The 129,379-nt window shown below is 36.8% G+C and overlaps 3 protein-coding genes and 1 non-coding gene across 6 annotated transcripts; 2 read left to right on the top strand and 2 right to left on the bottom strand.

The window, feature by feature from the left end:
* Window positions 1-16,029: 16,029 nt before the first annotated feature.
* On the bottom strand, window positions 16,030-16,102 carry trnat-ugu (transfer RNA threonine (anticodon UGU)). Its single transcript has one exon. It is a non-coding gene; the product is annotated as a tRNA-Thr (tRNA).
* Window positions 16,103-16,557: 455 nt separating this feature from the next.
* hhipl1 (HHIP-like 1) lies at window positions 16,558-27,000 on the bottom strand. Its single transcript, XM_067367973.1, has 9 exons — window positions 26,303-27,000; window positions 24,028-24,674; window positions 22,371-22,514; window positions 21,921-22,249; window positions 21,700-21,826; window positions 21,003-21,148; window positions 20,769-20,850; window positions 20,235-20,317; window positions 16,558-18,323 (listed from the first exon to the last, which is right to left on the bottom strand). The coding sequence occupies exons 1-9, from the start codon at window positions 26,705-26,707 to the stop codon at window positions 17,764-17,766; spliced, it is 2,523 nt and encodes an 840-aa protein (XP_067224074.1). The 5' UTR covers window positions 26,708-27,000; the 3' UTR covers window positions 16,558-17,763.
* Window positions 27,001-31,947: 4,947 nt separating this feature from the next.
* On the top strand, window positions 31,948-88,695 carry ccdc85ca (coiled-coil domain containing 85C, a). 2 transcript variants are annotated; one of them, XM_067368146.1, is made up of 6 exons: window positions 31,948-32,940; window positions 66,852-66,931; window positions 72,736-72,840; window positions 79,911-80,006; window positions 81,718-81,816; window positions 84,168-88,695. In XM_067368146.1, exons 1-6 carry the CDS (start codon window positions 32,235-32,237, stop codon window positions 84,255-84,257), a joined length of 1,176 nt encoding a protein of 391 aa, XP_067224247.1. In that variant the 5' UTR covers window positions 31,948-32,234; the 3' UTR covers window positions 84,258-88,695. The 2 variants fall into 2 exon arrangements, with proteins under 2 accessions (XP_067224247.1, XP_067224249.1); XM_067368148.1 differs by lacking the exon at window positions 81,718-81,816.
* Window positions 88,696-90,801: 2,106 nt separating this feature from the next.
* On the top strand, window positions 90,802-120,724 carry setd3 (SET domain containing 3, actin histidine methyltransferase). 2 transcript variants are annotated; one of them, XM_067368376.1, is made up of 13 exons: window positions 90,802-90,875; window positions 92,224-92,351; window positions 92,980-93,072; window positions 94,337-94,485; window positions 95,757-95,829; window positions 96,737-96,993; window positions 104,004-104,062; window positions 107,795-107,909; window positions 110,542-110,616; window positions 111,500-111,666; window positions 113,984-114,069; window positions 114,617-114,777; window positions 117,383-120,724. In XM_067368376.1, the coding sequence occupies exons 2-13, from the start codon at window positions 92,249-92,251 to the stop codon at window positions 117,845-117,847; spliced, it is 1,803 nt and encodes a 600-aa protein (XP_067224477.1). In that variant the 5' UTR covers window positions 90,802-90,875; window positions 92,224-92,248; the 3' UTR covers window positions 117,848-120,724. The 2 variants fall into 2 exon arrangements, with proteins under 2 accessions (XP_067224477.1, XP_067224478.1); XM_067368377.1 differs by having other exon boundaries at window positions 90,816-90,875; window positions 92,240-92,351; window positions 117,383-117,847.
* The last annotated feature ends 8,655 nt before the right edge of the window (window positions 120,725-129,379 follow it).

The raw sequence follows: 129,379 nt of genomic DNA, 5'->3' as shown, positions 1-129,379 counted from the left end.
GGGTTAAGACTAAATTTTCAAACTGGAATGTTGTTCCAGGATCAACAAAATATGTTGATCCAGGAACCATGTAGGCCTATCGAATTTTGCATGAGTAAGCATCACTATAGATTTAATCATTGTCATTGATTAACTTACATTTTGCCTTTTAAAATTTCCTTCCACCAACAAATATTCCAAACAAAGCAACAACAGAACCATTGCGCGCGTCTTGTCCACTCCATCACTCACCCGCTCTCACACTCAGAGTACCCGTTGCTCATTACCTGAGTGCTTGGACGTGTGTATACTGCTCCTTCACAGTCTTCAGTTGTCTAGCCTTGAAGTATGAATATGAGGGTCATCATCGTACAGTCTGCATGCATGTCGTACCCAAGTTTCATAGATTCATGTCGCATAGTGTGATAAAGTAATGATCTTATAGGATTGCTGAAATTGTGCAGTGTATCCAGGGCTTAACACGAATCTGCAAAAATGACAAAAAACGCTGTATTCTGCTGGCAGGCATTTAGATGGCGATGAACAACATAGACTGAACATGTAATATGCATGTGCATGATGTCATCGTTTCCACAGATTTGCGTTTTTGTTGTTTTCACAGAGACCGTTTTCAAAAGCTTGCATTTTCAGGCACCCAAAACGCCAATGTTGTGTAAATGAACAGCCAAAACGCATTAAAGTTTTACGTGTTTAGTTGAAAATGGTGTCGTGTAAACGGCCCCTTATAAAAACCAGCAAATGCTGGTTAAGGTATATTTTGAAGCTGGCTGGTTTGAGCTGGTTTATGCTGGTCCATGCTGCTGGTACTAAGTTGGTCCTGAGCTGGTCCTATGCTGGTCTATGCTGGTCCTGGACCAGCTTAGAACCAGCATGGACCAGCATTGGACCAGCATAAACCAGCTCAAACCAGCATACCAGCTTCAAAACCTACCTTACCTGCTGTTTTTTTCAGCAGGGTACTCACCTTTTTCTCCTCAGAGGACTTGCCTTTGTTTCTTGTTCTTGCCTGAAAGATATAAAGATAAGTGTTTTATCTAAGACTGTTTCTTACCTGTGTTAGTCGTTTTCTGTGATTACCTGTGAAAGATTTAATAGGCCTACCTGTGATCTCTATGTTCTAGATGGAAAGATAGACTGTGAGACTATATCATTCCTCCTTAGGTTTCTGTTAACCCTGAGATATTTACCTCAGCCTCAGTTTTGGATGCTATTCTGCCTCAGTGAATGTTTATGTTACCTGTTATGCCTACCTGAGGATTCTAATTATGATCTGTTATTTACAGTGTGCCCAAATTGTTGCAGAGACTAAAAGACTGTACAAGGGAAGTGTTCTATCTATCTATCTATCTATCTATCTATCTATCTATCTATCTATCTATCTATCTATCTATCTATCTATCTATCTATCTATCTATCTATCTATCTATCTATCTATCTATCTATCTATCTATCATTAATATTCTTACACATAACAAGGTAAAATACACATCTGTTAGGCAGAAAAATACCAGCCACTATTAATCAGCACTCATAGATGTATACACTACACTGGTTTGCTGGGTGTGAAATTCCAGCCATTAGCCTGTTGCTGTTTGTTTGCATTACAGCCACTTCCCAGAACTGATATAATTTATTCTCCAGCATGTTGGGAATGTTCCAGGGCCGCTCTGAGTCGGCAACTACACATAAAATGAATGACATGTGCCTGAAAGCTTTGCTTTGTTACTTCCACTGAATGTCGCGGCATGACACTGAATGTCTGCTTTTGTAGTGGAACATCAGACCACTAAATTTATGACACAAAGCATTAGAAAGACAGGAACCCAAGCCACATTTAACATCTTATGTGAAGAGAGCATGAGCAATGATGCGTCATTGCTAATTCATCACCAATTAGCTTTGAAAAGGGTTGATCCAAATATGATGTGAGAGAACTGCCTGCTGGTGGACATCTGCATGGTGGCATAAAGCACATTACTAATTCAGAGGTAGCTGGGGCTAAATGGACAAGGAAACACAGCCAAACATATGTAGACCACATTTAAGTCCTTGGAAAAGATGAGGAATCACCATGTGTAGTCCATCGAGGGAAAGTGAGTAAAGGGAGAGCATTGGGGTTAATTGCATCAAGATTCGTTGCAAGCTGAAAACTTGAAATGTTTAGTGTCCTAATGTAGATGATGCTTAGATAGGCTCTGTGTGTTTTAATGCAATTTAGAATTATATTACATAATGATAATCAATCATTTCATACTCCTGAGTGAACTTTCACAATTGGATCTTCCTTAATTTGGCCTCCCACCTGCCTAGGAGACATATCGCTTCTTATTTTTTGCCAAAGCCAAGAGTTTTAAGTCAGAGTTTGTGTTACGTTAGCCAGCTCATGAAAGAGGAGCTACTGTATGTGTACGGACAGCACAGGCACAGGTCCGCTGCCGCTGGCTTGGTGGTTAATGCCATGTTTACTCTTCCAGACCAACAAGAATCCCAGATTTCCTCAGTGCTTCCTGCAGGGGAGCCACAAATGCCTATGAGCGATCTATACTCCCACCCGGGTCTCTGTCCTGTACAAAAGACCAGTGTACATGTATATTTGTGCTTGTACTGTATGTCTAAAAATGCCCACAAAAACAGTTTTTTTGCTGGATTAAACCCTTTAGAAAGCTATATTGCTAACGTTCCCATTTATCATGTGATTTAACGTGCTTTAAAATGCCATCTTTGCTCATGGGCAAAATATTTTATTTTATCTTATTATTTTGCACCACCACATGATTATATATATATATATATATATATTACTAACTAAACTAAAGGCCTGTTCACACCAAGGACGATTACATTCTAAATGTAAGAGAATTCAGAGTCTATACATCACAACTAGAACAACAGTGGTACAGAGAAACAATATCATTGGAAATGCTTCTAGAACATTTTTTTTCCAGCTGATGAATGATAAAAAAACACTGACAACCAATCAGAATCCATCCTTCCTTAAAGAGTTTGTGCATTTAAAGCAGCAGAGGACAAAACTACAGTGCACAATTATAATAAACAGGACATTAACGTACATTGGTGCTGATGCTAATAGTTATTGTTATATTTATCTTTATAGACATCATTCTTGGTGTGAATGTACAGTTATTATGATTTATTCCGTCTGTGGATGTGTTTGATATGGGAAGTGTGTTTTAGCTATGACCCTGCTGGTCTGTTCACAGCTGAGTTTGATTTAAGTTTTATCAGTTGGGGATTTCAGCTCATGTGTTACGTTCAGGTTCATTCTTCCACAGGCACAAATGAAACGAATAACAGACAGACCAATGATGTCAGCCTTGATTATCTGCAACTGTTCCTTTACGCTAGCTTTTGCCCTGCCTCTGTCATTTCCTATTTTTTATTTAACATAATTCTGTCAAATAAAAAACAGACATTTCAACATATAGGTTACCTCAAGAACTCAAGTATGAATATAGATGTATTTCTGATAGATTGGTATTTTGGCCAGCCTTAGCCAGATCAATTAATTTAGAACATTTTGGCCTTGTATCACTTCCAAAATCTACTGACAGCCTTTTCTCAATGCTTTTGTTTAAATATATTATGTAAAATAAATGATCATTAAAATGACTTTTAATGATCAAATAAACAAACAACAAAATGAAAATAAAGCAGCAGCCCCTCACGGATAACCGCCACATATAGTCATAATAAAACAACATAAAGTCCAGTCTTCTTTCATCTTGCACTGTTATCACTCCTTCTTTTATCCTTCTGGAGCTCCTCCATGGGACTCGAGACCGGTGTGTCGCACAGGTGATTAGCACTTGCGTCACTGGCCTTGCTCTGTCCCACAGCTCTCTGCCCCGCCCTGCCACATACCCCGATCACCCTTCGCAGGCTGTGGGGAACCCACGAGACTGCACTCTAGGGGTTGCACCGACTAATCAACTAGTCGACTTTAATGCTCTGCCATGAGGCTTTAAAGGTGCCCTAGAACCAGTTTTTACAAGATGTAATATCAGTCTAACGTGTCCCCTGAATGTGTCTGTGAAGTTTCAGCTCAAAATACCCCATAGATTTTTTTTTATTCATTTTTTTAACTGCCTATTTTGGGGCATCATTAACTATGCACCGATTCAGGATACGGCCCCTTTAAATTGTGTGCTCCCTGCCCCCCGAGCTCTCGACTATAATACAGTGCATTTACAAAGTTTACACAGCTAATATAACCCTCAAATGGATCTTTACAAGACGTTCATCATGCATACTGCATGCATGCGTCAAATCATGTGAGTATAGTATTTATTTGGATGTTTACATTTGATTCTGAATGATTTTGAGGCTGTGCTTCATGGCTAAAGCTAACATTAAACACTGTTGGAGAGATTTATAATGAATGAGGTTGTGTTTATGCATTATACAGACTGCAAGTGTTTAAAAATGAAAATAGCGACAACTAGTCGCTGGTCATGGCACATTACGGCTAACTGGTCGTCCATAACTGGACTTTTAAGTGTATGAACGTTGTCTGAAGGCTACAGCAAAATAAAGTATGGCGTAATAAACACAATTAAACCGGACAAAATATAACCATTTACCATTAAAATCAAGGAAAACTATGTCGGACAGGCAAATCTAGTGGTTTCGCGAATCCAGCAGCTTCTGAAATGCTTCGGATGGAACAAAACCTCGGCAGAGCCTTAACACGCCACAGACGCGTGCAGTGTAAACACGGGGTAAAGCCCGGAACACACCAAGCCAACGCCGACGAACTAGTGGCAACGAAAGCAGACTGCAGGGTTGGCTCACGTTGGCAGCGTCTGGTTCCAAAGTTGCCCTGATACACCAAACCGACGCTCGACCCCCGATGGCCAAGTAGCATGTTCATACTGCATCTGCATAAGAAGAAATGCCTTTCCGTACCAGCAGGTGGCAGTAGCTGAACAGCCACACACACACACACACATAGCACGCAGATAGAACGTGCACATACAGAATCATTATTGTCAACACTGTTCTGTGATTTATCATTGAAATAGCTTAGAAATAGAAAACTTCTAGCATTTATTTCTTAGTAACTAAAACCCACAGCTTCACTTTTAGTAGAGAGACGCTGCCAGGTAGAATTAATTCACACACGCAATAGCTCTCTCACTAATGCATTCATATAAATGTAATCTTAACTGTGCTACTTTATCTGTATCTGATTTAGAACAAGCAGAAATCTGTGAGAATTATAAAGACACAAAGACAAAAGAACTGATAAAATAAACTTATGTAGGAGCATTTTTTAAAAAGTATTTTGATTCAACTTTAATCACATAAATTGACACTGAAAATCTGAAGTCATTCAACCCCTACACTCTACTCCCCTCATCACGGCAGCCACAGCACCTGGGTGTAAGGACAGAGGAGGGAGAGAAAAGGAGACAGAGGAATCAGGAGAGACAAAGAAGAGAGAGGGAATAGAGTGAAAAAAATTCTTGGCCCATTTCCCAAAATGCACTGCAATCTGGTCCTCCACTAGATGGGTGAACTCCTCCGCGATGCTTGGCAGTGGTGCTGGATACCCCTCGGTTGACGGCCCTCTGACTCCTCCAACGCCTTGTGGACAGCGATTGCTCTTCCGGTTCCAGGCAGCTGGCAGCGATTCCCGCGTTCCCTGCTCCTCCCCAACATGGCGGGCGGCAGAAGGCTCTGGCCTTAGGCAATCGGCGGCCACTCCTCTGCTCCCTCTCAGGCAGCAGCCACCCCTCCACAACCCAGACGGATGGCAGCGAGTTTGTCACTCCAAGTCACTTCAGCCCACCACCTTGAGCATCCATGGCAGCAGACTCTGCTCAGTTCGATGGCACCACAGATTTCCTACAGAGGCGAGGACTTTTTGACAGCGTGTTCCTCCATTCTCACGGGTTTCAGCACCAATGTAACAATGTTAAAGGCTCAGTGAAGAAGGAGGCGGGAACCAGCGAACGTTAAATGTAACTGTTAATGACCCAATAAACATACAAAACAAAACGAATGTAAAGCATCAGCCCCTCACAGAAGACTGCCACATATAAACATAATAAAACACCAAAATAAATGTCCCAGGCCTGGTCCTCTCTCATCGTCAATCCTCCTTTTATCCTTCCGGAGCTCCTTCGTGAGACTCGAGACCGGTGTGGCGTGCAGGTGGCACTCATTAGCACTTGTGCCACATACCTCGCTCCATTCCCACGGCTCTCGGCCTCGCCCTGCTTGCCACATTCATATACTGTACATTTGGAACTGCAAAATTTTCATAAATGACAGGAAATGTATTTATATATGTAATAATAATAATAATGTTTTTCATTTTATATCTTATTTTGAAAGAGTTACATATACAAAATGCATATATGTTTGGAACTGCAAAACTTGTACCTAAAAGCATTCTTAAGTTCTGCCAAAACTTAATTTTTTTTTTTTTACTTATTTATAATAATAATAATAATGTTTTTTCTATTTTATATTTAATTTTCTAAGACCAGTTCATTTAAAAGATCAGCCTCTTCTCAACCCATACATTTCACAACTCGCCAACTAATCAAAAAGACCAATATTTCTAATTTCTGAAGCGAGGCGATGCTTTTGTGTAAAAAAAAAAAAAAATCCATATTTAACAAGTTATGAAGGAAAATATCTAGCTTTTGCCAGACCACCTTCCATATTCTACTTACAAAAAAGTGTTCACGCAGTTCAAAAAGTTTATGCTACGTCCTACACCTTCTCTATTCAACTTACGGAAAAAGCTTAACTGACGCAATGCCAGTTCCGTTTTTTCCGTAATTTGAATACGGAAGACGGGCTGGCGGAAGCTAGATATTTTACCAACACAAGCGCATCACTTCACTTCAGAAGGCATTTATTAACCCCCTGGAGCCGTGTGGAGTACATGTTTATGATGGATGAATATGGATGGAGGCACTTTCTTCAGCTTCATACTCGTGACCCCTGTGCACTGCAATTATAAAGCTCGGATGCGTCAGGATGTTTATTAATATATCTCCGATTATGTTCATCAGAAAGAAAGTCATATACATTCCTATTTAGGTATTAAGTTTATACTTTAAACATACTTTTAACTGCCTTAAAATAAGTAGATTTGAAGTAAATTCATATGTACACTCCCAGTGGACTACACAAAAATGCACATACTCAGAATTAGGAACATATAGGCTATCTGTTTTCTTTACAAATCAATATTAAAGTAGGCTTATATAAAGTATATTTCTGAGAAGTATATAAAAGTATACTTCCTTATTTTTCGTTTAAAAAAAAAAAGTATATTAATGGCACACTTGAATAAACAGCTTTTTTGTAAGGGGTAACTGCTGGCCACCCAGACTTTTGAAAGAAACTGTTGTTTTCAGCTCTTAGCCTGTGGTATTAAAGAGAGAATTCACCATCAGAGCGGCTGGAACTTAACCTCTTGGGGTCAGTCTATTGTGTGCTGCACATTTGGTTCTTCATAAAACCTATACTCAGGAGATGTTATCACTCACTTGGGGAGGGTATTTCAGCTATTCCCATTCACAGAGCACAATAGCAGAAGATAACTCACCTGGCCATGAAGACAATAGAATAGTACGATTGCTACGGATGGCTGTAAAGCCAGATCTTTCATTGTTCAATAGGAGAGTTAACCAAATGTTTGCTGCTGGCTCTCTACATGCGGCGCCACATCTGCTGAGCTCTGAGGTCCTTATGACTGTTTATTTTTTTACGGATGCTTTTCTGTGTTTAGCAAGCTTTTACAGCCTCCAAAGGGCAACCCTTGATCCGTGGTGCTTCAGACATGAATCTGACCATTCAAAACGTGTGTGTAGCTCTTGAGAACTGGGAAGAGGGCTTTTTCAGTCAACCAGAAAGCAGTGCAAACTAGATTTTGGGTGGATTTTGCTTACTCATGCCAAACTCACCTCCACAATGACAGGCTGTTCTGGGTGGTTGCTAGGATTTATTATTGAGCAATAGTAATAATGTTTTCCTTTCCTCACCCAAAAATCCTAAACTCACCATTAAGTTGTTCCAAACCTGTACAAGTTTCTTTCTTTTGTTTAACACATTAGAAGATATTTTGAACGGAGAATGTTGGTAACCAGACAGTTGACGGCACCCATTGACTTCCATAGTATTTTGGAATGGAAGTCAGTGGGTGCCATCAACTGTCTGGTTACCAACATTCTTCAAAATATCTTCTTTTGTGTTCAACAGAAGAAAGAAAGTCATACAGGTTGGAAAAACATAGGGGTGAGTAAAGGATGACAGAATTTTAAATTTTGGGTGAACTATCCCTTTAAAGTAAAAATGAATCGGAGTGATATTAAATAATATCCCGGCTCTTCCAAGTTTTATAATATAGTGAAGGGGGAGTGAGATTTTCAATCCCCGAAAAAGCATATCCATCCATCATAAAAGTAATCCATACGACTCCAAGGGGGTTAATAAAGGGCTTCTGAAGTGAAGCGATGCATTTTTTGTAAAAATAATATCCATATTTAAAAATGTATAAACCTGTGACCAAGCGGCAACCTCCCCCCTTTTCTCTTGAAGCCAATATGGTGACTTAAACTGCAATTCATCAACTGGCCGCTAGAGACAGGCTCCAAAAGAGAGCACATTCTCATTGAGCCCCATGTTAAAAAGCCCAACTTTACAGCAGAATAAAACATGTTTACAGCCTGGTACAAATTGTGGTTTTGGTCTATACAGTTAATTTTACCCTTCATGACAACTGTGAGGGGGGTGAATTTGTTTTATAACTCATCCGTTTAAATTATATTAAGCATATAAAAATTCTGCATAATTAAGAGCGTGGCCACTTAAGTGACAGGTGGTCTGCCACTGCTGTCACCACTAGCTCTTTGTCTGCTGCCATCACATCACCTCCACCCACGTCCCGCCTCTTTGCCCATTTTCTGTTATCCAGGAGTAAGATAAACGCGGTGACGCACTGCCGAGATGGCAACAACCAGCTATAGGCCGTGTGTCCACCAAAGCGTTTTTAGCCAGCTGAAAACGCTAGGTGCTCTGCTTAAAACGCCTATCGCGCTTCTGCAGTGCAGCGTTTTTTTCCGTTGAGACTCTTTGTTGCTATGATACGGAATATCCACGGCACTGTTACTTATAACTGATTTTGCAGGTAATTTGTTTCAGACTAAAAATGTTGACACAATGTGAAATGACTTGCTATGTATTTTCGGAGACCAGCAATATTAATTTCTCATTCATTTTATTCCGTTCTCTGCTTGTTAATGTCGTTGTACAGCAAGAATGTTGTGACAGTTGGCCGGTGTAGTATTTGTCCCGCCCCTCCTCCAATATGATTGGACGGCTGGCTAAAAAAGTGACAGTGATGAGCGCAGCGTTTTACTCAAAGTTGAAAATTCTTCAACTCGAGGCGACCAGTAAAAAACGCAGAGCTCTCAGCACTTGAGCATGAAAAAAAAATGCTCAGCGCCTCGTTACGCTCCTGGCGTTTAAAAAAAAAATGCGGCGTTCCCATTGAAACAATTGAAAAAGTACGCTAGCAGCTGGAAAAAACGCTTTGGTGGACACACGGCCTTAGGTTTCAAAAATGCTCTTCAGAAACCTACGTGTGACGTCACGGACACTACGTCCATATTTTTTTACAGTCTATGCCTGTAACTCGGCGAATGACGTAGATGTAGGAGTATCGTAAACTTAGGCGCCTAAGCAAACTTAGACAAACTCAAGCTCCTCTTCACTTATATCGAAATCCTCTGACATTTCTCTTTAAAAATTTTTATTTTAAACTTTTAATTAATAACCAGTGTTTTGTTTTGCTCTATGCGCTTCCGCGTTCATCAATACATCATGTATCAGGTCAAAGGTTACTGTTTTTCCGTAACTCTGTGCGTACGGCCAATTACTGTTTTCTAGTTATTATAAAGTTTTAAATATGGATATGTTTCCTACAAAAACACATTGCTTCACTTCAGAAGGCCTTTATTAACCCCCTGGAGCTGTATGGATTACTTTTATGATGAATAGATGCACTATTTTGGGCTTCAAAATCTCACGCCTGCTTCATTACCATTAAAAAGCTTGGGAGAGCCAGGACATTATTTAATATAACCCTGATTGTGTTCATCTGAAATAAGATAGTCATATACACCTACACTCACCTAAAGAATTATTAGGAACACCATACTTATACTGTGTTTGACCCCCTTTCGCCTTCAGAACGGCCTTAATTCTACGTGTCATTGATTCAACAAGGTGCTGAAAGCATTCTTTAGAAATGTTGGCCCATATTGATAGGACAGCATCTTGCAGTTGATGGAGATTTGTGGGATGCACATCCAGGGCACGAAGCTCCCGTTCCACCACATCCCAAAGATGCTCTATTGGGTTGAGATCTGGTGACTGTGGGGGCCATTTTAGTACAGTGAACTCATTGTCATGTTCAAGAAACCAATTTGAAATGATGCAAGCTTTGTGACATGGTGCATTATCTTGCTGAAAGTAGCCATCAGAGGATGGGTACATGGTGGTCATAAAGGGATGGACATGCTCAGGTAGGCCGTGGCATTTAAACGATGCCCAATTGGCACTAAGGGGCCTAAAGTGTGCCAAGAAAACATCCCCCACACCATTAAACCACCACCACCAGCCTGCACAGTGGTAACAAGGCATGATGGATCCATGTTCTCACTATGTTTACGCCAAATTCTGACTCTACCATCTGAATGTCTCAACAGAAATCGAGACTCATCAGACCAGGCAACATTTTTCCAGTCTTCAACTGTCCAATTTTGGTGAGCTTGTACAAATTGTAGCCTCTTTTTCTATTTGTAGTGGAGATGAGTGGTACCCGGTGGGGTCTTCTGCTGTTGTAGCCCATCCGCTTCAAGGTTGTGCGTGTTGTGGCTTTACAAATGCTTTGCTGCATACCTCAGTTGTAACGAGTGGTTATTTCAGTCAAAGTTGCTCTTCTATCAGCTTGAATCAGTCGGCCCATTCTCCTCTGACCTCTAGCATCAACAAGGCATTTTCGCCCACAGAACTGCCGCATACTGGATGTTTTTCTCTTTTCACACCATTCTTTGTAAACCCTAGAAATGGTTGTGCGTGAAAATCCCAGTAACTGAGCAGATTGTGAAATACTCAGACCGGCCCGTCTGGCACCAACAACCATGCCACGCTCAAAATTGCTTAAATCACCTTTCTTTCCCATTCTGACATTCAGTTTGCATTTCAGGAGATTGTCTTGACCAGGACCACACCCCTAAATGCATTGAAGCAACTGACATGTGATTGGTTGATTAGATAATTGCATTAATGAGAAATTGAACAAGTGTTCCTAATAATCCTTTAGGTGAGAGTATATGGCTTGAGGGTGAGTAATTCATGGGATAATTTTCATTTTGGGTGAACTATCCATTTAACATCCATGGAAGCTTTCAATTGCTCAAAAGGTACTAAAAATTGGAAAAAGTTAAAGGGAACTATCCCTTTTAGGTGAAAGTTTGAAGCCCATCATGGGTTATGGCAGATGCATTTATCAAACTTTATTAGTTTTATGGGTAGCCTGCATCTTTGCCAGCTATACAATGTTAACCTGCTGTTAACTTGGGGGAGAAGTTGGGGCCGAGCCCCAGATTGTGTGTTGGGGCAGTAGCCGCGCTGTGCTCAGGGTCTCTAGAGGGGGCAGGTCCACAGGAAGGCCTCAAGCTGTGAATAAACAGCTGTATGTAGGATCGCCTGCCGGTCTGGAGCCAGGCACAGACCCCTAGACCCACTCACTGACCCGTTCGTGTCAGTCACCCCAGTCCTATTAATACACAAGACCTGCAGCCATACACACACTTCTAAATGGAAAAATGTTAGACATGACAACAATGGACTTTCGTCAGATCATTTGTTTCATTGTTTGTTAAACCACTGAATCTAGACTGAAAGAACTGTTACATAAAACTGAAGATAAACTCATTTCAGAACAAACAGTCTGGCATTTGGACAGACCACAGGTGTAGTTCATCACAATTAAGTTTGACATGATCCACTATTAAATGTCCAAATACTTTTATAATGATATATTGATGATATTACCGTTCAAACGTTTTTTTTTTTTAAATGTCTCTTATGCTTACCAAGGCTGCATTTGTTCAAAAACACCCAGTGAAGTATTATTACAAACTAAAACTTTTTTCTTTTTAATATATTTTCTTATCTTATCTTCAGTGTCACATGATCATTTGAATATGCTGATTTGGAGTTAAAAAAATGTCTTCTTATTATATCAAGTATTTTTGTGTTAGTTTGCAAATTCATATTTATTCTGAGAGGTCCTTTGTTTGATGCGGCCTGGTGTCCACTGTGATGAGCAGTGACATATACGAGTGAGAAATGCTCCAGCGCCTCTCCAGAACTGCGGAGATGATAAGAGGAGAGGGAAACGTGAGAGGAAATGGGATTTGTTCAGGTTCAGTGCTCCACTTAAAGCTTGCTAGAAGAGAGCACTCACTAGTGTCCCAATAATTGACCATAATTACCAGGAGGACTAATGTGAGATATGAAATGGGTTCATGTTGGGGTGACATGTTTGTTCTGATTTGAAATGGCTTAAAACCACCTACATCCTGGACCATGTAGTCAAACCTTTCAACATTTGCTGATTTTGCATCATGTTATAATGTGTCATCATCTGGAAAATGTAGGCTATTCCACACAGCTCGGTTTTCAGTCATGAAATTTTCCGCTTCAGATGCTGTTTAAACCAATGTGATTAAGGAAAATAAATACAATTTTTTAAACGTAATGATGGGATTTTTTTGAAATGCACACTTTTAATATTCTTGACAGGGGGAGGCATGAGCAGAAGCACCATATGGGTGGCAGACTATTATTAATATTTTATTCCATGGCCATTAATGGCAGATTCCTATAATATATGATGGGTGCCCTATCTGTTTATTTAGTAAGGGACAGTTCATACATCTATTTTTTTTTTTAAAAAGCAGTCCATACAGGACTTATTTTAACACAAAAATAAATGTCAAAATGCTTTTAGTATTAAAATCTCGCATTGCTGAATTGTGCATATTAGTTGATTAAATTCACACCAGCAGGGCATGTTTTTAAAGAGATAGTTAAAGAAAAAATGCGCACATCCCAACTAAACTCAGGGCAGGTGCTCGATCATAAAGTAACTCCAAAATAAACCAAAAAAGAACTGCACACTGCCATTGCTGCTCTCAGAATTTAATAAAAAGACAACGTTTCGACCAAAGAGGTCTTCGTCAGGTCAGGCAAACAGTAGATAGTGACAAAATGGCAATTACTTTGCATTTTCTCAACATAGTCAATGACACCAGATACAATTCATTTCATCAACATGATCAATCACACCTGTTTCAAATCATCATATTCATCACCCAATGATTAAATCAACACTAATAACAAACATTATACCCAAATTCACAAAAAAGGTTTCAAATCAAAATCCAAATTTAAACCTTTTGGAGAAAGAGTATTCAATGTATAAATATAAAAGCTTCCCTCTGTAGTAAGATTTTATCAATATCACCACCCCTTCTAGGTACTTTAATTTGTTCAATGCCTAAGTAACGAAGAGTCGATAAATTATGTTTAAAAGAATCAAAATGAACAGCAATGGGATTTTTTTGGTCCTTCAATCGTATATTACTTCTGTGTTCAGCTATACGTGTTTTTAAGCACCGTTTTGTTTTGCCTATATAGGCCATACCACAGGGACATTTGATCATATAAATTACATTTTTAGTATTGCACGAAATTATTCCCTTAATCTTCAACTGTTTACCTGAGTGTGGATGACTAAAAGTGTGACATTTCGTAGTAAAATTGCATTGTGCACATTGTCCACATCTATAATTGTCAGTCCCTGATGGCAATTATAGATGTGGACAATGTGCACAATGCAATTTTACTACGAAATGTCACACTTTTAGTCATCCACACTCAGGTAAACAGTTGAAGATTAAGGGAATAATTTCGTGCAATACTAAAAATGTAATTTATATGATCAAATGTCCCTGTGGTATGGCCTATATAGGCAAAACAAAACGGTGCTTAAAAACACGTATAGCTGAACACAGAAGTAATATACGATTGAAGGACCAAAAAAATCCCATTGCTGTTCATTTTGATTCTTTTAAACATAATTTATCGACTCTTCGTTACTTAGGCATTGAACAAATTAAAGTACCTAGAAGGGGTGGTGATATTGATAAAATCTTACTACAGAGGGAAGCTTTTTATATTTATACATTGAATACTCTTTCTCCAAAAGGTTTAAATTTGGATTTTGATTTGAAACCTTTTTTGTGAATTTGGGTATAATGTTTGTTATTAGTGTTGATTTAATCATTGGGTGATGAATATGATGATTTGAAACAGGTGTGATTGATCATGTTGATGAAATGAATTGTATCTGGTGTCATTGACTATGTTGAGAAAATGCAAAGTAATTGCCATTTTGTCACTATCTACTGTTTGCCTGACCTGACGAAGACCTCTTTGGTCGAAACGTTGTCTTTTTATTAAATTCTGAGAGCAGCAATGGCAGTGTGCAGTTCTTTTTTGGTTTATTTTAAAGAGATAGTTCACACAAAAATGAAAATCCTGTTATCATTTACTCACCCTCAGGTTGTTCCAAACCTGTATACATTCTTTGTTCTCTTGAGCACAAAAGAAGATATTTTGAAGAATATGGGAAACTGAACAGCTCAGGCTTCATTGATAGTATTTCTTTTCCTACTATGGAAGTCAATGGTGCCCCAAAGCGGCCTGGATACAAACTTTCATCAAAATATCTTCCTTTCTTTTGTATTCAGCAGAACAAAGAAATTTATACAGGTTTTTGAACAACCTGAGGGTGAGTAAATGATGACAGAATTTTCATTTTTGGGTGAACTAACCCTTTAATATTTCACTGAATTATGGTAGTGCAACACTGCCATCTATTGGCATGACATGTTTACATTCTTTTCTTTTCCCAAAGCAATTCATTTACAATGCCAGTAGGTGTCACTGTAACCCCACATTTGAAATAGGTCCAGCACTCCATGGCTCACTGATTGTAATAAAAAGCATCATATGACTGTTGGTAAAATCATACAGCATACCTTTTGTGCATTATTACATAAGGAATATTACAATAACCATAATTATATGGTGAATGGAACTTTAGAATATGGATGCTGGGATATAGAACTTTAGACACTTTTTTATTTTATTCCTTGTTTGTTTTGTGCTATTACAATAGCTTAATTTGTATTTAAGCGTATAAACTAAAACTCTTTTGACAGCTAATGTAGTCTAATTAATAATAATAAAAAAAAAGAATTCTGATTGCATGAGAGCTACAGGGAATTAAAATGATATTCATCTCTCCATTGCTGCTCTATTTAACAGGGAGCTTTGTAAATGATGTGTTTCCGGAGGCAGAGAGCTAAATTACTTTTCAGACTGATGCCAAATTTGGAGGGAAGCTGGCAGAGAAGGCTGGCACTACCTACGTGATTGAATGCGCAGCATATCAATGACCTCGTTCAAAGCAGAGCTGGATTTCAACACACAAAGACATCATTATTGCAATGAGAACAATGTCATCCACCCACAGTTGGATAACACAACTTATTTAGTTTTGGATGTTGACTTTAACATGAATATCAACTACATTCAAATTCTGTTTTTTTATTTATTTTTTATTTGATTTAAACCTTGATTTAAAAACTTCTTGAGTAAGCTAAAAAATAATGCTTAAATATAACTCATGAAAAGAAAAAGGATTTTGCAGTAAATAAATGATTTTACGTTTCCATGTTGGGCTATTTGAAAATGTATATAAAAAGTTAAAACAACTTTTATATCCACATCTGCCTTGAAACATCCTTTGCCTACATTCTGCTTTGCTTCATTGCGTTATTCTTCTAATATTCAGTTTCACTTCAAAATTAAACTTCTCGTGTTTGTAAAGATTAAAGAAAAGGATGAAGGCCCCAGCGAGGATCGAACTCGCGACCCCTGGTTTACAAGACCAGTGCTCTAACCACTGAGCTATGGAGCCAAGTTGTTGTATGCTAACTAGCTAATGGCTAATAAACGTTACAAGAAAACGAAACGAAAAACATAGTGAGATATAATATAGTTTATCACCACGATAAAACATAATGTTCTTCGAAGACATTTTCCTTGTTTTAATTATACATATTTTAATCTTGTATTTATCTACAAATGTTTAGCAAACGAATAGTAGCAACTGTGTAAAATGCTAAAGCGCTCAAACATATTCATTAACGTTATATATACAGAAGGTTCAATCTCTCAAAGTAACAAAACGTATGGTTTACCAGCTGTTGTTGCGTGTATATTCACGATAGCACTGCAGCTGAAGTGTAAAGTGATCGTTCCATTATACAAATGAGTACCACATTTATATAGGCTATCATGGTAGACTGTTTGTAGCCTACACCAGGGTACTTCAAAATAAGCAACGTACAAAAGTCATTTAAGTTGTAAGTGCTACATGATTTTATTTTCTCATGTTTTGTGTTGGTTTAAAATAATCACAAAAATGGTATCATTCCAAATTTATTTATGTCAATGAATGATGCTAAATGAACTGTTACAAAAGTTTCGTAATGATGACAACAAAACTTAATTGATTCAAAGTAAAACATCCACATAGGTTTATGAATTTGAGCATAAAAAATCCTTAACATTAATGTTTCGTTATGATTTAAACTAAACTCAAAAATGACTTTTTACAGTTTTCTCAGCCACTTTGGTACATTTCTCATTCACATTTGAAAATCTCAAAACGACTTAATCAACCTCCACACCATCTAGTCACTTGTACACATCTTTACGCAATTTCTCATTCTTTTGAACAAATTGTCAATGGTACATTAATGCAATTGATTTCTGCTGTTTCCTACATTATCAATTGCTTGTCTTGTTGATGATCATATATTATATGCCTACTGGTTCTCTGTTCAATAGTCTCTTACGACAACTAGACATTAGTTCATTGTATAAGTTAGTAAATGTAAAATGGTTTAACTAGTTTTCATAATCTGTCAAGCATATTTTCTATAAATTTATTTTAGACTTTTAGGCAAATGTGTTCTGAATTGATGAATTGCGCAGGTAAATCTTGAATTTGTAAAATTAATCTTGAAAATGAAAATGTAAAATGTAAAATTATTTGATCAACCAATGATCAACCAGTTCTGTAAAATACCTCAGAGGTCCATCTCATGAAGCTTCATTTGGCTAGCATATATAGACAGAGCACAACACAGTGTTACAATTTCTGACAATGAAAGAACAAGAAAGAAATGAAAAAGGTAGGCAGAAAAGGCAGAGGACATAGGCAAGTTTCTGATTAAATAAAGGCCACTGTGTGAAACAGGTTCTCAATCATGGCCTAACAATGGCCAATCCAATCTTACAATGGTGATCCAACAATGTGCACTGTACTGTAATACTGTATACTTGTCTTTTTCTTTTCTGTATGATTTGAGCAAGTTAGAAGCTTTTGCAGGACATACACTGTGTGGTGCTCTTTGCACAAATAGTTTCGAGAAATGCCCTTACTGGTTTGCAATGTTAAGGATGATTCGAGAAATGTACCAAAGCGACTGAGAAAAATGTCTTCTCTGTTGCAGTTGGAAAAGATGAGGTATGTGCTACAACTAATAACAAAAACATTGTTTCTGAAATGTTTCAGATTATACTAGGACCGGAATCTGAATTTCCACATATCACTCCTGCATCTTCGTAGTGAGCGCAGTTGTGTGTGCCAATCCCAGCGTGCTGACAATCCAAGAGAGTTTCCTCGGCCCCCTCACACTGCACATCATCCAAAATAATCTTCAGGTCCGTCCCTTCCCCAAACTCGCCGTGCTTGGCAGCCTTAAGTGCATGGCGGAACCCGAGCTGCCGGCAGACCACTACGGCATTCTTGGTGTTCCAGAGATCATCACAAACGGTCCCCCATTCCCCATTTGCGTATACTTCCACCCTTCCCCGATCCCTCCGACCCTCTTCATCCCCGACTAATCTCACCGCTCCGTTCTTGTGCTTGCCCTTCCTGCGTCTACCCTTCCGCTGTCTGGACGTTCTGAGGGGCTTGGGTGTAGTTGGGGTGATTGGTGTGGTGGTGATCTGCCCATCTAGCTCATTGAAGATGTCCAGCAGCTCTTGAAGCCAGTCTTTTGAGCTATCTTCAGGATCTCCCTCTGAGAGTGTAGGTTGCTTTGTCGGAACATGGACTCCTATCAATGCTGTGAAAAGGAGGATTTATACAAAAATCAGTTACTCAATCATGTTGTTATAGAGTCCTAAATAGAATCACTCCGGTTCTATTGTCCTGAAGTCAATGGGGTTTTTTAATGGGTTTTTGGTGAAAGGTGGGGTAAGCCATTTTTAAAAAACGTTGTTGGACATTGTTGATATTTGAAATCAACCCAAACAAACACACCCCTCTCTTCATTGCTCTACCGGCAAAACTCACCCTCCAGTCCTACCCACCCTACTCCGAGTTTATCTCGAACCCCGGCCTGATCGCTGCTGGCAGGTGAGGTGAGTGCATTAACAATGACGCTAAACACTGCATTCTCTAACGGTCGTCAGGTTTACCTGCTCAACTCGCACTATCTGGCCACTGTTACGCATGCAATGCAAGAGTGGATGATTATCACAGCTGACGCGCAACAAAATGCTTCACGAAAAAAAAAAATAGATGATGAAAGAATGACAAGGAAGCACAAAAAATTAACGTACAGTACACAAGAGTAAATACAAACAAGAGTTTGTTGTTAGTCGGCAAAAGCACAGCAGCTCCAGACAATCAATGACAGTGTTACTCACATGTGAAGCGGAATCAAAGCAGCCTCCGCGTCTGTTTTCAGGCCTTCCTGCTTAGCTTTCTCCAGCGCTGGAAAGCTTTTCCAATATAAATGTGGGTCCTAAAGCACTTGCCCAATCATAAACCTTCATTCCAGTGATATTCTTTTGAGCTCTTTTGTATTGTGTCTCATCATCTCTCTTTCGGCAGTTTTCCTTCAAATCTCCCCCTTGCTCATTCTGTCTCCTCGACCGCTATACACCCCCTAATGCTAATTGGCTACGCGTTTGTTGTTGGTGTCGCCTGACTAACTTCCAAACAGTGTTGAAATATGACTTACCACACCTTTAAATGTCTGAAATAAGGTCTATGGTTAACACAATCTCAAGATATTTTCATGTTTTACTCTACTCAACACATCAGCAATACCCCACTCTTTATTTTTTTGAAAAAGATTGTATCTTGTATGTATCTTGAGAAAGTGGATAAATGGGACTACAGGGGCTTTCAGGGATATTAAACATCACACCGAACTGGAAAACTCCACTTTTTTTGAAAATAGTTGAGTTTTACCGTTTTCAAATCCATTCAGCCGATCTCCAGGTCTGGCGGTACCACTTATAGCATAGCTTAGCATAGTTCATTGAATCAGATTAAACCGTTAGTATCTCGTTAAAAAATGACCAAAGAGTTTCATTTTTTTTTTTGTTGCCATTCCATGGGTGCAGCAGGCGCAATGATATTACGCAGCGGCTGTGACCCCCTTCTTGCACAGGGAACGTACCTTGCAACCATGGAGACATTTGTGAGAGGCGCTGCGTAATATAATTGCGCCTGCTGCACCCATTGTACGGCAACAAAGTTCATTGATTATTACGCCAGAATGAGAGTATAGTTCCTAGTTATATCGGCCAAGAAAATCGCGATTTTCATTTTCCGTCGGTCTTAGTACACAATGTAACTACAGAAGAGTCAAGTTTTAAATAGGAAAAATATCAAAACTCTTTGGTCATTTTTGAGTGAGATGCTAACAGTCTAATCAGATTCAATGAACTATGCTAAGCTATGCTAAAAGTGGTACCGCCAGAACCCGAGATCGGCTGAATGGATTCGAAAACGGTAAAACTCAACAGTTTAACTCTAGGGGAGTTGGAAAATGAGCCTATTTTCCTTTAATACTCATAATCTTGAAAACTATTCTAACTGAAACTTTCCAAATTGTAGATATTAAATCAAGATTGAAAAGAGTTGTCGGAAGCTTAATGGTGGTGGCATTGAAGTTGTGCGTACATGGTGTAGTTCATTTAGAGCCTAACCTTAAGATCTCTTAAAAAGGAAGAAAACTTACTTTCCTTTGGCTTGAATGGTATAAGATTGCTCTTAACACGAACTGAAAGTGGCTCATAATGACATTTTCCTGGAGGTGCACGTCTGTAATAAAGCAGGGAGAGCATTTTAATGTTTTAATAAATATTCTGGGTTCAATACCAGTTGAGATCAACAGCATTTGTGGCTTAATTTTGATTACCACAGAATTAATTTAATCTTGTCTCTTGTTTTTCTTAACAGAAGATAAAATGTAGGTTATGGTGAGACACTTAGAAGCAAGACAATAGAAGCAAACAGGTGCCAATTTCTGTAGGATTTATAAACCGAAATCTGAAGCTTTAAAAATGTTACAAAAGCACTATTATGTTATTATTATGTTATTCTGTTCAAATTTGTGTATACTTTGAGATGTAAAGAGTGGGAGAGAGAGAGAGAGAGAGATTACAACATGCATTGCTGCCAACAGAGCATTTTCATCTTTTGAGATTAAAGTCTGTTAAGAGGCAACACACGCTGATCTTTGCACACCTGAGATTGTGATAAAAAAGAATACCTTGAGGGGTCAACAATCTTGTACACAACACCTGTGGGAGATGTTGCACTTGGTATTTCGGTGGACATGAAATAGAGTTCACCTGGTCACAGAGAACAGAAATTAAGTCACATAAAATACTGATCAAATTAATATAAAACCCGAAATGGATTTTTGTCCACTAGGAGGCATTAGCGACTAATCTATGCAGCATATAAAGTGTGAAAAGGAACATATAGCCTTTCTTGTACATACCTGCTTCATCCTCTGCAAACGAAATGATGTATGGATAGTAATTGTTGATGATCCCTGGAAATGAACAAGTCAGCCCCACACCCATGCAGATCTCATTGTATTCCCAACTGTGTGTGTTTCTGTTTTCCTTTAAACTCATCAGGCGTCTGGAAATTTAAAAAGTTCACATTTAAAACAACATATACACTACTATTCAAAAGATTTGAATGCCTTTTAAAAAAGTCTTATGCTTATGCTTAAGCTTATGCTTAGCTCACCAAGGTTGCATTTATTTGATCAAAAATACAATAAACTCAGTAATACTGAGAAATATATTTACAATATATAATAATCTATAAAAAATAATCTAATAAATAATCTATTTGAAAATGTAATTTATTCCTGTGATGTCAAAGCTGAATTTTCAGCATCATTACTCCAGTCTTCAGTGTCACATGATCCTTCAGAAATCATTGTAATATGCTGATTTGTTGCTCAAGAAACATTTATTATTATGCTGCTTAATATTTTTGTGGAAGCCATGAAACATTTTTTTTTTCCAGGATTCTTACTTGATTCTTTGAACTTGATAAGTACCAAGTTCAAACTGCATTTATTTGAAATATAAATATTTAGTAACATTACACTCTACACTGTCACTTTAATACAACCTTTATGAATGAAAGCATTAATATCTTTTTTTTAAATCATTACTTACCCACTCATGAAGTCTCCAAATATGTACATGCCATTTAAATTTGGATTTTCACAGCCTCTGTAAACATATCCACCTGTGACCGATTTCCCCATTTTGTGTGGATATGCATAAATTGGAAGAACATCATCTAAAAGTAAAAGTGGATATAGCACTTTATAGGTTGAAAAAGACACTCATATGTCCATCCATTCAATAAAAAATGAGAGTAACTGTATTCCCACCTAAGGAGCTGTTGGCACAGAGTTTTTTATCGTAACAAGAGAAACCCTCTTTTGCTCTCCAGCCATAATTCCGGCCCTTCTCCACAATGTCTACTTCCTCATACTTATTCTGGCCCACATCCCCACAGAAAATTCGTCCTTTTCCTTCCTTGGTCTTCGGATCCCCTCTGTCTACAGAGCATCTCCACATGTTCCTCACCCCATAGGCATACACCTCGGGACGAGCGTTGGGTTCACGTACGAACGGATTGTCTGGTGGGATTTTATACAGTGGCCCCCTTTCGTTGTCATCTACATCAATGCGAAGAACCTTTCCCAAAAGTGCAGATCTAGCAGCGTAATCCAGATAAGAGATGGAAAATTATCTGTCCTTCTTGTACCAAACTGAATTTAGCTTCTTGTACAAAAATATTCAAGTAATATCAGAGTTGAGTCCCATACTAAACTTACTTGTTCTGTGCATTTCCGAATTTCCCAAATGGATCTCCTGCCATTCCACCATCCCCAGTGAAGATGTATAAGTATCCGTCATCGGCGAAGAGTAGCTGCCCACCATTGTGATTAGAAGCAGGTTCATCGATCTCTAAAATGATTCTGAGGGGACATGAAGATATGTACTGAATGCTCAGTTGAAATTATTGAAAGCATACACTCTTAAAAATAAACGTTCTTTATTTGCATTAATATAAAGAACCTTTAAATATAGAAGAGGATTAGGGCCAAGCAATAATAAAAAAAAAATAAAACCATCTTGAGATTAAAGTTGTTAAATTTCGAGAAAATACTCATTAAATTTTGAGAAAAAAGTCGAGATAAAATGTTGAGAATAAACTCGTTAAATTACGAGAAAAAAATCGTTACATTTCGAAAAAAAAGTCGAGATAAAATGTTGAGAATAAATTCAAAATTTAACAAGTTTTTTCTCGAAATTTAACAACTTTAATCTCGAGATGGTTTTATTTTTTTATTATTGCTTGTCCCTAATCCTCTTCCGTATTTAAAGGGTTAGTTCACCCAAAAATGATCCCATAATTTACTCACCCTCAAGCCATCCTAGGTGTATATGACTTTCATCTTTCAGTCAAACACAATCAGAGTTATATTAAAAACTATCCTGGCTCTTCCAAGCTTTATAATGGGAGTGAATAGTAACCGAGATTTCGAAGCCCAAAAAAGCACATCCATCCATCCATCATAAAAGTAATCCATACAGCTCCACAGGGTTAATAATGGCCTTCTGAAGTGAAACAATGCATTTTTGTAAGAAAAATATCCACATTTATAACTTTATAGTCTATAATCACTAGCTTCCGGTAACGTCTATCTGCGCATTCACAAGAGCCTAGTTCCGGTGTATGACGTAGGACGCAGGACGTAGCGTAAGCTTAGGGGAGAGTAGACGCCTCTCATGGTTCAAACGAAGAGGGCTTGGCAACAAACTCAAGCTCCTCTGACATTTCTCTTTAAAAATTCTCATTTTAGACTCCTAATTCGTGGCCGGTTTTGTTTTTCTCTATACTCAGCGCTTCCACATTTATCAATACGTCATGCATCAGGTCAAAGTTTACTCTTCCGCTGGAATCGACTCACGTATGGAAGCCAGTGATTCTAGTTTATAAAGTTATAAATATGGATATTTTTCTTACAAAAACGCATTGCTTCACTTCAGGAGGCCTTTATTAACCCCCTGGAGCTGTATGGATTACTTTTATGACGGATGTGCTTTTTTGGTCTTCAAAATCTTGCTATTCACTCCCATTATAAAGCTTGGAAGTGTCAGAATATTTTAATATAACTTCGATTGTGTTTGACTGAAAGAAGAAAGTCATATACACCTAGGATGGCTTAAGGGTGAAGATATTATGGGATAATTTTCATTTTTGGGTAAACCCTTTAACATCCACGGAACCTTTCCATTGCTCAAAAGGTACTATAAATTGGAAAAAGTTACTTCAGATTATGAAAATATTTTTCACAATAAAAAAAAAAATTGGTTCTTTTAAGAACTTTTCGCAGAAAGGTTCTCTGAGGAACCCAAAATGGTTCTTCTATTGCACTGGAGCCTTTATTTTTAAGAAAGTTTGGTCAAAGAAAAACATCTGCTCACCTCTCTGAACCATGGTCAACTACATTCATATCCGTAGAAGAGATGCGGAACTCACTGATACGGATTCTCTCATCAAAGCCCACCTCAACAGAGTAGTATACATATAGCTTTCCATTGTATTTAAAGTTGGGGTGAAAGGTGAGTCCCAAAAATCCTCTTTCATCACCTTCCCATGGAGATGTCAACACAGCTTTTGTGATGTTTAGAAATGGATTTTCAAGCTTTGATCGATCTGGAAGGTATACCCAGACAAGGCCAACTTGTTCAGCAACGAAAAACCTGTGCGTGCCATCATTGGCGTGAACCATGGCAAGAGGATTTCTGAGTCCATTGGCTACCTCCTCTAAACACAGCTGCAAGCAGCCCTCAGGATCCGCTGCAGTGCGGCCAAGATTTTTGGTCAAGCGTTCATTACTCAGCAGATGAGGATAGCAGTAATCTGGGTCATCCAGCTCTAGGTACTGACAAACCCTGCGCTGGTCATGCTCAAGTTCTAGAAGACGTGGATCATCAGACAACAAGGTAAGAAAGGATCTGCACTTGGAATGGAATTGAGAGCAATAGTCGGGGCAGAGTCCAGGTATGGTCCGTAAAGGCGTGCTGGGGTCTTCGGCATCAAAAAGGTGAGCAGCATATGGAGAGCATTCCTGAAGAAGAGAAACAGGAAAAGTGGGGGATGTAACTTAGTCGTGCCGGCTTCAAGCAATGCATTTGAATAGTCATGTCTGCTTTCCCACATTCAACACTCTGTGAAACCACAGCCACTTAAACCTCAATGTAGTGTTTACAGTGGCCCACGCTGCACTGGGAAAAAAGCAATCCCTGAAGTTTCTATGTGACCGCTAGACATGTAACTTACTCCTGAACCTAAACGTTTAAAATAGACAGCTATATTTAGCATAGGTTTCTAATTTGGCCCGAATGGTTGCTAGGGTCTTGCTATAGGGTGTTCTGTCTGGTTGCTAGCTATTGCCAAGGAGTTTAAAAGAATACTTTTCACCAAAATTATTATGTTATATGAGTTATTGACGAAAAAGATAAAAAAAAAAAAAAACATAATGAAGATGTAATTAATTTTGAAGTTTTATTAAGTGTTAACAATGTGATTATGTGTTTTTTTTTTATAATCAATAAACACTGCTTTTGTCATTTTTTACAAGATGGACAAAATGTGTCACCAAAAAAGTAATTCAGATTAACCCAAATTTCAGTTTTACCAAATGACACTTTTGGTAATACCGAATGACAATATTTTCAAACAATGCTAACAGGCTGATATCTAGATGGCTAGCAAAAGGACAATTAAACATTTTATATTTAGTACAAGTTTTTAAAATATTACAACATTTTCCATGTTTCGGTTGTACCGAATGACCTGATGTTTCGGGACATGCATATGAGCAAATGAAAACATGAATTTTTCAAGTTATTTACTTTGCTTCAAGACCATGTGGTCCTTTGCAGGTGTCTGAATGATGTCACATCCTGTCACATGATATTGACCGCATGACTTGATCCAAAATGGTCCCTTTTTATTGGTCATTCCAAATGACATCAATAACATTTCTCATAACAAAGCAACGACTTCTACACAGAATTTTAATACAATTTTGTTGATATATGATGTTATAAAATCATGCCATAATAAAAAATATATACATTTATTACATTTTAAGATTTATTATTTTTTTTATCACAAATGAAATGGCTGTATTGGCCTTTGGACGGTTAAACCGAATGACTTTTTGACACTTCAAAATCTTTAAAATACCTTTATATGTAATAACATATATTTAAAACCTTTCGGATTCAATAAAAGAGATCTAGTTGTACTGACTTTCATACTTTGGATGTCATATCTTTGTTTTTTATAATTATTAAGGCCTTTGGACAAAAAAAAAAAAAAAGACCCGTCATTGACCCATATATGATTTCTATTTCAAATGCTATAGGCCTACGTGTTTTTGTTTTTTGTTTTCTTACGTATATTTTCAGTAGGATATGAACTATTTACAAGGTTCGGTTTGTTTAATATCAATAGGCCTATATTGGCAAGAAAGAGACTTCTCTAGTGACGTCATTTGGACCCTCACCAACCAACCGTGTTTCAAATCATCGCCAACGCTAGCAGACAGTTGGACGTTATCGTTTACAATTTATGGCTGCAAATTGCGGTACGTGTTGAGAGGCAACCAAACAATGGTTCAAGTACATTTACAAAGCAACAAACTAAACAAAAATATCGTTTCATAATTGTGCCGTCAACCAAACTTACCTGACAAAGCAGATCCTGAACGTACACGGCACAGTTCGAATATCCATAATAATCGAAGTTATCCATTATCCGATAGTATTTTGCCATCAGCTCTTGGTCCCTGGCATAGTCACAGCAGCCGAAGTATTTATACATTTGACAGAACTGAAGCTCTTGTTGAGGCTGAAAGGGGGGTTTAAAATCCAAACACTGTGGATGCAGGAACGCAGGTGCGACCCAAAACGCCAACAAATAAAACAAAATAAACGGTGATTGCCATATACGGCCGAAAACATCGCAAAAGTACCACATAGCGCTCAAATCCTGGTGCCCAACTTCAGATACATGGAAGTTAAAGTTATGCAATGGCGATGATACTCGACGTCTGACTTGTGTAGTCATGCACTTTGCCCTGAATTTAATCATCAACCATTCCCAAACAAATGCACGTCTTATTTACTGTGTAGCGAATCGCAACTCGGTTGGACCGCTATCATACTAACCCATCTCCTTGTCTGAGTTACGAGACGCGTCTTACATCCCGAGCAGATGTGAGACTCACAAAGGTCCAAACCGCAATTCTCCGACTGTAATTCATGTCTTCCAGTGAACCTATGTTATGCTGCAGTTACCCAGAGAAACGATTACCACAGGTTTAGAGTTTAGTTTAACCGTTTAAACCCCCTTTTAATAGCTTAAGTATGATGTTAACACATGGTTTTTGCTGATTTTAGGAAAATTTCATAACATGTTTCAAAAGTTTCAGTTTCATAACGTGTCTTCCTAAGAGTCTCGGAGACCACAGGTTGTAAACATGCTCTACATTGCTTGTATTTGGTCAGATTAACTCTAACATAATTTTAAGAGAAAATATGGATTCATTTTATTATTATTATTAATATTATCATCATAATTGTATACAGAACCTCCCCAAAAAAGAAAGTAAAGTCAACTTCAACAGAACATAAGGTTTAAAGTGAGAGCACTGGCTTTAAATGAACGGAAACTAAACAATAATCTTTGTTGCATCTGTTCTTGCGCAATCAACATATTTCAAACACTTGCATGGATATCCTCACTTTGTACTGTTTATTTTAACTCATGTTCTGTTGAAACTGGCTTTTGTGTATTAAAGTACTTATGTGTAAAAAATAATAATAATTTAAAAATTAAACGTTAATATCCCCTCAATTTGATTTTTTCCTATTTAAAACATAGTACTCAAATATCAGCCCATTGTTCTACGACTAGTCGCAAACTTCATAAAGGTGATTATTATCAGATAGTAACTTTTTTTGTTCTGTTTTGAGTCAATGTGACCCTATAAAGTATGCATAGTAGAAAATAGGCTATATTAAAGCAAATCTGTAAACAAATGGCAGGATTGCATATTCAAAACAGATATAAAAGCAGCATATGAATTGTATTTAATTTAGGCTAATTATTTTTTTATCTGAATGAACATGAAGCTGCAGTCTTGTTTGTAATTGTCAGTGTTGGGGAAACTTACTTTTAAAAGTAATGCATTACAATATTGCCTTACATTCTAATAAAGTAACTAATTGCATTACTTAGTTACTTTTTATGAAAAGTAATGTGTTACATTACTTTTACGTTACTTTTTCTCATCTGGGCTGGGCTTGCTTGTTTGTTTTTTATAATAACAACAACATTTTTGGCAAATGATAAGGCCCTTATCACCAAAAGTGAAATGAATAAGCCTCAGGCTGAAGGAAATGCATATTTACGCTTGTACGGTTAGTAGAGAGTACAGCTCAAACAAACCTTTCAGCTGTGCTGCCATTCTGGATTCAAGAAGAGTGTTCACATTGAGTCTAGAACTACAATAACCATCATGTTCACACAATGCGCACAGCACCTCTTTCTTTCTCTCAACATGGAGACAGGAGAGCTTTCAGTCAATAAATGTCACTTAGGTATTTTGTTGTAAATTGAAAAAGTAATGCGTTACTTTACTAGAACCTAACTCAAGTTACGTGTAATGCGTTACCCCCAACTATTAAGGAGGTTTAGTCCACTTTCAAATAAAAATTTCATGATAATTTACTCACCCCCATGTCATCCAAGATGTCCATGACCTTCTTTCTTCAGTTGAAGAACATTTACATTTACATTTATGCATTTGGCAGACGCTTTTATCCAAAGCGACTTACATTGCATTATACTATACATTTGTATCTGAGTATGTGCAATCCCTGGGATCGAACCCATGACCTTGGCATTGCTAGTGCCATGCTCTAACCACTGAGCTACAGGAAAGAAGAAAAGGATCTTATCTAGCGAAGAGATCAGTCATTTTCTAAAAAAAATAAAAATGTATATGCTTTATAAACACAAATGATCTGAAATGAGCAAGTGCTTCCGTTTTCCGTATTCTTCAAAAAGCTTATGCTGTATGTCCTACACTTTCCCCATTAAGCTTAAAGAAAAAATGGAACTGACGCTGCGTTCGTTCCGTATGTAGAATAGGGAAGGCGTTCCGATGGAAGCACTTGTGATGCCATCATTTGTGTCTATAAAGCATAAACATTTTCATCTTTTTTTTAAAGAAAATGACAGATCTTTTCATTAGATAAGACCCTTATTCCTCGTCTGGTATTGTTTAAAGCCCTTTGAAGCTGCACTAAAACTGTAATTTTGACCTTCAACTGTTTGAAGTCCACTATAAAGAGAATAATCCTGGAATGTTTTCATCAAAAACCTTAATTTATTTTCAACTGAAGAAAGAAGGACATGAACATCTTGGATGACATGGGGTTGAGTAAATTATCAGGGAATTTTTGTTTGAAAGCGGACTAATCCTTTAAGGAGTTTGGTGTCCATGAATGACTTTTTAAACCCTGTATTGGAAACATTTTGGATGCCAGTGGGTGTTAATGTGCAGCATTCTTATTAATTCTTATATCTTATTCTTATTACTTATATAAGCTATAGCTTATATACTATAGTATTCCCATTTCTAAAGAATAGAGATAGGTGGCAATGCGGTCCACACAGTTTATTCACTGCAACGTTCTTTTTTTAAAAAAAAGTTTTCTGCAAAATCTGCAATCTCTGCACTCTAAAAACATCTGGGTTAAATATGGACAAACCCAGGGATTGGGTTGTTTTCACCCAGCCATTTTTTTCAACCTATTTTGGATTTATTTTTTTAGCCAGCAAAATAGTAATATAGTAAAAGGTATGTTTTTGCTCACCCCCAAATAGAGGCAAATTTGTGAGGTATTATAAGTTAAAACTTGACCAGACCAGAGACTTATAATACATTTTGTGAAAGAGGGCATAATAGGTGCCCTTTAACCCAACCTGCTGGGTTTGTCCATACTTAACCCAACTTAGGTTGTGTTTAACCCATCATTTTTTAGACTGTGGGTCAGTTCCAGCCATTATATTTGTTACTGTAAGGTCACACAGCAGTTCTTAAGTGATTCCATCTCATTAATTTAGCCTGTTATCATATTGACGCTATATGCCACAATTACAGATGTGAGTCATTTTAGCCACTAGATGGTGGTGTGTTCACACCACAACCCCATAAGAAGAATCCTAGCTCAGTACCCACGCAGATAATTGAAATCATTTGATATTTAAATATTCTCATTCATTCATTCACATTACATGATGTGTTAACATATGAATAGGCAATTTACTGATGTTGCTCTAGTCTTTAATATCCACTGGAATGTTCCTGCCATAATTCTTTAAAAAAAAAATACCACAACGTTATTATTAACGAAATTAAGCCCCATCTGAATGCTCACAGAAAGCTTGGTGGCTATTTTTGGAACAACATTCACATGGAAATTATGAACTGCTTTTGGGAACAGAATTTTACTGATTCCCTATTGGCTGAAACATGCCTAACACTCTTTTGCTTGTGTTCAACCCTATAATTTGTCATTCACACTTCTCAAGTAGTGTAATCAAGTACTTTGCAGTGCTATAAATGCCACTACATTATTGGTTTTATACTTAATGTGTTGCTGACGTTGCCAAGTTGTGCATTTCTTTTAAGCTTTTTTAATCTATAGGCCTAACTGTATTCTTATCTAGATGGTGTAATGTGTTTCAATTAGTGATAATGGTCCTGTGAAGCCTGTGCGGGCAAATGCCTTGAAGACTGCTTATGTTGTCTTATAAGAGCCCTTATTTTACTTTAAACTACATGGGCAATTTGGCTTAAAGGTACAATATGTAATAATTTTGCCCGCTAGAGGTCGCTAGAAGCCTATTCAAAACAAAGGCGTAGCTTGATGATGCCAAGTTTTAGAGCAGAATATTGGGACATGTGGTCTTCACCTCAACGGACGGTGCGAAAGAATATGGATTTGAGACGCAAGAGCTCATGTTCATGGATGAGATTATTAACATTACTGTAGTATGAAGCAGAGCAAGAGTGTTGTGGGAGCTGAACGAGGCCGCTGAAGGGATTGATCAACACACTCCTCACGAGAAGCAGAACTTTTATTATGTCACAGTCGCCGGCGCCGCTTCTGCTTTTCTGGTCATGAGTATGAGGTAACACAGCTCTGTTTATCATGTCAGATACATTTGAGTGTGTTGAAAATGATGTTATAACGTTACTCTTTGCGTTCGCTCGGCGGCTGCTGCGAGTCACTTGTTGCACACTGCAGTAAACTAGATCGATTTTAGAATATCGTATTAAATGCTGGATGGCTTGTGTTGATAAATGGCATGCAACTCATTTTAAAACGTATTGTATGATGGAGAAAATTCTGTTTTACTTTTACTAAAAATAAAGCAGCATCTGATTATGCTATGTTAGCTATTTGACAAAATAGTGTTTTTCTCTGAGGCATGGTAAAGCATGTTACTCACCAAAAAAAATCAAGAAAATTAGATTTAAACAATAAGACTAAACTTGTTGAGCTATATAACAACAATTAGTTTTCTGTCTAAATATATCAAAACAGTTGTTCCCTTGTCTATTAAAACATGTCAATATTAAAGCATCTTCGGTGTTTCCATGGTTTCTCCAAAATAAAACCAAATGACGCAAATGACAGGCGACTCCTCACACGTCCTGAAGTCTTGGTTAAAATTGCAATTTTCTCACGATTTACAAATAGTTGGAAACATTTGGGATATTGTAAGTACTCAAGTGAACAAAATATATAACACTGGCCTAGTGGTTTTTGGATATTTTACTGCAAAATTATTACATATTGCACCTTTAAAAACTGTCAAATGTTTTTACACAGATAGGCATACATTAGACATCTAAAACAGTAGACAGGGTCCTAGTGATGTAACTTTTACGTGGACATGCATAACCAGCAGTGTGCAGTCTTTGTCTGTTATCCCAGTTTTGTGTTCCCTTTCCATTTTCTATATATTTTACACAGTACCGTTTTTAAAGTCTTTTATAAAATACATTTATATATTAATACATACATTTTAACGTATACATATATCATGTAGTAAAACAAAAACGTGATATTTGAATGCAGCTCAAAGGAATTCTGCTTTCTGAGCCGTCAAGCGCCCCCTATAGGACATTAACATTAGCAGGCAATGCAGCGCGCGCGTCGCGTCGCGTACGGCGCTGACGTCACTCAACGCTGAGCTGAAGCGCAACTACAGGCGCATTTGCTCACCATTCATCTGTCTCAGCCGTTGGATACGGGGCCGGAGAGTCTCATCACTAGGCACGGTGTCAGAAAGAGGAGTTTCCAGCTCAAACAAATATGAAATAACGATATAAAAGGAATTTATATAAAACACGGATTAGTGTTTACTTATCCGGCTCAATTACGTGAGTTTCTTTCGTTGCGGAGTTCTGCTTTCATCTCTCGAATAACTGGATTAATTTTAATTATGAGTTTAATACTGCTCGCTACGTTTTCGAGAAGGAATGATTAGAAAATTGTGACCATATTTCTTGTCTCAGACCACTTTTAACAACAGGAATATGGCCAAAAATATTATAGACGTCCCAAGGGACGATTTAAGTAAGGTATCCGATGAAGAACTGCTTAAATGTAGCAAAGAGGAGCTGCTAAGGAGACTTCGAAAAGTGGATAGTGAAAAGATGAACTTAATGGTGGAACACGGGAACATGATGAAGGACGTCAACCGGAGATTACAAGTGCATCTTCACGAAATACGGAGCTTGAAGGAGATCAACCAGAAACTGCAAGAAGACAACCAGGAGCTTAGAGAACTGTGCTGTTTCTTAGATGATGATCGGCAGAAAGGGAAGAAGCTGTCTAGGGAATGGCAGAGATTTGGCAGGTATACTGCCAGTGTTATGTGGAAGGAGGTTGGCATATTCCAGCAAAAACTGAAAGACCTAGAAACCAACCAGGAGAGTGTTATGAGAGAGAATGTGGAGCTCAAGGAGATCATCCTCATGTTGGATGATGAGAGGAATGGAGCTGGATCCAGGAGCTCCATAGACAGCCAATCCAGTCTGACCAATCTGAACGGAAGTTCTGCCACTGTGAGGGATGTTGGAGATGGGAGCAGTACCTCAAGCACAGGCAGTGCTGGAAGCCCTGATCACCACCACAGTCATATTCACAAGCCTTCAGAGGGAAAGATAGTGTCTATCAGAAGGTCTATGGATGATCTATCAACCAATAATCTTCTCAGAGGCATACCGAATGGGCTCAACGGTGAGTTTGGGGTTTTAAATTGAGGGTTTTGTGGAAAGCATCCCATATTTCTCCCAAATATTGGTGTTTTAGCTGCTCTTTACATGAAGAACATGATTTGATGTGCAGGAATGTGGATAGCATATTGATGAACCTGAAATAGTCTGAAGCATGTAGAAGTGTTTTTTTCTTTTCTGAATGAAACAAAAGGAAGTAAGAAGCAAAACTCTGTAAATCAAGAATTTAAAATAATATTAGTACACTATTAAAAATAAAGGTTAAAAAATTGAGTTTTCTAAGCGATGCCATGGAAGAACCATTTTTGGTTCCACGAAGAACATTTCAGTGATCAGTTCTTAAAAGAACCATTTTTTTCTTAGTGTGAAGAACGTTTGAATCTTTTTCCACTCTAAAGAACCTTTTGTGCAATGGAAAGATTCCATGGTTCTTCGTGAACCATCAAAGCCAATAAAGAACCTTTGTTTTTAAGAATTAATAAGTAGTTGATGACAAATTTCGAGCATCAAAATGTATCAAAATTATACTTTTCTCAATGATGACTTTTGATAGATGACCAAAAAGCATAGGACTAAAATGTCTGGAAAGACCTTTCTGGTGCACTTTTAACATGGAAACATTTTAAAGTCTTATGCAATTGTGTGCACTGGCATCCGAATATAAAAAAGGATGCTCATCGTTTTATGCCGATGATAAAATGCATGTCATTGAGACTTCCAGAGGTTTTCAGGTAAACATAGACAATACAGGATCAATGGGAATTATGGCCGCAGGTTTACTTTGTGTATGTGCCAGTATTAACACATGGCCATTGGCCAACAACTTACCCGAACAGGCTGGAGCTACAGATGCTGTTGCACTAATGTCCTCAGCCTGCGAAGTCAGATGTAATGAGGATTTAATGCTGTCTTAGCCTTGTGGCTTTGGTACATACATGCTGTCAGGTCTGTCAACAGACTATCAGACACTTCATTCAGACAACAGTCATCTCATTCTTACAAATGGCTGAGAAACTCTATTGTGGTAGAAAGTAATATAACATTATATATGTCTTTACTGTCACTTTTGACCAATTTAATGCATCTTTGCTGAATAAAAGTATTTATTTAGCCTACTAATTTAAATCTTACTGATTTCAAACATTTGAACCATATATAAATCAAATAATATGTAATCTTTTTGGGGGGATGACATTTTTCAGAGGGAATTACAGAGATTTATTGTCTTTTTAATTATGTGTTTAGTGCCTCCAACCTGTGACCCTATCAGCGTGTATCTGCTATTACATAGTGTACTTTGTGTGTTTACCTTTGGTTTGCATAGACAGATACCAAATTATCTCTTGTCATAGCATCACATTTGACTGTTTAGTCATATAGCTGTATTACAAAGGTTGTTTTTAGTTACATCCTTTGATGCACAATGCACATGTTCCAGGTCAGCTTGTTTTATTCATTTTAATTCACAACTACTTATATTTACTTATTGTCTCCCTCTGTTCCACCTTTTATTTTCACAAACCTCAGTAAGTTGTACACAGAGGCAATAAGAGCTTTACATTTGCATCGCATTTCTTAAGCGACAAACACTCAAAAAAAAAAGATTTTTTGATGCTGTTCAGTTTATTTAAACAATTTATTTTGATTCAACACCATTGTATCAGGTTTCTGGTTTAAAGGTGATTGATTCATGTTAAATTGACTTGAAACGGTTACTCTTTGACTTAACTTGATGTTTTCATATTGAAATAACATGTTTCAATCAAGTAAACCCAACCAGGACTCAATCAAACAGGATTTTCACTTCCCATCATGCTTTGCAAAGGGGCTGAACTAGGAGTGTAAATGTTGAAATGAAGTGTTATTTTAAGCAGTTTTTAGGAAGATTTTTAATGTTTACTGTACTATTATGTTGGTATTTAAAAGTTTCTGTTAATTAATAGTTTTAGGGTTACCATTGTGGTGAAGTGTTGCACTTGTGCTTGGGTTGAGGACCTGACTTTCAAATTACTTTAATAAGAAAGTAATCACTGTGGTAGTGCTCTGGGTTGCATTTCCCAAATGCATTGTAATCCTATGTTGATTGTAAAACCATTGCCATCAATGGACTTATGATCAATTTAGGCTTTACAATGTTTTTGGTTAAGGCAATTTAGGATGAATCCAGTATCACATCTAGATTTCTAACACAGAACATTACAAAAGTTATGCAATGTATATGAAAACAATTTATTATTTATTTATTGCTTTTTATTTATTTTCCAAAACATTGCAAATTAGTTGGGCTGACACTATTAAATCAAGCTGTGCACAACCATAGTAAATAAGTTGAATCAACCTTAATAAATTAAGTTGACCCAACGTAAGTACATTAAATTGGATATTGGATATATAAAGCAACTTAATCATGTGGAAATCCTTTCCATGATTTTTTTTATGTTCGTTCAAAGAGTTATTTTTTTGAGTTTAAATAAAGAGTGCTACAGTGCAATTTTATACAAATTTTCAAAAATTCTCAGAAAGGTTCAAGCTATGTGCTATGGGCATAACTTGTCTGTTTTTGGTGCAATAAAAAGAGGGCTAAATTTCATATGTGCACTTTAGTGAAATGCATCTGCTAAGACATGAATCCATTGTAATAAATGTTCACATTAGCACTCTGCAGGCCTATTTATTATCTGCAAGATTCATTCAAGACTAACAGTAGGTTCTCAACTCGTTCCCGCCACATGACAGGTGATTTATGACAAGCTCACCTCTAGCGCGGCACGTAACTGTAGCAGAAAAACGTCTGTTATTTTCTGCTGATAGTGTCAGCTGGAAGCGTCTGGCATTGGTGAAGATTTGGCTTTTATATGCTTAGACTGGTGTTTTAATGTGAGTAAATATTAAAAAAAATAATAATAATTTTAAAGTATGAGATCTTTTTAATATCCAGTGTTACAGAACATTGGATTCCTTGCTTTTTGATATTTATTTCATACTTTCGCATGCTACAGGATGCAATACCTTTGTACATTTCGTCAGGTGCCAGTCATTGGCTAGTTGACCTACGCCTGCCAGGATGCTTTCACCTGATTGTTTAGTGATCCTTAGTTTGTCTGCTGTGCCACAACTCCACCTCCAACCTTCCTCCCCTCATGACATGCCATAGCATCACGTGTATGGAGCACAAGTTGTTCAGACAGATTAGCCTTTTTGGATATTCTTTAGAGTTTTAGTACGTTGTTTACTTGAGAATTTATGGAAATTTGTTTCCACCTCAGAGTGGAAAAAAACCCCAGTATATTACAGTGTAATCATGCAATTGCATGTGACTTTATTTTAAACTTTATCTCACAGTTAACTTTTTATTTTTTAATATATAACATTAAACATTTTTGTCCTTCTAATAATAATTGGTGTTGACTAAGCTTAAAAGCTACCCAGAACACCTTAGCAGCCACATAGTAACACCCTGGAATCATGTTGTCTGCATAGACGAACAGAGTACATTTTTCTTAAGAAAATGTTGAGAATATGTTGAAAAAATCCTGTGGTCCTTTATAATATTATCAGTGGGAAACTGTGATGCATTCTCAGAACTGTAGAAGTGTTATATGTAAGCCTGTGTTCAGTCAGGGAGGGACATTAGTCTGGCCAGCATTCTCTTTCCCAGGCCTGACCCCCTGATGAGTTAATCTGAGCCACAGGTTGCATCTCTCCTTGTGTACAAAAACTCAAAACAACCAACTTGGACTGCCAGCCAACCAGGGAAACATTCCTGCTCCCCATACCACACTGACCAAATGTGAAGAGTTCCTATTCTTTTCTTTGTGCATCAAAAGGAAAAAGCAGTGTGTCAAAAGATGCATATTATTTTTTTGTCTCCTCAAAATAAGTTTTTGTATTTTTTTTCTTTTCTAGTGTGTAGTATCTGGGATAGTTCATTCAAAAATGAAAATTCTGTCATCATCTACTCACCCTTGTATTGTTCCTAACCTGCCTGATTTTCTTTCTTCTGTGGATATGGAAGCTTGTTTCTGCCACTGAATAAAAAAATTAAAAAATGTAATTGTGACCTTTTATCTCACAATTCTGAGTTTACATCTTGCAATTCTGACTTTTTTTTCTCAGAGTTGCTTGATATAAACTCGCATAAATAGTTATAATGTCAGATTTGCGAGATATGAACTCACAATTGCGAGTTATAAAGTCAGAATTGCGAGAAATTAACTTGCAATTGTGAGTTATAAAGTCAGACTCAGAATTGCGAGTTATAAAGTCAGAATTGCGAGATATGAACTCAACTGCGAGTTATAAAGTCAGACTCAGAATTGCGAGTTATAAAGTCAGAATTGCGAGATATAAAGTCAGAATTGTGAGATATGAACTCAACTGCGAGTTATAAAGTCAGAATTGTGAGAAATGAACTCAATTGCGAGTTATAAAGTCAGAATTGCGAGATATGAACTCAACTGCGAGTTATAAAGTCAGAATTTGCGAGATATGAACTCAACTGCGAGTTATAAAGTCAGAATTGTGAGATATGAACTCAATTGTGAGTTATAAAGTCAGAATTGTGAGATATGAACTCAACTGCGAGTTATAAAGTCAGAAACAGAATTGTGAGATATGAACTCAACTGCGAGTTATAAAGTCAGAATTGTGAGATATGAACTCAATTGCGAGTTATAAAGTCAGAATTATGAGATATAAAGTCAGAATTGCGTGATATTGTCACAATTGCGAGTTATAAAGTCAGAATTGCGAGATATGAACTCAACTGTGAGTTATAAAGTCAGAATTGTGAGATATGAACTCAACTGCGAGTTATAAAGTCAGAATTGCAAGATATGAACTCAACTGTGAGTTATAAAGTCAGAATTGCGAGATATGAACTCAACTGTGAGTTATAAAGTCAGAATTGTGAGATATGAACTCAACTGCGAGTTATAAAGTCAGAATTGTGAGATATGAACTCAATTGCGAGTTATAAAGTCAGAATTGCGAGAGATAAAGTCAGAATTGCGAGATATGAACTCAACTGCGAGTTATAAAGTCAGAATTGCGAAATATGAACTCAACTGCGAGTTATAAAGTCAGAATTGTGAGATATGAACTCAACTGTGAGTTATAAAGTCAGAATTGCGAGAGATAAAGTCAGAATTGCGAGATATGAACTCAACTGCGAGGTATAAAGTCAGAATTGCAAGATATGAACTCAACTGCGAGTTATAAAGTCAGAATTGTGAGATATGAACTCAACTGCGAGTTATAAAGTCAGAATTGCAAGTTATAAAGTCAGAATTGTGAGTTATAAAGTCAGAATTGTGAGATATGAACTCAACTGCAAGTTATAAAGTCAGAATTGTGAGATATGAACTCAACTGCGAGTTATAAAGTCAGAATTGCGAAATATGAACTCAACTGCGAGTTATAAAGTCAGAATTGCGAAATATGAACTCAACTGCGAGTTATAAAGTCAGAATTGCGAAATATGAACTCAACTGCGAGTTATAAAGTCAGAATTGTGAGATATGAACTCAATTGCGAGTTATAAAGTCAGAATTGCAAGATATGAACTCAACTGCGAGTTATAAAGTCAGAATTGTGAGATATGAACTCAATTGCGAGTTATAAAGTCAGACTCAGAATTGTGAGTTATGAAGTCAGAATTGCGAGTTATGAAGTCAGAATTGTGAGTTATGAAGTCAGAATTGCGAGTTATAAAGTCAGAATTGCGAGTTATAAAGTCAGAATTGCGAGATATGAACTCAACTGCGAGTTATAAAGTCAGAATTGCAAGATATGAACTCAACTGCGAGTTATAAAGTCAGAATTGTGAGATATGAACTCAACTGCGAGGTATAAAGTCAGAATTGCAAGATATGAACTTAACTGCGAGTTATAAAGTCAGAATTGTGAGATATGAACTCAATTGCAAGTTATAAAGTCAGACTCAGAATTGTGAGTTATGAAGTCAGAATTGCAAGTTATAAAGTCAGAATTGCGAGATATGAACTCAACTGCGAGTTATAAAGTCAGAATTGCGAGATATGAACTCAACTGCGAGTTATAAAGTCAGAATTGTGAGATATAAAGTCAGAATTGCGTGATATAGTCAGAATTGCAAGTTATAAAGTTAGAATTGTGACATAAAAAGTATTTATTTCTAGTAATTGCAAGTTTATATCCCGCAATTGTGAGAAAAGAAGTCAGAAATGTGAGAGTCATTTTACGAAATATCTTATTTTGTGTTAATTGCATTAAGAAAGAAAGTCATACAGCTTTGGAAAAACATATGGGTGAGTAAATGTGAAAAAAAAAAAGAATTTAAATTTTGGGTGAACTATCCCTTTAAGTGTATTTTTATTTTTTTAATTTAGTTCAGAATAATTTTCTGGTTAAGCCATCCAGAGACCTGACTTTACTTCTGTCCTGCTTTGAAAAGACTCCAGCCCCCCAGCAAGCCACCAATAAACTGAAAGTTTAGTGGCTGGGGTCGAGATTCTGTTTCAGAGTTCAGATAACACTCCTCCCTGACTCTTCCCACGGCTGGGGTGAAAAGGCCTTCAGTTGCCCCCATTCAAGACCCTCCATCAAACCTTTAGAGCCCTTCTGCGCCACTCAAAGGTACAAATGTCTGGCTTGTCATAAAACAGATCCCAATTTACGAGTGAAGCTTTCATTGTGCAGGTCACCCCTTTGAAAAAAGCCCCTTATTTTCTTGTGTTTGATTGATGAATTGAATTTAAAAGCATTGTTTTATTATTCATTGGCAGTACAATCTAAATTCAGTTAGCCGGATAACTCACAGTTCTTTACCAATGATGGGAACAAATGAATTCCCTCAGGTAATCTGTAAGATAATTGAATTGTTCTCCTGGGAATGCCAAATATAGGATAACGGCTGCACCTTTTAATTCCCCATGTCAATTCTTGTTTAGTCATGCTTTCAGGTAATAACCAAACAGTACAGAACAAAGCAATACTAGTTAAAAGCTGTTTTTTTTTCTCCATCGGACCCAGCGGCAAGTCGAGTGACTCTGCAAGTGTGTGTCCTGGTTGAGGCCGTCTTGTGCTGTTGGTGCAAGGCATTGTTCTTTTAAAAACAAACAGTGATGGAGTGCACCTCCCCAACTGCTCAGGCTTGTCAGAGGGGGTCTTTGGTTCTGCTGAATCTGAAGTTTGCCATGTTATTGCTTGTTCCCTGCTGCTTTTCTTTGCCTTATAAAGAAAATAATGATCTTACAAAGCATGCAAAGTCCCTGTGTGGCAGTTTTGCCAGAGCAAGTTTTAAATGGGCCTGTAATTGGGCTGTCCCACTTTAGTCCGCTGACATTTACAAAATGGTCTCCTGGGACCAGTAGCTCTGAAGTGCTAGTGATGATTATGGCTGAGAGGAAGATGGTGTTTAGTTTTGTTTTAAAGAAATATTATGGGTTCATTTTTACATTATTACATATACACTACAGTTTAAATGTTTGGGGTTTTAAATGTTTGTTAAATTTTGTTTTAATGTGTCTTATGCTCATCATGGTTGCATTTATTTAATCAAAAATACAGTAAAAACAGTGATATTCTGAAATATTAACTGCAATTTGAATATATTTCAAAATTTAATTTTTTCCTGTGATGGCAAACCTAATTTTTCAGCATCATTACTCCAGTCTTCCTTCAAAAATCATTTTAATATGCCGATTTGCTGCTCAAGAAACATTTCAGGAAACATTCTGACATTTTTTTTTATTATTAGTATTACCAACCACTGTTGAAAAGAACTGCATGTATTTGAAAAAAAGTCTTTGTCACTTTTAGACTATTTTATGAATAAATCTTTTATGAAAAAAAAAAATCTTACTGACCCCAAACTTTTGAACTCTAGTGTATAGGCCTACACAAATGTGGTATCATCCATTGAGATTATTTATACATTCAGAAAAGACATTAGTATGTTTTTTTTTTGTTTTTTTTAGTAAGCCTGTCCCATAGTTTTTATACAATGTTTCTGATGCAGTGTGATTTGTATCCATCATCTACAGCTCTGAGTTGTGCTATGATGATGATCAGAAGGCTTTGACCATGACTAAGTGTGAGTTAGGAGGAAGGAAAGGTGGACAAGAGCCTTATTTTCTCTCACGAAACCTCATTGATCATCTTTACATGGAGAATCCTCTAAAAAAAACTCCTTAATCAGACTCTAAAGTTAATGAATTTAATCACATCTAACTCCCTGCATCACTCATTGCCAATGGTTCAAGCTGACGTGGTTGTTCCTGGAAAGAACTGTCTGCTCAGAATGAAACTAACAGCATTACAGATTACTAGGGAGAGAGTAATCTTTTAGAGAATACTAATTACTATTCAGGAAATGATGGATACAGAATTTTCTCTTAATAGAAACCTAGGCTTCATTGTGTTTCTATAGTAGTTTACGTACATTTGATCAAGGTGCATTGTGGTAGACGACGTCAGTGAGGTCAAGAGACGTATGAGAATGAATAACATTCATTTAGAATGAATAACAGTTTTAATTTGCCTTGGTGACTAACCAAAAAATAAGTTTAAGTACTACTAAAAGTGAAATAAAACTAAAACTAAATAGAAATATATATATAAAAAAATGATAATAATTAATAAAAATGACAAAAGCACATAACAAAATTACTAAAATGTAAACTAGAAATAGAACGAAAAATGAAAATATAAAATAAAAGCTAATTTAAAATATTAATACATACTATAAGTAGTAAAACAATTATAGCTAAAATTTTTGTTTTTCACAAAAACCTGTCATATGTCTTCAGAAAACTTGGAATATAGTTTATAAATGATGATTAATGGTGCTTTGAAACAGATTTGAAACGTAAATATATTATGAAATATGATTTTTGGTGTTTTCCCATAATGCTTTTGAAGGTTTAGCTATTGTGCCCATCCTATGTATGCATGAAGCATCCCATGTGAGTTTTTTTTTTTTTTCTGAGATATTGCCACTCACGTGTATTTAAAAAAGTTGGCTGTCCGGAGTTACTACATTCCGTGACAACAATAGTGGAAGTTTCACATTGTTACTGAGTGAATACTGCTGAAGGGGCGGGGGGCGGTCAGGGTTTAACTGTTGAATTCTGTTGTACTCTGGATGCACAGAAAGAAGAAATGCCGTCAGCTGTAGTCGGTGAACTGGTTAACCCTGTCAGAGTGTTGAACAGATGTAAGGTAATGAAGTCACTACTGAATAAATACATTTACACATGCCTTCATGAGCCTGAGATTTCTGCCCAGCGAAGCCGAAGAATGTCCAGATAGAATTAATTAACCAGTCATCTGAAAAAAAAAAGAGGTTTTGTATTTTGTATATCCCTCACTTTCATGTCCCCTGCTCTCTTTTACCCTGTGGAAAATATGAAGGCAGTAGATGGAAATGGGGTCACAGGGTGGGTGGCAGCGCTGGGTAGGTGGTGAGTGCCATAGCAACAGTAATTATCAGCTGGTTGATTGATCCTGTAGAGCAAGATAAGGGTGTCACTGTTTGTATCAGAGATAGTGGGTCAGGAGACTGGAGGGCACCTGGGGGGAGATGATTGAGAGGAAGTATGTTTGGGTTTCTGGACCACATTAAGGGAATGCAGTCAGTATGTGACATTTGTGAAGGATTTGGGGGTCTGTTTTCTCATATTTAATGGATTTAAAGAGATAGTTCACACATAAAATGTAAATTTGGCCCTCATGTAACCAGCTTAATATTCAGGCTGCTCTTTTCCATACAACAAAACTGAATGTTGACTAGTTAGCTGTCAAGCTCCAAAAAGTCTGAAATTTAAGAATGAAACTTAAAGTGGTGGTCATATGATACTACTTTAAAAGTTCATTATTTTGTTTATTGGGTGTAATAGAATAGCTTAGAATGCTTTAAAGGTGGGGTAAGCCGTATTTCAAAAACACTGTTTGGAAGTTAGTCGCGCTGAAACCAACAACAGACGTGTAACCAATCAGCTTTAGAGTATGACGATCAAGGAGAGAGAATGAACAAGAGGGAGATTTGAAGAAAAACTCCAGAAAGAGAGATGAGACACAATACAAAAGAGCTCAAAAGATACTGAAATGAAGGTTTATGACTGGGCAAGCGCTTTAGGACACTCTTCCAGCAATGGAGAGAGCTAAGCGGGAAAACGTGAAAACAGACACGGAGCTGCTTTGATTCCGCTTCACATGTGAGTAACACTGGGTTTGAGTGTCATTGATTGTCTGGAGCTGCTGTGCTGTTGGCGACTAACAACAAACCTGTTTGTATTTACTCTTATGTACTGTACGTTCATTTTTTGGGGTGCCTTGTCGTTCGTTCATCATCTGTGCTTTATTTTTCGACAAGCATTATTTTGTTGTATCAGCTGTGATAAACAGACATCCACTCTCGCATTGCGTATGTAACAGTGGCTAGCTAGTGAGAGTTGACGACCGGTTAGGATTGGAGGGTGAGTTTTGGAGGCGGAGCAATGAAGAGAGGGGTGTGTTTGTTTGGGTAGATTTCAAATATCAACAGCGTTTTTGAAATACGACTTACCCCACCTTTAATGTTCAAAAACACATGATTTTTTCACATGCTGTAAATTATTGCATGCTGCTCCCCCACTCCTAGTCTGTGTGAAACCCTTTGATTTCTACAAAGCCCCTCCTTCCGAAAAGCACAGAGTGCTCTGATTGGCCAGCAGACCCAGTGCATTGTGATTGGCCAACCACCTCAAGCGTGTGGCAGAAATGTTATGCCCCTTACCATAATTACGAGCTTCAGCTTCCAAGCAATTGAAGACACAGTTAATAATGTCATCGTTTTACCGTATCAGTTTTTTGGGGTTGTACTGCTCAGAAACAGTGTTATAAATAAATCTTAACTGATTCCTTACGAAGGGATACTGTCGCATCCAAACACACAGTGCCTCTGTGACATGACAACAACTTTAAAATTCACTGCCTGCAATTCAAGCATCATTTTCTTTCTTTGCATATGCCTTTAAGTGGGAATTATGCTAATATTTCACATTGTGACACAGATGTTTGAGGAAGTAATATCTGGACTTCGGTCAAGGTGTTTAAGGCAGGTCTGTTCTCTGTTAGATAGAATAAATCCCTTTGTGGGAGACTATGAGCTTTGTAACTTTGCAGATACATACACAAACAGATGCATTACACACTAAAGGAAAAGGAAAACATTAAAAAGCATCATATGACCCCTTTAAGATATGTTCTATTGCATAAACTTCTTCTAGTTAAAAAAATTGCGTTCCATGATATATAAAATAATGTGAGATTTTGATAGGTAATGACTGAACTTTCATTTTGGGGTTTACTGTCCCTTTTAACTATCAGATTTTCAAACTTTTTGATGCAGTAGACCCTGAAATGTAATAAAATATGTCCTTGCAAAGGACTTCCTTTCAAAACAAATTTGCAGCTATATATTTTCATACATAGAGAGACAAATTTATACTGTGAACAAATATGTAAATTATTATATGGAAAAGATTTAGTTTCTATTAAATTGACATTGGTTTTATTTTCTGAAAGAGAAACAATACTATGGCTGTTGATAGAATACAATAATCATGATTTATTTAATGATTTCCTATCTTTATAAAGGATTTAATTTTTTTTGTATAAAAACAGTAATTATATCTTAATTTAACTTCAATTAATTATTTATTTTAACTATTATTATTGTTATGTATTTTGTACAAAGTTTTTCTTTGACTTGCAGCATTCTAGAAATAAAAAAGTAATTATTTTTTTAAAGGTGCCCTAGATTCAAAAATTGAATTTACCTCGGCATAGTTGAATAACAAGAGTTCAGTACATGGAAATGACATACAGTGATTCTCAAACTCCATTGTTTCCTCCTTCTTATATAAATCTCATTTGTTTAAAAGACCTCAGAAGAACAGGCGAATCTCAGCATAACACCGACTGTTACGTAACAGTCGGGGTGTACGCCCCCAATATTTGCATATGCCAGCCCATGTTCAATGCATTACACAAGGGCAGCCAGTATTAAGGTCTGGATGTGCACAGCTGAATCATCAGACTAGGTAAGCAATCAAGAACAATAGCGAAAAATTGCAGATGGAGCAATAATAACTGACATGATCCATGATATCATGATATTTTTAGTGATATTTGTAAATGTTTTGTTAGCATGTTGCTAATGTACTGTTAAATGTGGTTAAAGATACCATCGTTTCTTACTGTATTCACAGAGACAAGACTGTCCTTATTTTAATTTTTTAAACACTTGCAGTCTGTATAATTCATAAACACAACTTCATTCTTTAAAAATCTCTCCAACAGTGTGTAATGTTAGCTTTAGCCACGGAGCACTATCAAATTCATTCAGAATCAAATGTAAACATCCAAATAAATACTATACTTACGCGATTAGACATGCTGCATGACGAACACTTTGTAAAGATCCATTTGAGGGTTATATTAGCTGTGTGAACTTTGTTTATGCTGTTTAAGGCAAGCGCGAGCTCTTGGGGCGTGGAGCACGAGAATTAAAGGTGCAATCGGCGAATCGGCGCATTTATAATGATGCCCCAAAATAAAAAAAGTAATTAAAAAAAAAAAAAACTATGGGGTATTTATAACTGAAACTTCACAGACACATTCAGGGGATACCTTAGACTTATATTACATCTTTTAAAAACATGTTCTTTGGCACCTTTAACTTTTGATTATTTATTTTAACTTATTTTAATTTATATTATTATTGTTTTTTAATTTTTATGTCTTTTTTTTATTTCCATTTTGTTAACACTGTTTTTCTCTGACTCACTTGCGGGATTCCAGTTTGAAAATCCCTGCTCTTAGGTACAAGTACTATTATTAGTGCACATCTTTCTCTGTAATAGCTCAGAATGCATGTGAATTGATGCCTTTTTAATGGGACCACTTTTCCATGGAAGCTCTGAAATGGGTCAGTGTTTTCCAGAAAGCAGCCCGGGTCCTAGAGTACTCGTTGATGTCAAAGGGAAGGTCAGATTTCAGCTCCATTGCACTGATCTTGTTGACTCAGGTTCCTTGTCCTGGCATGCTACCTCTGGAGGAAACTAGCCAAGCATGAATGAATCCGGTCGGATGAGTCTTTTATTGCTGAATTATTTTTCTTTGGATAATGGCCTGCCAATAATTTGATATTCCAGTGACTTATGGAGTTTTCTTCCAGTACACACCTATATTGTATGTCTCATTGAATTACGGTTGTGGTTTTATTAGTTGTGCTTGCTGAGGCCCGTATTCATTTTTGACATTCAATAACAACTTTCTTTGTGCAGAAAAGCAAATATTTAATTATATAGCTTCTTTCCACACTCATCCTATCCTTTATGTTTGTTTTAATATCAAAATAGGTTCCTTTTCCTCACTAATGCTTTATATAATGTACTGTATGTGTTAACAGTTGATATCCAGACCATTGCAGAGTATGTCACCAGTTTTGAACAACTCTGGAGGTGTTTGGATGGATCTTTCTCTCTTGCCCCCTCACTCTAGAGGGGAGTGTGAGGCTGGCGGACCCCTGCCACTCTTTAGCGGGGGTGTGAGGTTGTGTGCCCTCGGTTCACTTGAGCCATCTGTCCAACAGTATTGTTTAACACACAAAGGGGAACGAGCCTTTCAAAGACCACCAAGTGAATAGAGCCATAACGTCATTCTGCTTGAGCATGAGAGCGTCTTCTAGTTCTCTGTTTCCTGTTCTTTACTTCCTGTCCCATTCCTACTTTATTTTTTGTTCCAATCAAACTCGTGCGATCCACTATCTAAACTGTCCTCAATCCCTTTCTGAAAGACCTATGAGACACATTGTAATCTTTCCTTCCTCTCTTCTGTAAAGATAAACTTGTGAGAACATGAAGTTGGGTGATATCAGTGTATTTTCTCAAAGAAGATATTTCAATGGTATGAACTGTCAAATGGGCTTAATATGCCATTGTTAGACAGCAAGTGAAGCGAATCAGTACTCAGACTTGATTTCCTGGGTTTTGTGAGTCACAAAGCCATGAACTTCACATTAGCACCGCATGTCTGGTACTACTACTGTTTTCTTGGTGTGAAGAATGTTTTAATAATCTAAAGAACCTTTTTCCACTAAAAAGAACCTTGAGGTCAATGGATAGGTTCCTTGGATTTTGAAGGTTCTTCATGGAACCACCAATGCCAAAGAAAAAAAAAGAACCTTTGTTTTTAAGTGTGTAACACTCAATAGTGTAAACATTATTCCATAAACCAACATTTTTACCTTTTTGAAGAAAAAATGAGTGGTGCTTGACTGTGCAAAACTTGATTGGTTGTTGTAGGTGGTTGCTAAGGTGTTCTGGGTGGTTTTTAGGTGGTTGCTCTCTGGTCCAAGTCACGTAAAAATGTTTACGAAATAATAAATGAAAATTAGAAAGGTTGCCTTGGCGGTTAGCTGAAAAAAATAAGTTGAAGTAATAAAATAGCTGAAATATAAAAAATAATAATAATAATAAAAAATATTTAAAAAAATATTTAAAAAAATTAAAAAATAAAGCTGAATAGAAATGAAAAAGTATAGAAATAATAAAATAGAAAAATACAATGCTAAAGCAATCACTAAACTTAAATTTAAATTAAAATGAAAACTAAAAATATAACAATAAAAGCTGTCACAACGATAGCCTAGTAGGCAGCATATTGACATATAGTGCCATTGCGCTTCAAGAGACCCAAGTTTGAGCTGCGGCTTGCGGACCATTCCCGATTCTGTCCCCCTCTCTCTACCACTTCGCTTCCTGTCCTATCATAATAAAGGCAAAAATTTAATAATAAAGAAATAAATAAAGCTAATTAAAAATATAATAAGTACTGTACTATTATATAAATAATACTGAAATAATACTGGTCCAATTTAGAAGAAACTATCTCCAAGTTTTCATGTTATTATGGTTCCTAATTTAGTTTTTTTGTTTGTTTTTTGGACATTTTATTATTTTATTATCCACTGCAGGCAAAAAATCTGATCACTTATAAAAGCCAGTAAGTCACACTATTTGTGGTATCATTGGTGGGGCGAATTACACACTGAAGTTTAATCCTTGAGGTTGGGGGACTCTACTGACTGTACTTTGTAAAATACTGTGGGTGCATCTCAATTAGCTCCCTAGTTCAGTAGTCAGTGCACTGATCAGGGAGTCGACCATTTTAAGGGCTGTCTCAATTGCAAAATCCTACCAGTGCGCTGAAACTCCCTAAAAAGTCCCACAATGCACCCTGAAAACCAGGGCGCATCGATGCTCACTGTGTTCCCTTAATGGAAGTTCTGAAGCACAAAACATAGCTAGGGAGCTGATTGAGACGCACCCTGTGTGCTTTCGGTGCCCTCAAACTGTCAGGTCTGTCTTATGAGATATCTTTGAAGCTGTGCCATGTGAGGTGTATTTGGAAATCACTGTCATCAGCACACCTGTCCACGAGGAACCTTTAAGAAACACTGAATTCCCCCACTGAACACGCTCCAACAGAGTTAAAATAGCGTGAGTTTTTAAAGATTCTCCAGTGGCGCAGTGACTGTAATTTCTCACATGCCAGTTTGAATTACAGCTCATAACCTTGAGGGGGAAACTTCACACTTCATAGAAGGGAAAATAGCACATGTATACATTGCCTGTATGACATACTTGTCTTTGTTACTACCAGTTTTTGTTGTGGGCGAAAGTAGTATACATAAACATATCACTCTTGCTTCAATAAAGTGTAATGGCTTTTTCCACCACAAAATATGGTTTAAAAATTCTTGATGCCATATTCAAGTTTTCACTAAGCTTTATTTCTCTGTGTTGCATGTGCTTTTTACATGAACTACTTACTTTTAGAGATCTTAAACATCTCTCAAATCATTCCTCTACCTATTCAGTATGCAGTTTTGCGGGTGAATTTGTATAACACCCACACTACTTCCAATGCATGAAATGCCTAACGGCGTACAAATCCAAATCATATGAGTGTGTTTTCTGTAATAGTGCTTTGGGATTCCACCTTCATCATGGGTGTGATCTGTTTGCCCGATAAACATGTGATTACTCGGGATAAGATGTGCAATCAAACAGTGAGTCATGTGTACAGCATATAAATCATGCACAAAACTGAGTTTCCTTGTAAAAGAATATTTGAATAAGAAAATATCAGAATAATGCGATTTTCTCTTCTAGTACGAGCTGCACTGCAGTCTATGCATGCTGAATTAATGTGTGTGTGCTGAGAAAAGCAGAGAGAGAGTGAAAGAAGGAAAGAGAAAGCTCATTTGGCAGAGGCTGGAGGTGTAATACTAAAGCACTGGCAGGCCCTTTAGTCAAACACTAGGGCTTGTTGCTAGGATACATTCTTATCAATACCTTGGTATGCCGTCTATCTTCCCCACACGTTTCTCAGAGCTGCGCTCCGCCACTCGCTTATTCACTGCTCTATTTTTGAATCAAGCCAAGTCTGCAGCAAGCTGGGAGACCCCAAAACCCCTGTGTTGACTTTTAATGTTGACGAGATGCCCCATGCATTCTGAAGAAATATACTCAGATCTTTTTCATTTAGATTTTTTTGTATGTGCTTTAATTCTAGAATGTGTCATTATTCTTAATTTTTCAGCATACATTTTCAGTTTTAGTCCCTATTAATGTGTTCACAAGATCTTTTTCCTCACCAATTTGTGTTTCTTTTTTTAAGAAAACTCAGATTCTTCGAATCACTGTTAGATGGATTGAACTTTACTCATGTCTGCATATTTTCAGAGGGCGTGTGTTCAGTCATTTCAGTCTGTGTTAAGCCGGTTCTTTTGTCACACATAATGCGTCCAAACAGTTGTATGAAGTAGATAATGAATGGTTATCCTTCATTAAGTCATTGAAGGTACATTTGAAGGCAAGCAAACAAAACAGTTGCATAGTTCCTTTAATGCACAGCTTCCATATTACATAGTTTTGTGCAAACAAATTGCGTTCTATATCTTTACTTTCTTTCTTTGTGTGATAATGGACGAGACAAATGAGAACAATGCATTAGGTACTGTAAGCAGAAAGTTGATGACATATACCACACTACTCCTCTAGGAATGCAGTGCTGTATGTGCACAGTGTGCAGATCTTCTGTAAGCATGGAATACCTGGATGACTTATTACACATGCCAAAATGTGCATCCCATAATGTACTATTTCACAATGGACTATGCTAAACTTGACATTCAGTTTTGAGAGAGAAATGAACCAGAAGTGATATCAATCTTTCATTAAAGGGGACCTATTATGCCACTTTTTACAAGATGTAATATAAGTCTTAGGTGTCCCTAGAATGTGTCTGTGAAGTTTCAGCTCAAAATACCCCACAGATCATTTACTATACCATGTTGTTAAAGGGTTAGTTCACCCAAAAATGAAAATTCTGTCATTTATTACTCACACTCATGGCGTTCCACACCCGTAAGACCTTAGTTAATCTTAATAACACAAATTAAGATATTTTTGTTGAAATCCGTTGACTCAGTGAGGCCTGCATAGCCAGTAATGTCACTTCCTCTCTCAAGATCCATTAATGTACTAAAAACATATTTAAATCTGTTCATGTGAGTACAGTGGTTCAATATTAATATTATAAAGCAACGAGAATATTTTTGGAGCGCCAAAAAACCCCAAAATAATTACTTATTTAGTGATGACCGATTTCAAAACACTGCTTCAGGAAGATTCGGAGCACAAATGAATCAGTGTATCGAATCTGCTGTTCGGAGCACCAAAGTCACGTGATTTCAGCCATTGGCAGTTTGACACACAATCTGAATCATGATTCGATACACTTATTCATTTATGCTCCGATGCTTCATGAAGCAGTGTTTTGAAATCGGCCATCACTAAATAAGTCGTTATTGTGGGTTTTTTTGGCGCACCAAAAATATTCTAGTCTGTTTGGTTTGTATCATCTCTATTGCGGTCACACTCACATGACATTGCAGTTCTTCGTCACCATGAAAGATTGTTATTTGCATGTGTTTTAAAGCCATATCCGTTTGAACTTCTTATATAGTTTTTTTCAAGCACGTGCACAAAAAGATGGATGTCAGATGGTGTGTCCCGTGAGTATTAAACTAAGTTCTCTTACATGTCTTATTGCGCTTAAACTGTCAAATACACACATGGTTATGTCAAAAACCAGACAAAGTTCACATAAACAGTCAGTTATGTCTGTGAGAGTAAAGTGACAGCAGCGTAATATTCAGTACCTTCTGCTGTATATGCTGTTAATTTGAATAAAACAAGAGAAAAAGAGAAAAATACAGCAAAAGAAAAACAGAAATCACCCACTAGGGGAGATTCTTCTTGTTGGTTTTACTATTTTGCAAGTGACTGAGCATTACAGCCTAACTAATTTCCCTATTTTAAAAACCTTTTTAAAAGCCTTACAAAGTAACAAAATATAAAAGAAAAAAGAATGGCAGACATTTAGGCTAAAGTGTTTGTCATTATTTTATCTTTGTTATTAAAAAATAAGAAAAAGATAGGCTACACAATATACAAATGAAATCAACAGTGCTTTTCTTTTGCTGAAAATAAAAGTTATTTTGAAGAATGTGGGTAACCAGATAGTTGCTTGTCCACAGTATATGTTTTTCCTACTGTAGAAGTCAATAGGGACCAGCAACTGTTTGGTTACCCACATTCTCCAAAATATTTTATTCTGTGTTCTGCACAAGAAAGAAATTAATACAGGTTTGAAACAACATTACAGTGAGTAAATAATGACGTAATTTTTGGGTGAACTATCCCTTTAAGGACGAGTGGCATCATGGTTAATATAGGCTCTCTGTCACTTTAAAGACCTGCCCATATCTCTAATATACAGCCACGCATCCAATTTTCTCTCAAATGTTTACTTTCACTTTAGACATAACCAACTGTGTTATGGCAAGGCTTTAAAGCACATGCAAATACTGAACTTTTGTGAATTGAAGTGTCCCGCGAATATTACTCTACCGCTGCGTTAAAATGTGATGTGAATGTATGTCACGTTGTACGGTATGTTGAGACGGAAGTGCTAGAGCTGCAACTGTTAGAATGCACTGTAGCGCGATACTACGATATTTCTTCATAAGCAGATCGTGGACACATTTTAATCGTCCACAATCAAAAATCTTGATATCGCACACCCCTAGCACTCACTGCTCTTGATTGAATAACTTTAGTAGTTTTAATAAGAACACATATCTTTTTTGAATGCTACTTTTAAATGCTCTGGCAAGGAGATAAACATGACGGACTGTGTACGGCTCACTCAAGGGAGGAGCTAAGCTCATAGGGCAGATCCCGTCGACAGATGTGGGCGGGTCCTGTGCAATGTGATGTCACATTGGAGTACATTCCTGAACGGCTCATTTTGAGAAACTGTTTTAGATTTATGGGGAAAATAACGAACAAATTGGATGTATTTTTACCATAATAGCCACCCTATTATGGTAAAAATCCATCCAATTTGTTCGTTATTTTGCAATGTATATTGCAGACACATAAATATGTTCAAAAACAATATAAAAGTGAATTTTGCATAATATGTCCCCTTTAATCGAACTGTGTTTTATTTTTTATTTTTATTCAAATATAAAATAATTTTAGCATGATAACTGGACATCACTAGAGATCTATCAATTTGTTTTTCTTACCAATAACAATTATTTTTGTTTAATGCCTGATATACATATTTGTGACTTTTTAAAATTGTAATCTATTATTTTTTATATAATCTATTATTTTGTCATTTTTGTTATTTTTTGTCATTTTAATTATCTAAAAATTGTTTTTTTTTTTTTCCTGAAATTTTAGTTGGACATTTGTACTACTTTCAAAAGAACATTCAAAAGTAACAATCCCATAAAATTTTCAAAATTAAATATTCCCTTTAATGTTTGCATTAACAAAATTTAAAAAAACTGGATGTTTTGTGTGTTCAGAGAACATTCAGAAATAACGTTTCATAACTTAACGTTAGCTAAACGTTACATTCATTTTAGCTGAGTGTCCATCTCCTGTAACTATGTAGCTATTTAAAATGTTTCACATTCTATTTTTAAAGCCACTAGGCTGTAAGCAGTGCATTAGGATTGCATTCTGAGCATCGTAGTTGTGGTCGTCTCCATTCACAGTCATGGTAAGTGAGGCGTCAGCAGATCCTGTGATGGCTCCTCCCCAGAGTGCTGTCTGGAGACATGCTCTGCTTTTCCTTCACTGCCATTAAGTGCTTTACTCCCTGGTGTCATTTTAAAAACCTGTAGTTAAGCGATAAAAAAACCATATGACCAGATAAGCCCGTAACATGGCATTGCCACAGGCACATTTATTGCTGAGTATTTTCCAAAGTCACTCGCAAAACTCGTGGTGACAGTTACCTGGCAGTAAACACACACTGTGCAATCATTCTTCACTGAGAGAACACACAGCATGATTCACTCTTATGAGTTCAGTAAACCAAACAGATGACCCCTGGGCAATTTACACCTCTTTAAAAAGACAAACGTCAAGTTCAAAATGGAGAGAGAGGGCAATAGAGCAGAGAGGGAGAGACAGTGGGAAGTTTAGTGGGAGAGAGAGCATATGCCCCTCTGCTAATCTACAGATTTCAGCTTTAAGATGATTACAGCTTACAGAGCCTGCTTGAAAAAAGGCAGTGGGCAAAATGGCTATAGTCCATCCAAAATTAATTAAAGTGAATTCTGCACCCCAGCACAGTGAAACTCATTAATTAGATACTCAGCAGTGGGTTGTTTCGCAAGTACAGGGTCAAACAGCAAAGAAATTTTTAACAAGCTGTTTTTATTGTTTCTTTCCTTAATTGTGTTGCTTGCTGTTATTCAGCTGCTTCTCTAATGGACTGTGTAGATTGATTTCCATTTTCTAACAGTGGGATGTATAAAATAGTGCATTCAAATATGAAAATGCTTTCATTGTTTACTCAGCCATATGCTGTTGTGTTTTTGGAACTCTAAAGGAGAATATTTGAAGGATTTTTATTTTATTTATTTTCCAAATAATGGCATTTTGTGATGACCAAAAAGCACCATAAAGGCGTTTGGAGAGAATAGGGTCTTAAAGGGATAGTTCACCCAAAAATAAAAATTATTCCATGACTTACTCACCCTCAAGCCATCCTATTTAAAAATATTCTGGCTCTTCCAAGCTTTACAATGGTATGGAATAGGGGGTGAGCTTTTGATTAATCTATCCATCATGAAAATAATCCATACGGCTCCAGGGGGTTAATAAAGGCCTTCTTAAGTGAAGCAATTGGTTTTTGAAAGAAAAATATCCATATTTAAAACTTTATTAACTATAATAACTAGCTTTCAGCAGACAGCCGTGTACATCGATTTGCGGCGGAAGAGTGACCTCTGACCAAATGAAAGACGCAATGACAAACGTGGAAACGCAGAGGAAAAGTCTAAAACGAGAAATTTTAAAGAGAAATGTTGGAGGATTTCAATATAAAAGATAAGGAGCTTGAGTTTGTTGCCCAGCCCTATTTGTTTAAACCACAAGAGGCGTCTAAGCTTAAGATACTCCAACATCTTGCATCATGCATCATGTCAGGGGTTACTCATTTGGCGCAAATCGACTTGAGCATTATGCGTACTAAGCTAGCTATTATAGTTTATAAAGTTTTAAATATGTATATTTTTCTTACAAAAACCCATTGTTTCGCTTCAGAAGGCCTTTATTAACCCCCTGGAGCCGTATGGATTATTTTTATGGTGGATGGATGCATTTTTTGGGGGATTCAAAATCTCGCCCTCTATTCAGTACCATTATAAAGCTTGAAAGAGCCAGGATGTTTTTAAATATATCTCAGATTGTGTTTGTCTGAAAGAAGATAGTCATATACTCCTAGGATGGCTTGAGGGTAAGTAAATCATGGGATATTTTTTTTTAATTTTGTGGTGAACTATCCCTTTAAATGTAAAGTCTATTTTGCACAAACTATCATATAGCCTCGGTAGACTTTGAATATTACATATGGACTCATTTTGAGACTTTTAGGATTTTTTTTCCCTCCTTTTTTGAGGTTGATCATGCTGTTTTATTTATGTTGTTGTTTTATGGCAAATAGCTACATGAAAATTCATTGTTACTTTTTTTGTTCAACAGATAAAATTAAATGACATACAGGTGTGAAGCATTAGAATTAGCAAATAATGACAGAATTGTCATTTTTGGGTGAACTGTTCCAGTAAGAAGAGACTCATTTAGTTGTCTCACATTATGAGGGCGCAAAAATAAAAAAATTAATTAATAAAAAAAAAAAAAAATTAGGGTTAGAATCAACACGCATTGGAAGATTCCACTGTTTTCAGTTTACTCACACGATTCCCTCATCGTTCATTAAGAATGCATGGGTCGTCGTGTAGCACTGCTGCATTCTGGACCTCTCAACTAAGCATCAAGGGATGTGTTTTGCACATGAGGGTCGTGGTGTGGTTGCCAAGGCAGCGTGCATGATGTTTGTGTAAGTGACGGGGGGCACGACTGACTCACGTCCTTGCCGCTTTATTACACCCCTGCGCTCAGCACCGCAGACAGAGATTGATAGTGACAGTGGCGTTGCTGCACGAGGCTGCGTGCACAAGGGCACATGCACACTCTTCCCCTCTTTCCCTCCCCGTTCTTCCTCAATCTGTCTCCTTCTCTCGCTCTTTTTATTTTCCTCCCCCATCTTTTCTCCGCCTCTGGCTGTTTAGGCTGCGGACCCCATTGAGGATACAGGAAAAGCATTTGTTGACATTCAAATACACCCGTGGGCCATGTCATATAAGCACACAGTTCGTCACTGACACATGCTCTGCTCCGCAGCACATGAAGCCTTCTGGTGTTTCTTTGAACATGATATGTCATTGCCAGAATGATAATTCATATGACATAGATGCTTTGTTTTGAAGACTGGTTTGTGTGAATGAAGACAGTATGAATGAATCACAATGGTTTTAGATGAATAAGACTCTTTATATAGTTTACTTCTCCCATCTGTCATTTCCTTCTTCCTGGAATTGTCTTAATTGATATGCAACCTGAAATCCTCTGTGACGATTTAGATTTACTATTCAAATCTACTCATTGGGAATTTTACAAGGAAGAGTACTTCGGCGCTGTTCTAGTAAACCTAGTAAACTGCCTATTTAGGCCATAGAGAGCAAGGCAGATCACTATCCAAAAGGAAACCTTATAAGATAAAGCAGTCCTCATTTGAAGCACACAATTGATCCAATAGAAGCTAATGTTCGGATGCTGTTAAGATTATACTAAGTATGAAAATATATCACATAAATATTGGGTAAAATATTTTAAATAATATTTTACAAATTATTTAAGAATGTCTAATAATGTTTTAAATAAAAAATACTAAATTATTTTACAGACTATATATATATATATATATATATACACTACCATTTAAAAGTTATAAAAAAAATCAAAAGAAATAATTTACACCATTTATTTGCTGCAATTGTCTGCATTTATTTGATCAAACATACCGTAAAAATGAATGTAAATTATTCCTGCAAGATTTAGTGTTTAATAATTAATAATAAGAAAAATTTCTTATTATTATCTTTTATAATGTTATAAATGTCTTTAATGTCACTTTTGTTTAATTTAATGTGTCGAATCAAACAATTAATCGTGATTAATTACATCCAATTAATTAATTAATTACATTTGTCAACATAATATGTTTGTACTGTGTATATTTATTATGTATGTATAAATACACACACATGCATGTATATATTTAACAAAAATATATTTATATATATAAAATATTTATATATAATACAAATGATATAAATTATGTATAAATATCAGGGCTGTCAAAATTAATGCGTTAATAACGTATGGCTCTGACGCGGCCACCGGAGTCGATCACGGCCACTCTAGTCAATGCTTGCGTTTACTTTCAGAAGCAATTCACCGCGCCGTTTTTTTTAAAGATAGGGCCGTTCACATGTCGCATCTAAAAACACAGCACTTGCACTCCCATGACATCTGTCGTCGTTGCTATGCAACCTTGAACTGCGTTCTCCATGACGATGAGGAAGTTTCAGCAAAGGATAACCCCACAATGATGACTTACTGTTCTTTTAAACATTTAATACATTTAAGTTGTGATTAATCACTCATGACAATCATGCGAATAATCGCGATTAAATATTTAAATTGATTGACAGCCCTAATAATTATACATATAAATATTTCTTAAATACATGTATGTGTGTGTATTTATATATACATTATAAATATACACAGTACACACACACATATATTATGTAAACACAAACTTTTATTTTGGATGCGATTAATCGCGATTAATCATTTGACAGCACTAATAATTTTACAACCCCAAGCTTTTGACCATTTTTTTTATGAATATTAAATTTTTCCTGAGTTTGTCTGCCATCTTGGATGATAAAAAACCCAGAAAATGACAATCTGCGTGAAAACTTATATAATATTTGTTGGTGAGTGAGTGATACGATGTACTTTGACATTGGTATTAGTCTGGATATGCCTCTACTGTGCATTTAATGTCCTGTAGTTCCGTTGCTGTCATTGTAGCTCATGTCAGAAGACTCTCTGTATTTGCCCTGACAGCAGTGCTGCAGACGTGCCCACGGGGCCAGGACAGGAGCCTGTTTCATAACACAGTTAATGAGTGAAATCAGCACATCTCATGATTGTTAATGTGTGAGCTGCACTCCCTGCTGAGCTTGCGCAATTTGAACTGGATACCTGCGCTAGAGCTTCCTGCCTCTGCCTCTCGGTGCCAAGGTTGTTTTACAGGAAGCAGACTGTTTAATTCTATACTTGTCATTAGCGATTGAGCGAGGGAGTCGGTCTCGACTTTGCTGTAATTTAGTCAGCCTCATTGAAGAGAGGAAGGCTATATTTTCTATTCTAAGCTCTTTGAGTGGTACTTTTTGCAGAGTCTTCATTTATGGTTTGAAAATTTTTGATGGAGTAGACATGAGTCATTAGTAGTTTATAGGACCTGCAGGGACACCGTATCTCTGAATGATGCCGAGCTCTTATCTAGTCACAGTAGGGAACGTGAGATACCAAGATTATGTTATGTAACTGATTCTGAGATGTCTGTAAACTGTCAGATTGTTATTTTACGGAACACACACAGTGTAGACAAAAAGTATTTGTGCACTTAAGTCACACTTTAAAATTATAGTTTTATTTATTTATTAATTTATTTTTTTGTATGAAAGTTTTGTATCAAAAACTTAATTTTGTTCACTCATGAGTTATGTAAAAGATAAAGATAAAGATTAAATATAATATTTTAAAATATAATTTGATTCATTATTTATATATTATGATATATATAATATATACTATATACATAAAATAGTTTTTTATGTGTGTGTATATATATATATATATATATATATATATATATATATATATATATATATATATATATATATATATATATATATTAGGGCTGTCAAATTATTAATCAAGATTAATCGCATCCAAAATAAAAGTTTGTCTTAACATAATATATGTGTGTGTACTGTGTATATTTGAAGAGTTTGGTTCCAAAACGCAATAAACAGCACTTTCAAAAAATTGAGTTTCCACCAAAATCAGTATTGTATCTGGTCGGTATTGAAAAGTCATTTATTAATTTTGCGCAAAATGCGATATCCGTCATGTTATTCTGTCATGTTTGCTCACTTCCCAAAACTCGACAAACGCCAGTCTCCTTTTTCTGTAGAACGCAATATATCCGCTCAACCAATCACAGCGCACTATTCCACACACATTGGTTTTTAATACCAATGTATTTGGCAAATGTGTTTATTTAACTGTGCGATGGCGCCAGATACTCTATGACAAATGATTCATAACATTAACAAGATGACCATTTTGGGAGCGATGGCTGAATGTATTTTTAGTAAAATGGCTGAATATAAGATAAATATTGGCAAAGTTTAGACTCTGTCATATATGTGAATCAACTTACTTTGTTGTGTATTTTCAATTTGAAAAATAACTTTTATATTGATGGATTAATTGCATTTAAAAAAAAAGTGCCATGGATTTATTGCGTTTTGGGGAAAAAATAATATGTTTTTATAACAAACTTTTTAAAATCAAAATGTAGATTTGAATTTTTTATGTTTTTTATATCCAAAAGATGCTATGTGAAAGTTTGAAACAGAATATATATATATATATATATATATATATATATATATATATATATATATATATATATATATATATATATATATATATATATATCTAATCTATTTTTATCAAACATATACATGCATGTGTGTGTATTTATATATACGTAATAAAAATATACTATACACATATATTATGTTAAGACAAACTTTTATTTTGTATGTGATATTTGACAGCACTAAATATATACAGCTATGGAAAAAATTAAGAGACCACTTAACATTTTTTTCTGAACTTGGAGTGGTCTCTTAATTTTTTCCATAGCTGTATATATATAAAATTGTTTTAAAATTGTATTTAAAATTGCTAATCAGTACAGTTCAATTTGAAACAAAAGTATCTGGACACTTTAGTTTTCACATTTTTATGCAATAAATTTGTACATTTTTAATGTGACTTTAGTGTCCAAATACTATATTTTGATAAAAGAAAATGATATTTGTCTTCATAATTATGACAAATTATCTCTCATATGGATAACTGTGTATTTAGCATACTTTAGAAACATTATTATGCGTAACGTACCCATGAACTGTAGCAATTGTTACCTGAGAAACGTATTTAGTTCCTGGTAACTCTTGCTAGAGGGGATCAATGTTCTAGTTGCGGGTGGACAGTATCCAGGTCCCTTTGAATATCAACCCGCTTCAGGTTTCATGGGGAAATGCTTCACACCAGCGAGACGGACCACAGTGGTGTGGAACAATGCCTCCCTGTTTGGCTAGCCCCACTTCCACATCTTGCAGTAATTGAAATCATTCCTGGGCCTCCATCCTACCAAAGCTTATTTCCCCGTGCTGCTCGGGGACTTGTACACCCGTGGAAGGTGGGAGGGGTGTAGAGTTGTTTTTGTAGAGTGTTACTTTATGTATGAATCGAATGTGGGGTCAACTGGAAAAGCTAATGAGCTTTTTATTGATTCCAGCAGTCAAGCTGCCTGGGTGGCTGTGTTCAAATCAAGAACTGCAAAAGTTGGCAATGGAAATGCCTCGTCCACACCCATACTGTAATATCTTCAATGTTTCCAGACATCACAAGACTAAGATTACGTAACTTATGTAACCAATGTGTGCTGGAGATCAAAGTCCTCGCAGAGTTTTCCACCTCTTTAGTCCATTTCGTCATTGCATGCTAATGTTTGTCCAACCTCTAAAGAACATATATGCAGTTTTTGCTTTGTTTTTTTTATTTCTTTTTTCCCTTTTTGTCAGTAACGGCTATATTGTAGTGCTCATTATGTAGAAACTCTTATGTGTTTGCTGCAGAATGGAGGTTACTAGCAACAACTGTTTTAGTCACTTTTTTATTTACATTTTTGGACCTTTTGTCCTTTATTTTGTTAGGAATGTTGAGTGTAGACAGGAAAGTAGGGTCAAGAGAGGTGAAATGAGATCAGGACATGACCCAGGTTGCACTACAACCTGGATTCCCATGAGCCAATGGCTCTTACATGTCCTGAGCCACATCTGTGACAGTTTTTGTCACATTTATTGATATTTATACACTGTAAAAAATAAATCCATAAAATAATGGAAAATGTACTAGCAGCGCATTACCTGGACATTATCCAGTAATTTTACGGACATTTCCGTTAACCCTAAAATACAACTCGAAGTGCAAAATTCAAAATACTGGTAAAACACCTTTAAAAAATAAAATTCTGTTAAATTAATACAGTACATTGTGCCCTATTTTTATGGATTGTTTTTAGAGTGTAGTTAGAGAGAGAACAGGAAATTATGGATAAAAGTTATATGATATGAGCACCCTAAATGCTATCCAATAATCCATAACGGTTTTGCCACTTTAATTTGATACTAGCAGAAACCCATGCCATGCCCAGGGTTATAATAGATTTAATTTTTGGAATTTTAATGCACAATTTAGGATGAATGTAGTTATTTTATTTTCTATTTGTCTTTTAAATTTTTCTGTTATTTTAGTTTTAGTATTTTAGGGCTGCCAAAGTTAATTGCTAAGTAGTGTCGTTTACAAATGTTTAACAGCGTTAGGCTACATTTCTGACTACTGTCTTGTGTTATTGCTATCTGGTGGTATTTTAATGTTTAAAGACCACTATATAACTTTTTTTTTTTTTTTTTTTTTCTCAAAAAGTCAATATAGCAATCCTTTTTCCAAATTGTGTTTTATCTTACCCTGATTCACTCTGGTAAGCCTATTATAAGTGTCAGTGAATCACCCATTTTAAAAAAAACAGAGGAGAGTCTGCCGGCAAAAGGAGAACATGACAGAGCTTGTAATAAAACAAGAATCAACATTGGCTTGGCTTGTTTTTGGAGATGGCGAGAATTGACTAGGATTTGAAATGTTGTAAAAGTGATGAAAAAAAGTGTTGAAAAAATGTATTTTCAAGGAAGTACCCTGCCAATTAAATAGGGCTTGATGATTAATTGAAAAGTAATCGAAACCGAAATTCAGAACCTCTAACCGACGTAATTTTCCCATGTTGCTTATTTCGGTTTTTTAATCCTGTTAATACTTCCCCCTTAAAAAACATACCGCGTGTGTAGCCATGTGACTCCGCCCCATCAACAAAGCAACACAGAGGTGAACACCGGTTCAGCACATAGTGATGGCGCGCGAGCGGTGAGCCTTGCGTCTTCACTAAACTTTGTCAGTGTATTACGGTTCGCCTGTTTAGACAATCAATTAATTAGACGATTGGGATGTGTACTATTATATTGAGCTACCGCGCTCGTGCAGCTGCATTGTGGCACGAACACTCATACAAACAGTAGCTGCATAAAACATGAAGATCGTGTACACCGAGAGGAACGCAGAAACTAGTTGTCAGCGCTGTCCTGTGATTCATCACTAAAGTAGCTTAGAAACTCAATTTATGGCATATTTTTCTACTTTTGAAGGAACTATTTACAACCCACAGCTTCACAATTAATAAAGACGGTATGACTAATTCAAACACGCAATCACTCTCATTACGTACTGATACTGTGCTAATTTATCTGTAACTGATTCACAACAAGCAGAAATCTGTAAGAAATGTTACGAACCATAGATAAAATAACTGCTGAAAGTGAGCTGTTATGTCAGATCACTCGTTCAATAGGAAAATATATTCCACCTTTAATAGTCAATCATATTTACAGTACAAACCTTGTCAGTGAACTATGGCAAAAAAGATTAAAGGGCAAAAAATAAAATAAATAAATAAATAAAAATAATAATCGTTCATTAATCGTAATCGAGGTAAAATATTCAATTAATCGAGGTTTTGATTTTAGGCCATAATCGTCCAGTCCTACTATTAAATGGATTTAGCTACAGTAATGTCTTCAGCTAGTCAGCTTGAGATCCTTTCCATCTAATCTTATATCTCTTCCTAGTAGTGAATGTTTTTTTATGAGTAGTAGGAAGCCATATTCATTCGCACAGTCACACAATGCTGTTTTTTTTAACAACTAGAGAGCCAAAAGTTACACAGTATACCTTTAATGCAGTCAGGTTGTACTTTTTAAGTTTTATACCATGTGTTAAAAACTAAAACACTACTTTTTTTTGCTATTATATTTTATTTTAGTTATTTATTTTCATTTTTAAAAGCTGAAAATGGGTTTTAGTTATGGTTTTTCCTAGTTATGTTGGGTTTTATTTTTAGATTGTGTTTACACTTGACAGGTTTGGTTAGATTAAAATAACTGGTGTGATTGTTCTGTTGGTGCGGTTCATTTGAATAAGTTTGAACGCTGCCATCTGAACCTTGATGAACAAGTGGACAGAGACCCACCCTTTCAGGGGGTTGTTTTGACTCCTTTACACATTTTATAAGCTATTCAAGAGTTCTCAGCTGGTAAAATACCACCATATATACCAACATACAACGAGCACATTTAGCCGAGCAGACAGCTTTGTTTTGGATGTTCAGTAAGTTACGTCTCAAATATATGTCATAAAAGCTGTCCAATTAGGTTGTGACCTTATCTTTTTTCCTTTTGTTTTGTAACTTTGTTTTTTTTTTTTTTTTGGTCCAGACCAAACAAATCAAGAGAACTGAAATACAAGTGTAAACACACCCTTATTTTCAGTTAGCAAAAAATGTTTTCTTTAATTTTCGTTAACCCAAATAACACTAACCACACCTCAACCGGACAGACTCAACAGAAAGTGGGTCACTACTATGACAGGATCAAATAAGACAGAGGGAGACTTTCTCTGAGGCTATTCCACATCACAGCGTCTCTCCAATTAAGTCAAGCGCACCCTGAGATGTTGCCAGCACGATAGCAGATAGATCTGGCATTACCGCAAACACGTGTTTCACTCCGTTTCTGTAAAGACACAGTAGGGCAGCTTGTTAGAGTTGAATGTTAAGTTGTGTGCTGTGTTGGAGAGCCTACAGCGCTTGTGCGGATGGAGGCGAGTGCTGTGCGGCTGAGAATGCCTAATTGAGGTTGGCGATGCTCTCACGACCGTCCCTGTGCCACTAACTTTGCCATTTATTTCGTGTTGCCCATCAAATGCTGTCTAATAACCCAGAGGCGTGTTTTTTATTATCCTTTTTGAATGTGACTACACGTGTGTTTAAGTTCTTTTTATAATCCTTCACTTTCAACAGTTGAAAATGCTTGTATAATTCAGCAATAATGGTTGTATTCAAATCTGGGCGTATACCTCATTTCTGTGTGTTACCCAACAAAACATTACGAAGGGGTGTAGAAAACTATTTTTCTCGCACATTCAAAGAGTTCCTGCTGCATTGCAGCCCCTGTGGAGATAAAAGACTCTCCGACTGTGAATGGAGCAGGAGGGAGTGTAGCGTTCCGCTTCGTCTTTCTCCGGTCACGCCAGAGGAGGGTCGAGGCGGGGGTTATGTACGTGGCAGAACCAGTCAAGCTTTGTAGACAGCCTCCCTAATCAGCTTGGCTGTGCGTCAGGTGATCAGATTTACTGTAGTTAGATTAAAGGGTCACAAGAATTGGCAAAGAGGATTAACGAAGCAAGACTACCGCTGCAGTTCTTGTGGGCCCATAACCGTATGTCTATCCCATATGAGTTATTTAAGTTAAATTACCTTTCAAATCGCCATCTTCATGCATGCATTGTTGTCAGAAATAAGAGATGATTAAAAAACAAACAGCGATTTGTTCTGCGCTCATTAAGGGTTCATCAGGTGTAAACAAGTCAGAGGCAGCAGTGACACCTGGTGGAGATAAAGATCTCGATCATCAATTTCACTGTGATGAACCATACAAAATGGCGTGGGAAATGTTAAGATGATTGATTGGAGAATGAGGATTGGCCGTGGTTTATTAGTTTTGGGTTCAAAGGGCACAGGAGACGAACCTTTGCATCTCATTTCAAAGGGTTGGTTGACCCATCCTTGACTGATGCTGTTAAAATCTTTCTGATGTTTCCAAGGCTATCAGAATGATTCTGTGGGCAAAACATGCCTTTAATGTTTTTTTTAAAGAAGTCTCTGCTTAACAAAGCTGCATTTATTTGACTAATAATACAGTAAAGATTGTGAAATATTATTACAATTTAAAATAACCTAACTGTTTTCCATTTGAATAAAATGTAATTATTCCTGTGATGCAAAGCTGGATTTTCATCATCGTTACTCCAGTCTTCAGTGTCACATGATCCTTCAGAAATCATTCTAATGCTGATTTGATTATTATCAATGTTGAAAAAGTTTAAAAAGAACAGTGCTGCTTAAATTTTTTGTGGAAACCGTGATGCATTTTTTACAGGAATGTCGATGAATAGAAAGTTCAGAAGAACAGCATTTATTTGAAATAAAAATCATTTAATTATGAATGTCTTTACTGTCACTTTTGATCAATTTAATTCACCATTGCTGGCCCTAAACTTCAATGATTATAAAAATATGCATTAAACAAATATGCTATACAATATCAAGTAACTTTAATCGAACACAATAATTTCATTATTTCTGTAAATGATCATTTTATTGTTATGCAATGTAAATACGATAATTGACACTTTATATAATGTTATTTTAGGCCAGGCTTAAAATAAAACATTTTTGTAGCGTATTGAACAGGGGCTTCTATTCCGTCACCATGGGGTCCTTGGTCTTTCAAAGAGAAAGGAAGCAAGAAATCCTGCTGATGACTCATTCTGCTGTCATTAAAGACCCCTCACACCGATCACACAATCCTCACTCAATTCCTGTGCGACAGACACTCTGCGTGTGTTTGTGTACGTGAGTGTGTATATGCTCTCAAACAGCTAATGTCTTCTTCAGTTTTAACTCCCACATCACCCTCACGATGCCTGCCTTCTGGAATTTGCATTACTCAGATATTGTAGTAAAAAAAACATCCTCATTGCTTTGTGTCAGGGTCCTGATTACCCTGTCTGGGTTTATTTTGCAACACTGGCCACATGACTGTGTGCATACATGATTTAGATATTCTAGATATGTTTTACACCTTTTGGCCTCTTTCAGGAAGGTTTTGAGAATGGAGTATGGTATTTAGTATAAATTCTTTTAGATAGATGGTTTTTGTTTTATTTTCTTTTATATGTGTCCTCCACTTGAGGTAATGTTTTTGCCACTTAAATTGAAACCCAACGTCTGGTGGCTTTGTGACTCTGGGAATGGAGAGCTAAAGATCCTCTAAGTCTCTCCACTTTTTTTTGTTTATTCAATCCCTATTTACCCGGGACAAAAATGGGAGGACGTAACAAAGGGATATGTAAGGATTTGCAAAGTAAAATTACAACACACTCTTTTGGCATCTCCTCAGGCCAACAGATCCTTCTTCACTAAAAGGTCATGAAAGGCATGCTGGGAATGCAGCATACACTCAAGTCCAGACACTTCAAGATCCCCCTCTGCCACTATGCCAAAACTTTTTTTTTTTCCTGATTCATTGGCTTTTACTTAACAGAGATGAAATCAGTTTGTTTACCCTTGCCTGTAGTTTCTCTGACGTCTGATTATGTTTGAGACAAACGTCAGACGGCTTAAATGAAAGCAGCTTGTGTGTGTGTCCAAGGCAATGTCGATTTCCTGATTTGAGATTTCTTTGTTGTCTGATTGAGCTCTTTAAAGTATAAGCCTTTATGTGATCATGTAGGATGTGAACTATGCTAAACGTTTGTCTTTCAGCATTTTTCTTTTGCTTTGACAGATGTCTTCTATTTAACTTATGTAGCTGAAGTGCATTCTGGGATATGGTATTGTATGTCAGTGCCTAATAGAAAGCAGCACCATTTCAAAATGACTCCGATTCCGGGATCACCAAATCACTTTTAGGGAGTATTCACAGTAAACTGGTTTTCATAACATAAGAAATTATGTTTAGAGAAACTTGAGGAGGGAAAAAATCTCACAAGCTGCATGTAGATGAAAAATCAGGGGCCACACACAACTGCAGATCATCTTGATTCCATTAACTGTCCTCATCTGTCCTGACTGAATTGCAAATAAGAGGAATGCTTATATATATATATATATATATATATATATATATATATATATATATATATTACTGTTCAAACGCTTGTGATGTGTCTTTAAAAAAACTCACTGAATTGAAATTTTGAATTGTAGTGTATATAATGCATGTTATATGTTCAAAACTTTCTAATCCATATTTCTGTTTTTTCCCCTTTATTCTTTGTACAGATTCATCTTCAAACTACATCCGCCAACTGGAGACTAAAGTCCGCATTTTAGAGGATGACAACAAACAATTGTTATCCCAGGTAAGAGTTTAATCTGTCGGTTATGTGATTAAAATGTACATGCAATGAAAACACAAAGCTTCCTTCCATAGCCAATCATAATCATCATACAGAATGTACATATTATAGTAATAAGCCTGCAGAATTCTATGTGTCTGAAAGATTGGAAAGTTGTCATGTATATGTAAGTTCAGTTGTTTTTGTTAAATAAATAATAGGATGATAAAAGTAATTATAAGAATAATATATAATATAATAGATAATCATTAATAATATTAAATATGATAAAAACTTAACATGCTTTGTATACTATTTTGCAAACATGTACAGTATTAGTCTTTTAGGGGTTTGGTGTGCAGTGCAGCAATATAATATTTTGCTTAAGGGTTTTAATCAAATGCTGATGTTTAAAAACATGTTGCCCCCAGTTTGGCTTACACGGCACATGATCAGCAATATAATGAAAATTAAAAATGAGTGTGGATTTGTGGGCAGGGGGCGCATGCTTTGGTCAGCTGGGGCCTCTTTTTCAGCCTTGCTTGTGATGTAGTGTTTGCACTTTTTGTGTGTTTGTGTTGTAGTATTGTAGTACAAGAGGTAGGTAGTAGGGATGGTATCAAATATTTTACCAATTTAGTCACCTGACTTTCACAGCTCAGGTGATCAGCTCACAAACTTTGCTAAGTGCCCATTAACAAAGATGTTAGATGTTTTTAATTGCATCCTGTTCCTTTAATGCATGTCATTGCACCAAGACTTACAAATCTCAAAGCTTTGATGCTGAAATGAGACTCTGATTTCGTATTATGACACCGTAAGTGCTTTGAACAAAAGGCCCTGGAGCTCCGACGGTTATATGAGACAAAGATACAGATCTGTCACTAACAATTTTCTGTTTCAGGCGGTCTTCATCTCGCATTTTCTTAGCCCAGATTTATCGGCAGAGATAGCACATCCATCTCAATATATTTAGACGGCACAGGCGACTAGTTGCTGTCAGTTTAATTGCATACGCTCATCTCTGTTATTCTAATGCTACTTCTTCATATTTTCTTTCTCTGATGATGGATAGAGCCACACTTTCTTTTTATTGCCTCCATAGATAACTCAATTCTTTAAGGAAAGATATCTCAGAATTTGCAAGTTTTGTATTTTTTGCTCTGGGTATTTTATTACGTGCCTGATAACCTTCAAAAATGGCTGATCAAGGCATTCTTGCTGTTACTGTAAGAAATATGAGCATTTTATAGAATGGTTTTTTAGCTGATAGGACATTTAGAACAATCATTTAGCTATAACTCTGTCACTGTATTCCTGATAGAAGAACCTGATATTAAGCCGCCTTTGGCTGCATAATGCAGGTCTTAAGAGGAGAAGAATGTTGTTACCTGCAGGGTCATTAGTTCATGCCAAAGATCTCATTCATGGGGTCAAACCTGTGTTCAATTATGCATGCTCTGTAAAACAGAAAGCAGAAAGGCATTTGTTTCACTCCAGTCTTTTTAGTCTTTATATATATATATATATATATATATATATATATATATATATATATATATATATATATATAGCGGTGTGCAGTGAGGAGGCAAAGTCCTCATATTTTTTATATACTGTAAATCAAATATAAATTTATGTCTGCTATTCTTAATTTTCCTGGTTAAATAAACATTATATAAAAAAGAAAGGTCAAATACAATTCTATTTTGTATTTTTTTGCAATAACTATGTAATGTTCTATTTATAAAAGCAAGTATAAATTTCATCAAGTTAGTGTTTTTAGGCCTTTTTACATTTATTCCAAAATAATTACTAAAGGCAGTAACAATTTAAATGAGGAAAGTAAAGGTAGTTGAAAATAAGTTGACAATTAAAAAGATAAGCTGAACATTAGTTCACACATAATATATATTTTATGTGTGAACTAATGTTCAGCTTATCTTTTTAATTGTCAACTTATTTTCAACTACCTTTACTTTCCCCAAGCTGATTGCTCACTAAAAACCCCCACAGTCATCATGTTTTCAGGCCATTTCAAGTTTATGACATTGCATAAAGCGGTGAAATGGCTGAGTTGTTTACTTACTTTTTAATTAGTCTTTCCATTGTTGTCATTATAATATCATCGTTTTCATTCAGGCCGATTAGAACACGGAAACAAGAGGCGGGATTTATCGTGTGAACCAATCATAACCGATCATATCCAATCAAAGCGCGATGGAGGCATTGCATCCTCTCATGTGACTTTCCCCCATTTATTCTCAATTACCCCCCACTAAACCCACATTAGGGTGTCTGTTTTTTTTTTTTTTAGCAGACACTGCCTCTCCTGCCTCCTCGGAGTAAATGCCCCTGATATATATACATACACACACACACACACACTCACACATATATATATATATATATATATATATATATATATATATATTAGTGGTGGGCCGTTATTGGCGTTAACGTGCTGCGTTAACGTGAGACTCTTATCGGGCGATAAAAAATATATCGCCGTTAATCTATTCACAAAGTTGGGTTGGAAGCTGGGTCTAAACTACGCAAGCTTTGATGACTTTCACCTTGATATTTTAGCGCGAATGTATACCTAGCCGACCAAACGCAAAGACCCGCCCCCCTTAGTTACTGTTGCTTTGTCCGACAAGTCCTGGTGCTGTGAAGCCACAGTGATAAATGCATCACAGAGCAAAGAGGACACTGACAACACATCGACAGACAAGCAGGTTACTTATGATATCCCAGCTTTAAAACTGTGTCGTTTTTTAAGAAATTCAAACAATAAAAACAGTTTTGTTGCTCTTTAATGTGTTGTGACCATGATCGTGACAGATTGCTGTAGCGCCTCAGCTCAAGAGGCTCGTAAACCGATCATCTCTTACTGCGAGTCCATTTATAGCATCAAATAAACATGAATGAACATGAGCATCAATGTTGTTTCAAACGCGGAAAATTGTCAATATACAGAATTTTTCAAGTTTAACTCCACCGAGGTTAATCTTCTAACTCCTGACTGATTTGTCGGACAAAATGGCGGATTACTTTTAGTCATTATTTGGGTAGCACACATATTCTGAATGTCTTCGGTAGAATTCAAATGAGCCATTTTAATCTAGATTAATCTAGATTAATTCCAAGATTACAGTGAGATTAATCTAGATTAAAAAATCTATGCCCACCACTAATATATACAGCTATGGAAAAAATTAAGAGACCACTCCAAGTTCAGAAATCAATGTTAAGTGGTCTCTTAATTTTTTCCATAGCTGTATATATATATATATATATATATATATATTATATTATATAATATGTAATGAAATAATAATAAAAATATACAGTAGTCAACATTTGAAGTGGATCAAAACCTTTCATCAAAGTTGTCCTAAAACCTTCTTCTTAGGACAACTTAGTTCTTAAGACAGCTTTGATGAACTTCTTTGATCCACTTCAAACGCTGACTACTATATATTTACAAATACAAACCTGATTCCAAAAAAGTTGGGACACTGTACAAATTGTGAATAAAAACAGAATGCAATGATGTGGAAGTTTCAAATGTCAATATTTTATTCAGAATACAACATAGATGACATATCAAATGTTTAAACTGAGAAAATGTATCATTTTAAGGGAAAAATAAGTTGATTTTAAATTTGTTGGGACAAGGCCATGTTTACCACTGTGTGGCATCCCCTCTTCTTTTTATAACAGTCTGCAAACGTCTGGGGACTGAGGAGACAAGTTGCTCAAGTTTAGGAATAGGAATGTTGTCCCATTCTTGTCTAATACAGGCTTCTAGTTGCTCAAGTGTCTTAGGTCTTCTTTGTCGCATCTTCCTCTTTACGATGCGCCAAATGTTTTCTATGGGTGAAAGATCTGGACTGCAGGCTGGCCATTTCAGTATCCATCCTTCTTCTACGCAGCCATGATGTTGTAATTGATGCAGTATGTGGACTGGCATTGTCATGTTGGAAAATGCAAGGTCTTCCCTGAAAGAGACGACGTCTGGATGGGAACATATGTTGTTCTAGAACTTGGATATACCTTTCAGCATTGATGGTGCCTTTCCAGATGTGTAAGCTGCCCATACCACACGCACTCATGCAACCCCATACCATCAGAGATGCAGGCTTCTGAACTGAGCGCTGATAACAACTTGGGTTGTCCTTGTCCTCTTTAGTCCGGATGACATGGCGTCCCAGTTTTCCAGCAAGAACTTCAAATTTTGATTCATCTGACCACAGAGCAGTTTTCCACTTTGCCACAGTCCATTTTAAATGAGCCTTGGCCCAGAGAAATCGCCTGCACTTCTGGATCATGTTTAGATATGGCTTCTTTTTTGACCTATAGAGTTTTAGCTGGCAACGGCGAATGTCATGGTGGACTGTGTTCACAGACAATGTTTTCTGGAAGTATCTTTTTTGGAATGTGTAGCTCTCATGAAATCCAAAATGAGCCAATATTTGGCACTTTCAACATTTTATATGTTATCTATATTCTATTGTGAATAAAATATAAGTTTATGAGATTTGTAAATTATTGCATTCCTTTTTTATTCACAATTTGTACAGTGTCCCAACTTTTTTGGAATCAGGTTTGTATATAACTATACATAGATGTATGAATATACAATGTTCATTTAAAATAATAAATTAAATATGAGACACTTTCAGTACAACCAGGGGTTTAGCTGCAGTCTCATGTTCTCTTAGCAAAACTTTTATTGTACATACTGGAGAGTTACGTAACTTACACATGTAGACACACTCAGAAAATGTTTGTAACAATCCACTTTTCCCTGAAAAAGTTCACATCCTCAATTAAGCTCCAGTAATCCCTTTGTGAGCTGTTTGCACACAACAGCCATAAACATATGGGACAAGAAAGGTCAAAATGGGGATAATCACACACAGATGCTTTTACTATGGAATATTTATTCATTCTCCATTGTGCTGAGGGGTCTTCACTTTTTGTCTGTTTTAAAATGGTATGAAAATAGGGTCTGTCTTTTTACCAGGTCTGTGACCTTTTTACAAGGTTTTTCTTGTTTAGAAGGTATTTCATGACCTGTGACACTCAAATATGCAGCGGTAAGAGTTTTGCGGACAGGTGCCTTTTGGCTAAATTTCTTAGGTCATTATTTATGAAGCATGACTGACATTACCTCTGAGCTTCAGAACTTTCTGTTTTGCTTTTTTGCCTTTTACCCTCTTCTCAGATCACCATTCAGGAAATGATCTCACGTACCATGCGCTATCCATTTTTCATTCGCAAACGTTTTTGCAGGGGTTTTGTTATCATCCTGAAGTCAGATATGTTGAAGACAGCACATTCTACTCCATTACGAATCGTAGCAGTTGTTTTTCCAGTTTCATGCCTATAATAATAGAGGAAGTGGAGTTGTCCCTGTGGTTTATATGTGCTTGGACTGCTAGATCTTTATCATTGTTCATCTGGTAAAAACTATGAGATTTGCTGTAGTCACTTCTTGGTGTTTTTAGACATCTTGTTCTTGGTTGTGAGAAGAGGTCAGGAAAGGTTGAAAAACCTGTATTGGTTAACCACAAGAGGTTAATCAGGGACAAACTAGTGGTCAGAGAGACTAGATAAAAGGGATAAAGGGGACCCACTCTTGGATCCTTCTAGTTGCATGGATTGATTTCATATTTTTATTCTTATTTTATTATTATTCTATTTTTGTGTCTCTTTTTTGGTTGCCATTTTGATTTATCTAGGGAACTGAAACATTTTTGTGTCTGATTTAATTTTGCTCTTAATTCTTCTGTGTTTGACACTTATGCTTCTCTCCACAGCAGGGGAACGTGGGCGATCTGAAGACACTTCGGAAAGGACTGTCCCTGTATCACTCAGAGTCCCAGCTCTCCTCGCTATCCCAGTTTCAAGACACCTTACAGAACGTATGTATTCCAATGATGCAATTTAACATGACCCCATTATTTTGCATGTGAGCCAAAACCTAAATCACAGTTGAGCTTAAAAAGATTTGTCATGTTGAGCCGATTTGGAAGAGATTTGACAACAATTAGCTTTTGCAATTCCAGCTGGTTTCAGGATTCTGCTTTGCTCTTTGTACAAGCAGATGAGAACTGACCCGTGCCAAGAAGCTTAAAACATCAGGAGCTTAAAACTTGAATGACAGAGTAAAGTACCATTCAGGACAGTGTCTCAAGGTTTTGTTGTTGTTGTTGTTGTTGTTGTGGAAAGAATAGGTACCAGTAACTCAGTGGTTCAAGGTGCAATGTGTACATTTTAGGAAGATCTATTGACAGAAATGCAATACAATATACATATCTACAGTATGTTTTCAGTGGTGTATAAAGACCTTACATAATGAACCATTATGTTTTTATTACCTTAGAATGAGCCATTTCTAACTATATACACCACAGATCCCCTGACATGTTAAGTCAGCATTTTGTGCCGACATGCTTCTACAGTAGCTCTAAATGGACAAACTGCTCTACAGAGCACGTATGATTGACTAGCTACTCTCTGCTGTCTCAGACAACGACATATTTGTCCTGTGTTGGCCACCGTAGCTTCTCTTTATTGCAATTCGCGACCTCACCGCTAGATGCCGCTAAAATTTACACACTGCACCTTTAAACTTTTCAGGTAGCGGACAACTCAACATTTATCAACAAAAATTGTGCAGTTTAGCGAACGAGTCAGTGCACGAGAATAAAATTAAAAGTGATGAAAGCAAGGATAAGTCAAGACACTACAAACAGAAGGCTGTCCTTTTGGTGTGCTCAAGCACAGCTTTTTGGCCGAGACGCAGCCGACAAGAGGCGACAACACAGTCGGCTTTTGTCACCTCTAGTTCTTTGACATCGTCTTAAGCCAGGGACACACCTAACGATTCGCTGAAACATTCTAAGACTGAACTGAACACACATACCGATTGTTTCCTTCGACTGGAGCCGATTTATATACTCACACATGGAATTTGAACACCGACTGTAATCGCAGACTGAACGCAACTGGCTCTGACTGGACGCGTTTGAGCGCGATCAGTCATAAGTATCAATTTACATTCATAATCGGCCTTACAATCGTTAAGTGTGTGTACGGCTTTAGTGAGTCAGGGGATTTAGGCTTCCAAACCAAATGAAGATTCCATAATGTAAAATAAACTCTATCGTAGCTCTATAAAAAATTAACAATATTACTACTAACTCCAAATAATCATACTGTGGTTAGGTACATAAAGGCAGGAACACCCCAAGCCAACGCTGACAAACTAGTGGCGACGAAAGCAGACAGAGGGGTTGGCTCACATTGGCAGCGTCTGGGTCCAAAGTTTCCCTGACACACCAAACCGACGCTCGACAGCCGACGGCCAAGTAGCACGTCCGTTCTGCATCTGCGTAAGATGAAATGCCTTTCCGTACCAGCAGGTGGCAGTAGTTGAACAGCCAATCTGATCAATCCGATGACCCGACAAGCTCCGACGCCAATTCAACATGTCGAATCGGCCAAAAAAAAAGCCGACTAGGACCAACTTCAGCCGACAGGAGGGAACACACTGAGAAAACTTAGTCGGCCGACGAAGAAAAACTGCCCGACGGCCGACCTTCAGCTTGGTGTGTTCCTGCCTTAAGAAGCAACCTGCTTAAAGGGCTAGTTCACACAAAAATGAAAATTCCTTATTTACCCACCCTGATGTCGTTCCAAACCTGTAAGATATTTGTTCATCTTTGGAGCGTAAATTAAGATCTTTTTAAATAAAAACTGAGAGCTTTCTGTCCCTCCATAGACAGCTATGCCACTGAAACTTTAATGAGCATTTGAAGTTGTAAAAAGTTCATAAAGAGATCGTAAAGATAATCCATATGAATTTAGCGGTTTGGTCCAAATTTTCTGAAGAGACTCAACTTAGAACTTTTTTACGATAAACAGATTTAATTTAGGCTTTTATTCTATTTGTATTGTAGTATGTAGGTAAGAAGACGAATGAAAGATGCTTTGCTCATAGGTCATTTCCTGTGGCCTTGCAGGGGGTTTGTTGTGCTCTGATCTCTGCTGGAGTCTCAATGCTGATCCGTTCCTTGTTTTCAAGACCCTTTCTAACCTAAAAATGACCTTAGAGGAGCAATTTAACCAGCCTCAGTTTAATTTTTCCAGTGCATCTGATTTATATCAGAAACTATTCTCAGGTTTGCCAAGATACCAAAGTTCTTTATTTCTCCAAAGTAATCTTAGAAGAAACATCAAACACAAAACCTACAATGCTGTAAGGGGTGGAACAGAATGCAGAATGTTTTGTCCTGAAAGTCATATCTAATGTTTCATGTCATTTTGTCCACTGAAAATTTGTGAAAAATTCAGTCCTGAAGATTCACTTCAATATATTGAACTATTTTTCTGTATCTTACAGCCTTGTTTTTATTCATGTCATCATGTTGTCTCTTACTGCCATAGCTCACCTGTTTTATATTTCTTCGGTCTTATAAGAACTATTTCACTTAAATCTCATTGCTTGTATTAGAGAATGTCTCACTTAAGCAATTAAATCAAGAAATCTGTTTAAACAAATTTCTTTTCTCCTCCCTCGCTCTTTCTCTTCTCCTGAGATATCATCATCATCATCATCATTCCCCTACACCCTTATCCTCAGAAGAGGTCATCTGCGAACCTGGTGCTTTAGCTAATAAGTGCACTCATCAGCTATGACAGCACAGCTGCTCCACTTTAATATGAGAGACCGCTTCCACAGGAAAGAGAAATCAATTAAAGAGTGGCGTGGGTCTCGTCCTCAGAGGCTGCTGGGCTTATTTTATCCCAGCTCGTGTCAGCCCTGTCTACGAGCTCATCGCTTCATTAGCATGGCTTTGAACTTTCGCTTTAATCACGGGGGGAGATGGCACTAAATAATGCAGTGGCGAGCTACTGAAACAATAATCAGGTTCGACAGATCGACAGATCGGTTGCCGTTGTTAGAGGTTACCTGAGGAGGAAGTTGAGGAGAGGTAATCAGAGTAGTTTGGTGCTTTAGCTGTTACTAAAATATACTGTGTTAATATGGTTTTTGACATGAATGACGCCTTGATTTCACAGAATTAAGGGAGGTGTTGTCTTCATGTCTAAGAATCTGACAGGACTCGGGCAGAAATCATATGAATGGTTGAGCTAATGTATTAAAGATGTTTTAACATTACTGTAATAATCATGAGGCTGCTGTAGTGTAGAGCTGCACGATTAATCATAAAAAGATCACTATCTTGATTCAAACACCCACGTGATCTTATTTTATCAAACATTTGACAAAATAAAAATCATACTGGAACATTCAAATCTGGGTTCGTGTTGCCATGGTGAGCCAGAGACTAGTTTTGGACCACACATTAGTTGGGCTATTTCTGTGTTACAAATATTCAAATTATCACAGAAGCACTGAGATAAAAGTTTAAATTTAGGATATAAACACTGATGTCTACGATAGTGATCAAAATAGAGCAAACCACCGCCACTAATTGGTGACAAGTGACTGTTAAAAAATGTATTCATCTTTGAATCATTCATTCAAAAGATTTGTTCAAAAACACTGATTCATCCAGCAATGAAACAGGTAATTATTGAGTCATTGAATTCATTCAAAATAATTGTTTTTAATAATTCATTCAAACATTTTTTCCAGCAAATAATATTTTGTCAGAACCTCTAGTGAATTACATGTTAAATTCTTTAGTTGTATATTCAGAGTCGTGGGAGAATCGTGATCTCTATTTGAAACCCAAAAATCATGATTCTCATTTTATCCAGAATCGTGCAGCTCTACTGGAGCGTTCTCTGTAAATCAAGAAAACGAGATTGAGCTATATAACAATGATTAGTTTTTTGTTGATGAATGTATCCAAACAGTTGCTCACCTGTCTAATAAAACACATAATATATTAAAGTGACAAAATTAAACCGGAAACCGAAGGTAACATGGGTATAACGTCACTGGTTAAAATTGCTTATTTCTCTGAAATTTAAACATTCTTGGAAACTTATGGGATAATGTAAGTACACAAGTCAACACAATATATAACTGTTCTAGTGGTTTTTGGATATTTAATCCAAAAATCTTACATATTGTGCATTGTGCAGTATTTTTGTGAAAACTGTGATGCATTTTTTTTTTCAGAACTCTTTGATGAACAAAAAGATTAAAAGAACCACATTTATTTGAAATAACAATCTTTTGTAACAATATAAAAGTCTGTCACTTTTTATCAATTTAATGAGTCCTTGCTGTATAAGTATTGATTTTTAAAAACTTAAGTTCTTCTAAACTGTATTCTGCAAATACAGTTCTTCTCAGTTTGTTCTTCTTAAGTGCTTGTTTTAGCTGCCCAGACGAACTGAGAAAAATAGGCTCATACTATACATAATTCACTTCATTTTTTTCTAATTTGCTAGCTTTTTTGAAAGGCTGATGGACCTATAACTTTTATACATAAAACATCCATCCTGTCTTTTTTAATGAGAAGTGCCACACACATCAGAGTAAGGTTGTTTGCACAGCTAACCAGTTTATGTGGTTGAGTCTGGATTTTTTAAATCCAGCTATGGCCTGTTATCTGATTCTGATTTCCAAGTGGTATTTATGATCAATGCATTTTGTGGATTATAGAAAGCCTCTTCAAACTATCCAATAATATATTGGTCCTGGATTTGATAGGACTATAGAGATATCTTAATGATTGAATTTGGCTACATCTATCACCAGTAGTAATATCTCCTCTTCTCTCTTCTCTGTTTGTGACAGCACTCGGCACGCTAGCCAAATTACACAGATGTTCCTCGTGGCAAGGCTTCAAAACTAGGCTCCAAACAAATAGGATGATCACTAAAATGAATCACTGTTAATGCCTTGAGATGCCACTTACTTCTTATTTAATAATCTGTAATCTGATAAAATTCTGTCCTTTTAGGTCAATAGAATAAACACATGGGAGATTAATATGATTATTATGTTATCTTGGTTTGGAGGTATGGTTTGCATATATATATCGGGTGTGTCTAATACGTTCTGAAAAGTGAAGCCACGGGCTCTTTGATCGCCCCCTGGAGGCTGGATGCAGTACAGGTCATAAACCCCGCCCTCTTAATGCAGTCGAATGAGACTTCAGTGAAAACTTACAAATAAATTCTGCTGCAAATAAAACTTTCTGAAAGATGGTTTTGGTCATTTAAGGTAGTTGTTATCACACTGATATATATTCAATTGTTCGTTTTTGTGATGATTTAGATTTTAGCTAGCAATTTGATGCTATAAAAACGGGGCGTGTCGTCATGATTCGAAGTTGATTGACAGCTTGTCTGAGGACTGTCGGAGCTTCGAGGGGAGATTGAAGATGTATTAACTAACTGTTATTTTTCGATTTCTTTGTTATTTAACACCAACAAAATGAGTTGTTCAGCAGTAAACTGTACTAACCGATCTACAGGATCTGACGGATCACTGAACTTTTTTTCTGTAACATCAAATGTGGGCGTTATAAGCTAATTAATAAATGTTATTAGTTAAGATAACACACCTAATGTTAACCATGTCGGGAAAAAGCAGGTGATCGTTATCTGGCATTTACTTATTATTTTTATGGGTATAAAATAATAATTAGCAGGACAAAACTAATGATAGCTTACTCTAATTACAGCAATCGATCTCCTGTAACGTTAGTTGAACTTGATTTAAAATGGCAGGACTTTTTCTGACGATTTAGAGTTGTTTCTAGTGGCATATTATATTGATTTTATCTACTGAATTTGCTGTTTCAAAAATATTATTGCTCTAGAAACAGAATAGCCTATTATTTTATAGGTAGACTTTTAAATTGTGTATAATTTTTATAGTCTATTTAAAATACATGAATGATGGCGCAGTCGTCTGGGCGGAAGTTTGATATCGCGACTCCACCTCCGGCTCAACTGACGATTCCTTCTGCGCATGCCCAGGCTCCAAACTTTTTTTTTTTTGACGTATTGCGTAATGTGTCAGCGCCCATTCATCAGCCCATTTTGGCTTCAGTTCAATACAATGGAAGGAAGCGGCGTCGCGTCGTCCATCTTTTTTTACAGTCTATGATATATATAGTCAAATCAACTTCAATAAATAATGTAGTTCAGATAACATAATATTTTGAGTTTCTGTTGATTAAACCAATCGCCTTCATTGTATTAACTAAAATTTTTAATATCAATGAACTCAAACTTTTAAGGCAACCAGGTAACTTACTTTTTTAAGTTAAACCAACAATTCTTTTTTACAGTGAGATCATATATATCTCGATCGCTAAAATCAAGTATTTACATTCTAATATAGTGCAGAATGATACTAAATAGTCTTCCATATGTTTATTGTATCTTCAGTTTTTACTGTTGTATGGGTCCGAATAGTCATTGGCATTTGCTATTAAAAAATCCATATCAGTCAACCATCCTTGGCTTGTACTGGCAAATGAATCCATGCAGAATGAATTGTGGGACTCCTGGGCTTCTCTAATCAGGCTGCAGCAATGCATGACAGCGAGCATTGGGTCAGGATGTTCTCGGGTCAGTCCAGGGTAAAGTACCCACGGCTCTAGCCCTCAATAAACCTGCTGGCAACTGAAAGTGAACATCACAGTCCTGTTCTCACAGGCCAAAAGCGAGTTGCAGTTTCCATCCAGGGGTCCTCTCCCAACCCTGCTGCTGAAATGCCAGCTCAATTGTTGTGGATTTAACGCTAGAACGGGATTCAAAGGGCTGTGTCTATACAGGGGCTCACAAGACCCTGTGCACTGAAAGAGCTCTTTGTTGATGGGTACCCATGAAGGGGGTACAAGCAGAGATGAGTTATAATGAGATGGTTTAACCCATTTTGAGCCTGAGTTGACTCAGCTATGGGCTTTTCTAGTGCTTGGATCTCTTCTGGTAATCTGAGAGAGCAGTATGAGTGATCTTTGATCGTGATGAATGTGTGTCCATCTGTCCACAGGGGTCCACGCGGATGCCTGGAGGTGATCTGCCGCCCCCTGTCACAGGATACCTGACTGCAGCCCAGAAACCAGAGGCTGTTGTACATGCCATGAAAGTAAGATTATGATACAGATGTTACAAAATCAAGTCGTGTTTGAATTCTGGAACTAGCATAAGTTAAATATATTATGCTAAATCATATTATGCTGAAATATTACTGTAAATTTGTGGCCTAGCGGTTAGTGCTCATGCATTCATTTCCCAGTTGAATTCCCACATCATCCCAGTTGTCATCTCTCAATAAAAAGTGTCATAAATCATTAAAAAGGTAAAGGTCAAACCTGATTTCACAGGAATTAGATTGAGTTTCATGGTAGAAATGCTTGATTGGTTTTTAGTTTGATTCTCCAGGCATAGGTTTTAGGACGCACCATTGATTTTATGAGATGAACTATTAATTATTATACTAATACTGTCATCTAGAGGATTTTCTGTGAACTGTTCTTTGAAAGAAAACAAACATTGGTAAAAGGGAAGCAGAGAGATTATTCCAGTTAGTTTTTTTAAGTTTCATTTTTTAATATAATATTTCTATTTTACTTTAATTCAGCTTTATTTCAATTAACAAAAAAATAAATAGTTTTAGTTAAAGTCCCCCTGTAGTGAAAATCAAGTTTTTAATGTTGCTTATATGTGTATGTGGTGTTTTTAATATACTTTAAATCAAACCATGTGCAAATTCATTAGTCAGCACCATTGCAGAGTAATTTCTCTTTAAAACTGCAGTGAAAAAACGCGGTTTGAAATCGCCGGTGTTTGTGATATCACCAATCACGTCAATATGCGGGTGGGCTTTAGCATATCATTAACTATGACCACTCTGAATCAGGGGAGTCTCAAGAGAAGTCAGGTTATCCTGGTATATTTTTCTGTTGATATGAAAAATCGGGTATATGTAGCAATATAGCGGGTGAGTTATGTATATGATGTATATTACGATGTTATGATGAACTATATGTCTTTCTCCCCTCCCTGACGCATTTCTAAGAATACTGATTGTTAGAAGGCATCTGTTTGACTCTGGGATGATGAACGGGAACATGGTATCATGTAACATTAGCAACACATTATTAGCTGTTTTATAACGTAATCAAGCAAAAGGTTAATCATATAAATTAAGGTTATGTGTCTGACATTGTAAAGAGCAAAACCATTGTGCAGCGTTTACTACAGTAGAGCGAGTGGATCTCTGAACTGTTGCGAGTGGAGGCGGGGATAATTTGCATATTCATGGTTCCACTTATACTAAATGAGGCAAGGGTGTGGTTACATTCAAGCTATTTTAAGGCATGAAGTATTTTTTTCACAGGAAAAAACATTTAGATATGTCATTTTGGTGATCAAAGATGAGTTTTAAGTGTTAAAATGATTAACTACAGGGAGACTTTAATAAAAACACTGGGTAGGCCGTTGTCACAGTATGTTGTCATGTGGCTGCTAAAGTGTTCTAGGTCATTGCCAGGTTGTTGCTAAGGTGTGCTGGGGAGTTACTATGTGGTTTCATACTGTTGCAAATGAAAATAGCCCACCCTCAAGTCTCTGATAGTCTGACTCCCCCTTTCATTATAAGTCTATAACATTTTTTCAGCTGTTTTATGGCCCAAAAAAAAGTTATTTCACTTTTGATTTGAGGTATCATTCATTTTGTAGTGCCGGAACCCAAAATACTTAGGTTTAGGGGTTCAAGTCAGTTAAGTATAGTAATAGTGAAGCTTGCTTTAGCAAACACCGCTAATCATTTAACCCTCTGTTGATTTACTTTGTAGGTATTAGAAGTCCATGAGAACCTAGACAGGAAGATCCCAGAGGACTATGAGGAGGATCTCAGTGAGAAAGAGAAAGCCATTGTCAGAGAGATGTGTAATGTGAGTCTACCTAGTAACTTCTCATCTGCCTCCCCCTACCCTGAACCTCAGCTTAGATTCCTCTAGTGCGTTAATAAAACCCTGTTCCACAGAAAGAGGCTGTAAGTTTGTGCTCCCTCTCCCATGTGTTTGTTTTGCTGTCACTTTGTATAATTACGCCTGCTTTGATTGAGGACACTGTTTCAATGTTTCACAACAGAGACCCACTTTCAGACCACTTTAATGAGAGGCCTTGGCAAAAGTCCTCAGACTGTTTACCGCACAGTTGTCTATGCAATTAAAATAACTTGATCGCTAAAACAATGCAGATTTATCAGCTCCCTGAAGGGCCCCTGGAATCTGGGACCTGTGCTTTGTTCCTGCACCAGCCTGTCAAAAGGAAAATCTCAGATAGCACAAGGGCTTCTTTCTTTTCTGATCATAATTAGTCCCCAGTCTCACCCAACCCCCTTTTAGAAGCTCTCTCTATGAGTCATTGTGAAATTGGGAGATTCTTCATATATATATATATATATATATATATATATATATATATATACGGAAAGTATTCAGACCCCCTTACATTTTTCACTCTTTGTTATATTGCAGCCATTTGCTAAAATCATTTAAGTTCATTTTTTCCTCATTAATGTACACACAGCACCCCATATTGACAGAAAAACACAGAATTGTTGACATTTTTGCAGATTTATTAAAAAAGAAAAACTGAAATATCACATGGTCCTAAGTATTCAGACCCTTTGCTCAGTATTTAGTAGAAGCACCCTTTTGATCTAATACAGCCATGAGTCTTTTTGGGAAAGGTGCAACTAGTTTTTCACACCTGGATTTGGGGATCCCCTGCCATTCCTCCTTGCAGATCCTCTCCAGTTCTGTCAGGTTGGATGGTAAATGTTGGTGGACAGCCATTTTTAGGTCTCTCCAGAGATGCTCAATTGGGTTTAAGTCAGGGCTCTGGCTGGGCCATTCAAGAACAGTCACGGAGTTGTTGTGAAGCCACTCCTTCGTTATTTTAGCTGTGTTCTTAGGGTCATTGTCTTGTTGGAAGGTAAACCTTCGGCCTAGTCTGAGGTCCTGAGCACTCTGGAGAAGGTTTTCGTCCAGGATATCCCTGTACTTGGCCGCATTCATCTTTCCCTCGATTGAAACCAGTCGTCCTGTCCCTGCAGCTGAAAAACACCCCCACAGCATGATGCTGCCACCACCATGCTTCACTGTTGGGACTGTATTGGACAGGTGATGAGCAGTGCCTGGATTTCTCCACACATACCGCTTAGAATTAAGGCCAAAAAGTTCTATCTTTGTCTCATCAGACCAGAGAATCTTATTTCTCACCATCTTGGAGTCCTTCAGGTGTTTTTTCATGTGTCTTGCACTGAGGAGAGGCTTCCGTCAGGTCACTCTGCCATAAAGCCCCGACTGGTGGAGGGCTGCAGTGATGGTTGACTTTCTACAACTTTCTCCCATCTCCCGACAGCATCTCTGGAGCTCAGACACAATGATCTTTGGGTTCTTCTTTACCTCTCTCACTAAGGCTCTTCTCCCCCGATAGCTTAGTTTGGCCGGACGGCCAACTCTAGGAAGGGTTCTGGTCGTCACAAATGTCTTCCATTTAAGGATTATGGAGGCCACTGTGCTCTTAGGAACCTTAAGTGCAGCAGAAATTTTTTTTGTAACCTTGGTTAGATCTGTGCCTTGCCACAATTCTGTCTCTGAGCTCTTCAGGCACCTCCTTTGACCTCATGATTCTCATTTGCTCTGACATGCACTGTGAGCTGTAAGGTCTTATACAGACAGGTGTGTGGCTTTCCTAATCAAGTCCAATGAGTATAATCAAACACAGCTGGACTCAAATGAAGGTGTAGAACCATCTCAAGGATGATCAGAAGAAATGGACAGCACTTGAGTTAAATATATGAGTGTCACAGCAAAGGATACTGAATACTTAGGACCATGTGATATTTCAGTTTTTTATTTTTTAATAAATCTGCAAAAATGTCAACAATTCTGTGTTTTTCTGTCAATATGGGGTGCTGTGTGTGCATTAATGAGGGAAAAAAAATAAACTTAAATGATTTTAGCAAATGGCTGCAATATAACAAAGAGTGAAAAGTTTAAGGGGGTCTGAATATTTTCCGTACCCACTGTACATTAGTTAGCTAATGTGTTCTGTTAGGAAGATCTCAGTCACATCATAATTACACACAATATCAAACATCCGCACATTATAAATATGACAAGATGTTTTTTCCAGGACATACTGTACAGTAATACAGGAGAAATATATTGAAGACATTTTTTTATTTTACAACATTTCATTTCCAAACTGTGCGTTTGCTTTGTGTGTTCAGGTGGTGTGGCGAAAGCTCGGTGATGCAGCAGGAGCCAAACCCTCCATCCGCCAACATCTCTCTGGGAACCAGTTCAAAGGCCCTTTGTAGCTCCCATGTCAATGACCGGCAGGGCCTCGAACAAACAAACAAATCTGTGAATATGACAAGAGGAGCAGACAGAACTGGGCAACTTCAGGAAACGACACAAAGAACTTCGCTTCTACTGCCAGCTTCTCTCATGGCATTCAGTTGAGACATTTCAAACCTGTTACCTATGACACTAGGTGGTAGTTTAATATATAATGGACTCACAATTAGCACAAGCTAAATCACAGCTCTATTTATGTGTATACCTTCCAAGTATTCATATAAGGCAGCTTAATGGATTAATTTCTCATTCCTGAAACAGAATGAAACAGATAAATGCCCCATGCAGACACTCCCATAAAATTGAACCTTTCCACTCCTAGATGCTTTTTGATTTTGGCATAAGGCAACTTCATATTATTCTGTTATACAAGGAATTTTTATTTTTTTTGTAGACCACTGCCATTCAAAAGTCTCTTATGCTCACCAAGACTGTGTTTATTTGATCAAAAATACAGTACAAACAGTAATATTGTGAAATATTAATACAGTATAAAATAACTGTTTTCAATCTTAATATTTTTTTAATCCTGTAAATCCTCCTGAATTTTCAGCATCATTACTCCAGTCTTCAGTGTCACACGATCCTTCAGAAATCATTCTAATATGCTGATTTGCTACTCATTAAATATTATCAACAATATTGAAAACACTTGTGTTGCTTAATACATCTTTCAGGATTCTTTCAAAAGGACATCATTTATTTGAAATAGAAATCTTTTGTGACATATATGTTTTTACTGTCACTTTTGATCAATTTAATGCATCCTTGCTGAATAAAAGTATTAGTTTATTTTAAAAATGTCTTTATTGACCCCAAACTTTTGAATGGATTTATATATTTTTGATTTAAGCCACTCACATCACATCAGAATGTGACAGACTATTATCATTACAAATAAACTTAAACCAAGAATCATGTTACTTCTAAAGTTACCAGACATTAACAAAAAATAACAAGTTTAATTTAATGCCAGTTTTTACTCATTTACTCCTGACAGTTGTTTTTGCAACCTGTTCATGTAACGGAAAAATAAAATATTTTTTTCCCCCCAGGTATGAATACATATAATACTTTTGCTCAGGTTCCCAGACATACTTAAAATAACAAAATAAAATAATACTATATACTAAGTAACTTCTAGTCTGGACATATTCAGAAAATACATGCAGGCCAGCTCATGAGCATAAGCATTTAAAGGTGCAGTAAGCGATTTCTGAGAAACACTGTTGATATATGAAATCACCAAAACAAACATACCCCTACCCAATAGGATCACACCCCATCTTTATAGCTTACGAACACGCTATGCAACACAGGTACCTCCCCCTAAATGAGTGTATACGCCCCTTGGCTATAAGCGTGTTTTGCGATCCACTTTCAACAGCGCTTCTCAGAAATTGCTTACTGCACCTTTAATTAAAGAATTTTATCCAAACAGTGCTTATAAATGCCAGTTCTTCTTTCACAGCATATTATATAAAGTACTTTAAGTTCCAAACTGACAATCGTGATTAATTGAAGCTGCTTTCTATGCTTTTATTTGTCTTTGTAATCTTTCAAATGAAAGCAGATCAAAAATGTCAAAATTCAAAATCATTATTTTATAATGTGTCCCAGTGTAGTGCTTTTAATTGCATATGCGACCTAGCGGCTTTATGTTGTCATAATTGAAAGTACTGTTAAATCTGTTTTAGGTCTACAGATACTGTATGAAAAGAACTGGAACCCAATTTCAGGTTCTAGATACTGAATAAGTGCAATATAGAAACTCTGTCTGGATGAATGGAAGTATGGAAGTGTTGTGTGTTTTCAGTTCAGCCTGGATTAGCATAACTGATTCCAGTTTGCAGTGTGAAGTTTCATCATTACACTATTTGTAAAAGCATTTAAAGGATTAGTTCACCCAAAAATAAAAAAATCTGTAATTAATTACTCTCCCTCATGTCGTTCCAAACTCGTAAGACCTTCATTCATTTTCGGAACACAAATTAAGATATTTTTGATGAAATTCGAGAGTTTTATTTTTCTCCCATAGAAAGCAATGAAATTACCACATTCAAGATCCAGAGAAGTTGTAAAGATATGGTTAAAATAGTCCATGTGACTACAGTGGTTTAACCTTAATGTAATGAATGTAATGTAATGTACAAAACCAAAACTAAAATAACTACATTTTTCAACAACTTCAGTTTCCTACGCAGTTAGCGCAGTGTTTACGTCCGAACGCTGGCTCAGTATTGGCCGACGCTGTTCACATGCTCACCACGACGCATGCATATGATGCTGACGCAGAAGTGGTGAGAAATTGAGTCCCGCCAGGAATCAGGTCTCCTTTAGGACCCTGAGTGATCCCATTGGTTTAATGGGTAGTATTTTTAGCGCCTGTTTATTATTCCTTCAAAATCATGTTATGATTTATATAGTTTAAAATGCGTTGGTTCATATATTAGTATATAACTGAAGCTATAGGTTGTGAAATCAAGCATTTCTTACTGTTTTTAGTTAGCTTTTGTACTACTAGCATAACATGCATCTACGCGATTAGCCTGCTAGATTAGCTTATATTAAATTATGTTTTTAGCTTCCAATGTCTGTTTCCAGTTTGTTTTATTATGCAATGCATAGGCATTCATTTTATCTTTCAAGCAAGTTGTTTGTGCACTTAATTTAATAAACATCATACAATAGTGAAATAGGTTATAATTAGTAAAGACATGACATTAGGGCCAATAATGAGTCGGCGTTCTGACGTAAACATGGAAGGTCTGACTGCAATGTGTCTTCAACATAAACTAGGTAGTAGAATGACAGGGTAGAGAGGAAATTGTTGAATAAAGTTGTTATTTTTGTTTTGTTTTTGCGCACAAAATGTATTTTTGTCACTTCATTACATTACGGTTGAACTACTGCAGTCATGTTAAGATGTCTTTACTACATCTCTGGACCTTGAATGTAGTAATTTTGTTGCTTTCAATGAGAGATTAAAAAAAAAACTTGTATTTCATCAAAAATATCTGAATTTGTGTTCTGAAATGAATGTCTTACAGGTTTGGAACGACACGAGGGTGAGTAATTAATGACAGAAATTTCATTTTTGGGTGAACTAACCCTTTAATGTGTTATGAAACTTTAGCACATGCAATTTTAATTGCGTAATCTGCGATTGGAGCATGAAAAAGTACCTCAGTCACATTTTCCATAATTCCTTTTACCAAGCTTATCGTTTCTGCGTATACTAAATTAAATCAGACCAAACAGTATGTGCTGATAAAAACTGGATAAGGTTAGCATTATTAATAAAGAGCTTTTTTTGCTGAATTTTGTGTAAAATGTCTAATTCTGCTCCATATGCCTAGTTCATGAGACCTTCACGCAACATCTTTTTTGTGTGCGTACTGACACAGTATAAAGCAAAGTCTGAATGGAAGTACATGAGAACGCAGTAAATGAAGTGTATTTTGAGTTTTGTGTGTTATAATTCAGAATCATTATCTTTGTATACAAGAACTGCCTGAAAAGATGCTTGCTGCATTCACACAAAAGCTCTTTTTTTGAAAACCAGTGACCCGATAAGCCATAATTTTGTATTGTTTGTTTAAAACGAAGCTATATTGAGCATTGCCGAAATCCCTCAGCCGATCTAGTTATTTTTGTATTAAAGTTGTGTGGAATTTCATTGAAATTGTATATTTATGAGAGCACTTTTACAGTGCTAGACTGAAATCACATTCGTATTGGATGGTTTTGTTCACATTGGATGCAGCAGGTGGCTTTTGGCGGTGTGTTAATTATTATTATTTTTTTTTTTTGTCTTATGTTTATGAGAACAAAATGAGCAGCAAACATTTGACTAAGTAAAGAAAATAATTGCATATTTTTATGAAAAGGATACGTTGTGAATTTGGGTCAGTAAATATTGTCTCGGTTATGCTGTAAAGTGTTTCATGTGAACACAATGCCTAAATAATTGGTGTTGAAGTACACATATTCATTAAAACTATTTTTGAAATCTAATTAAAAGTGTCCTTTATAAGCAGATCTAGTCTACACAACTACTGACTTTTTTTGTATTTAAGTTTAAAGCACAAAAGAATCTGAAATGCTGATATTTTCCTATTTTCTTTTCAAATGCACTGCTTCTTTTGTGAATGAAGATTTGATGTTTGAATCCTTCATGAAATTCAATGTTCTGTGTAGCTCATCTGTATGTGAAACACACATGAAGTTGTATTCTAGGACATACAGTTCAGCGCAATGTAAATAACTTCTATTACTGTAGAATACCTGTAACTAGCATGCGTTTATATATTTTTAATAAGCTGTATGTAGCTGAGAATGGACCTGTATTTTAGCTAATGAAAAATGCATTGCAAATAACCCTCTTGTAGATTTGAAATAAACAATCCTTCTCTTTGTAAAATGTCTTCTTTTTGTGTTGTGTGAAATGAACAGAAAAAAGGCAGATTCTGCCATCTACTGGAGATTTACTGCAATTGAATGGACGCTCCTAATGTTGACAGATTTATATTTTTTTTGTCTTTTCCAAAAATTATAAGAGGAAGTAGGTGCTTGACCTTCAGAATGTTATTTGCCAACCTCAGAAGATCAAACTAAATATTACATACGATGTTTTATTCTTTATTCATTCTATATGAGCTTCCAATCCTGTTTTTTTTTTTTTTTTTTTTGTCTGTCTGAATGTAGTTTAACCTTAAATCCTAAATTGTTGTTTTATAAGAAATTATATAGAAATTATGTCTTTGGTGTAATGTATACAGGGTTAGGGAATAACCAGTTATCATATACCACAATTGGTAAATATTATATAAAATTATAAATATAAGAAGTAAAAAAAGGAAAATAAATTATATTATACATTATAAAGTAGAAAAATAGATACATTAACCTGTTAAGTGTCACAGCCATTACATATTTAAAACAGTAATATTCTATACTAAACCTAAACTAATCTTGACAAACTATATATCATTTGAAAGCTTAGTTTTCTTTTTTTTTTCTTTTATTTTAAAATAAATTAGAGAGGAGTAGTTTATTAATTTGCAACAAGCATATTTTCATACTCATAAGGCATGTTCAGACCTTTATTTTGAAATTTTGAACATGAAAATCATTTAAGATTGGTTGAAACATGTTTGTTTTCATGCCAAGAGTTCAAAAGATAACATCCATTCAACTTTTTTTTTTTTTAAAGGTCTGAAAATGTTTTAATAGAAAAAAAAAAAATACATTTATGATTGTGGCGGCGATCTGTAACCCACATACATGTTGTTTTTATGTTTATTAGAGGCTGAATTCATATCAAATTCTGCCAAACTTCCCTTACTACTTCCATATAGGATGTTTACTTCATAAATAGTATGAAAATAATGGAAATATATGGTTCAGATCACTCAAACCATATATGGAAATGGATGCGCCCTTATATGGTCAGTAATGGAGCTTGTCATCTAGTGAAAAAGTGTGATACTGCACCCAAACAAAATCTTACTGAAAGCTCTTTTTTTGAGATATCAACCTGAAATTTGGAACACAACTTGTTCAGATTTTTGGCTTTGATTTACTTGCAGTTTTAGAGTGAAACTTGTTTTGTAAAATATATATTTTATATAAAATATATTTTTTCATTTTACATTTTCATAAACCTAAACTTCTATAACTTTTTTTTCTGTTTCACTTACATAAGTTATTTCACTTCTACAACAATCTGCCAAATCTAATCTTTAAAACAAGACCTTTATTTCAAAGTATTCTTGAATTACAAACATTTAAGTTTGAATAGTGCATTTTCATGTCTAAACAAAAAAAAAAAAAAAAACAAAAAAAAAAAAAAAAAAAAGGGGTGACATTTAACAGGTTAAGAAATTATATAGAAATTACATCTTTGGTGTAATTTAAACAGGGTTAGGGAATAACCAGTTATCATATCATTACCACAATTGATAAATATTATATAAATTCATAAATGTAAGAAGTAAAAAAAGGAAAATAAATTATATCATACATTATAAAGTAGAAAAATAGATACATTAACCTGTTAAGTGTCACAGCCATTACATATTTAAATATGTTGTTCCTGTGATTGACGTTTTCCTCCGCGAATCATGTTGTGCAAACTTTATCCTTTTATGGTCACTTTATGAACCCAAAGTAAACTTCCAATCACAAGTCACACAAGCGTTTTCTGTTGGTGTAGTCAAACCAACCTTGTAAATCTGACCGCACAGATCGACTCCTCTCGCGACCAGTGAAATCTCTACAAACGGGTACCGCCTTGGCGCAAACCAATAGATACGCACAGTTTAGTGAGGAGAAATATATGTACGCTTTAACCAATTATCTCACACGTACGCAGTTGCGTATGCAGCATTAGCCCATTAAAATACGCTTCTGGGCGAGCTAAGGGCGGGATAAACGCTTCAATGGACCAATCCGCTTTTTAGAAATATTATTAGGGCGTGGCTTTGCCTCTGAAGTATGTTAGGTTTTACCAGTAAACCGAGCTGAAGAGGATTGAATTCCAGGTTGACAGGAGGATCCCTGCAGTCAATTGGAAGGTAGTTTTGGCGTTCATTCTGATTTAATAATGTTCGCAAGTGTCCACGAGGTATTTATAATGTTATACGCCACATACCTGCAAATGTTTTGCAAACATACGCTGTAAATGGTGTCTAATTCAGCAAATTGCGAAACACAAGCATGCTTGAATGTGCCTCAAAACCTAGTGAGCTGCCTACCTAGACAGCATATCTGGGCGTCGTATGCGTGCTTGAATCCATCTGTACGCTGCCTAAAATATTGTTGAACGTTTCAAACGCGCCTATGATACTCTAAAATGATGTCTATGTAGGCAGCTAACCAGGTTTTGAGACACTTGGGCCATGAACAGACAGATAGCTAGATGGATATAAATATAAATGAATGGATGAATATGTTTGTTGGTGTTTTAATTCATGCATTTGACCATTGGACCTCTCTTTAAAATGAAGCCTGACATGTAGTGCAATAGTGTGAAATGTGAAGCAGGTGCTCATCTGGTGGGTTTGAATGGATACATTGGGCCAGGCCAGTTATTTTAAGGCATCAAGCTGTTGAGATCATTATCTAATAAACTGATCTTGTTTTCTGAATATTGACCTCTTGAGTTTGTCTTATGATGCATGTCTTTGCTGTCAGCCAGTGTAATTGCAGCTTTCTGAATGGTAGTATCTTACTTTTAAATGTTTCAATCCAATTTGCTCTTCAGTAATACAATTGTCATCATTTTGTGAATAGTAGGCGTTGGGTGATTTGATGGAAATATTCAAGATTGCTTCTTTGACTTCTTCTGGATTCATCTCTGAGAGTTCAAACACAAAAAAGTGCTCCAGTGGAGTTTTTGAAAACTTATGGTTCACCATAGAAATGTGCATTGCCCACATTTGTACAGGTAAAGCAGCCAGACCACTTTTGAAATATTGGAACAGCTGCCATAGGACTTATTTATTGAATTTAACTACATACATGCATTTGATAAGTTTCATGTAAGCCACATGCTCATTGTTTACAGTGAAGTACCTGACTTAGTGGCCTTTAGCTCGCTGTAGCCATCCGTTTAATCCCTCACAGAGACCATTAACCTTTCTTGGCAGTAATTCCAGTTTCGGAGATTATTTGGATGTGAAACATTCACATGTTTCTACCATTTAGTTATAAATGTACTATCCCTAGTCCACTGGACCTAAATATTTATAAGAAGAGTAGAGTCCAGTACTTCTCCGACTATTGGCTCATTTACTGTACAGACTTCTAGGCTGCCTAAAGGAGAATGAAGCCTGGTCACATTTTAGCTTTATTCTTACTTTAAATTTGACTGTTATTAAAAGTAATTACTGTATATTTGCTTTCAACTTGCATTTTTCACAGCCATCCTCTCTCCCAGACCAGCAAGATGGGCAAAAAGAGCCGAGTGAAGACCCAGAAATCGGGGACCGGGGCCACAGCTGCGTTTTCTCCAAAAGAGATGATGAATTTAATTTCTGAACTACTGCAGAGTGAGTAAAAAACATTCTCTACGACTGCATTCCTGCTCTGAATTCTGTCGCAATGAATTGCTCTCATCACTGGTACACAAAAGGCTTTTGTGATTATGCCGTAATCACATTACATGATTGTGGGTTTTTTTTGGTTGTGGTGTTAAAGATGCAACTGGATACATTTCAGTGTGAATGATTGATTTCTTTATGTGTAAGTAAATCTAGTTAGTATTTAATCATCTGAAGCTTTTATCCAAATGGAGCCTCCTGAGGTTGTGCTCAAGGGTATGGTGGTACTTGATGGAATAATTTGGTTATCAGTCCAGATTTTTTAACAATACATCAAACATCTCTCCAAAATGGCATGTCATTTTCAGGAAGGACATGCACTTGTTTATATCAAAGACAATTTGCGGTCTGTGTTGTTGTGCAAGGACTTTTACTAGGCCGATGGATGCCGCAACTTTTCACAAAAACAGCCAAAAGAGAAAATGAATCAGCCAGCCTTTGGTTACTCTAGGAACTCTTCTTAATATAGAGCACTGAGCTATTTCCCCACATTCCCCTGCTGGATTTTGTTGATCCAAGCGTAAGTGATTGATAAATAAATCATTCCAATAATTTATATTTTCTTTCTCCCATTCAGAGTGTAGCAGTGCTGCTCCCTCTCCTGGGAAAGAGTGGGAGGAATATGTTCAGATCCGAGCTCTGGTGGAGAAGATCCGTAAGAAACAAAAAGGTACATTATTGCTTCACATGAATATGATTTAGCAGTTCTCAAGCTTTTACGTTGCGTGGTTTGCCCTTTGATTTTCCATTGGCCATTTATAAGGAATTATTTATTTAACTGTCCTTGTTGCAAGGATAAAGTGGATGGAAAAAACAGATGGTGTGGAACTTAAAGGAATAGTGTACCCAGATATGAATTCTGTCATTTATTGTTCTGTGGATGAGCACAAAATTAGATTTTTTGCTAAATGCCCAACCTGATGGATGCTGTCAAGCTTCAAAGTCCATATGGCTCATGCACTATATTTCGACACTTTTTAAGGCAGAGTATAGCTTTTTGTGAGGAACTGGAACTTTTTGAATACCCCCATGTTATCCAAGATGTTTTTCTTTCCTTCTTCAGTCAAAAAGAAATTTAAGGTTTTTGAGGAAAACATTCCAGGATTTTTCTCCATATTGTGATCTTCAGTGGCTACCAAGGGGTTGAAGGTCCAAAAAACAGTTTTAATGCAGCTTCAAAGGGTTCTACATGATCCCAGACAAGGAATAAGGGTCTTATCTAGCGAAGCGATCAGTCATTTTCTTAAAAAAAAAAAACAAACAAAAAAATATTTTTAACCACAAATGATCATCTTGCAGTAGCTCTTTGATGCGCAGTGCATTACATAATAATGTAATCACATTACGTAATTTCTTTTCAAATGAAGAAAGAAAGACATAAACATCTAGGATCACATGGGGGTGAATAAATTATAAGGAAATTTTAATTCTGAAGTGAACTAATTCAACATGAGGATAAGTGAATATTAACAGAATCTTAACAGAATTTTTTTTTTTTTTTCCCTTTACAGCAACTTAAGAATACAAGAAATCTTATTAGCATAAAAGATGGCTTGTTATACCTTTCTTTATTTGATAGAATAACAATTGATAACAAAATGCACATATGCAGTAAGTTAATGTAGCAAACACAGAAGTAGTTTTGGTTACAAAGACTTGAGAAGGATCCTATCACATTTCTTAATAAAACACTCAGTGGGAGTCTCAGAGATGTGCATTTAGAACACATAAATATCCATTAGAATAAATGTTAGACAGCACATTATGCAGTAGGATAGTAATAGTTAGCACCGTTTAGGTTCACTTGTGTGGTGTTACAGCAACATAATACAGTAGAATAATGGAAATCATTAAAGAGAGCGCTTCTCACACTGATGTTCAATATACATACAATAGCTAAATCAGCTTGTGATGGGATTGTATTATTTTCTCAGGGATGTCGGTATCATTTGAGGGAATCAGGGAAGACTTTTTCTCTGAGCTGATGGCCTGGGCCGCAGAGTGTGGGGCTTCTTGTGATGGTTTCGAGATCTCCAACTTTGCAGATGAAGGATATGGTCTGAAGGCTACCAAAGATATCAAGGTTGGTGTCTTTCTCACCTAGTCCACAGACTGTTTGATGACAAGATGGTTGAGTTGAGACTCTATAATCAGTTTTTTTTTTTTCATGTTGGATTCTTTTCCTTTCTTTTTGATGAATTATTTTTACAAGTTGGTCTGAAAGCTCCTTTGTCTCTGAAGCCTCGTTCATACCGTCAGTCCAAAACGGATTTTTGTGCACATCTGATTGTCAGACTTGGCAAGTGTGAACGGCAAAAAAAATCACATGAAAATTTGTCTCATGCCACGTAAAACATAAACATCCAACGTGTTTATAGGAAACATGCTGGAAGTTGCTGGAGGAACAAGGTTGTGTGGACGAGCAGAAAATGACGATATAACAGAGACATGTTTTGAAACCGGTGGAGACGACAGCACTGAATAAAGCCACACATACTAGCCTCCTTACTTTCTGCTGCTTCATCATAAGATGCAGTAGTCCAGTGCAGCGGTTACTCATTGTCATGTGCTAATTAAGACAACATCTGTATTGCTGCAGTCGTTGTTTTTGCCGTACACCTACCAATGAAACATCATTGCCATAGCAACCGATGCAGATATTCTAGAAAGTGAAAGAGCCGCATGGGACACACACATCACATCTGAACAGCTGTGATACACAATGTGGACAGTCAATAATTTTAGGTCAGATTCTGATCTGATTGGACTGACAGTGTGAACGTAGCCCTAATGGGCTGTTCCTAGCCGAAATAAACTACAATATAAACCTAGCTTCATGCTGATATTGTTCTTGGCATCTCACACACTTTGAAATAATCGAGATTAGATCTATTGCAAATTATGTGTGTCATGTGCTGGCTTTTTCTGCCACCTACAGAGCGCTCTGTCATATATTCTGTTGAAGGATGAAACAAGTAACCCAACTTGTATGTTGGCAGTAGATAATTGTACATAATTATTTGTGTTCCTTTTTGATGGCTGTTGACCAAGTTTTTTTATCTGGTGGTTATTTTTTTTTTTTTAGTAACCATTATCCTTGTTAGTGATTTAGGATGGAATGTTTTAGTGCTGATTTGTAGAGGTTATTGATGGTCATATTTTGAGGTTCTTTAGCTAATTGTTGTTTATAAAATGTAGTTTTTCACAACATTTCAAAAGTTTCTATTTAAAATAATGTAATTTGAATGTGTCAGGAAAGGACTAGCCCTGTAATCAAACACAATTTTTATTCAACTCTACAATGTAACAAATGGTGCTTTTGAATGACCATACCAGGCTTTCTGTCTATTTCAGGCTGAGGAGCTGTTCTTGTGGATCCCTAGAAAAATGCTGATGACTGTGGAATCCGCCAAGAACTCTGTCCTCGGTGAGTTCGCTTAGTTTTGCAATGTCAGTCTTTGACCTTAAACTCTAATAATGACATGCCACAGTGAAATGTGCAAATGTTTCTCTCCATATTTAGAATATGTAGACCATATTTATAGAATTATTACTTTAATGTTCCAGGTAAGATACAGATTTTAGCTCCAACAGTGATTTAGACTGTGAATTGCTGTTGATTACCATAGAAAATTAATTTGACTTTTACAGCTGTTGGTAAAACATGCAAGTGTGTGGAGCAAACATAAATTTTTTTTTCTATGATATTTTTGTTATATGTTCTTTTGTTTGTTTATAATGTTATATTTATTTTTATTTTATAATATGTTGTATTTAAAAATGATCCTTCTATCATGTAGATGTTAGATGTGTCATTTTCACACTTACAAAACATTTGAGTTAGAACCAGTGCTGTTTTTTTAGTATTATTTATACTGTGTACTGTTATATTATTAGTTTTTATTTTATATTTTAATTTTAGTTTAAGTTTTAGTACATTATGTGCTTCTGTCTTTTTAATATTTTTATTTAGCTTGAATTATTTTTTTAGTTTATTTTTATTAGTTTTAGTCACTTTTTTCAAACTAAATTTAAAAATCTGTTTTTTTTTATGCTGAAAATAGATTTTAATGGTTTTAGTTAACAATAACAACACTATTTGTTATCCAAACCATCTGCATAATGTTACATTTTAAAAATGTAACTATACTGTGGCTTACATGACCCGATATAAACTCTTATAACTTTCAAACAAGCTTTCACCTCAATTAAACACGGGACCATGTCAAAACCTTAACTTGAAAACAGGATAATTTTAAGTGAAAAGAATTAGTTGTGTTTTAATATCTGCAAACCATTTGCAGACAGAACCCTAACTTAACCTTTTTTCACAGGGCCGCTTTACAGTCAGGACCGGATTCTCCAGGCCATGGGCAATGTGACTCTGGCTCTACACTTGCTGTGTGAACGGGCCAATCCCAGCTCTCCCTGGCTGCCCTACATTAAGACCCTGCCTGCTGACTACGACACCCCCCTGTACTTTGAAGAGGAGGAAGTGCGCCACCTGCTGGCCACACAAGCCATACAGGACGTGCTCAGTCAATATAAAAACACAGCACGGCAGTACGCCTACTTCTACAAAGTTATCCACGTAAGTCATACAGCTTCTCTCTGCTGTCTGTGTGCTTGCATATATATTCTTTTGACTCATTCATTTGGCTTGAGTTTTAAATTAGAGAGTGACAAAATTAAAAGGAAGTGAAAACCATATACAATCTTAAGAGTCTGAATGATTGCACTGCCAAAGAAAAACTTAAATACATTTTAAATAACATTAAGTCATTAAAGCCTTTTGTTGATGGCCACATGCAGTGTGGTGTGATCAAGTGTTTAATTGGCTATTGCATACTGTTCTACATATATTTACCTACTTTTTCAGAGAAAAAATAACTTCAGCTGTTAATACAAATCTAACTTGAGCACCTAGTCTCACATTTCAGCTATAGATGTCCCTGAATATATCACAAGTACACAAAAGTGCAAACTTTCTTCAGTAAACTCATAGAGCTGTACTCATACGTATGGCAGTTTTGATGAGTGCGGTGACTGATAGCCCTATCTGTGTCTCATACATGGACTGAAAGCCATTTGAGTGCAGGGTTTTTTAAGCAATCAGCTCGACAAGTTATTCAGACTCTCTAGCCACATGAATAGCTGTCCTTTACACTGCTGTCTGCTGAGGTGAGGAAATCCAGTTTTAAAAGGATCCCTGCCGTTGAAGGCACATTGGAGATGGGTAAAAGGAGCTTTATAATGCCCTCTTGCACCCAATTTCAGGGCCCCTGATAAGCTGCCATTGACATGACTCTGAGACAGTGCTGCAGTGGCCATCTTTGACCAGCAGGGGGAGATGTCTATCCCTCAAAGTAGGGTACAAAGCAAAACATAAGTGGGCTGAAATGAGTTTTCTTTTAAATAATGGCATGTCTGAAGTTTTAGATTTTAGTCGTAGAAAAGAATATGATAATAAATATATGATACTTTCTCCTCTGTTACAATAAGTAATTATAAATGTAAGAAGTTATATAGAAATAAGAAAATTAAATAGAAATGTACGTCTAGACTATAAAATCTTCTCGTCAGTTCAGAAGTAAAAATGTCAGATTGTAGATATTTCATTGTTTCCACTAGTAAACAAAAATAAGTTTTGATTTTGAAAGTCCAGTCAAATATCTATGCTTAATATTCAGTTGTTGCCTCACCTGGTAAGTTCTAGAATGTGTTTACTTTCCACTTTTGTTTACAATAAAATGTATTACTATAAAATGTAATTTCAGTGTTATGATGCGAATCTTGAATATGTAGATTTATGATTATTAAATGACACATTGAGACGGCAGTTCATTTCAACGGGACTGTGATCTGTCCAATAAATTTTATCCCGGTTCTTGGACCTCCTCTTAGCTATTAAGGAAGCAATAATATGCCCTTCCCAGTTCTCCCCAATTTTCATTCTAAATCTTTGAGCGGTACATTTTGTTTCTTTCATTAGATGACTGTCAATTAGGGAAAAGAAACTAATATTTCACATTACTGTCAAGATAAGGCATCAAATATTCATGCAAATAGTTAATGTATTTGTCATTTTGTCTGCAAATCTGTTGACATTTTCTTTATTAAATGTTTTCTAGTTTATAAAAGGGGGTGGGAGTGTAATTAGGAGTGGTATTATTGTTTCTCGTTCTCAGTATAAATACACTTGATTAAAGTTATTAACAGTTTTCTATACAGCGACTGAGATAAATAACAGGAAACACAATAAACTAAAATATATGCATCTGCTACTTTAAGCCGTAGGCATCAGTCATCAGAAAGTTAATCAATATGTATATGTAGTGAATGATTTCAATTTAAATATGTAGTCCATTAGGTGGCAGAAGTGAGTTAGGCTTCCAAGGGTACTGGTCTAAATGAAACGTTACTTCTTCTGAAATGAACTTGGTTAAAGTTTGTATTGCTAGAGCAAAGCTGGAGGACCTTATGACCTCTTGGCGTAGTGAATTAGACGCTGATCACGCCGTGTAAACCTTTTAATGAACAGAAAGATTCATTCTCTGTGCATTCAAGCAGGAGTTCAGAGTGAAATGAACGTAACTCTTTTTGCTCATATAAAGCTCTGTTTTTTTTTTTTTTTCCCAAAGAGGTTCAGTTGAGGGGGAGGGTTGTCTTGCCGGCCCTTTGGTGAGTGTCCTGTCCGCTCCTCTCCTCTCGACTCTTCAGGTTGGGAGCCAGTGTCACTGTAATGACTACTGTCAATGTCAGCCTCTCTTCTGAGGCGGCCGCAGATGACCGGGCTGGAAAATTAGCTTGTCGCATTGGCTTTGAATTGAATTGACCTGAATGTACCTTCCACACATGACTGACAACCCCAGCCCCCCCTTTCTACTTCCTCCCTCCGCCTGCTTTATCTGGTCCCTGCCTCCCCCCTCCTCCCGGCTTTTCCTCAGGAAGAACTGAGAAAGCAAGGCCCTTCACCTGCTGGAATTGAGGAGCTTTTTATATATATTTGCCTGTGTGAAGAGGGATAGGCTGTTGTCAATGCCGAGCACCCTCTGAGGAGTATCCAGGCGCCTCCCGTGTCCGCGGGGGGACCAATGATAACCGTGCCTTCCTCGTTGGGGCTGGATGCGTGCTTGTGTGTGGGGGAGGTGAACCTCATAAGGTGACCCCGGTATGCAGCGAATGCAAAGTAACCTTGGTGTGCTGCATCTGCCGTTGTTGATGAGAAATGAACAGGGTCCCAGTGGTACGCTCTCATCCCACCCCCTCTCCCTGCACCTGAGAAGATATCTGTCTGACCTTCCTGATGCAGCTCGGAAAATGAGGGAGAGTTTGCGATGTTGAACGACGATGTAGATATGCGTTTGTTTCATAATTTTCAGCATTAAGTACACAAAGTCGAGCATTGAAACCGTCTACGTAATGGAAGTTACAAGTAAAATCAATCCCGTTTGAACCTCAGCATGCGCGCTGATGACAAGCTCTCTAATACCGGCCAGGGCGCGGATGGGGCGCTTGGGGAATCTCGGCTCCAGAAAGACCTCCTGGAGGCCACCGGCCAATTAGCCGCGTTTCCCGCCGTCCTCGTTAAGGAGAGCAGGCACTCGTGGTGGGAGCTTTTGTTTTCTAATTGATTTACAGGGCCGTTCCCCCCCTCGTCTCTCTCTGAGCCGTGGTGCCATTGTGGCACATGATGAATTACCTCTCTCTGGTGATGCTAATGCATCACAAGCTGAACCTGCAGCGGTGCAGCTGCCCTTTATCTCCGAAAACTACACCTCATCAAACGTGCCGTCTAAAACTACCTCCGTTTCCACTGTACGTGCGCACATTTTACGTTTTTCCAGATTAGAGGCCTTATCCTAACCCAGAGCTCTCTGAGGGGTCCGGGCAGACCTCTTCATGGCCTTTCTGCAGCCAGGTTGGCCCTTCCCCCCGGGGTTTTTCACTCTGTTCAACTAATTATTGCCTTAATTGAATCTATTACGGTACTTGGGCACTCGAGTATTTGGCTCTCAGAGGACTGAAAATATCATTAACTGCGCTTTAACTCTTTTCAGGTGGCCTGTAATGGTTACCGATGCTCAAACGTGTTTTTTTTTTTTCTTTTTTTTTTCTACTTTGTTTAGCTGGCTTCAGCATATCTTCCTGCAAGAGAACTGCTTGACTCTCTCTTGAGATTTGCCCTATTACTTCCTTCAAAACCTGTAATATGTTTTTTTTTTTTTTTCTCTCCCATCCATACATGAACCACTTTCCTTCATCTGCAATGTGAGGCTCAAACCCAGGACACAGAATTCTGACTTGCCGGCTTTACCCAGCGCTTATCTTTTAATGGTTGTCCATCAGCGTACGTGAGCGACGCTTCCAAGTCAGCCTGCTCCTAGAATTGGGGTTGAAATGAAAAAGGAAGTGGTCAGGCTTTGCTCTGTTATTATGTCATGCTTTATGAAATCACAGCTGACCTGTAGACCATCATCCACCTGAGTGTGTTACACCTTTGCCCGGTTGCTCACAGCAGGAGCAGCCGAAGTACATGTTCTCACGCTCTGCTGTAGGGCTACAACAATTTCAAAACTGGACTCTACTCTGCCGACACACTGAGTTACAGGCAAAGATATGATGTGACCACACTGTATCACCGTCTTCGCTAAGTGTGTGTGGGTTCCAGAGCAGCAAGGGGGAATACAGGGCTCAATTAGTGTCAGGGAAATTGATTAATGGGGAGAGACGTGGAAGGTAAAAGTTAGCCACTACTTCTGAGCGCTTGCATTTAATGCTTCTATTCTTCAGTTTGCGAGCCTAATGGTGTAGCTTGGTTCACAGAAGGGGTTTGTGCCCTCTTTCCAGTAAGCACATGTATGTCTCCGAGACGTCTGTGAGGGAGCACACTACCTGGAAACCTTCACATTATATTTAAAGGGTTAGTTCACACAAAAATGAAAATGACCCAATAATTTACTCACCCTCTAGCCATCCTAGGTGTATATGACTTTCTTCTTTCAGCCAAACACAGAGTTATATTAAAAATATATAATATTCTAATATTTTAATGAAATATTGAGGTTCAGTGAGGCCTGCATTGCCAGCAAGATCATTTCCTTATTTCAATGCCCAGAAAGGTACTAAAAACATATTTAAAACAGTTAATGTGACTACAGTGGTTCAACCTTAATATTATAATGAGACCAGAATACTTTGTGTGCCCAGAAAAAACTAAATAATGACTTGATTTAACAATATATAGTGATGGGCGATTTCAAAACACTGCTTCATGAAGCTTCAAAGATTTACGAATCTTTTGTTTCGAATCATTGGTTCGGAGCACATATAAAACTGCCAAAGTCATGTGAACTATTGAAATTTCGAAATACTTGTGACGCAATGAAGCCTCGTTTACTGAAATCATATGACTTTGGCACGCTGAATCACTGATTCGAAACAAAAGATTCGTAAACTTCAATGCTTCATGAAGCAGTGTTTTGAAATCACCCAATACTAGATATTGTTGCATAAAGTCGTAATTTAGGTTTTTAGGTTTTTTTTTTTTTTTGGTGCACAAAAAGTATTCTCGTCGCTTCATAACATTGAAGTTGAACCACTGTAGTCACATGAACTGTTTTAAATATGTCTTTAGTAGCTTTCTGGCCATTGAAAAAAGCCATCGGATTTTATCAAAAATATCTTAATTTGTTCTGAAGATGAACAAAGGTCTTACAGGTGTAGAATGACATGAGGGTGAGTAATTAATGACAGAATGTTTGGGTGAACTAACCCTTTAACCCCCTGGAGCCATGTGGAGTATGTTTTATGCACTTTTTCATCCTCCAATCACTCCCATTATTAAGCTTGGATGAGCCAGGGTATTTTTAATATTTATTATAACCGTGATTTGAGTTTGGCTGAATGAAGGAAGTCTCATACACCTAGGATGGCTTGAGGGTGAGTAAATTATGGGGTATTTTTGTTTTATTTTGGGTAAACTAACCCTTTAAAGGGGATCCTTTACCAAAAAAAAAAAATTAATTATGTCGTCATTTGCTCACCTTGCTATCGTTCCAAAATCGTATAACTTTTTTTCTTCCATGGAACACTAAAGGAGATATTTTGCAGAGTGTTCACGTTGCTCTTTTCCATACAACAAAAACATATAGCATGCATTTAAAAGCACCATAAAAGAAGTCTTCTGAAGACGCTATTCACTGATGTATAATTTTGTATATTCAAGCTTGATGAGTCTCGATCGGTTACAGCGGGGTTTCACAAATTTTTTTGGGGTCAGCCAAACCCCTTTGACTTAAAATATTTAATTGAAGTACACCCTAAGATTAAGTTAATATTTCAATTCAACACATTCATATGTTCCCAGTTCTTTGATATAGGTTAATGGACATGCATGTAAAATACTGTAAAGTATTTCATTTTTTAGTAGTTGTTTTATTTTGATTGCATTTATTTTAATTTTACCTTTTATGGTTTAATCTAATGGCTTTTATCAGTTTGGGAAAACCTGTTGATGTCAAACTTTGCATGATGTGTCTGCATTGATCAGATATTTGTCTTATTTGTGTGAAAACATCTGACGATAAATGCATTAAAACATATTTTCAAACATTTGCTGAATGTTGATGTAACATTCAATTTAATGTTTTTGCACCGAACATAAGCAGAACTCTTTAAAAAAACAAACAAATACATCTTACAGATAAAAACCCTCATTTTAAAGAGACATCTTTATTATTAAGGAGGTTATTTTGTATTCATATCTGTAAGTGATTTATATCATTTGAAATCTGCCAAGTTCACATTTTCTTTTGTTGTTTTGGTTCCTGTGTCTGTTGGGCAATTTTATCACTTCTTCTGTGTGATGGACTGATCACCTGAGTCGTGATTATGATATTCGAGCGCAAGCTTTTTGATGTATTGTGTTATATACATATCAGCACCATTACGGTTTTCACGGTACCTCATTGTGGAGTACAGTGCTTCATTTCACAGGACAAGCACCACACACACAGCCATGAGAGCACCTGTGGGGGAAAAGAAGAATATCCTTCACTCTCAGCTTCATACCTACGTCTATTTTTATGGCTCATTTTGCATGTTCAGGAGGGTGCTACGGGCCGGCTGAATTAGACCCTGGCATTCTTTGCTCCCTACTTTTTTTCCCTTTCTACGGGATTGTAGCTTTTTTTTTTCCCCTCTCCATGACACCCGCTGCAAATGAGCCCTTGGAGGGACCGAGTCTGTGGCTTTAAATGTAGATTTCTGTGGCACCAGTGGCTCTCTGTCACACAAATTGATGAAGCAGATTTATGACGGCTGCTGGGCACAACAAATTAAGTTGACAGTGATGTATGGGGGGCTAATGCCACCATGATCCTTGCATAGCACCACTGGACGCTCTTTGCCTGGCTACACTCTTGTTAGGATCTGTTAGGCAGCCACATAATGAAATTCCACTGACTGATTTGTGTTTTTTTTTCTTTCCTCTCTTTTCTTTCCTCCTTTCCCCCTATATCTCCTTCTCTCTTGTCCTTTATTTTCTTTTCTCCTTTTTTCTTCCCTCTACTCTCTGTGTTCTTCATCTTCAATTCCCAGACTCATCCAAACGCCAGCAAACTGCCCTTGAAGGATGCTTTTACCTTTGACGACTACAGGTTAGTTGAAATGTCCCGCCATGTTAAAAAAAGTGGAACTTCTCTTCTTTGCTTAGATTCAAAAAAAGAAAAGAGCAGGAAGACGAGCCGTAGGTTGGTTGTAGGGCTACGCGATGGCCTTTAAAAATGAGGCGTTTGTTCTCATTGTTCTTTCATTAGCACCAAATTATCTGTGAAGGAATAATTTATCATTGGTCCCCTTTCATCTTCAGATTGTTGAATATGATGCAAGTCTGTGCTCCCGTTGGGTAATGTGTGAAGAGAATGGAATAGTGTCTTGTCACAGTTAATGTTGTCTTCAGTGGACTTCAAGTTCTTTTTAATAAATTATGTCCAGATTATTTAGACTAGATAAGTAAGACATTTTTTTCCTCTTCTGGACAAATTCAGATCTAAGGTCATTATATTGCCTGATATGCAGGCTAATAAAGCAGCTGTATTCTGTACATTTTAAATCTGAAGTCCACTTGTAATGTAAGGAGAAAATGACCATTTAAATGACCATTTTTCCACCCTCTCTCTGGCCTTAAGATTTAGGAATTTTGTATGCAATTGACCCCTGTTTTGATTAGTTAATTTTTGCATGTGAAATGAGTATCAACACTGTCTATTCAGAATACTAAAGGCCATGGTGTGTAAACATGGGCAGTGATGCACTAAAGTCCACAAGAAATCAATATTGACCCCATTTACTTTGTTATTTACACACACATTACTAAACAATTAGTTTACAGAAAAAATTAGTTGTCTTCGTAATCAGAATATCCTTAAAGGATTAGTTCACTTCAGAATTAACATTTCCTGATAATTTACTCAACCCATGTCATCCAAGATGTTTATATCTTTGTTTTTTCAGTTGAAAAGAAATTGTGGCTTTTGAGAAAAACATTCCAGGATTTTTCTCCATATATATATATATATATATATTTTTTTTTTTAGAAAATAACCCATCGTTTCACTAGACAAGACCCTTATTCCTCGTCTAGATCGTGTAGAACCCTTTGAAGCTGCATTTAAACTGCAATTTGGACTTTCAACCTCTTGGTAGCTATTGAAGTCCGCTATATGGAGAAAAGTCCTGGAATATAATAATGTCCATAATTTCTTTTCAACTAAAGAAAAACATAAACATCTTGGATGACATGGGGGTGATTAAATTATCAGGAAATTTTATTTCTGAAGTGATCTAATCCTTTAACCACCCCCTCCAACCATCAGTCTGCTGCGAACAAGAGATGGTGAGGAGTTCCCCCTCCCCCCATCTTATTCAATATTCAATTTCACATCACAATACTGAAGTAAAATCGGTCGCAACTTCCAATTCCCATCGACTTTGAAAGGTTGTGATGTAAATACCATGAAGATATTATCTAAATTACTTGTTTTTGCAGCTTAGTGTCCATACTAGTGATCGACCGATGTATCGGTTTACCGATATTTTTCCCGATATTTAAGCATTTTTCCATAATCGGGTATCGGTTTTGTAATATCGGATTCACCGATTTACGGCGCCATCTTGTAGCCGTTTTGAGACTTCCTCCGTCTGAGGAGATCAGTCAACAACAACTCAGTGCACAGGTAAAGTATATGTTCTACTTGGTTTGCTTTAATTAATCAACTTTATTTAACATAACAGACATGCACTAATGAGATCTGAGACATAAATTCCTGATATAGTTAATTTATGCAGCTTGTTTCTAAACAATTGAGACGAACTCATTGAGTCACGTAGTGTAATTCGTCATGTCCTGCCCCAATAAAGACGTAACTTTACATGAATTAAATAAAACAGACGTGAACGAGTGCATGTTGAAAATAAAAGCGCTGAATATAATTCTCTATCTATCTGTTGTATTTGGTCACCATTAGTCTAGAAGAAAAAGTTCGTTCATATTGCTTAGCAACTGACGGATGATCAGGAGGCTTAAGCACGGCCACTGATTGAAACTTTTACAAGATTATCTTGTTTAAACACCCTAGATTATATTATCATTTACTACATAACAATTATTTCGCTAATACACATATAAATATAGCCTACCGCTTTATGGAAATTAATTATTTATTATCTCCATGCGCGATCGCGGTTGATTAAGTTATAGTCAAACAGCACTTTGTCAGTTGGCATTTCAAGATTTAACGTTAGATTAAATTTAGATCATAAAATGCCAACTGACAAGTGCTGTTTAACTTTATTCGATTATAAATTCATTTGAATTACTACATAACCATTATTTAGTTAATAAAAATCTAAATAAATGCAGCTCTGTGGAAATTATTTAGTATCTCCACACGCGATCGCGGTTGAGTAGCCCAATTTATAGTTTTGTGTAAATGCATAGATAAGTTACAGCACTTTGTCAGAAAGCATTTCATGATCTAGACCGACAAAACATAATAATTAATAACACTAGTTGGAAAATGCAATGATGTATGCTGTTTTGTTTGTTACTTTCCTGACAATGTTATATATTCCAGCTAATATTATTCAGTAAATTTTTTTTTTTTTTTTTTTTTTGTATGCAAGGAGGGAGTGACTGTTATAAATAAAATGGTTTGTTCAGCTCATTTGTGTTGTAATAATTGTCAAAAACAGAAGTATAATAGTAAATAAATATCGGTTCTGCATATCGGTTATCGGGTACATAAACATGCAAATAATCGGTATCGGTTATAAAAAATCAATATCGGTCGATCACTAGTCCATACATGTTATGGGTAGACTGGAAAAAGAATTTTGTGTTATTAATTATAACATAGATATACATTAAACTCTTTGATTTTAAAGGGTTAGTTTACCCAAAAATGAAATATCTGTCATTTAATTATTCACCCTCATGTTGTTCCAAACCCGTAAGACCTTTGTTCATCTTCAGAACACAAATTAAGATATTTTTGATAAAATCCGATGGCTCAGTGAGGCCTGCATTGCCAACAAAACAATTAACACGTTCAGATACCCAGAAAGGTAGTAAAGACATATTTAAAACATGTGACTACTGTGGTTCAACCTAAATGTTATGAAGCGATAAGAATACTTTTTGTGACTTTATTCAACAATATCTAGTGATTGGCGATTTCAAAACACTGCTTTATGAAGATTCAAAGCTTTGCGACTCTTTTGATTCGAATCAGTGGTTCGGAGCGTGTATCAAATTGCCAAAGTCACGTGATTTCAGTAAACGAGGCTTTGTTACGTCATAAGTGTTTCGAAATGTTTTGAAATTTCAATAGTTCACGTGACTTTGGCAGTTTGATACACGCTCCGAACCACTGATTCGAATCAAAAGAGTCGCAAAGCTTTGAATCTTCATAAAGCAGTGTTTTGAAATCGCCCATCACTAGATATTGTTGAATAAAGTCGTTATTTAAGTATAAGTATTCTCAACACTTCATAACATTAAAGTTGAACCACTATAGTCTTTTAAATGTCTTTAGTAGCTTTCTCGGCATCTGAAAGTGTTAATTGTCTTGCTGTCAATGCAGGTCTCACTGAGTCATCGGATTTTATCAAAAATATCTTAATTTGTGTTCCGAAGATGAACGAAGGTCTTACAGGTGTGGAACAACATGAGGGTGAGTATTTAATGACAGAAATTTCATTTTTGGGTGAACTAACCCTTTTAAAAGAGCAAGAGGATTCCTGTTTTCTATTATATTTACATTTTAAGATGTACAGCAATTTTAGTAGTGTTTTGAATCTGTAATGGAGCAAAACCATTTGTATATCAGGTGGGCAGTGTCTTCTGTGATGACTCGTCAAAACCAGATTCCCACAGCAGACGGAAGTCGGGTCACACTGGCCCTCATCCCTCTCTGGGACATGTGCAACCACACCAATGGCCTGGTGAGTCCGCAGCACTGCTGCAAAACCCATATAGAGCTACCCATCAAATCATTTATGGGTAGCAGAAGGTTTTTGCAGTTCAGTTCAGCCATTTAAATGTATGTATATATTCCTGCACGATATGGATGTTTACAGTGCTTTCACTTGTATTGCAATCCTGAAGTACAGAGGGGAAAAAACATTTACTTTTAAGGAATGCGGGAGCAAGGTCTAATGTGATTTTTCGGTAGATTATGCCTTCATCCCAAGGGATCTTTTATATTTATTTTGGATAATTTGTCTTTGATTGTGCTCAGCAGCTCTTGCCACAGAGCAATATATCGCCTCCGTTCATATGACTGTAATGCACTTATATCTTAAAATGAAGTTTTGTTTCAAATTATCATGTGCACTGAAAATCACGGTCATTAAAATGTGTAATGAAATGTTTTTCTGGTAATCCCCTGGTTAAGGTTTAATAAAAACATATTGTATGTTTGGTAGCAGTGTTTTTCATACAATTTACTCAGTTTATTTGATTTAGTTGATTTTTCTGAAGATTTTGAGAGATTTAATGGTGAAGGATTGTATTTGTTAAGGGTGAGAAATTTTAGTAAGTTGGCTCTATAACCATTAATTAGTGCCATTAATTTGTAGTTTTGTCCTGTTGATTTGTTTCATTTTATCTTTTTCCCACCCACAGAAGTATTTCATGAAATAGCCTTGCAGTTTTGGTTCCTAATTGTTTGTATTTAACATTTAAAGATTCTTGTTATTCTTTAAAAATAATTAAAGATTTAAAAGAAGAATTAAAGATAAATGATTAAAGATTATTTGTATTTAACACATTTTATACATTTTAAAGTAGGGAAAAACCCAGAAAGGTACAGGTTGTTAGTTGACTCGAGTTCTGTTTTACACCTGATATTAATTATATCTGTCTCCAGTGATCTGGTAACAAATGGACTGTGAAGGTGTAAACGTGGTCGAAAATGTTTTTATCACTCAAATTACATTCAGGGAGCACATTTCATTTGTAGTTTAAGCACTAATGGGTTTTTATGTATTTATTCCATTCAACGCTTAAGCATAATTCCCTACAAAAAGCAGTAACAATGCCAACACTGGAACTGAGAAAAGTTAAAAATGAATTTTCCATTTGTTCATGTGAAATATCATTTTGTGTTTGTGGTCTCATATTTCTTATCCATGTTAAAAACATTTTTTGGATCCATTGATTATTAGAAAGTTCAGAAGAACTGCTTTTATTGTAAAATAATTTTTTGTAAAGATGTGAAAGTCTTTACTGACACTTTTGATCAATTTAATGCATCCTTGCTGAAAAAAGTATTCATTTCTTTTTAAAAGATATATATATATACACTAGGGGTTGCATGACTGATTTCTGCTAGTCGATTTCTTATCAAAACAATACTCGAGTTACTCGACTACTCGTGGTTCGTGCTACTGTAAATGAAGACATGAAATAGTTCTTATCAGTAAATGTTTATTAATTCATAGCCTAATGCAACAATTATAAGTAAACTCTCAAAACATGATAATTATGACATTACATATTTTAATTTTCATGTAACAGAGTAAAGCCAAATAAACCCGCGATAACCCGGGTTGTGTCAACAGACGATGATCATGTATCAACAATAGCCAGAGATATTGTCAAAAGCATAAAATATTGGCAATATTAAGAGGATTTGGTGTTTGCAATTAATGAAGGTCTTCTAATCTATTATTATTACTATTAGATTAAGCTACTTTTATTATTAAATAATATTAATAAATTTGCCCCGCAATAATTTCATAGCGCATCACCACATAACTGACGTGCTGTAAGGATAATAAAAGATTAGGCTATTAGCTCCTCTTTGAAAATGTTTTAAATTTATAGGCCTATAATTAAAATTATTAATAGTCTATAATATTGACTGCAGTCATCAATGAAAATTAAGAGCTACTTCAAGCACTGACAACTGACAAAAATACAACCTGTTTAACACAAAATACTATTAGTCTCATTTGTTTCACTATATGTATGGCCACAAGAGAGATAATGGAATAAATTAAGACCATTATATACGGTTATCAGCATATTATGTTGAAATTCGTCTCTGAGAGAATATGCTCCGTTAATGCAGCATCAGGCAGCTCCGTCACTTTTTATTTTCACTTTGAATAGCCTACTAACCGAGGTTAAGCTTTCACCGGCATAACTCTTGTGCAAAGTTTGCACGTTGCTTCTTGTGTGTAATATCCATTGGCTCCCCTTTTTGGTTTAAAACGGACATATTTACAATATTGTGACGTATCTCTCTTTTTTTAATTCATTTATGGTTAATGCACGCTCAAGTAGTCGATTGTTTCTGACAGCGCCGACTAGTGGTTGAAGTAGTCGATCTCTCGACTACTCGAGTAGTCGATGCAAGCCCTAATATACACAGATGTACGCATATAGCTCATATATATACACACATATATATATATATATATATATATATACACACATACACACACATATAAAATATATATATATAAAATATATACAAAATATATACCTGAATCAGTATCTTGTATGAATATACCTCAAGAATACATGACGTGACTCAAATGTAACAAGACTTTTTCTGTTCTGCTCTAGATTACGACCGGCTACAATCTAGAGGATGACCGATGCGAATGCGTAGCTCTCAAAGACTACAAAGAGGGCGAACAGGTGAGTTTTACAACGCCGTCACAAGAGTTCAACCATCTTCAGGTCACAATTCGGATGATCATTGGTCTTTTACAGCAGAAATATGTTGGACAATTTCACATCTCTCCATGTGACTGACAAAAATCAGTGTGTGGATTTTGTGCCATGCACCGTCCACCTAATGCACTTGTACATTTTCAATTTCTATTCATGCACTCTCACCTCGTGCTATTGCTCTATGCTTGTGCGTCCGTGATGCATTTATCAGCCAGCGGCCATTACGAAGGCCCGGGGGTAATATCAGAGCAGAGGCATTCAGATCCAGCCATGGGGAGAGCGGATATGCGGGGCACACAGTGACAAGCCAGGTATACACCCCCTCTCTCTCCAGAATGTGAATTATTTGATAAGATTCGCAGAGACAGCCAGTGGAAGAAGAAAGAGAGTGCGGGGGCCAGCGTGTGGGACTCGGACAAGCGTTGGGGGGAGTAGGAGGGGCCGTTTCGGGAGTGTCGCTCCGTACAGAGCCGTTTGATCCCTGATTCCTGCTGCTGATTTCGCACTGGGCCGGAACTCGCTGTGGAGAGGCTGAGGACTGGATTGAACTGTGCTTCTCTTTCGCCCCTTTCTTTCTCTCTAGCACTATGTTTTATCTCTCTCTCTCACACACTCTCTCTCTGCACAGCAGTATCTGTAAATTTTGTGGATGTATTGTTGAGGGAAAGACGTGAACGATGTTTTGGAAGGCCGGTAGTTGTGGGAAGGAAGTACTAAAAGGTCTAAATTGCTACTGTGTATCCATTCCCATAGACCTGTGCGTCCAGGTGTCCATGTCTAAGCAATATGCCAATTATGCTTTATTGCAGTAATGTCGAATTACAGTGGTCTTCCCCTTTTTCCTCAGATCTACATATTCTATGGTACAAGATCCAATGCAGAGTTTGTGATCCACAACGGTTTCTTCTTTGAGGACAACGCACACGACCGTGTGAAAATTAAGCTGGGTGTGAGCAAGAGCGAGCGTTTGTATGCTATGAAGGCCGAGGTTCTGGCACGTGCAGGGATTCCTGCGTGAGTATCCTGTACAGAAATTACATCCAGCGCACATGTTGAAATTGGTAAAAAAAAATGTTTAGGGAAATGAAAGGGAGTTTTATTTTTTATTCTCTCAATAGCCTACGAAAGTAAAAAGTTAAATAATAAATGTTTATAATTTGGATATAAACACTGATATCTATAGAGTAAATCACCTTTTGAAAGTAACTTGACGCTTCAAATAAATATTGTATCAATTACATTGTTACACCAGTAGGTGGCGACTGTTAAAAATTTATTTTTCATTCAATCATTAATTCAAGAAATTCATCCAGTAATGAAACATGTGACGTCTTTTATGAGTGTCACTGAATTTATCTAAATTCTCTTAAAATTATTTATTTATTCTCTCAATAGCCTATAAAAGTAAAAAATAATAATTCATTCAAATTAATTAAATGCATATATTTTAAATGGACTGCAGCAACTAACATTTTGTCAGAACCTTTTAATTTACATGTTATTTTGTTTAATTGTCTGTTCAGAATCGTGGGAGAATTGATGTCTATTTAAAAAAAAAAAAAAAAAAAAAAAGTGATTCTCAATTTCCAGAGTCTTGCAGCTCATTGAGTAGAAACAGCATCATAACTTCATGTGATGAAACATGTTGTAAGAAGGAGGAGGAGACACCAACTCATTAATCGGGTACTCTTTAATTTCTGGGAAACAAACAAAACAAATATAAAATCAGCATTTGTTGTTATTATTATTATTATTTCAGAGAATTCTTATATTAGAAAAGAATCACATATTTAGATAGCAGTGTGTTTTTTTTTTGTTTTGTTTTTTATGGCAACACCATCAAATCAAAACATTTTATGAAATGATAAACATCTCATTTCAACCTTTTAAACCATTGTTTAAGAAAAGGGAAGAGTCAAAATTATTATATAGGCCTATTCTAGATGCATTATTATAAAATCATTTTGATTTTTAGAATGCACATTAGCTCAATTTCCCTTAAAACTGAATTCACCTTTAAATATGATTAATAATTGATTTTCAAAGCACTAAACTAAGAGGTCACCATCCAAAACATTCTACAGTTTTCCTTGACCTGAGGACAAATGTATTTAAAAGGTTTGTGTGACCTGTTAAATTCTGCATGTACTGTACCACATATCCAGTTTCCTATCCAGTGTATTTAATTTGGCCAAAATCAAATTTATTAATTTGTCATTTTCTCCAAGCCTAGATTCTGTTGAATGAACATGTTTGTGCCACACACAATTCATAAATGTTGTTCATTGACTTCATGTGCCTGACTTGATGCTTAAGAAATTGTTTGGAGAAAACATGAAATATGTGTAATGTTACAGATTATAGAAGAGTTTATATTTAAATTAATCTAAAAAGTCATTGAAATAAAAAAATAAAAACTAGAGTCCCCACCGTGAATCTCAACCATTTCCAGCCCTGATTATAACTATTTTCCAAGAGAATAGGAAGTTTAAATAGGCATTTAAAGACTTGTTACAAAAATTGGTAATCAAGTTTTAGTTTAATGAGAATTTTTGGTAACACTTTATTTTAGTGTCCTTGTTAAACGTTGCATGTAGTTACTGTCTTATGCATAATTACATACAATTAACCCTAAACCAAACCCTAATCCTAAACCTAACCCTATAGCAAGTACATGTAGTTAATTATTATTACTGAGTACTTGAATAATGAATAACTACACTGTAACATGGACTATTTAATAATAAAAACCAAAACTAAAAAAACACATTTTTTGGTAAATGTGTAAGATATTCTCATGTTAACATCCGATCCAGTCCTAGACATCTCAGTAGTGAGTTATACTGCTGCAAGAATCATCATCCAGGTGTAACATAATTACAGTCCTGTGAAACCTCTTCTATTGTGGTGTAATACTATCAGTGAACTTTCTTTCACACAGATCAATATCCTTGAAGTCTCAAAAACAAAATGCACACAGGCCCATATGAAATTACCTTTTGATTCAGGTCAGAGTCAAGATGCTTCTTTTCATCCTGCTATAAGTCAGACAGGAAGAGGCCATAGATATGCTCCAGTAATTAAACGGTAAATTATAAATGATTGAGAGTGTTTTTAAAAATGCATCAGGTTCGGTGGCCTCTCATCCCTTCAGATCAATCAGTTGTCATGCGACGGGGAGCAGCGCCTCGGTCTCTTGCAGGCAGGAGGCTTCCATTAGCACCTGCCCGTTCCGTTGGAGTTAATTGGGGTTTAATTTGAGAGAGGTGGGGGGGAAGTCAGTTGGTGTAACACCCAGCTTTGAACCCTCTCCGGTTCTTCTCCTCCTCAGGTCCAGTATCTTTGCCCTGCACTGCAGCGAGCCGCCCATATCTGCTCAGCTCCTGGCCTTCCTGCGTGTCTTCTGCATGACTGAAGGTAAGTATCTTTGTTTGTCCTGATACCATCAAGCCTGCCACTAAGGTACACCTGTGGGCCATAAAACAGGAAGTGAGATGCCTTATTCCATATGACATTCTTATACTAAACTAGATAGGACAACGGACCCTAAACAAGTGCCCCTCAGGTGTTTAATTGATCAAGACAGTGTGGCAGATGTGTGGAAGGACTGATCCAGAGACAGTGAAATATTTATTAGCATCCATGTAGAAGAAGTTTTTGTCATAAATCCCATAAAGCAAGGCCATGTCCTCTGGCAAGACCTCTTAAGTCTGAGCTGATACATTATTCAGAATTTTTATGTTAATTTTTAAACTAAGCGCAGCCCCTGTGCTGGGGGCTTCTATTTTACTGGTGTGACAGGATTCAGCGGTGTGCGCGTGCGAAGCACTCGTTCGGCAAGCCCTTTCATCTCGTTAGCAGCCGTGTAATCATACCTTACATAATCGTCGCAGATCAGACCTGCCAGCTCACTAGCACAGCAGATTACTCCCTTAACCAGAGAGGTGTGCATTTCTGATTGCAGAGGAACTCAGGGACTACCTGGTGGGCGATCACGCCATCAACAAGATCTTCACCCTGGGCAACACTGAATTCCCTGTCAGCTGGGAGAACGAAATCAAGCTGTGGACGTTCCTGGAAACACGGGCTGCGCTGCTTCTCAAAACCTACAAGACGAGCTCAGAGGTGCTGGAACAATGTCAACCAATTTTTTCACCCAAATATTCCTAAGCATCTTTAAGTTGTTTAAACATTTTAATCACATAGGGAACAAAGGTAGCATCATTCTAATATGCTAAGTTACGGCTCTAGAAACATTTCTTATTATCGGTTACACTTTATTTCAAAAGTACACTTTAGACATTCTACTAACTATATAAGTAACTTTGAAATACATGTCAACTAAAGCCCTATTTGGACGGGACTAGTTTTCATAGAGGATGTTAGAGAAATTTGTGTTTCACAGGCATACTTTGATTTTAATCCTGTCTTAATCTGCCATCTATGTTTTTTTTTTTGTTTGTTTTGTTTTTTTGTTTGTTTGTTTGTTTTTCCTCACACACCCTTGGTAAAAATTCCAGGACAAATTACCTGCTGTTTTTTGGGAAATTCAACAGTCCTCTGAGAAATCTATTCCTGTCCAGATGCTAATATGTGATTGCCGATATTGTATATTAACTAGGGCTGCCCCCTAATATTCCGCTAATCATTAGTCGACTAGAAAAGGCTTAGTCAACCAAAAATGTAGTGCTGGGCGGTATGACCAAAAATTTATATCATGGTATTTTTCAAAATTATATCCGTTTCACGGTATATGACGGTATTTTTTTCCCCCTATGCATGACCGGGCATTAGCCACATTTTCTACTGATCGAGAGAGAAAATACTGCAGTAGATTGACCTAGAATGCCCTGTTTTACTGTCATGATGATTGAATATTGTAGAAAAATTCAACCCTAGAGTTAATTCAGGTATACAAAGCCCCACAAAATGAGGCTGCCCCACAAAAACACAGTCCTGCAACACACTCATTACATGGTCATATTTTAATATTCATAGAGATAAAAAAAAAAAAAAAAAAAAGTTGAGCATTTTAAAAATCTAACCATATATAACAACAAACTGCCAAAACGAGGGAGAAACGCGTAAGAACATTTAAACTGTCTAAAGATATTTTCAGTACATTTAAGAGCACTACAGTCTCAAGTGACACATGCAAGTTTAACACAGAAAGAATAAAGCAGTTACATTTTTGCCCAGTCTATTTATTAACTTACATCGTCTTCTGTGTAGCAGAATAACCCATCGTGTCATCGCGGTCGTGATCAGACGTACAGTTTAATGTCTTTTGCATAACGTTACATTTCATTTGAAGAAGATGTGATGAAATATGTGCGCATACACGCTGCTGGTTCAGCAGCTCTCTCGCGCGCGCTGCGTGTAGTTTGAATGCGCGTGACAATCGCATGTGATATATCGCCCAGCCCTATGCTTTTGTAAAATAAAGAACAAACATAATGAGCTTTCTACCGTCTGGGTTTAAGCACGTAAAAAAATAAACCAAAACACAAGCCCGGTTTCACGGTTAAAACTAAGCCAGGATTAGGCCTTAGTTCAGTTAGGGCATTTAAGTAGCTTTTATAAACATGCCCTAGAAAAAACATTAACTGTTGTGCATCTTGAGACAAAACAATGGCACTGACATATTTTCACAAATTAAGATATTTTTGTTGAAATCCAATGGCTCAGTGAGTCCTTAATAGGGAGCAATGACACTTCCTCTCTCAAGATCCATTAATGTACTAAAAACATATTTAAATCAGTTCATGTGAGTACAGTGGTTCAATATTAACATTATAAAGCGATGAGAACACTTTTGGTGCACCAAAAAAAAACAAAATAATGACTTATTCAGTGATGGCCGATTTCAAAACACTGCTTCAGGAAGCTTCGGAGCGTTATGAATCTTCTGTGTCAAACCGTCAAACTGCTGAAATCATGTGACTTTGGCGCTCTGAACTGCTGATTCGACATGCTGATTCATAATGCTCCGAAGCTTCCTGAAGCAGTGTTTTGAAATTGACACTTTAGGGGCCCTTTCTTGACGATCTAAGTGCATGGTGCAAGTGTGCTTGTCCGAATCCTCTTTTACTAGTTTAACGATGGGGAAAATGGTCGGCTCACCCGGCGCATGGTCTAAAAGGGTTGTCCCTGTTCTCTTAATGAGTAATAGGTGTGTTTTGGGCGTAACATGCAATAAACCAATCAGAATCTCATCTCCCATTCCCTTTAAAAGCCAGTAGCGCTAACCATGGCGGATTCGATATTTACATGGCGGAATTTGCAAGCGGAAAAACGGAAGAAAACATGCATCCGCATGTTGTCACATATTACTTTAAATAACAAAACAAATATTGCACCGTTGACTTTAGACCAGGTTTTTGAGTTGGTCAATGGCGCAGTCTGTTTCAGTTGCTTCAAAATAGTAACGCACCAACAATGCACCTGAACACACCTCGTTTTCAGACCAGCACACACAAATGGGTGCAAATGCATTTGCTATTTAAACAACGTGGTGCTGGACGTGCGTCGGGCTGAAACTATCAAAAAATACTTGCGTTGCACCTGGTGCCACATAGACTGTGGGTCTGTTTATAACCGTATAGAAAACTGCCGAAAATTTTGATACCTGATTTATTTATTTTTTATCCAGCAGTTAATTTGTCACTGATTGGTTAACAATAATGATCATGTTAGCCATTATTTTAAGATCGGCTGTTGTCTTGTTCAGGAGGATCGCTCCATGCTGGAGAAGCCCGACCTGTCCCTGCACTCCCGCATTGCTATAAAGCTACGGCTGGCAGAGAAAGAGATTCTGGAGCGTGCCGTGTCCTGCGGTCGGGCCAAGCGCCTGCACTTCCAGAAGCAGCTGGACGAAGGGACTCCGCTGCCATTGTACGAAGAAAGCGACATCGCCCTTTTGGAGAACGCAGACGCTAAACTCCCAATCATCCTGCGCAAACTGGAAGAAGAAGATGAACATGTTCAGGAGGAGATGACTCTGGCCCAAATCAAGCCAGACGCTGCCTGCCTGGACTCCTCCAAAAGCCCTGTTCTTAACGGACAGTGTAAAGATCTCAATGGTACTCAAGAGGATCCTCCAGAAAGTGATGCGGTGGCGAAAGGGAGCGAGTTTGAGAAGCACGACCTGAGTACCATACGAACTGAAGATGAACCAAGTGATGGTGGCAAATAGTCATGACCAGATTACGGTGGCAATCTTAGTTCCTGCTATTTATTTATTTTTGTTTAAGAGACTCACAAATAGGAGCAAAAGCTTTCTAAACAAAAAAGCAGAGGATTTCAGTTTAAATGTTTTTTTTTTTTGTTTGTTTGTTTGTTTTTTAATAAATGCAGCTTAAGTATGAGCGAGCTCAAGCTATAAAAAGCCTGTTTGTTTTATTTTTTGTTTCGTTTGAGTTTTTAATCAGTGCCACATTTGTTTTCTTTTGTAGTAGCTTCACTTGTGCTGCCAGAAAGGTTCCTGGTAACAAGGTGAGGAAGTAACCAATCATATGGACTCCTGTCTAGATGAAGGCTTGCTCGGACTTCACAAAATGAAAGAAAAAAAAAATATGTATATTGAAGACTTTAACATGGTAACGTTGCCAAGGATGTTTCTGTTTAGTCATCTAAAATGCTGACTTCTCTCTAACCAGCCGTTGCTGTAGATCATGCCAGAAACATGCTTGACGTTTAGTGGCACTTGACAATCATTACTCTTTTATGTTCTGACATTGATCTGGGAAGAGATCATCACTGCTGCACGCTAGTTACTTTACTCGCCTAAACAGTAAGGTTACTGATAAGACTTTAGTCCCAAAACAGTTTTGTTTTTCACACACTTCAGACACAGTCAGTGCGTTCTCAGAGTGAACATTAGTTCCGGTTTTGAATGTCGTAACCTGAACCTGAGGATAAGAGGTTTTTGGTGGTTGTACGGTTACTCTTTGCTGTGAATGTAATTCTAAGTTTGTGTGTTAAAACCATTCACTCTTCAGTATGGTATATATATACTGTATATTCATTTTAATTCTTATGTGCTAATGAGACAAATTTGCAGTTGGAGACTGATCTCGGAGGACTAACTTCTCTTATACTGGATCTTTGGGAAATCTTTTTATTTTTATTTTAACTGATTAAGTATTTTTATTTAAGTATTCACTGCAAACTTCTCTCACATTTGTCATTGAACTATTGTGGTCATCTTTAAGCCTTAAAGAATGTCATTTAGTTGGTTTCCAGATATAGAAATATTGATCCGGGATGAAGACCTTTTGCACTTACAGATGTGCACCTCCCACAAGGCAAAACTCTGTTCCTGTCAAACAACAAAACATTGGGGACTATTAATTAAAGGAATATTTCACCAAAAATGAAACTTCTACCATTATTCACTTACCCAAATGTTTCAAAAATCTGTATTTTGTTTTTGTTTTTTAGTGGACCTTGAATCTGCTTGTGATAACCAAGGGCTGCCACACCAAAAAAGCTTCATGAAAGTGGTCCATACATGCAGCTTGTGCACTATTTCATGTCTTCTGAAGCCATATGATAGCTTTGGGTAAGGAACAGACTGAAATTTAAATCATTATTCACTGATAATCTTGCATCTTTTCCTCACGCAGAACTATTGTATGGTTATTTTTGTTATTTTTTGGAGCTTTACCACTCTTGGTCACTATGAACTGTCAAAGAGATGCAGAACTAATTCTTCAAAACATTATTTCGAAATGAATAAGATCTGAGTTGCATTTTTTTATTTTTTTTATTTTATTTTTATAAATAATCTGATAATATAAATAGCAGAATTCTGGAATAGCATGAGGCTAAGTAAATAATGATGGCTCCATTTTGCTTTTTGGGTGAACATTGTTAAATCTTAAAGGGTTAGTTCACCCAAAAATGAAATTTCTGTCATTTAATTACTCGCCCTCATGTCGTTCCAAACCCGTAAGACCTTTGTTCATCTTCTGAATGCAAATTAAGATATTTTTGATGAAATCCAAGAGTGTTTTTTTTTTTATACAAAACAACGAAATTACCACATTCAAGATTCAGAAAAGTAGTAAAAACACTGTTAAAATAGTCAACGTGACTACAGTGGTTCAACCTTAATGTTATGAAGTGACAACAATACTTTTTGTGCAGAAAAACAAAACAAAAATAACTTAAATTCATCTCTCCCCTGTCACTCGTACGCATTTGACGCAGTGTACGCAGTTTAGCACTTCCGTGTTTATGTCTGAACGCCAACTCATTATTGGCCAACTCATACTCGGCCAATACCGAGTCAGCATTCTGACGTAGAACCTGGAAGCGCTGCAACGAAAACAGACAGGGGAGAGACTAATTTGATGAATAAAGTTTTTTTTTTTTTTTTTTTTTTTTTGTTCTTGCACACACAAAATATTTTCGTCGCTTCATAACATTAAGGTTGAACCACTGTAGTCACATGGACTATTTTAATGATGTCTTTACTACTTTTCTGGACCTTAAATGTGGTGATTTCATTTCTTTTTTTTATTGAGGATAAAAAAACAATGAATGAAGGAAGGTCTTGTGGGTTTGGACCGACAAAAGTGTGAGCACTTAATGACAGAAATTTCATTTTTTGGTGAATGAACCCTTTAAGAGTCTCTACCCAGTCACATGATCCATCTGTAGTGACTTGTATTAGGTGATGAGAAATTAATCGAAATATGCCCACAGTGTTTTGTTGTCCTATTGAAAGTGCATATATTGAAATTGAAACTGCATTACGTTTAAAGTGTTCTGCCCATAAACAGCGCTGTTCAATATACTGTTCAGAATGGTTTATTTTTGTTGAAAGATGTTTGAGTGTATGAAAGTCTGCCGATTGTTCTTGCTGCTTCTGTATATAGATTTATAGCTTTGGAAGGCTAACAGCTTTAATACACTTATTCTCAAATCTTTAACATGATCTAGCCATAAAGAAGACACACGGTGGACTCCTAGTACATCAGTACAACTGTATAGGTAAAAGCCATTAGAGTCTGTCTACAATGACAAGTCCAAGATTAAAGTTGTGTGCATTTTTCACCAGAATCAAAGAAGGTGGAGTGTGCTTTTCTTCAAATCTTTGACCTGTCTATCTGTCTTTAAGAGGGCCTTTTTTAAAAAAAAAAATCCATTAAGAGACATAAGGGCACTCGTCCATTGTCCTTTCATTCTTCGTTTCATTTGAAGGGGGAAAAAAGGTTTTATTTAATGTATTTTTTCATTCTTTGCCCCCCAAGCCCCATTACAAATTTATAAAAGAAACATTATCTTGAATCATTTAATTCGGGGCAATTAAATTTTGAAATTCCACATTCATTATTCATGGGCTTCAAGATAAAACCCCTTTAATCCTTGAATAGATTATTATAATGGGCGATAGTGTGGGCAGTGGTAAACTCGGGCAGCCCTGCACATGTCCGGTATTGTTAGTATTCCTCTTGTCAGGGCTGAGAGCAGAAGTGCATGGAGCTCCCTTTGGCCTGGGACCATGCCACCAAAGTAATTCTGCCTATGAATAATATACAGCACTTCTATTAATATAGAATGCCGTCAGGCCCTGGGCGGAGGGCCCATTGTCATGCAAGTATTTACCAATACATGTGCCATACTTGAGAGAGGGGGGGCTTTTTTCTAAGGTTGAGAGGTCACATTTACATCCACGTTAAGTGGTGGAGGCCCGACCGGTACTATTGACATGAAGCGATGACTTTTTAAGTTGCATGCTTAAAAATAAATGGTTCAGAAAGGGTTTTACAGCCTGATGACATGGAAAAACCATTGTTTTCAGAAGACAATGCAGTCCAAAGTTTGAGACTACTAGTGAAAGTTGAGTTAAAAGTTAGTCAAATTAATTTTTTGGGACTTCAACATGCTTTTAAACCGCAGATCATGTAAGAATAGATAATCAAGTTCTCCAGGATAATTTGAGATGGTCAAAAAGAGCATCTTGTGTTTCATTGGAAGCAAGAACATCTGACCATCTGTAAACAGTCACATGATCAATGTCACAATTGACTTTGATTAGTGATGTAGCAATAGAGCAGAATATTTTATGACATTTTTACTCCAGATTCAAGGTGTAAATAATAAAACAGCCTCAGTTTTGGACACCACTGGTGCTTCAAAGAAGCCAGAAGTGCTTAATTTCTCCCGTTATTCAAAACGAATAATATAACTTTTTAAACCTCAAAAATAAGCATGTAGCTACTCAATAGCCAAAATACAAGAAAAATAGTTTGTGATGAGGAGGTTCTTTGATAACAGTGTTGTAGTAGCCTACTGTTGTTGGTCCCAAATCTGTCTCAAGTCCATAACCTTATTTTCATGGTCATTTGGACTGTCTTGACTCATACTTGACCCTCTTTTAATCTCAGGTTTAACTCTGAGGTCCTGTTTCCACCTGGTATTAAGATGCGTTTTGGTCGATCTAACCACAAGTAGATGAGGGAGACACATTCCCGTTTACACCTGGTATGTTTCATCCATCTCTTTTGTCCACTTCTGTTCTCATTTATTCAAGGGAAGGGTCTATGGGTGGTATAAATGTATGTGTTTTTCTGATCCTTCAGTCTAATGGACAAAATAAGCTTGTGCAATTTACATATGAACATGCCTGAAGATGACAGAAAAACATATGGAGGGCGTCAGCTTTCATTTCTGCCCTGAGAGCCGCAAGACCATGGCAAATGCACTGAGTGTGTGTTAGAAATCATGAATGGCGAGAGAACGTTGTGCTTGGTATGTTTTCCGTCTTCAACCCAAACTTGGATCTTGGGTCAGTAGGCGGAGAGTATATAGGTGGTCTTTTGGGGTTGTTCGAACGCAGTCAGGTCGAATGTGTTTTCGACTACTTCTGGAAGTGGTCGAAAATGGACAAGCTAAAAACATTTTAGACTCCGTTTACACCTGTGTTTAGCATTATCCACTTGTGATCTGATTGACCAAAATGCATCATAATACCATGTGGAAACAGGGCCTTACTTAACCTGCCATCCTCGGCCTGTACTCAAATCAGCTGGTCTCGACTACAACACTGGTTTCTAACACCATTGTTTTATAAGAGTGTGGGTAAAATTCTGTTATAGTTCCCAGCAGTTAATGCACATTGGGAAAGTTGTCTCATGAAAGCTTTCTGCATGCAGTGAGATCTGACTCTTAAGCTATTCAGGTCTTCTAATGCTAAACCAGTGTCTGAGATCTTGTTGCTTTGTCGACTAGCGTGTTTCTTGAGAAGAGCAGCTCTACAGTTAGTTCACGCACCACCTCCCTTGAATTGAGGATTATTGGTACCTTGTACTTCACTACCCGTGGGAAGATCCCCTGATTTGTAAATTAAGCGTTAGGCTGCCTCTGCAAACAGTTTAGGTACATGAGACGTTAGGTGGTGGGAAATGGTCTCTAGTTGAACTTGAGGTGAAGGCTACGCAGGTGAGAGATAGCAATTTTGTTCTTGTATGAGAATACTTCAGACTGCATGACTTCCGGTCTGTGGTTTCTCAGCTCGGGCTTAGTTAAGATGATGCATGGCTGGAAAGTGTTAACGGTCGTATTTATAAAGTGCCCTTGAACAATCACAGAGTAACCGTCTTGTGTTCTCCCACCCTTTAAAGTGGTCACTGTTTTTTTTTCTTTTTTTGTCCTCTGAAGTGAAGTGTAACTTCATGTAGTAGCTGCGGCTTCTTCTGACCACAGAACCAATTGCATGTTAAATAAATTATATTAGGGCTGTGTTTGTGTAAGTTTGTTTGTTTTTTGTTTTGGTTTTTTTTTTTTTGAGTATTTTTTTGTAGACGCATGCAGCTCAGTTTAAATGGCTAATGTGTCTTGCCTCCCAGAATAACAGCTATTTGATTTGAGGCACAACTGTAACAGAGCTTTGTTTTTCAAGAGTCAGACTTGTCACCCTTAGTCTGTAGTGGCCTGTAATGCAAAGCATTTAGAGTCAGTTATTATAAATAAAACTGTTGGGAAGGATTTAATTTTATCTACTGGGAATTGATTGGATTGTGAAAAGTGGTCTTTATATGACAGGTGGTTGAATAAGATTTTAACAGAAAAAGAAAGTAATTTAAGAGCCAAAGCAAGTTATTACACTTTGATAAAAGATTCTTTTTTATGGAATATTGCAGTGAAGCTTTAATGCTGAAGTATTATTTATAGCAACCAAAGGAAATTGTTACTGTTATCAAATGACTAAAAACAAAAACAAAGCCATTGGTCGGCTTGACATTCCTGCCCCAAACTCTATCAATGGAATCAATGCTGATAGAAAGGGCTGCTCAAACTTGTCTCAAAAAAGTTGGCACGGTGGCAACAAATGGCTGAAAAAGCAATAAATTTTGAAAAGATTCAGCTGGGAGAAAATCTAGCAACTAATATCAGGTCTGTAACATGATTAGCTATAAAAGGGATGTTTTAGACAGGCAGTCTCTCAGAAGTAAAGATGGGCAGATGCTCTCCAATCTGTGAAAGATTGTGTAAAAAGATTGTGGAATATTTTAAAAACAATGTTCCTCACGGTCAAATTGCAAAGGTTTTGTAAATGTCATCATTTACAGTACATCATCAAAAGATTCAAAGAGACTGCAGAAATCTCTGTGCATAAGGGACAAGGCTGAAGGCCTTTATTGGATGCCTGTGGTCTTCGGGCCCTCAGACGACACTGCATCACTCATCGGCATGATTGTGTCAATGACATTACTAAATGGGCCCAAGGATAATTCCAGAAACTACTGTCAGTAAACCCAATCCGCCGTGCCATCTGCAGATGCCAACTAAAGCTCTTATTATGCAAAAAGGAAGCCATATATGAACATGGTCCAGAAGCGCCATCATGTCCTGTGGGCCAAGGCTCATTTAAAATGGACTATTTAGTAGAAAAGTGTTCTATTGTCAGACGAGTCCATATTTGACATTCTTGTTGGACATTCTTATTCAAATTTCAAAAATGTCCCAACATTTCCAGAATTCGGGTTGTATATTAAAGGGATAGTTCACCCAAAAATGAAAATTTGATGTTTATCTGCTTACCCCCAGTGCATCCAAGATGTAGAGGACTTTTTTTCTTCAGTCGAACGCAAATTATGATTTTTAACTGCAACCGCTGCCGTCTGTCAGTCAAATAATAGCAGTGATTGGGAACTTGAACAATAAGAGTCGAAAAAACTTCCATAGACAAATCTAAATTAAACCCTGCGGCTCGTGACGGCACATTGATGTCCTAAGACACGAAACGGTCAGTTTGTGCGAGAAACCGAACAGTATTTATATAATTTTTTACCTTTAATACACCACTATGTCCAACTTCGTTCAGCTTCCGGTTAGTGAGGTCTGATCGCGCTCTGACAACGGAAGTGATGTCTCGCGCTCATTGAAGTATATGGGCGAGACATCACTTCCGTCATCACAACGCGTTTTTTGACCTCACTAACAGGAAGCTGAACGAAGTTGGACATAGTGGTGTATTAGAGGTAAAAATTATATAAATAATGTTCGGTTTCTCGCACAAACCGATCGTTTTGTGTCTTAGAACATTAATGTGTCGTCACGAGCCGCAGGTTTTAATTTTGATTTGTCAAAGCAAGTTTTATTTACTGTTATAGTTGAAGTTCCCATCTACTGCTATTATTTGACTGACAGACGGCAGCGGTTGCAGTTAAAAATCATAATTTGCGTTCGACTGAAGAAAAAAAGTCACCTACATCTGCACTGGGGGTAAGCAGATAAACATCAAATTTTCATTTTTGGGTGAACTACCCCTTTAAAGGGCACCTATTATGCAGAATTCACTTTTACATGGTGTTGAACATAACATAAATGTGTGTTGGCAGTGTGTGTACACAACCACCCTGTAATGATAAAAAATACCACCCACTCCTTTTTTCTTTTTCTTTTTTTATTCCCATAAATCATAAGCAGTGTCTCAGAACAAGCTGTTTGCAGATTCTGGGTTAAAGTGACATCACTATGTACAGGCCCCGCCCACGACTGCTGATGGAATCTGCTGTATTAGCTAGTTGTAAACAGTCTGCCATTTTCTCTAGCCTTGAGCAGCTGTTGCCACTCGTAAGTGATTGAGTTGTTTTGTTGTTGGATGTAAGATTGAACATTTTATTTTTGAAGGGAATGCACCCCCATATTCCATAAATTCGTTTATATCTGCACGAATCATTTTACACCAGACTGCTTTGTGAACAAATGCCAATACAAAGGGACAATACAAAACACAGGTTTTGCTAAATTGTTACTCAAGGATGTTACTCATCACTACCAACTGTTCGTGATCCAGCTTACAGTCTCCAGAGTGGCACTGTATACGGCAGTAATTAAAAGGAGAGCACGCACTTTATCATAATTCATCAGAGTTGATTTACAGATATAAAGTTTACCAGTTTATAAAGCACCCCCCAAAAAGGCATAAGGTCTGTATGTATACATTTGTTTACTTATAATTGTAATGAGTGTTTCTGTGTAATTCACTGTGTATGTTGATGATAATGCAAGGGAGACAGAGTTTATCACTTTGTTTTTTTAAGCTTTTGCTGTGATTTATGGATTGAAAACGGGTGCTTTTTGTTTTGTGTGAAGTATAATAAACATCATAAAAAGTTTTGGCCATAAAAGCAAGATGACAACATAAGTTATAACCATCTCCATGCAGCATATAATCAATGGCTCTGTAAGCATTGTCCGAATCTGTTTCAGACTGAACACTTACTAACCATTTCTTACATTATTAGTGCATCCCGACTCCTGACACCGGAGAATGAGCTCTTGAAACTCCGCCCTCTTAGGCCGGGAGCAGCAGCTTATTTGCATTTAAAGGGACACACACTAAAACGGTGCGTTTTAGCTCACCCTGCAAAAGTGGCAATTTTAACATGCTATAAAACATTATCTGTTGGGTATTTTGAGCTAAACTTCACATACACACTATGGGGATGTTGGAGACTTATTTTAAGTCTTGTAAAAAGGGGTATAATAGGTGCCCTTTAAAAACACACACACACACTTGAATGTCTAAGACAACTGCCAGATCGCTCTTTGTTTTGAGCAAGTGTGCCCTTAAAGCAGATGTGGTGCTTATAATGGAAGTAGCTATTCATAATTGAAGAGGCAGGACTGAAGGTCTGGGGATGAGACATCAGGCCTGGCCTGGCGTGACCGGCCCATACCACTTTCAACCCTTGCTCTTTATGGAACTGGCATGTGGAAGGAGGAGTGGTTGAGTCCATGAAGAGAAGTGTGAAGAAAATGTTCGTACATGCACTTTTTTCCTAAGCGAATTAGTTTTGATTCTTCCTCATGCTGTAGCTCTGAATATGCTGTTTAAGATTTTAATGGCTGAACTGATACCAATATTAGCGTATTTTCCTCTGAGTTAACATATGCAATAGTACCCTGTGGTCACACTGAAACTCGGCTATGAGTTGAGTTATGAGCCAGTGCCTGGTTCACCATCTGTTAGCCCTGCTTTAAATCAAACTTTTAAAAGCACTTGTTTGTGAGATGCTTGGGTAAATATTTGCTAGACCAAAAACAGCTAATTAAAAGTCTTTCCTTTTTGCCATCACAAGGACAACACACACATACAGCTCGCCCAAAACAAGCCCTTTGCTCTGTACTGGCCCCAAACGTCCTGCTTGAAAGTAACAGAAGTTCAAGCTGCTTTCATATTCCTTTTCAGCAAGCAATATTTAATTTTTAATCCTATTTAAGCCAACTGGAAATAGTATTTTGCAACAGTGAAACCACAGCATGTATAATTGATGTCTTGTCTTAGCTAATGCAGTGGGAATGTTTAGCAGCCGAAGGAGGGAGAGAGTGATGCATTGAGGAGCCCCTGGGCACTGGTGGAGGCCGCTCCACTATCCAGACGGAGAAAATGGGCCCGTGCTGCAGATCTCCTCGCAAATGCAAATGGCATGCAGATAAGAAGCCATAAATCCATTGTGTGTGACGTTCCCAGTGCCGGCACTTTCCTGTAGTGCTCGCCTGTGACATGCATACGCAGACTGACCTCTCGCCACTGGAACAGAGAAGGGGCCCCACCGGAAATGATGGTTATATATTTGGATGGGCAGTTGACATGACATGCAATTTTACTGTCCTCGATGAAAAAGGCAGGTCATTTTTTATTACCTTGTATTTAATCATTTAGCTAGACAGCAAAAATTGATTTTGCCTGTAAAGCAAAAAAAAGCAAAAAATAACATTTAAAAATTATTTAAATAGTATTAGTAGAATTACATTTAGAATGTGTGTGTGTGTGTGTGTGTTATATAAGTGTATTATATAAAATTGATCATTCATTTATATATAGGGACATAACACACTCAGTTTCTGCCAATCTCATGTTAAAGGTTTAGTTCACCCAAAAATGAAAATAATGTCATTTATTACTCACCCTCATGCCGTTCCACATGCGTAAGACCTTCGTTCATCTTTGGAACACAAATTAAGATATTTTTAAGATAAGGCATGCATAGCCAGCAATGACATTTCCTCACTCAAGATCCATTAATGTACTAAAACATATTTAAATCAGTTCATGTGAGTACAGTGGTTCAATATTAATATTATAAAGTGATGAGAATATTTTTGGTGTGCCAAAAAAACAAAATAACAACTTATTTAGTGATGGCCGATTTCAAAACACTGCTTCATGAAGATTCGGAGTGTTATGATTCTTCTGTGTCGAATCATGATTCAGAACCAGTGTCAAACTGAACTGCTGAAATCACGTGACTTTGGCGCTCCGAACTGCTGATTCGACACGCTGATTCATTTTGTTTGGAAAAACAAACTGCATCCACTGTTCCCTTAACGCTGGGTTCTTTGGGAAGCTGAACAAGGTTATTTTTCCCTCACAACCAAAAACACACTTCTCTGGTGGCATTGTTGATTTTGTGGTCTAAAAACAAAATGACAAATCTTTCTCGAGCAAGTCCTGTGCAGTGCACTCTTCCGGGAGAAGTGCCCTTTCAAGGGATTCCCCCCTTTATGATGTCATACAGGGCCATACTCGAAAAAAAAAAAAAAAAAACTTTCTGAAACTTATACAAACCCTGAAGGAGTGTATTTGGCACAGAAATACTCTCATACATTTAACTCATTTTTTGAAACTTTGGCCATGTTTAGCATGAGAATCCAATTCTTTGTTTTGTTTTACAGTGTAAATAAGTCAGAATGCATGAAATAGCATTAGACATCCCCTTTAAAAAAACAATTGTTTTGTGGAGCAAATCTGTCCTTCAGTCTGATTAAGCATTAAATAAGTTACAAGCATTACATATTTGGGTGGGTGCATGGGCCTTCATTGCCAGCAAGACAATTAACACTTTCAATGCCCAGAAAGCTACTAAAAACATATTTAAAACAGTTGATATGACTAAAGTGGTTCAACCTAAATGTTATGAAGCGAATGGTGTCAAATCAGTGGTTCGGAGCGTATCAAACTGCCAAAGTCAGACCCCCCCCCCAGTGGTAAACCATTGAAATTTCGAAACACTTATGACGTAACAAAGCCTTGTTTACTGAATTCACGTGACTTTGGTACCGTTTGATACACGCTCCGAACCACTTATTTTAGTAGCTTTCTGGGCATTGAAAGTGTTAATTGTCTTGCTGGCAATGCAGGCCTCAGTGAGGCATCGGATTTTATGAAAAATATCATCATTTGTTTTTCCGAAGATGAACGAAGGTC

Source organism: Chanodichthys erythropterus, chromosome 18, assembly GCF_024489055.1.
Source record: "Chanodichthys erythropterus isolate Z2021 chromosome 18, ASM2448905v1, whole genome shotgun sequence".
NCBI lineage: Eukaryota > Metazoa > Chordata > Actinopteri > Cypriniformes > Xenocyprididae > Chanodichthys > Chanodichthys erythropterus.
This window is presented reverse-complemented; position numbering and strand designations above follow the sequence as displayed.

Bases quoted from the DNA above. Each gene is read 5' to 3' on its own strand.
- hhipl1 (XM_067367973.1), bottom strand. From the start codon at position 26,707: ATGATTAAATTCAGGGCAAAGTGCATGACTACACAAGTCAGACGTCGA. The intron at 22,515-24,027 runs GTGAGCAGATGT...ATGTCCCCTCAG, and splicing joins GTTGACCATGGTTCAGAGAG to AATCATTTTAGAGATCGATG. The intron at 20,318-20,768 runs GTATTCTTTTTT...GCTTTATTACAG, and splicing joins AAGATTGTTGACCCCTCAAG to ACGTGCACCTCCAGGAAAAT.
- ccdc85ca (XM_067368146.1), top strand. From the start codon at position 32,235: ATGGCCAAAAATATTATAGACGTCCCAAGGGACGATTTAAGTAAGGTA. The intron at 80,007-81,717 runs GTAAGATTATGA...TTTACTTTGTAG, and splicing joins CTGTTGTACATGCCATGAAA to GTATTAGAAGTCCATGAGAA. The intron at 81,817-84,167 runs GTGAGTCTACCT...TTGTGTGTTCAG, and splicing joins TTGTCAGAGAGATGTGTAAT to GTGGTGTGGCGAAAGCTCGG.
- setd3 (XM_067368376.1), top strand. From the start codon at position 92,249: ATGGGCAAAAAGAGCCGAGTGAAGACCCAGAAATCGGGGACCGGGGCC. The intron at 95,830-96,736 runs GTGAGTTCGCTT...CTTTTTTCACAG, and splicing joins CGCCAAGAACTCTGTCCTCG to GGCCGCTTTACAGTCAGGAC. The intron at 104,063-107,794 runs GTTAGTTGAAAT...TTTGTATATCAG, and splicing joins TTTACCTTTGACGACTACAG to GTGGGCAGTGTCTTCTGTGA.